This window comes from Neolamprologus brichardi, chromosome 7, assembly GCF_056152115.1.
Source record: "Neolamprologus brichardi isolate AB-2024 chromosome 7, ASM5615211v1, whole genome shotgun sequence".
NCBI classification, from domain to species: domain Eukaryota; kingdom Metazoa; phylum Chordata; class Actinopteri; order Cichliformes; family Cichlidae; genus Neolamprologus; species Neolamprologus brichardi.
Window position 1 is genome coordinate 40,168,227 of NC_142110.1, and position 144,179 is coordinate 40,312,405.

At 38.6% G+C, this 144,179-nt stretch overlaps 4 protein-coding genes and 2 pseudogenes across 8 annotated transcripts; 2 read left to right on the plus strand and 4 right to left on the minus strand.

Annotated features, from left to right (window-relative positions):
- Positions 1-7,912: 7,912 nt before the first annotated feature.
- On the minus strand, positions 7,913-21,802 carry smad2 (SMAD family member 2). 4 transcript variants are annotated; one of them, XM_006795583.3, is made up of 11 exons: positions 21,697-21,802; positions 18,011-18,482; positions 13,330-13,419; positions 12,671-12,864; positions 12,245-12,379; positions 11,992-12,066; positions 11,751-11,804; positions 11,422-11,634; positions 10,838-10,975; positions 9,340-9,484; positions 7,913-8,084 (listed from the first exon to the last, which is right to left on the minus strand). In XM_006795583.3, exons 2-11 carry the CDS (start codon positions 18,265-18,267, stop codon positions 7,961-7,963), a joined length of 1,425 nt encoding a protein of 474 aa, XP_006795646.1. In that variant the 5' UTR covers positions 18,268-18,482; positions 21,697-21,802; the 3' UTR covers positions 7,913-7,960. The 4 variants fall into 4 exon arrangements, with proteins under 4 accessions (XP_006795646.1, XP_006795647.1, XP_006795645.1 ...); XM_006795584.3 differs by having other exon boundaries at positions 12,004-12,066; positions 21,655-21,802; XM_006795582.3 differs by having other exon boundaries at positions 21,655-21,802.
- Positions 21,803-23,184: 1,382 nt separating this feature from the next.
- On the plus strand, positions 23,185-24,528 carry LOC102778148 (N-acetyllactosaminide beta-1,3-N-acetylglucosaminyltransferase 2). Its single transcript, XM_006795581.2, has one exon. The coding sequence runs from the start codon at positions 23,185-23,187 to the stop codon at positions 24,526-24,528; it is 1,344 nt and encodes a 447-aa protein (XP_006795644.1).
- A 2,643-nt stretch (positions 24,529-27,171) lies between these two features.
- LOC148102153 (heat shock protein 30-like) lies at positions 27,172-27,899 on the plus strand (annotated as a pseudogene).
- Positions 27,900-29,221: 1,322 nt separating this feature from the next.
- LOC148102154 (heat shock protein 30-like) lies at positions 29,222-29,881 on the minus strand (annotated as a pseudogene).
- A 1,667-nt stretch (positions 29,882-31,548) lies between these two features.
- LOC148102155 (heat shock protein 30-like) lies at positions 31,549-32,323 on the minus strand. The gene has a single exon (XM_087844449.1). It carries the CDS (start codon positions 32,185-32,187, stop codon positions 31,549-31,551), a length of 639 nt encoding a protein of 212 aa, XP_087700575.1. The 5' UTR covers positions 32,188-32,323.
- A 21,236-nt stretch (positions 32,324-53,559) lies between these two features.
- unm_sa34860 (un-named sa34860) lies at positions 53,560-116,365 on the minus strand. Of its 2 annotated transcripts, none has more exons than XM_006795579.3 (19): positions 116,116-116,365; positions 111,220-111,284; positions 102,588-103,308; positions 86,888-87,043; positions 86,433-86,771; positions 77,976-78,100; positions 76,829-76,918; positions 76,581-76,650; positions 76,324-76,426; positions 72,673-72,740; positions 71,933-72,058; positions 71,130-71,315; positions 68,202-68,263; positions 65,021-65,088; positions 64,784-64,925; positions 63,399-63,548; positions 60,884-61,077; positions 59,750-59,914; positions 53,560-56,581 (listed from the first exon to the last, which is right to left on the minus strand). In XM_006795579.3, exons 1-19 carry the CDS (start codon positions 116,213-116,215, stop codon positions 56,575-56,577), a joined length of 2,937 nt encoding a protein of 978 aa, XP_006795642.1. In that variant the 5' UTR covers positions 116,216-116,365; the 3' UTR covers positions 53,560-56,574. The 2 variants fall into 2 exon arrangements, with proteins under 2 accessions (XP_006795642.1, XP_006795641.1); XM_006795578.3 differs by having other exon boundaries at positions 53,560-58,224.
- Between the last annotated feature and the right edge of the window lie 27,814 nt (positions 116,366-144,179).

Genomic DNA, 144,179 nt, shown 5'->3' on the forward strand with positions numbered 1-144,179 from the left:
GTGGGTGGACATAGAACTGGACTTTCATTTGGGAAATTAAGTTGTGCATTCCCCCACATTAAAAAGTTGTTCATATTCAGATGTAAGATCTGATATTTTTTTAGAACCATAAAGAAACAGGGAAAAAAAGTCGTGTCAGTCTCCCCTAAAAAACCTTGACCAAAGGAGGTCTACCGCCTGCCACGCTGCACTCATTTCTTCATGTGACCACACCATGCCCCATCCCCAAACTTGATGACTCCCTGACCTCCAGCATATCTTTGTCCCAGCGCTGCCACGACCCACTGAGTCAGTGGAAAACTCATTTAGGCCTAATTACATGGACTAGCCGTCTACACCCCCTTACTTTCTTTCCCCTCTTCGGTGAAAGAAAGTAAGAGAGGGGTAGATGGCTCTTTTCTTCTTTGCTCTCTCGCTGTCCTTTTCTCTTTGCTCTCTCGTTTCTTCTCTCATCGTGCTCCAGTTACCAGGTCAGAGTAGCCCTCCGCTACCAGCCAGCCAAAACACACACATGCATGGACACACACAGGCACACAGGATATCCAACACTCTAGTGTGGCCAAGAGGCCACAGGTAAGCAGGTACAAAGGCTTTTAGATGGTTCATTGTTATTTCCTTGGGGTCAGCCATAGGTTAGGGCCCAGTCTTAATTAGTTAACATAACTTATACATGATCAACCTTCTTCGGGTCCTATGGTGCCCAAATACACACAAAGTGCCTTTCTAAGATGTAAAGCCAAGAAGTAAGAAGGGTTCATCTACACATGTATCGACTGTTCCCAAGGAACCATCCAGTTAACCCTGTCCAGGAAAGACACACATCATTCATGTACACACACACACACACACACGGTTGGATCAAGCAGCACGTATAAGGTTTAGATTCAAGGGGTCAGGTAAGTGAAATGTAAGGAACCCATGAAAGGAATCTTACACTGGGACGTCAAATGGCACAAACACAACGTCAGAAACAAAAAGTCATATTAATGATAGATGTCAGTGTGGGGTCAGCACACAGGTTGTATGTCAGGACCTACGCTGCAACATCACCAGGTATTAAAAAAATACCTGACAAATACCTGACAAGGTATTCTTAAAAATCCTCCCGCCTGTGTCAGGTAGATTTTTTTTTTTTGCCTTAGATGCATAGACATAAACAAAGACAGAGACATGGACAGCAATAGATAAACAAATTACAAGTCAGCTATTTATAGCTGTGCTGAAATGTATGATGAGGAGTCAAGCTAATAAGTCCAGCTGAGAGAGACCCTTGTCGGTACGCATTACATAGATTAGCCATACTGTTAAGAGCAGCAGTCGTAAAACCAATGAAATGTCATAACTACACTCAAATAAACTACTTTTTAAAAACACTAAGGTATTGATAGAAAATTTCATGCTCACGTGAAATCCATAATACACTACACATACTAACAGCCTGGAGTAAGATCACAGTTGCAAAATACTATATTTGCTGCTGACTGTAATTTACCAAGCCGAATTACTCTCATAGTTACTGGGAAACATATTTTGCATTTGCAACCTCTGCATGAATAGCCAGCACATCCGATCAATATCTAGTCCATAAAGCAGACGCCACAGTCACAACAATTAACGTCCTTGCGTCTATTAACCAATCGGAAATATAAATTGAAATCTGTTCTGCCACCGCAACTGAAAAAAAACATGACTGCCACCATTAATAGTCTATATTACACTTCCAGAAAGTTTAGGCACACTCAGGATATGGTATTAATTTGTTTGGGAAATGCTTACTGCTCTGTACTGTAAGAGGACTCAGGGGACTGGATGAGATCCAAGGCCAAACCATAAGGAAGGAGGGTAAGCATCAACAACAACACCCTAATGATGCTCTGGTAATGGAGTGGGTCACTTAGAAAGACTACTCATTCAGGCAGGCAAAAAAGATGGTAATAGATGCACTGGCATAAATTTAACTGGGAAGAGCAAAATGCTAAGTATTTACACGAAACAGGTTAAAATGTGTTGCTAAAAATATTTTACTGCTTTTATTTTTTATTTTTATCACAACACCAAGTATCTAAAACCAACAACAACAGTACATACTATAAAACATATAAAAGATACTCCACTCTCTAGACTGTTTACTCCACCCAGCCTTTTAACTGCAAAGGTTTTAATGTGTTTTAATGTGTCTGGGATGTTTAACTGTAAAACCACCATATCACTAAGTAGACTATTTCACTTCAAGGGAGGGGGTTAAAAGACGGTTTCACTCACTGACAGTAAACAAATATAAATAATTCAGGGAGGGAGAGATTACCATTTTATTTATGTTACAGGTCAGTTACTGTTTCAGGGTTGTGATCCAGTGTCTGTATATATGCTTGTGAGTGTGCACATAAAGAAGAAAACATTTATTATCAAACTGGTTTGGTCAGTTTTTTAAAGAAATATACAAACTACTTAAATCTTCATTATAACGCTAAGTAACTGTCAGTGTCCTTGTAGACAGGTAGTGTACCTGTGTAATAATCGGGCTTTCCTTAAAACACATTTCCAAATTAACACGTGCACAGGTTAATAATACTGATGTGAACTGGGAGTAAAATAATGCAAATAAATAAATAAACACAAAAATCAAATTTAAATTTTAAAGCAGGTTTTGAGCTTCCTTATTGCGCCTCACACCCCCGGGGCGCTTCATTAGTTTGCTTCTACCTCCCCCTACCGACAATCATAAGACATCTAGCATCAGGACCAACCCACATTCCTACAACCTAGACTCCCAGGCTAGTGATTTGCTTACATTTGTAATAGTAATGCCATCCTTTTTAGTATTTGAACTAAACCACCAAAGCCCTTCAGTTTACATGCTATACACTATAAACACCACATAAGCCTTACTAAATACACTTTAGCGAGGCTTTAAAAGCAAACACAAGCTAAAAGACTTCTAACAGACAGTCTAAATAAAGCTAACTTCAATAGACGTCTGTGCATCAACTTACTGATTTAAACAATTTTACTATACTTATATCTCTCGAGAGTTATAGGATGGACATTAGCCAAAGACAGTACCTGGACCTCCGAAATGCAAATTCTTCAAGTGTTACTGTTTAATTGAATCCATCGAAGAACTCAGTGTTTAGCTAATGAGCTGGAAGAGCCCGTCCTTGTTGTAGCTGTGGTTGAGATGATACTTATTCCAGCTAAGTCTTGCAGCTAATCCATTTTAAAAGTGTCTTCACGGTGTTCTTGCTGGCCTAAGCTAATTAATCATAATTTGGTTGGTCTAATACACTAATATTTAACAGTTTCGCTTCTGTTTTTCTTCTTTATGGGGAGAGCAAATAAACATGTCTGATTATACAAAAAACAAAACAAAAACTAACACTTTTTAATGTGCACATAAAATGTGTGCAGCAACTCAGTGAAGTTCAAATTCAGCATCAGCGTGGGGGGGATGACTGATGTGACATTGGTGTTGGTCTGAGTATTTTAGAAACTGCTGCAATCTGCTGTCATTCTCCTGCACAACTATCTCTAGGCTTGGTCTGAAAAGAGAAAATATGCAGTGAGGGGGGCGAAAACACCTCGTTGATGACGGAGTTCAGAGCAGAGCGCTTCAAGTTGACAGAAGGGGAACAATGGCCCAAATAAACAGTCATTACAACTGAGGTATGCAGAATATCTCTAAATGCACAATATGTGTCTTAAAGCAGATTAGCTGCAATAGAGGAAGACTCACTAGGTACCACTCCTGTCAGCTAATAATAGAAAACTGAGGTTACACAAAGGCTCACCAAAACTGGTTAACAGAACACACAGAAAACCGTTGCCTTGATTTCTGCTGTGACAATCAGAGGGTAGGGTCAGAATTTGACATAAACCATATGAAAGCATGGATCATGTCTAGTTTCTATTAACTCTCCAGGCTGTTGGTTCTGATGGTGTAGTCATGTGGGGGATTTTTTCTTGACACACTTTGAGTATTGTTGCTGACCATGTCCAACCCTTTAAAACCACAGTGTGCCCATCTTCGGATGGCTCCTTTCAGCATAACGCACCATGTCACAAAGCGAAAATGGCCTCCACAATCACAAATTTCAATCCAGCAGACCACCTGAGATATGTGGTATGAGTTTGGGATGTGCAGTCGACAATTCTGCATCCAAGGACTGTTTCCTTGTTTTATCTATGCCAAGAAGAATTAAGGCAGCTCCGAAGGTAAAAGAACCAGCCTGGTACTACCAAAGGGTACCTAATAAAGTGTCTTGAGTTTATGCCGAGAGAGAAAACACCATAAAGGACAGTATTTTAAATTAAAGAAATTCAGGTAAACTGTCAGTTTTAACTGATGACTACACCAACATGAGCTTTATTCAGTTATGCAGAACGCTCAGCCTAACAAAGGCTAGAACTATTTGGAATGCAACACAAGACACTATTTTCAGTTGAATTAAAACAGCTTTATTAGTGTACACTGTAAGAAGTTGTATATGCAAGGTAGTTGGAAAGCCTATGAAGTGAAGTGTTTGAAAAGACAGAAATTCTAAGAGACTGTCTAAGTGAATATGCTCCATTGACAGCAAGCAAAAGGAACAGCATGTATGATAAAAACAAAAGTACAACTATATAACAACACATCACTAGTGACATGTAGAAACTTCACTGTCTCCAAAGAACCACCTTCTTGACGATTCACCTGAAAGAGGCTTATTTGAAGATACACAATTGTCATCACAATCAGGAAACAAAAAGAAATAATAATAATAACAATAATAATACAACACGTGATCCTTAAATAGGAATGCGGACCTTCAGAATGTGTTGAAGTAGCCTTCATGAAACCTTATTTGGTTTCATCTTCCCTCTGAGAGCTGGTAATTTGTAGGGCAGGCTAAAGTCTTAGGTGGCACTTAAAAACAAATAGAAGCGAAGGCTTTTGCTGGATCCCGGCAATACGCACAAAACAGTATGACTAGCCATCAGAAAAAAACGAAAAGAAAAGAAAAAAAACCTTATCAATGTTTCTGCATAGAACAAACGTGGGTTAGCAATAATACACCATGATATCGTCACTTTAACATTTGGAAAGTCTGGCTAGAACATCCAGTCAACATTTTCCCTAATAAATAAAAAAAGAAAATATAAGACAGGTTGACAGATAAATAACAAAAAGATAAACAACATTTACCACATTGAGCTGGTTTTAGTCTGGTTACAGATGAGCATTAGTTAGGTGAAGAAGTATAGGTCAACATTTGCCTGGGTCAAACCAGTATAAAGACAGGCAGGGCTCTAAAGTAAAGATAAAAATAAAGGCAATGAAGTACACTGCCTAATGAGAGACGTCATCCATCAACCGCTCTAAAACCCACCTACTGAATTTTGACATCTTTGAATATGCAATAATGTATCATGTACCAGGATTTCTGGACTTCATGTCTTGGCCCTCATTATGTGAGAAGCTAAACCTTCATTTTGGTGTCCTTACTTAAAAAATAAAATAATAGCAATAATAATATGTCACATCTGCATCACTGATCAAGTAGAAAATGGGAATGTGTTTACGTGCACACCAACAACAGCTCTTTTATTTAGAGAATGTAAAATGAGGATACTGGGAATGTGACAGCAAGAGCCACAACAATGAGGCAAGTGAGTCCCATTATTATATATTTACATGTCCCACTTTAAATCCCAAGTAAAGAATTTACTTACAGTACAGAGACTTCAACTTAGTATCCCGTGTGCAAGTAAACACACTCATTGTTAATTAATGTTCATGTGTTGAATTACGGAACTCAATCAGCTTTTGATGCAGTTTGTTCACTGCACACTGGAATCTCAACTCCACAAACACACCTTTCAGCAACAGAGCTATATTAATTAATACCATGTGCTGTATACTCCATTGCGAGGCGGTTGGATTATACATCAATATCCAAAAGGTCAGTTATTTAGTCATCGAAACACCTTCATTTTTCTAATAGCTGTGGTACGTAACCATAAAATGCTCATCTTTAATTGTGGAGCTCAAACAGACACTGGTGAATTTAAAGATTAAGCCGATCTTTGGTCAGACTGAGATGAAATACTGGTATCACTAAGATGACATCTGTAAGAGCCTAAATATGGTGAAAGTCTCCAAATTTCAGATGTTGAAGAAAGAAAGGTATCAATTAGGACAATGTCAGTCATTGAGCGCAATGATAACTAAATGTGCTTTAAGTGGTAAATTCAGTGATAATGGTATATCCTATGCTACACACACGCACACACACAAATAGTCATCAAGCTGTAATAATTTTCAAACTGAAGGTATGTTCTAAAAAAAATAAATTCTAATAAAAAGGAAGAAAGCTTTAAAGATTTTAAATATATTTATATGTAAAAAATACTCGGAAAATACAAAATGTAGCTAAAGGAAACAAGTAAAGAAAATAACTGTAGAGTAACTAGCTTGTGGAGTACTTAAAGCTTGAATACTTAAACGCTTTCAAACGCCAATGTCGGTACCAGCTGGCTTTCGGATAGGAAATTTTATTTATTTATTCATTTTTCAAATCAAATGAACACCAATTCATGCAATGTAAGGGCCCAAATCTTTACAGTAAATAGTCTAAATATTAATCTTCTTCTGTGATTATCTTGAATCGAGTGGGCTTTTCAACACTTCTATATTTTCGATTTAAAAGCATACCTTGCTATATTTTACATGAAAGGCAACCATTTTTAATTTAGGATAGTGCAAGTGCGGAATAGAGGATGCTTGTTAATTACAGTCCACTGTAGGACTTTACTTACTGATAAAATGTCAATAATGATACACTATTTCAGAGATTTATGCCTCTTCCACAAATGTGAAACATAGGGAATAGGTGTTTATCTTTTCCTCTTGTTAGACGTAAGCAATAGTGAAGCCTTGTGTTTAATCGTAAGCCTGTGCATCTCAAAGTCTATACAGAGCTCCTCTTCACAAACAAGCTGATGTAACTGTGGAATAAAATAAGGAGAATGTAAGAGAGGGTGCATGGGAGGAACTAATTTTGGCCAAGTGTGACATATTGTAGACACTTGCTTCAAGTAATCCTCAACTTTAATTCCAATCATCTACACTAGGTGGTTAATGATGACTACTACTATTTAATGGAAACTCCTCACCAACCAATTCACGCTTCGTATAAAGAGGAGACACTTTATCATTATGAAAACAAAGGAAAAGAAAAACGCATACGGTTTGTGTGCATGAGAAAATGCAAAGATGGGGTTCGTGAGTAATTAAACCCCTTTAAGAGCAGAAGACTTTGCATTCCAACATAGTGAGGTCAGTGATAACAACAGCACATGACTGACTGGGAGAAGAGAGGAGCATCCCAAATCAAATGGAAGTTTGGTCGCCAGAAAATGAAGATGTGAAGTTGGCTTTGGTCGATTGTGAGCCTGGAGTGGCAGTAGTACTGTTAGTCAGCGTCGTGTAAACAGAAATACTGACATGGGATCAAAGTTGTGCTGTGGTAAATAGGTAGTGAAGATGCGATCTGAACGAGTAGTTGGACAGACTGTCCAGCAAGTAGAAGGTCACATGCTCGATCCCCGAAGCAGCTGTTGTTGTGTCAGTGAGGAGGAAAATAAAGCTCTGTCCTGCTTTGGGTTTCCAGATCAGAGCACAAATGTAGGCTCGCCCAATAGGACATCACTCTCTTGTCATTTTGATATTGCAAGGTGATCTCACTTGATGAGAACTAGAATGTGTCAGTTGTTCCAACAGAGTCAGGGTCTATTGTGGCATCACTTAATAAACCACTATTGTCAATTAGTGATGTCAAGCTCTTGTCCTCAGGGTCCAATGTGTGTGTGGGGTTTTTTCTTCTTGTTTTTGTTTTGTTGTTTGTACATCACTTAAGACTGCATGGTGCACTGTTCAAACACTGAAATGTCTGACTTTGCATCTGCCAAAGCAGGACACTGTTTAGGACATACTAGAGCAGCGCACTGAGGGTGAACCCATTTGGGTCAACACCTTATCCAACCACTGGAGGGGGCCGTTGAGATGCAGTTCAATCCAACAAGGGGTGCTGGTGACTGTCTGACGCCTGCAAGGATAAAAATATAGCACATGGGTATGGGACAAAAGTAGCTAAAAGTAGCATTTCATGTGATTTGTTATTGATAATAAGCAGCATTTATAGATGGATTTCATATCAATATTCATTTTTTTATTTTTTAAAGCACAAAAAAGACAGTATGTTAAACATTATTATGAGATTTCTTACGTGTGATTAAAAATACTAAAATGTACATCTGAGTTTGCAGTTTGACCGAGACTGTTACATTGTGTGTTATTCTTGGCAGGATGCCTTTACTGCACTCAAAGTCTGTTTGGGACATGCCAACCAACTACTATTCTGTTTAAATAAAAAACTGTTTGGGGTGTAAAAAGCACCCGTTTTACCTTCCACTGAACACTGGGGAGCAGTAAGGCAAAAAGTCTGTCCTCATTCTTTGTTAATGATGTTCCATGCAACTAAAAACTTGTTATAGTTTGTGTGTGCACATAAAATGTTGACTTAAAATCTTGCACGAGCTGCTTCTCTACGACCTGCATGAAAGATATACTGCTGACACCGCAATAGAGAGTGAGAGTGTACCTATATTTGAATTTCAAGTCCTTCATCACTTTCTCAAGTTAGATTGCTGATTCACTATTTCTCCTTAAGACTAATTTACTTAGGTTCAGTCCATTAACTTGAAGGTATACAAGCTATGAGTCAGTGTTAAGGGAAACTACAGTCCTTTTCATGCACAAACAATCCAATAGCTTCAGAAAACTCCCCCTAGAACATCTTGAGAACTAATTTGATTTCAGAGAACTAATACAACTTCTATTGCTGACTATTCAACCATCACATCATGGCAAGCAAAATGTGCAGAGGTGAAGGGAGCCACAAGCTTTGTCACAACTATTTGTGACACTTATGTGGCCTCTACCCACAAGCTCATTTTTAGTGAATAAAGAACTTAGATGGACACTGATGTGTACAACAAAATTACACCAAAAGTTGTTTTTAAAAAGGGGAGGTAGGCTTAAGCCTTTCAGTTCATAGAACCAGAAAAATATTGTTAGCAATCAGAGTCATGCCAACATTTGCAACATTAACAGTTTACAGAGAAAAATTAATGAATTAAACAGCTCAGAAATTGCAAACACTATATTCCTGTGCAGTCCCCAGAGAGAGACAACACTACTGAGTTTTACTGAGCAACTCTCTGGTCTGATGGCGACCAGAAAGCTCTCCATTCATTATGGATGGCAGTGTAAGAGAACATGTGCTTCAGAGACAAATTCACCTGTACTCAGCTCCCCAGCCCTTGACAAAGCTCATTCTGATGGTGCACATCCTGGTTAGTTGGTATACAGCCTCAAACCCTTGATTTACTGACTGGGCCAGCAGTGCAGCAAACTCCTGGTTGTTAAAAATCTTCAGATTACAGCCTATCAAAACAGAAAAAAATACATTACATACAGAAAAAGGAAACAAAATGATGTGTGGGACTAATAATCCCCACCAGGAAAGATTTAATTTAGTTAATGCAAATACTCCGAGTACATTTAATTTTTCACATTTGTGCACATGTAACATTTTACAAAAATAAAGCCAAATTAAATAAATGTGCATTTCCAAAACCGGTAAGCTGAATATTATAATTAGCAAGATCACAGTTGTGATATATTTGTAGGTACCAAGCTGAACCATTGTGAGGAGTGGATGTGTTGCATGTTAGGAATTATTCTACACAAGCCTTACAAATCTGACCCCTGAATGTTCAAAAGATCTTTGTGGTGCATTTCAGTACCACTGTGTGCTTCAGTAATGATAGCGTTCACACTGCTCTTTTGGCCAGGGATGAAATGTTCAAAGTTACATGGGTACAGATGAGTCAGAGTGTGGGTGAGTGTCTGAAAAGACTGTCACACTGTATTCCCTTTCTTCAAGCTCAATTTCATCAATATCAGAGGGGGGGATCTACATATTAGAGCTATTTTCATTTAAAAAAACAAACAAAAAGCAGAGCCATCACGCACCATCATTTTCTAAATCTTTGTTTGGTGATACTTCCATTGGAAGAGGACCAACACTAAGGTTTTTTTTTTCCAAAAAGGGCACGAGCAGGTTGTATCCACCGAGAAGGCAGAGATCCTTCAATGTGTACAGCAAAACACTAGGAACTTTCTATCAGTCGGACACCAACAGACTAAATAAACCAATCTGGAAGGCCACCTCTGTGATACAAACTGGACACGTTAGAAGCCCTCTGAACCACTTACTGTACAGGCAGCAGCGCACTTTACTAAGAGTGATTCAGCTCCACACTGACTGACACAGGAAATTGTGGTTCATGCCATAACTGTGTTCAAATTAACACGTCTGCCTAGCAGAGAATCATCTCAACCCTGCAGTGTCACAGCACTTAACACTTACTGATTTACTTCACTGTACTGCACTTTCTGCTACTGAGAAACTTTAATAGCATCTGATATTTGCTATGCTGTTTCTACTACGCTAGGTAAGTCACTTTTTTATAAACTTAGATTTTTTTTACTGTATTGTATGCTACTACTTAATATTGTTAGCCAAACATTTACTTATTTAACATTTTTTAATACTCATTTTGATCCCAGATTAGTTTTTACCTTTCTGAGACATTTGCAAAATTCACATCTTTAGGATAAATGAAGTATATCTTCTATACTGTATCTTGTAAGCAAACCAGGCAGGACCTTTTTAAACTGTTGTATAAGAATCATTCAGCTTGATTTAAAAAATAAAATAAAACATGTACAAACCTGGTGGTATCTTGCAGACTGTGGCGGGGTGCCAGCCATATCGTTGATTGCAGTTAGGACTCTGGACAAAAATGGCACTGTCGCTGAGGCACTCGGCAAACACCTCCCCTCCAATATAATACAATCTCACGCCACGACCTGCAGAATGTATCACAGAAAAATTTATGTGAAGCTAAAAAAAAAAGACAGAAAAAGACAGAAAAAAAATCACAAAGGCTTACTCTGGAGCAAAGTTTGAACTTGAGTGAAATATCAGTGGACGTAGTGCTATGGAAAGTCCTAAATCAGTCACACCTATTCAGCAACATGTCTTTATCAGATAGATTTTTAAAAGCCATCACTGAAAGAACTGCTGTATTTCTCAAAAGAAACAAAAAGCTGTATTTCTCACAGCACCTTTACAATTGAAATCTCTGTAAAGACACATTTACAGCTCAAGGACGTCAGTGTAATGAATCTGAGATTCATAGTGCAGGTATTGTTAAAGTGCCGCAACACTGTAAAAATCCTTAAAAAGAGCCTTTCCCACGCATAGTAGCTGCTACACCATGTTATTTTTGAGTGTGTGGCAGTGTATGCCGTACCTATATGCCTCCTTGTCATTTCAACAGTAGCATTTCTGTTAACATTGCTGAGAAGCCCTAAACAGAAGCGTTCAGAGTTGGAAGGATCGGTGAAGCCATCAACGGTCAGGGATGGCTGTGAGGCATGGAACGTCTCTCCAACCCGCTGGTTTAGCTCGTAGTAAGCAATAGAGCACCAGAATGCTGGTTCGCTATAGGTGACTGGCTGAAGGTCTGAAAGAAATAAATCAAGGTGGTAATGTTTAAAGTTTTCATTGAATCATTTATTGATAATTTCCAAGGAAACTAAAGATAACCAATAAAGAAATAAACCAATAAATCGCTCTTACCCAGGCCGTGACTGACAGGAGACAGGGTGCTCGGTGACATTTCTGCTGGTGAGCCTGATGACAAAAACATACAACACATTACATCTTGTTGTACTCTGTTTTGCATTTTAAACACTGCCTGTGTAAAACACACTGCTGTAATGACGTGCATGTGTGAGGAAAAAAAAAATCCAGAAGTTTACATGCGAGTATAATCTTAAGGATATTATATGATATTAAGTGCTAAACTCAACTAATCTACCTGATTCCATACTTTGATTCATCTGCTGGTCGCTGGTTTCACCATCTTCACTCATATAGCCAGGTGGAGGAGTGTCTGTAAAAAAGGAACATTAAATAAGTTGTGTATTCTTAACAGCAACCATTGTTTAAAACCCAAACAAAGCCAAGAGGTTTTTATACTAAACCAAAGCTCAAGAGTTATCACAGAAAGATCAGTTGTTACTTTAAACAAATGAGTGAAACTACTGAAATATGAAGGAAAACATGCATACCTGGTATATAGTTATTAGGAGGATCTATGCCTGCAGGGAAGTTGGTGTTTTCAGGAATGGAGTTTGTAAAGTCGTCTAGAGGCGGAAGCTCTGTCAGAATCTCTGTGTGACGTGGGACCAACACCGGTGGCAGCACTGAAGAGAAAAGAAGTGTTATTGACAAGTACAGATGGAAATTGTTATACCAATTAATATGATATAATTATATGCATTTTCCACTAAATATAATCTTGTAAAAAGACGAATGAACACAAATATAAACACATTTAGACTGATTTTAACAGCACAAAATGGAAAGAGACTAGGAGATCTAAAACAATGATTTTGCTATGACTACCATGCTCATAGGGTTGTTCAAGGACATCTTGAACACCAGAACCAAAAGTACTTGAAGTAAGAGGACACACAATTCTCAAGGACCCTTACCAGGTGTCTCCACTCTCTGGTAATGGTAGGGATTGACACACACTTCATCCTTCTTAAGGTTAAATGCATACTGGCAGGTGTCAATGGCCCTAAGCTCATGGTGGCTGTGAAGGTCAGGCCATCTCCACAGGCGGCAGTAGATGACGTGTGGCAGACCCTTACGATGAGACACCTGAAGACGGCCATCCAGTGACCTAAGAGAATTGAGAAAGCGAGAGAAGATGAAAAGCAGCTCATAATGTGCCAAGATCTTCACAAGAAGCTCTCAGGAACTCTGAAAGGTGATTGTGTCATGTGGAGTTTCTGGTTTGAAAGTGCTTACTAATATATATATATTTCAAAAAGTCACTGGATATGTTGCATGGCTAAACCTTATTTTAAAAGCCTACCTGCTAGTTGATTATTTAAAAAGCTATAAAGAAAGTTTTTCAGTGGAAATGACCAGCTACATTATTTCCTTATTGTCTAAATAACCATAAATGCAAACTCGTAGCACAAGTTGTGATTACATCTGGTTTAAAAAACAAAAACAACAGAAATGACCCCACCTTAAAGAAACAATGGGCATTACTTTTTTCTGCACAACTTTTGCAATAATGAAGACATATGTAGTAAATCTGTTGGATCACTGTATTTTTCATGCATGTGAGTATATTCACCTGCTGTGGTCAGGATATCCGTACATGCCTGCTGAGTCCCACTGCTCTATCATGTGGCCTGAGCCTAGACCCCAAAGGTCTGAGCAATTGCTACAGACACAGAAACACACAGGCACGCACACCAAAGACATGCATACACATACACACGCACACAAGTGGAAAAAGAAAAAAAAATACAAAATGAAAGCAAACAGATGGTAAACATGAGGCGTTTCATTCCAAATTAGTACGATGAAATCACAAATATGTACAGTTGGTAACTCAATGGCATGAAGGAAGGAAAAAGCTCCACCTTCAGTTTCCCAGTAAGAGACCAACAAGATGACAGATGACTGCAAGACAAATCCAAATCAGACAATAGTGATGTGGTGCAATCAGGTGACACAGAATGGCTCCGTAAGATAATACAATTCCAGGCATGCATCCAATTGTCATTTACTTGACTTAGGAGGTTAATAAGCCGCTAAAATGCACAACTGCAAAGAACACACAAACAAATAAAAATAAAATAAAACCACACATTTGGGCATGTTTTTTTCAAAAACATATGAGAAGTGTGATGTGAAGAAATATATTAATCTAAACATGAATGATATGTGAATGAGGACATTAAAAGAAAAAAAAAAAATCACTAAACACTTCGTGTGTCAAGACATGAGAAAAGAAAAAAAAAAAAAAGATACAACACTAATGTGTATCTGCACATAAGGAGTTTGTGTGAGAGATCCTGTTGTCTGATTAGAGCAAAATGATTGTCATGCCTGTCTGTGCAAGGTTCTCTATCTCGAAGCTTATCACCCTACTTGCATAGTTTTACAACTACAAGGATCACAGATAGCACTTTGCCTTCTTCCTTTCTTACTTAAAAGGTCAAAAGTACAATGTCTCTTGAGTCCATCGTCAAAAAGCCCCCTGTCTGGGAACCCTTGATCTTCATCTATTCACCTATTGATCACTGGGGATAAATGACATAAAACTAGAACTGTATTTTAAAGGCGTCTTCTTGCAAGTTTAACCAAAGTATGCGCAAAACATTAGGATGTTGTCATTTAAAATTTCCATCACCACCAACTACTATCTCCAGAAATAGCAGAGCTGCTACAGTGTTTCCTACCTCCAGTCAGAAAGAAACCTACAAACACCTTGCAATACTCGAGATACCTTTTTCCACATCCTTCACTCCACCCACAAAAAGACCAAAAGGAAAAAAAAATATCTTAGGCTTTATCGTCACTTTCCTGAGCTTAAAGGAAATTAGAGGTGATGTGACATACTATGCAGCTAAAAGAATCCAAGCTGTGTAGTTACAACCCTTAAAACATACTGTCTAAACAAATGTCTTTCGGTAACTATCATAATTTTATCAGTTCTATATCAGAAACTACAATCTAACCTACATTCCTCAATGAGAAGAAAACAGCAGACATTTAGCATCATGCAAGTCTTGTCTTTTTCATTTACAGGACATGGATGACAACATATGATGAGCCATTCTCATCTGTGCTAAAATCTCTGACAACTTCCTCACAGTTAGACCACTTTCAGATGCACTGTTTAGAATACAGTACATAACCACATACAATACTGTGCAAAAATGTTGTGCTGGCCCTCATTTCTTTGCATCTTGCTTCTATGATGGCTTGGGCTGCATTTCAGCCCTAGGTGTTGGGGATCTTGTAAGAACTGCTTGTATCATGATTACAGAAAAGTATCATTAGATTTTGATCCACCACACAATACCATCTGGAAAGCATCTGATGAGCTGCAACTTTCAGTCTGGCAATGATCCCAAACATACTCGAATGGAAAACTGTCAGTTTCAGTCATTGATTGGTCTCCCCTGAGCCTGGACCTCAATATTATTGAAGTGGTAAGGGATCATGTAGACAGAGAACAAAACAAAAGACATCTGGCATCTAAAGAACTTTGAATGTCCTTCAAGAGAACAATTCCTGAAGACTACTTAAAGAAAGCTTGCCTAAGTTAGTTTAAGTCTACTACAATTGTACAAACCCTGTTTTTGCCTTTTATACTGTATTTACATGTTTGAATACATCACTGCACATATTTCTACATTTTCTTAGCAAAATATAAAGAAATGATGGATACCTTAAAACTTTTGCAAAGTACTGTATGTGTTACATTCCACTTTTTGCAAGGTAATGTTGGATAAATATGTTATATTCAACGACTAATTTGAGCTTTACATGCAATTCTAGTGATTTTCTGCTTTGAACTACAGTACCACTGTATGGGCGCTACAAACACTGAGCTCAGTTCTGTAACTTTAATAATAATATATATATATATAAGCTCATCCATTCAGAGTACATCTACACAAATGCATTAAAGACTGCAATGTAATTATGTCTGTCTGACCTCAGCCAGAAATCTGACCAGAGTGCACTGCTGAGAAACTATCTGCCCACCAAGGACATCATCTAATATTCCTTAATACAGAAGGTGAACCTGTCTGTGCTACAAGGCCAAAAAAAAGGAAAAAAGAAATACAGTGCAAACTCCATCACATTAGCTGCATTTACATTTCTGGTCACCTCACAAAGCCCTCAATTGTTTCACAAACTAAGTTACAAAAAAATGGAAGGAAAGCAGGAAAGCACCAGTCTGCCAAACCAGACACATGCTAGTTTCACCTCCATTATATTCTAGGTAAATCTGACCAGCATTCTCTGTGACTATATGGGTTTCTACCCCAATACTCCAGCTTCGTCCCACAGTCAAAAGGTGAGCTTGTTTTGTTAATTGGCCATGGATAAGAAGTAGATAAAGTGCTTTTAGTGTACAGAATAAGACACGTGCATGGATGTATGGTTAAATGTGGCCTGTAGTCTAAAGCACATATGTAGGACTAGAAAAATGTTATTGAAATGCCAATTGCTTTAAACACCTGATGTAAATTAGATCTGAATTTTCATTTCTTTTTTTTCTCCATATCTGTCAAAAACTACCAATAGAAAGCAGTGGGTTGAGTGATCAAGAATAGCACCCATCAATTCAGTGACAGGCCAGTCTGAGTGTGCTGATTTATGGTCAGCATAAGTACGTAGTGTGGTACTAAAATAATACCAAATTATAATTTGTAATTAATGTGAAGCTTAAGACAGAAAGGAGAGAAAGACTACATTGCATAAAACACTTGAGAAGGGAAGCTTCTAATAATCCGATCCTCAGTGAATTAATGAAAGGTGATCACGTGTACTTTGTTGGGTTTCCATGACTTTTTTGTCTCACCTCGTCTGGAGACTTCCAACACCTTCTCATGTGACAAACAGAAATATACTGAAGCTATATGTAAGAGAGGTAGCCAGTGACCATTTGAACAAGGTATTATGGCGAACAGTTTCAGAATGAAAAGAATAAATAGATGCATTTTCTTTTGTTTTTTCTTCACTTGTTTGCAAAAACTGCAATGTGTTAAGAGAATATGTAACAACTGTAACAAACGTATACATCCTGCACAACTCATTTTTTAATAGAATTTCATCAACTTTTGTAATCATATAATGTTCATCATATTTCAAACAGTTTGTTAACTGGTGCAGAATGCTTTACATACCAAAGGTATTCTTAAGTTTTTGGACATTGCTTCAACAGCTATTCACATTTGGTTGTCTCTTGCTTTATTGCTTGAGAGTTGTAATAACATAATTTCTACAAAACTTACTGGACTTAAAGTGCTTCATGAAGTGAAGTGGCCGATGCAGAGTGCTAATTAAAAAAAGCAGCTATTTAATTAGTAACTCCTGCTGTTATTTGAAAGTACTTAAAAGTATGCTACCAGTTAGACAACAACATTATGCTCCTACCTTTGAAGCCAGAGACATTTATTACTCAAATAACATTTAAATCTTTGATTTGAAAATAAACTTTATAGAATTAGGAGACGAGATGGTGCAAACTACTGGTGCAAGACACGAAACTATTTCAGAATAGATTTTAAAGATAAATTCTAGAACAGGCACGTTAATCTTTACACTGTTTTCGATCAAATTCATCCGAATGATCACTTATCGGCATAATGTTCTCAAAGGAAACACTGAAATCAGCTCAGGCAGTTCATATTCTTAAGGTGCAGAAGACCACAAGGCTGATGCAATCAAAGATTATCAGAGAAAAATCAATATAGAGCAAACTCTGCAGACGGTGTGAATGCACCCCCGAGTTCTGCATATAGGTTAGTGAGTTCTAATGAAAGCAAGCACAAGATGGTTTTGGTTGGCAATGCATGCAGGACATCTGTTTCCTCCAACCTGGTTTCACTTCTGCTGCCTTGCTAACCTATGGCACAAAGTATTGGGGAAGTGGACCCACTGTTGCATAACGGAGACTTCTTTCTGCAAATGTGTGGGTGCCTGTCACTCTTTTTCTTACTTTCATGTGTGTTGATATACCTCACTGCACTCACTAATTTGCGGTATTGTGGCACACCATTCCATGCTGCCAGCAGATTTGTTTTTGTGTGGAAGTGTGACAGTGCTGAAAGAAGCAACTGCATTGTTCATTGTTGTCTTCATTTTTAACCATTCAGTGGAAATGAAAAAATTGTAAGTTTACATGTGCTTCATATAAATGTATTAATGCACAAAGCTGTTGTGAATGAGCGTCTACAGTTCAGAGACAAAAAACATAGAAATACAGGATCTCTGGGTCCCCATCTTACCTGGGTATGGTGACACACTTTGTGTTGCTGTTCTGTGTACTGATCGCTTTCTCTAGCTCGTCCAATTGTCCCGTCTTCTTAAGCTTCTTTACCAAGCTTTTAACTGCTTTTTCACACCACTTCTCCTCCTGTCCACCTCCATTCTGCTCCCCAACCCCTCCGATTCCTCCTCCTGCTCCTCCGCTCCCCGCTGGAGTCTTCTTCCATCCCAAGAGCCGCTTCACAACAGGTGGGGTGAAGGGAAGGATGGAGGACATGGTAGCTTGTTGAATGTTCTGATGCCCCTCTTAATCTGTCTTGAGTTGGGAAAGAAGGGTTTGGGGGGAGTGATATAGTTGACTGGTCTGAACTCACTGTTAATATACCCAGCGTATGTATGTCTTTTACGAGTAATGTTTGATCAGAACTAAGGCATTGGTCTTCAGAAGTCAAACTAAATATAGGGATTGAAGGGGAATAAATCCAAAGAAACCTAGAAAACAGAGAAAACACACATTAACATTTGTGCACGAGTAAGACACCTAAGAAAATATTAAGTGAGATGAACAATTGAATGCATTTCTTTTAAACTTAAAGTTTTGTTTTTTTTTTTAAATCATTTGTATCACAGCTTTCCACTATCACCTCTCCCACTGCACACGAAGCACAAAAATTTGATGCATCCGTATTAACAACCATCTCTCACCTCTCATATATTGTTTTTTTTTTTTTTTTATTAAAGCCATTAACACCTAACTTTTGCAAACACTTTAAACAGAGACGTATTTTTAGGACTACAACACTCACAGGTCATCTCACTGGCTATTTAAAGATATATAGAAATGATGAACAGCATTTGTTGCCATGCTGCATTTGATTTGAAAATCTGGGTACTTACTGACATAGCCTAAAAAAAATAAATTTCACCAATACACTATTTACAGAAACATGTTTCAAGTACAGGCAACAGAGCAACACTTATTATACATATTTATCACAGTCCTATATTACAAAGCAGTATTTGGGGCTTAGTGGAGGAACTTTAGGTTCAACCCAAGTTTTGAAACCCACAGCCTACTTATTAACTTAATATAACTTTCACTTTTGTCATTTTCTGTCAACAACTAATTAGACATACACTGTGGTTACTAGCAGCTTTTAAGCAATTTTATATGTTGTTGTTTAACCTTTAAAAGAGTTATATAACACTAAAAGAACGCTAAGGCTCGTATAAAGCCTTGACCTTGTATAAAATTTGCAGTTCTACTTACCTGCCAGTTTAAGTTCTGTTTATATTTTTGATCGTTACTTGCTCTCACACAGTCTAAAACCACCAGGGTTGCATCCATCGTACCAAGCTAATGCTCATCCTGTGCTTCTATGACAGAGTTGTGGTGCTGAGAAGTCTACTAACTTACACATACAAAGCTTACTTGCTGGTTTTCTACTGGGCTTTAAATAGAGTTTTTATGTGCTGCTCCAGTCTTCCTAACCACACATTAATATACTTCTTATTTATATCATTTACATACAATGCTGCTTTGGTTGCAATAAATGTGCTACTTTTAGCTTGACATGTGTCTTTGACCACTTCATATTTTCTATTATTGTAGTTTTCTATTTTAAAGTAGAATAGGCCACCCCGCTACCAGTAAATGTATGCACGTTTGTGCCATATGTGGCCAACACCACTGTGTGAATGTGCTCATAGCTAGACTTGAAAAGCCTAGCTTGACTTATCGAGTTGATAGGAACCGTTGTGTGACCACTTAGCCCGACTGCCGATGTTAGAGTGAGTGAACAGCCCCCTTGCATTTCACTATTTACATCAAATATTTTGGTCTCTAATGTAGTTATTCAGCATCACATGCATATTGTTCACACAAATGCAGCTCTAGACAAATCAATACTAAACTTTTCAAGGATCCTAACCCATGTAAATCTGTTATTCCAAATGGTGGATGGTGCACTTGATCCTGTTCCCCAGTATATAGTCAGCTTTGGAAACAACTAAAGGGTATATAATTATGCTCAAGTATTGTTTTTACTTAACAGGGAAGAACACCCATCTTAGGTAGCAATCTATAGCATTTCTGTAACCAAAACCTGTTATTACCCTATCATAAGGAAACTGAGGACTGTTTAATCCTGGTCAGTAGCAGGTTCCTAGAGGGAATTTCAGATGAAACCTGCTGGCCCACCTACTCCTGATAAACTCTTAAGCTTCCAGGATGCTTTTCTTTAGACTTTCAATCTGATATTCCCCTTCACTACAACTGAGTGGAGCAATTCTAAACCTCAACCTCATCCTCAATTGGACTAGCAACTAAGCAGAAAACAGCTCATGAAATGTGGAACACACACTAAACACCAAGTTCAGGACACTGATGTGAGCTTTGACTCGGACGTGTAACCTCCTCCTGTATTAGACCTGTCTTTTTTATTGCAAAAAGCCATTTTCTAGCCTATTGACGGAAGCACACATGCTCAGACTGTGCAATTCAAACAGGACCTCCAGAGACAACTGTAATTAAATTACTAAAGGAAATTTGAAAATGCATCTTCTTTGCGGACTCAGTCTTGCCAAGACTATACTCCATTGCTTTTGGATTAGACAGCTGCACTACAGATCAATGGACTCAAATAAATCCAGACAGAACTACTGGTAGATGCAGATTTCTCAAGATAGCTGCCAGGTGGAAGGGATAAATATCCTTAGTGTGTTACTCTGAAAGTCCAAGCTCCTTCTAAGAATTATTTTCACTTAATGCTTAACCCTTGGACTCCAACAGTAAGAGCAGCTTCCAGAGAGAGACCTTTCCTTAAAATAATTAACTACAATCTTAATTCTGTGTTTGTTTGATACTGTCCAAACAGCAAAGCACGCCAAGCAATATTTCTAGCTGTAGTACGCAAAATAACAGCTACTGGATGAAAGCTTAATGGCTTTTTCAATACACGGATTGAGTTCAATGAAAAGCAATTATTTGGTCCACATGAATGATCACTTAAGCGTTGTGGTTAATATGCTGAAGAGAAGCAATGGTTTTTCGAAATAACAAAATCTCAGGGACAAGCCGCTGGCGAGTGTGAGAGCCTTCAAAGTGAACACAAAGTCTCAATGCAAGTTAAGGAGTCAGGAGAACAAAACGTGCCGATTAGGCCGTTTGTTATTTGCTCCTCATTCGTTGATTCGTGTCAACTCGAAATCCTGGCATCCTATCGGGATCTTACGAAGGGAATAAGCAACAATAATATGTCTGCAACGATCTGTTTGGGTTACTTCTTCTCCGAGATCGCCTGTATAACACACGCGATTCGAAGAATAAGCTAACGCTACTTAATGGCAAGGGGATGTAGACTTCAACGAGCCACAAAAGGCGAGTTGGTCTCATTGCTGGCTGTCATTTGCCCCCAGCCACATATTGGTGAAGATATTAGGGTTTCTTTTGTCTCGGAATGACTGATAGTTCCCCCTTATCCTCTTCACCTCGCCCCCCCTCTCGCTCAAAAAAAAAAAAAAAAAACAAAAAAAAAAAACAAGAGTGCGAAAAAATCTGCTAGCAACCTTGCTACTTTGTGTCACAGACAAACAGGTCTGTGGCATGTTTTGTCGCTTACAAATCAATTCTCTTTCATTGTTTTAAAAAAAAAAGCACGCTTACCCAGCACCGAGATAAAGTGAACCTTAACAGTCACTGGAGTACCTGTGGAAAAAGCCTGCTTGCTCATTTTGAATTCATCCGGAGATACTTTGAAATGTATTTTCCACCTCCTAGCCGCCGGGATGATGGCTCCTCATTCAAAGCTCAACCAAACATGTATTGCTTCACGCAAAACAAACGTAAGCAGACTACACAATGCCCCGCCCCCCAACTGGTTCTATTGGTCACATCCGGGGATTTAGCCCCAAAGCCCTCGACTGTTTAGCCCGTAACCTGTTGCCAGACGCGTGCTCTATTGGTCTGACGCAGTGTCCGTCACAGGGTGTTATGCATGGAGGTATGTCGGTGTTACCTTGATTGTCTTTATAAAATTGCATAATACACTTGTACACTAACTGTATCTCTGTATCTACACGCACACAAACATACTGACACACAGAATATATATATATATATATATATATATATATATATATATATATATATATATATATATATATATATATTCTGTGTGTCAGTCACATATATTTTGTGTACTTAAGTGAAACCTTAAACCACTAATCATTTATAATTTGCGGTTGGGTGGGTCCAGACAATCTGGCTACATCATGCAAATAGCCTCTACACCTGCAACGCATGTAAATAAAATTAATGTGTTGGCAGGAGACAGTACACCAAATCATGTGGATCCCTTTGTTCTTTTTTTCCCCTCGTTATGTTTAAGCGTCAAAGAGCCAAAGGAGCGCATGCTCGGTGCGCATAGGACTCACCTGGGACACGTTGCTCAGCTGCGGTTGAAAGTCCCCAACGCTGAAGGACCAAATGATGCACTACAATACAAACTGTGCTACACAGCTGCGGCTTAATAACCAGCTCATGACGAGGCCGGATGCTAAAACTAAAACAAGAAGTGGACACCACAGGTGACTGTGCCTTTTTTCCCACTCGCCATAACCAACGAAAGTTCCCTCACTTGTAAGTACTTCTGTGTTTCCTCTTTCGTCCATTGCCTAAACTTGTAAGAGTTTGACAGAGTTGTAGGAAACACATGTAGCAGTTCTAACAAGTGTATTTTGTAGACTAAAAGATGCAGGTAAGTTTAGTCTATTCATCCATCCTTGGAATTAGATAGATGTAGAATCAATAGGCCATTCTTTTCAAGTCAAATACAATATGGAAGCAGTAACTGATGAAAGAGGCAAATAATCCTTGTTGTTTCATATTACATTTTCCACATTGTTCCTACAGGGGCTGAGTACCTGTCGACAGGTAGGTATTAGATGATGTTGTGAATGTGTAGAGAAGAACAGATAATAAACCTCCCTGGACCATCACTAAGGAGACAAAAAACCTCCCTTGAGTTGATGGCAGTGTTTGCTATAAAACCTCTTATGAGACTCGTTCTGTTGCATAAATCTGTACAGTGAAGGCAGTGCCATTTTTCTTTCTCTGCTTTGCATTATTATCTTTAAAAGAACGCCTCATGTTTTTCTGTGTGCAGGTGTGTGTCTGATTTGTATACCACAGGCAATGGGAAAATGCTGCAAACGCAATGGGAGACTGCTGTGCTTGTGTCTGCTGCCTTGTATGATGACTGGCCATCTTTTAATTTATATTGGCATCTCCATATTCATCACCATCTCCTACGCTCCGCCAAAAATAACTCTCCACTATATTGCTCCAGGGATTTCTGCTAATTCTTCAACTATGGCCTCCCATCCACTCGGGCCTTTCTGGAACCTTCGTTTGGAGGACAGTGCTCTGTGGAACCAGCTTCAGCATGCTTGGGACCGTGAGCACAATCCACTACTGAGAGGAAACACAACTCACATACAGAGGAAGCCCAAAGCTAAGTTTTTATCAGAGATTAACAATGAATGTATTTCTGACAACACATCACATAAGTGTTCAGTCCCTCACATGCAAGATATAAACAGGCTGCCAGAACAGATTAGGGCATTTATCAGGTCAATGTACTACAGGGAGTACCCCCTTCTTATCAACCAACCTGGTATGTGTAGGAAAGACAACAGTAGCTTTGATCTGGACTCTCCCATGCTCCTCATGGCTATCAAATCTCAAGTGGGAAACTTTGAAAATAGGCAGGCAATCCGTGAAACATGGGGACGCAGTGGTCTGGTGGAAGGGGAATCAAATAAAAAAGGTGGATTGGTGCGCACAGTCTTTCTTCTCGGAAGGCAGGACTCAGGTACAGGTCCACACCCAGACCTAAAGAATCTCCTGGAGCTAGAGAACCTGAAGTATGGGGATATTCTACTGTGGGACTTCAGAGATACGTTTTATAATTTGACCCTAAAGGACTTGCTGTTCTGGCGATGGTTCGAGCAGTACTGTCCCACTGCCATCTTTGTTTTCAAAGGGGACGATGACGTCTTTGTCAGAACAAATGCCCTTCTGGATTATCTGCACAAGAACAAGGAGGAGCACAAACTACAGCTACTTTTAAAAAGGAAAACTGAGATGGATATGTTCATTGGGGACGTGATTACTAATGCAATGCCAAACCGTGAACCGTCAACAAAATACTACATACCAGAAAATTTCTACAAGGGAGTGTATCCACCCTATGCTGGGGGAGGAGGGGTGGTGTATTCTGGATCACTTGCACTACGTTTGAAAGAGGTGTCTGAGAGGGTCCACCTTTTCCCTATTGATGATGTGTATCTTGGAATGTGCCTGCACAGACTCGGGCTTTCTCCAACCCATCACCCGGGTTTTTTAACATTTGACCTCCCAGCAGGAGAAAGGGAAAATCCTTGTGCATACAGATCTGTTCTGCTTGTTCACAAACGGAGTCCCAAGGAGATGGTTACACTGTGGAAAAAGCTCCAGAACCTGCCTGGTCAATGCTAAGGCTCATTTGCCAACCAAATAGGACTCAGTGAGTACAGGATGACTGCTACAACCACACTCACTGGCTTCATCTTTATATCAATCAGGCATTGTCACGTTAAGAAAGGTCACATAATGGAGATTTCCTGTGTGGAGTTAAAAACTGAATAGGAGACCAATCTACCTCAAAGAGGGTTTGTTAATAAGGCATCACAGATTAAGGGCATACATTCTGGCCCCTTATTCACCATTTGTATGTATTTACTCTTCTTTAACTTAAAGGTTTATTTTGTTAACTATAGAAAATATTTTACCATTGTAAATGATTTAGATGTATTTATACAGTGGCTGGTGAACATAGTTTTTCCCCCCCCTTTCTTAAATTTCTTGGCACTATTTTCTTCCCTTTAAGTCAGCAGTTTCTCTTAAAATGTTCTGATGTTTAACTTTCACTTCAAAACTGCAACACAGCTTGATTAAATGTATAATTTTCATGTGATGCCTTCTGTACCTCAAAAAAAGCAATGCTTGACTTTGAAAGGTGTGTATCTACATGGTTGTAATCCTTAAAAAAAACTTTTTAAAAATGTTTTCTGCTGCCAGAAAAACAGTTTTTTTAGCGTCAATCTATGATGCTAACTTCTTCCAACTTCTTGTATTCAATCATAAAGCATAAAACAACAATGTCTTTCAAGTCATGAAAATCTGAAAATCACTGATAAAGTAAAATTATGCAGTTGTTATTCAAAACGCTATAAGTTGCCTTAAACATGGACAATGTTCACGGGTATATAGATGTTGTAACACTGGAGTTTGGTTGTGAATAAAAAAGATGAACTTCAGCATTTCTTGAAAGATAAAATACTCAGTAAGAGTTTAAGTGCATTAATAGACACATTACAAATCAGCAGCATGGCACAAACAGCAGAGATCACATTTAAGTAAATATTTCTGCACTTGCAGTCTGAAATGTTTATGGATAACTCTAGTGTTTGGCGCGCTCGTCTCTTCTTTCTTCTTGATTATATTAGTAGCCCATTCTTGTCTGGTCTCAGTTATTGATCTTAGTACTAATAGGCAGACAGTGGCTTCAGAGTAATGCATTTGGAGGAGTCCATCCAAAGAAAAGACAGGAAAGATTATGAAGATGATGAATACTAAGCACAACATATATATTTTTTAAAACATTGTATAAAAACAAACACCCTAATTGTGTTTATATGTGTATACATATACATTTATATTTGTTTATATGTATGCTTTTGTTGAGATGATACTCAGATTAGATCTGACAATATTATCTAATGATAGTTTAGACAGGCATCTAGTGTTGCAGTGATGCAAATGAAGGCAAGTTCCTGAAAACACAGGAGTGATGATTTAATGTCAGTAAGCCTGAGTAACAGCCCCACCCAGTGAAGATCTGTGGTAGCGACCAGAAGGTTCCTGCTGAATTCTGACCTCTTTTAGTTATAATATAAGAGGATAAAGAGAATGAAAGAAGGGATAAGTCAAGAGAATAGACACTTGAACATTGTTGCATCTCAACAATGCTGATAATTTATGATTCTGTGTGCTTTAGTATTTTTTATCTGATAATGAATAAATATCATAAAAGCTAAACTGTGTGTTTTAAGTCATTTCGTTAAAAAAAATGCCTTGCCTGAATGCGTAGAGGTGACATTCCAGTGAATACATATTCGTTAATATAATTCTGAAATGACAGATGTTTTTTTCCTTGTTTTTGTTTTTGTGTTCTTTGACCACAGTGGAGAATACTTCTATATTTATATATTAGTATTATTTTTAGTAGTAGTATTTTAAGTGGAAATTGATCGCGCATAGAAAAAAAAGGCACAGCGTTTCAGACAATACATTCTTGATTATTTGTGTGCATTGATCACAGTATATTTCAAGTAGTCCTGTAACCTTCTTTGTCAGGAAGAACGTCTGTACATGAAGAAAAGAAACCTCATCAGCTCAGTAAAATCAAAAACTGTGTGATTAATTCTTAGAAGGTCAATATCAAGGTTGCTTTTGAATTTGCAGATGTATGCTGGAGACGTTTATTAATGCAGCTTTCATGGAAAAACGTAGAATAAAAATATTTGTAAAACATAAATTTTGATGGAAGAGGAATAATAAACGCACTGTCTAGAATTTTTGGTACAGATTATTTTAAATAAACTTTAAATAAAGTCAAATTGGGGAAACACTACACCAAATAATTACCTGTATTACAAAATCCAAACAAGATATTCAAAAATAAGTATTTGATCCAACAGGAATAGTCAAGTGAAGTTTGTATTCCCGATGAACTGTCACCTGTGGTGATTTTTTGGGTATTGCAATTAAATGGAAATGCAAACCTATAATCTGAAGTCAAAGCTTATTACACATTTATATATTTTACATGTTTTTGTCACTGAGGCAGCCTATATGGACATTAGTAAATACATGCAGTAATCAAATAGTTTCACAGAAAAGAAGTCAGACATGATGGATGAGCAATTGACGAGTGATGTCATTAGTCCGGTCAAACAGCGCTACCCAGTGGAGATCTGTGGCAAAGACCAGAACATTCCTGAAGACTCTGGATGTCTTCCATTTAGTATATATAAACTGGGACAGTCTCACTGCTGCTGAGACAGAAAGCAAGACAAGCAACACCAAGAAGACAACAGACACCTGAACAGTGTTTCATCTCACAAGAAGAGGACTCAACACTAAACACACTGAAGATGCTGTGCTCTCATGGAGTCCAGTCTGCACTCACTCCATTCATGGACTTCTACTGGCCTGTACGCAGTCTGTGGCCAGAGATCAAGCCTCTGTTCTACCAGCAGGATCTCCTGCAGAGAAACCTACAGGAGCTGCACAGCAGTCTGGAGCTGATGGATAAACTTCAACACAGGATCCTGGAGGAGACAGATCCTTTCCAAAGCAGCATGGCTGTGCAGCCAGTTGCCGTCCAGCTGGGAAAAGAGGGAGACAAGTTTGCTCTGATGCTGGACACTCGAGGCTTTTCCCCAGAGGAGCTGTCTGTCAGGCAGGTGGGCAGGAAGCTGAGAGTCAGTGGCAAGACAGAGAAGAAGCAGGAGGACGGGAAAGGCTCGTACTCTTACAGACTGCAGGAGTTCAGACAGGAGTTTGATCTGCCTGAAGGACTGAACCCTCAAACCATCACCTGCCACCTGTCTCCAGATGGGAAGCTCCACATCCAGGCAGCCAAAGCTCCATGTGTTGAAGAGGCTGAGAGAGAGCTGACTACCAAGAGGAGCTCAGAGGACAAAGCACAGCAGAGTGTGTGTTCACAGGCAGAAGACAGCAGGACAGAGACACACAGCAGCACACAGGACAAACCTGAAAACATGGGCTGAGATTTAAAATGACGCCAATTTAAAATAGAAGTTTATTTTTAATGCAAATGATAATTTATGGTCCTATATGTTTTTTTTCTTTGTTTTTTGTTTGTTTTGTTTTTTTATGTAATGACGATTAAAAATGTTTAAAGCTGAACTATGTTTCCTGTGTGTTTTACTTAAGTCATATGTTTAAAAAAAGGCCTTGCCTGAATGGATAGAATGGACATTCCAGTGGACATATAATCGTTAGTATGATTCTGAAATGATGTTTTTTTCCACTGTTTTTCTTATTCATACATTAGTATTATTTAAATTTTACAGAAATCACCAAAAATGAAATTTGATTATGCAGAGAAAAAAGCACAAAGCTTTCATCAATGCCAGATGGATTATTTGCATTCAATTTTGATAGTATTTCATTTAACACTTTAAACTGTTCATCGTTTGTGTCATGAAGAGTATCGATGTTAAAGAAAAGAACCATCATCAGTTCAATAAAATCAGATACTGTGTGATTAGTTTACAGAAGGTCAAGCTTGCTTTTGAATTTACCAATACATGTTGAAGAAATTAATTACTGCACCATTCATTCAAAAGGGAACAATAAGAAAATACTAATAGAAATGATTTTGAGTTCAGGTCATTTGTCTTTAAAAACTTAAAACAGTAAACACTTTTGTGTAATCTCTTATTTGCCCTATGTATTTATTTTATCTCAAATTAGGGAAATACTACACATCTATTAATTACCTGCATTAGAAAATCTGAACAAAACATTAAAAAAAGACTTTAGTACATTGGGATTAATGAAGTGAAGTCTGAAATCCTGATAAAAAGATTCCCCAAATTGAGATATATGGGTATTGCAATAAAAAACAAATGCTAGCTTATAATCTGAAGTCAAAGTTAAAAAGTATATTTTACTTGTTTTATATGTACATTATGCAATTTTTACGTCTTTTTTAAAGTGATACAGCCTGTGCAGTGACCGTGCTAACGACTGCACCACCATCATGGTTACTTTGAAGTATCTTTCTTGATAATCGATGTTCCTCCCACAGTCCAAACATATGCTTGATTGTAAGTTGTATAATATGAACATGGATGGCATTCATTCTCTGTATGCTGGAGAACTAGACTGGATGGAATAGATTATATTATTTATCACTTTCTTTTTCTATCATTTATGTGCTGTATTTTTTAATGTATGAAATAGAAAAAAACCCACACAACATGATTCAGCGTTTGTGATGTTTATTTATCATCAGATATAAATCACAAATACACATATAAAAAGAAATTAATATTATTTAAAAAACATTTATTTTACATTGGTATCATTTCATATCTCAGTCCATGTTTTCAGGTTTGTCCTGTGTGCTGCTGTGTGTCTCTGTCCTGCTGTCTTCTGCCTGTGAACACACACTCTGCTGTGCTTTGTCCTCTGAGCTCCTCTTGGTAGTCAGCTCTCTCTCAGCCTCTTCAACACACGGAGCTTTGGCTGCCTGGATGTGGAGCTTCCCATCTGGAGACAGGTGGCAGGTGATGGTTTGAGGGTTCAGTCCTTCAGGCAGATCAAACTCCTGTCTGAACTCCTGCAGTCTGTAAGAGTACGAGCTTTTACCGTCCTCCTGCTTCTTCTCTGTCTTGCCACTGACTCTCAGCTTCCTGCCCACCTGCCTGACAGACAGCTCCTCTGGGGAAAACCTCGAGTGTCCAGCATCAGAGCAAACTTGTCTCCCTCTTTCTCCAGCTGGATGGCAACTGGCTGCACAGCCATGCTGCTTTGGAAAGGATCTGTCTCCTCCAGGATCCTGTGTTGAAGTTTATCCATCAGCTCCAGACTGCTGTGCAGCTCCTGTAGGTTTCTCTGCAGGAGATCCTGCTGGTAGAACAGAGGCTTGATCTCTGGCCACAGACTGCGTACAGGCCAGTAGAAGTCCATGAATGGACTGAGTGCAGACTGGACTCCATGAGAGCACAGCATCTTCAGTGGGTTTAGTGTCGAGTCCTCTTCTTGTGAGATGAAACACTGTTCAGGTGTCTGTTGTCTTCTTGGTGTTGCTCGTCTTGCTTTCTGTCTCAGCAGTGAGACTGTCCCAGTTTATATATACTAAATGGAAGACGTCCAGAGTCTTCAGGAATGTTCTGGTCTTTGCCACAGATCTCCACTGGGTGGAGCTGTTTCACAGGAACAGAACCTCATTTTTGCTGCTGAAAAATCTTAAATCCCCATCCATAACTTGAAATATGTACTATTTCCCCCCCGAAATTTTAATTTGCTTTGCCTGAGAAGAAAAACTATATCTACTAAACAAATATCTGATTCATGCTGATGAAAGACCAGCAGGAAATTGACCTCTTCTTCCTCAGCCCTCAACCTGCTCTCACCAAGACTGAAAAATACAAAAAATTAAATAACAAAACTCTGCATTACTTGAGAAGTATAATATAATACAATATTTACTGGAATATCCATTCTAACCATATATGCAGTGAATTTGTTTTTAACAAGACCATTGATTTAAATACGAATTTAAATGCAAACACTGGAGGTAAGCCTTAGATTTACACCATTTCCCCAGAAGGGGTCCAGAATCTTCAGGAATGTTCTGGTCTTTGCCACAGATCTCCACTGGGTGGAGCTGTTTCACAGAACCTCTGACGTCACTTGTGAACTGAATGCACTTCATGTCTGATGTGAAAAGCTATTTGTCTACAGATCAAAAAATGTTTGGGTTCATGCTGATATTTTTTAAACACTAGTTCAAATCAATTTTATAATCCAAAACATATTATTAAAATCAAATAACACAAACTCCAAATTCTAAGAATGTGTAGAGAAACAGGTGAACATGTTTCAACATATAGCCATTACCACATATATCCACTAGGATGGGTTGTTTCTCAAGAGTGCAGAGTTCACTTAATAATTCTTAATAAGAATATGTTTTTGCAAATGTGTTTTGCTAACTTCAAATAGCATGATGTTAGTAATTATCACATGTGCAGTATATAATTGTTGTTAAATTATATGGTGAAATAGTCTGGCTTGTAAAATATTTGCTCAATTTATCAATACTTGGTATATTCTTCCTGTTTGTTTGAAGGCTGTAACTTTCATTTGTTTAATAGATTACTGGAAATTGGAAAGTAACACACACACACACACAGAACTTGTGGAAACTAATTGCGCAGTATTTGATTTTTCTTACTTGTGAACTGAATGTTCTGTTGTTCACTTTGACATCGAGTGTTGTCACATTTTTGGAACAGACAATAAGATTGCATGATCTACTCTGAAACCACCTGGTCTATGAAGTGTTAACTCAGATAAATCCAGGAGCTCATTCATCAAACCCAGATGGTGTTGAATTAAACAACAGCTTTCAGTCTGAACTACCAAATTCAATTTGTCCTCATTTGTTTCTATTTTTATAAGCCATAAAGTTTAGAATTTTAGAGCTGGAGAACTTGGATGCATGGATCACAGGACCTCAATAAAACTCCTTCTATCCTCCTCTGTGCTTATCTTTCTTTCTTTGCTTTTAATGTACTTAGAAAGAAAGACACAGAAAACATAGGTAAGCTTTGATAACATTTATTTCTCAACACACGAAAAGTGAATGAATATCAATACAAAAACATTTATTTTACATTGGTATCATTTCATATCTCAGTCCATGTTTTCAGGTTTGTCCTGTGTGCTGCTGTGTGTCTCTGTCCTGCTGTCTTCTGCCTGTGAACACACACTCTGCTGTGCTTTGTCCTCTGAGCTCCTCTTGATAGTCAGCTCTCTCTCAGCCTCTTCAACACACGGAGCTTTGGCTGCCTGGATGTGGAGCTTCCCATCTGGAGACAGGTGGCAGGTGATGGTTTGAGGGTTCAGTCCTTCAGGCAGATCAAACTCCTGTCTGAACTCCTGCAGTCTGTAAGAGTACGAGCCTTTCCCGTCCTCCTGCTTCTTCTCTGTCTTGCCACTGACTCTCAGCTTCCTGCCCACCTGCCTGACAGACAGCTCCTCTGGGGAAAAGCCTCGAGTGTCCAGCATCAGAGCAAACTTGTCTCCCTCTTTCTCCAGCTGTATGGCAACTGGCTGCACAGCCATGCTGCTTTGGAAAGGATCTGTCTCCTCCAGGATCCTGTGTTGAAGTTCATCCATCAGCTCCAGACTGCTGCGCAGCTCCTGTAGGTTTCTCTGCAGGAGATCCTGCTGGTAGAACAGAGGCTTGATCTCTGGCCACAGACTGCGTACAGGCCAGTAGAAGTCCATGAATGGACTGAGTGCAGACTGGACTCCATGAGAGCACAGCATCTTCAGTGTGTTTAGTGTCGAGTCCTCTTCTTGTGAGATGAAACACTGTTCAGGTGTCTGTTGTCTTCTTGGTGTTGCTTGTCTTGCTTTCTGTCTCAGCAGTGAGACTGTCCCAGTTTATATATACTAACTGGAGGAGGTCCAGAGTCTTCAGGAATGTTCTGGTCTTTGCCACAGATCTCCACTGGGTGAAGCTGTTTCACAGGATTTATGACATCACACATAAATGCTACATATTTCAGATCTGACATCAAGTTTTTATTGTTTACTTTGACTAAGTAAATATTCATTTACATTATTAAAATTTTTGTTCAAATGTGATATTTAAAAAAACACAACCTCACCTCCAAAATTCCAGAACGTCTATATACTCTTTCATGGTAATTGCAGAACATAGTGCAGTTTGATGCATTTATCACATATAACCAATTTGTGGGGCTGTTTCTCAAGAATACTGACTTCAGTTAATGTTCAATGTAGGATCAGAACTGTACATCTTTAACATACTTTATTAAATTGCTACAGTTGGCTGTTGATAATTATCAGATTTAAAGTATTTATTTATTTATTTTTTGTCAGTCTCAGCTCAAATGATCTGACTTGTAAAATGACTGTGTGTATTAGGCAATACTTATTTTGTTCTTCATGCTTCTTTGAATTCTGTAGCACTGCATTTGTAAAATAGACCGCTGGACATTAAAAAGCACGGCTCACATAGACCTTGTGGAAACTAAATGCACAGTTTTTGCAATTTGACATGCAGAGCTGTCATTTGTTGGGAACCAACACAAAATTAAAACTACTCACATGGAGTTAAATATTAAGTGGGTTTTTTTTGGTCTGCACAATCAAATCCCATTTTTATTAATTTCTCCAGATTGACAGAAGCAATAAAATGATTAAATATGTCTGCTTTTTTCTTTATAGAAACAACAATAATGTTTCTACAAGAATATGAATGTAAAAGTAAAAGTAAAGAAAAAAATCAATTAAAATCATTTAATCTGTCCATTACTGTAAGACTGAATAAATATGTATATCTTTAAATCTGTCAGAGAAAAGTATGTTTATCTCGAAGACCAAATGAGCAATTAAATAATAATCATTTCTGAAATATCCCCTTAATTTAATTTAGCACCATGAGTAAATACTCAGAATGAATTTGTTCATTTCCATTAAATTGCTAAAGTGAAGTTGAGATTATATATCCATCACACAGCTTTTGTGTCTGCCGACAGCATACTCTAGCAAAAGAAGGACTTGTTTGCCTGAACAGGTTTACAGTCAGTCAAAGCACCAACACAGAGAAAGACAGAAGATCACTCAAGTACACAATCATACCTTTGTCAAATTTAGAATCGCCAGTAAAGTTAACTTGCATGTTGTTGTACTGCAGGAGGAAGCAGCTGAACAGATCCGACACAGATTCAGTGAGAAGATGCAAACTCCACACATAAAGTCCCGAACCAGCCAGCTGTAGATTCGCTGTTGCTGTGAGGCCACAGTGAAGAAACTGTGCTAACTACTGCACCATCATCATGAACACTTTGAAGTATCTTTCTTGGTAATCAGGCTTCCTCCCACAGTCCAAACATATGCTTCATTATAGATTGCATAATGTGAACATGAATGACATTCATTCTCTCAGCATTAACCCTGTGAAAGACTGGGAACTCTTCCAGGGTTTCACAGGACTTCTGACATCACTCATACGATTTCTTCATTACAAGTTTTTACCAGTGATTATAAGAGACTACAAGACTACCAAGCTTAGATTTGAGGGAAGCAATATTCACTTATGGTGCGAAAGTTAAACTCAATTTTAGTGGAAATCATTCAGCAGAAAAAAATACAGACCAGACTTTTTTTTTTTTTTTTTTTTAATCGACAACTTTTCACGAGTCTATAAAGAAAATATGAAACACCTCATCTTCTGTGTTGCTATGTTCTATATATAGGGCCTTTTTATTATTCTTCCAAAAGTAATTTGAGGTTTTATCCACTAGATGGCAGGATCTCCTTCCTCATACTAGCAAAACTTTTGAAATACCTCTGAAATATGTCTTCTATTATACCATATTTGGTAGTGACCCTATTAAATACTAAGCATAAATAAATAAATAAATAAATAAATAAATTTTCCTTGTTATTTTTCAAGTTTTTTGCAGACCTGCTTTGTGATTTCCTGCCTTTTAATTTGCATTTTCCTTTTGTTAAAATAATACTTTCCTACTAGTGGTTTTACAGTTTTATGATTAGTAATGAATAACACAACCATGTGATGTAATGATACACATATAATTGTAACATACTGACTCTAGACTACACAATCCAAGATGTACTCCATGTTTTTTCCAAAGGGTAATTAACATTAAAGCCCTCATCTGGATGTATACTTCTGCACATAGAAACAAATTAACAACTGTTTATGTGTCAAACTAAACAATCACACCAACTGAAATATGTAAAGATATATTTTTAATCAATTAATTATTTGCATGCCTGGTAATATGTTGCATTGATAATTTACAGCACTGAATGTTATTTTTGTCAGATTTTCTAATAGCAGTTTATACCTCTCATCTACCCTTACTTATTTTACCTTTCCTAAGAGTATAGAACAAAGACTAATATGATGATGATGCAGAGAAGTAGGGCAGAAACAGCATGGAGCCAGGTTTTAAACCCACAGTCTTTTCAACATCTACTGTGTCTCTCAAGAAAACAAGACGGATGATGAAACCTCGACTGGCAAATACAGCAGTTTGCTGCTCGGGGATATTGTGTCATGGTTGGTGTCAATATTTTTGACAGATAAAGAGAATATATGAGTATTTGGAGTGGGAAAGATACTTTTTCTTTTTCTTTTTTGTCAAGGATTCACCTTTGGATGAACTCTCAAAAGTGGAGGCAGGATAGAAGTGAGGAGGAGGTGGAGAAGAATGAAAAGTAACAAAAATAGAGGAAGGATGAGGAGGAGGAAGAGGAGGGGAAAGCAAGGCTCCGCTCCAAGTAAATCATCTGCATTGTTCTCCTAATGCTTCTTATACGCACCGACACCCACATATCCTGAAAGTGTCGGGACAGCGCCGCACACACAAAGAGAATCCCAGGCACAAATTCACACTTCCTTGTTACTGTCTTAGTTTGTCCCTCACGGAGATGGTTTTTAATGCACCATAATCCCCCTCGTTCCCTTGAACACATAAAAGACATATCCTTCTATCTGTGTAAGTGGCTCTGACGGCCACCAGCTCATCATAAACACACGTGCACACACAAGCGCACACGGCCGCCAGCTCATCAACATGCAGTTATTCCTTTGGCGCGGGATCGCAGGCTGTTAATTGGCTGCCAAGCAGAATGTGTGTGTTTCTGTGTGTGTATGTGTGTTTGTGTCTGTACTGCAGAGCTGGGGTTGCTTAGAAATTCCCGTCACGTCCGGGATCCTCGATTAAGACGTTGCTCCAGTTTCGAACAGACAGACATGTGGGGAGGAGGGGAAAGAGGTAGAGAGGGGGAGAGGATGCAGCAGGGGGGAGAAAGATGAGAGAACTCCAGAGGAGTGGGAAGAGAGAAAGAGAGGTGATGAGGCGGGACTCAGCAAAGAACAAAAAAAAAAAAAGAAAAAGGAAGGAGAAGTGAGAGTGAGAGAGAAGAAGTGAAATACTGCAGTGGTCCTGTGTGTGAGACCTAGAGCAGATAACATACACTCTACTGCCTGTCTTATCACTGTGATAGAGTTGCAAAGTAGAAGACAGTATTTTAGGTATGTGCTGTAGAGTTCCAGCAGTGGGAGTCCTGTTCATCTCCTGCAGATACATTGTTAGGTGACTGGCTCACATAGAAATGACAGTCTCCTGGATTAAACAGCAGAGCAACTGTGCTCAAAAAAGGGGGGAAAAATCTGGTTCCACGATGAAAAAGTGACACTTACAAGGACATAAGTCAAGCAAGACTGAAAGGGCTCATTTCAGTCAGAAAAAGTAATTCACTTAGTCTCTGTTAGCAGATGAAGTTGTGTTAAGTGCTCTTCACTGAGAGGAAGCTACAGATATCTGATAAAACATTTAGCAGTTTAAATTAGCTCGCTTTCAGAGTCCGGATCACTTCTGGGTGATGATGACTCTATTACAAAATTGAACTTAGTACGTTTTGCCTTACAGTTCTGTTTGAATGTCATTGTGGAGCGCAAAAACTCAAATGTTTGTTCAATAGCTGGTATCAAAGCTAAAGCTTTGACCATGCATAGAATATATATATACTCATGTACAGATATGTTTAGTGCTGGGCGATATGGAAAAAATATTTATCACGATATGAATTATTTTATATCACGATAACAATATATATCACGATATACCACATGACCTGTGGTCATCTGGAAAGTATGCAGTCTGTAAACAGCGAGCACAGAGGGTGCAGTCTTTGTAAATGGATGGTTACGCTTATGTCGAGTTGCGTATCTCTGCTCGTCCATAGGTCAGTTGTCAAGGCATAATGTACGACACTGCAAACATCCTTCTCTACTTTGGCCCGGCATGCATCATATAAGCGAGGCAACTCAACTTTACTGAAGTGCTTACGACCGGGCATAACGTACCTCGGATCAAGGACTTTGATGAGGTCACGAAAGCTGTCCTTCTCAACTACATAAACAGGAGCCATGCCTTTACAAATGTAACGCGAGATGGCTCCTGTGATTTGTTTATGGCGCTGGAACGTTTTCTCATACGGCGTGCCTTGTGCGAAAGACTGCTGTATCTTTAGCTGGCTATAGTTTTTCTTTTCCCAACTTGCTCCCGTCGTTCCACAACATGGTTTTTCGTGGACCTTCTGTAGGTGATAGAAGAGATTTGTTGTGTTGACATCGGGTGCAGGAATAGTTTTATAGCATAGCTTGCAAATGGGCGTCTTCTGCTCCGTGTTGGTGCCAAAACCCAAATCACAGATGTACCCCCTCTTATCGGTAAAAGTGCTTCTTCTTGGGCTGCCTGTGTAGCTGTCTCTGCCTGTTGCATGTCCGGGCATGACACTGCAACCTGTCGCAGGTCCATCGTTTTGAGTTACCGTAAAGCATGTCGCAAATCCAGGTGCACGTAAAGCAGCACTATGTCGCAAAACCACAAGACGGAGTTTGTTTGCGAAAAATATCATTTTTTTTATACTTTATTTTCTCTTGCATAAAGTTAAGAGTATGTATAGTGAGAAGACAACACTAATATATTTGCCACAGGCTATTTAATGATATATTTTATGTAATAATTTATAAAATTAGGTTAGAAACGATAGAAGACAAATGGCATGATAGACACATTTCTATCGTCCACACGATATATATCGTCATATCGCCCAGCACTAGATATTTTTATGAAGATTAGTACAACAGTGGTATCTTTATCATGATGTCAGGTCACAGTTCATCAGCTAAAGCAAAGCAACCAAAATATTGCTTTCAAAAAAAATGCTTGATTATTTCTGTGTTATGCAGTCAGGTTTCAGGTATACGTGTATCCTAACAGCTCCATTCTGCAGTCAAACTAACTAATGTCCATAACATAAATTGCCAGAATCCTTACGTTTTTCAGAAGAACCACGTGCTTCTGCATTGATGAACAGGTAGAAAAACAAAATCTGAAAGAAAATCTGGAATTCAGAGCGCACAGAAATAGTTTCAGAGCCAAGTGAGTGACAGAGAGAGAAGATTAGGTGAAAAGTGAAATAAGAAAAAAACAAATACACAAGAAGCCCAACATTACTAAGAGACATGCTCAGATGCAGAAAGAAGAGAAAGAACAGGCTGCCCATTATAGATTATAAATGGGCAGATAGATTAGAAACTTTTACGGCGCTCTAATAAATCCTTGAGAGACTATTGACTGAATCTATGTCACACATATGTACTGAGTCAGTCAGCACATACTGTAACAACACATACACAACACAAGATTTACTAGACATCCCCTGTTATGTAATCATGCCAAAGAGAGAGTGAGAGACAGAAAGAGGCACTAATCAGACATCACACACTTCTCACAGCTGTCTGTCAGACGCTGACAGGGGCCATGTTGCTCTTTCCAAGCTGTGACATCCAAATGGCTTGTTTTGTTTTTGCGTTGACATGTTGCCATTCTTTATTATTCATGCAGTCAGATGGTGGCAGTAGACCACAACGGCTCAGATGCTTTAAAACAGACAAAGCTTTATGTATGATGAGGCTGAGCTGATGAAAAGTACGTAAGATCAATTGCCCAAGTTTCCAGTTCCAAAAGGAAAGACAGTAACACTGACTCTTTTCAAATAAACCCAATGAAATCAGATTCTTCTTACTTAATTCATATTCAATTCTATTTTTTCCAACTAGCCTCGCTGATGACCTTTTTAAAGATTTCCCCCTAACCGAGAACAGGGGTTAAGGGCTGTTGTCCTTCTCTGCTGGTGACCTTGATCCTCTCATTTTTTTTTCTATTTGAAAAATAAAATTGACTGCTGCCCTCTCTCTGTGAGGGTGTGTGTATGTGAAGAACTGCAGCCCAAGTGATCTTAACATGCTACCGTGTTTGTTTGATGGAGGATAATTAAATAGGCAATAGAACCCAGCCTGCTCTCATCGCTATCGATTCATTTGCAGCACTCAGACACACAGAAACACACACACTCGGCCAATACCCCAAAGCCTCAGGTCTCTACAAGTAAATGTCTGATACTCCCGCATCAGCTATCAGCAGCCTTTCATGTTTCAACGGGCTTATTTAACCTAATCCATATTAGCCTTCATCCTCAGCCCTGTAGTGGGCCAAATCTATACATAACCCTTTAAGGAAAAAGGATTTGTCTGATGAACAAATGACCCTGCAAAAGAACCATGCTCAGTCCCAAGCATTCTCCATTCTTGAAATCCAGAAATTTAAAGCAAAACCAGACCCCAACGATGTGATTGACACAGAAGATGGGGAAGTTTTATTATTGATAAAATGCTCTCAAATTCCCATTCTCTCCCAGTCTGCTTGTGTGGCAGCAAACATTATCATTGTTAATCCCCAATAATAGAATAGCTGGGATACATTGCAAAGTGTCAATGAAAACAGAAGGCAGAATGTCTCAAAAGGTTGGGACATGCTCACCTTATTTTAGCAACAGAGTGTAAACCTCTGGGAACTGAGGAAACCAGTTGCTAATGTTGTTCTGTTCTTTTGGTGCCCCTTCCCAGCATTTATGAGACTTGATGCTGCCATTAAATTCAGATCAAGGTTTCATACAGAAAAAATTAATTTCCTTTTTTTCATTTCTCTCTGATGATAAAGTGCCTGTTGTGTTTGCCTTTTCAAAGTGCATCATTTAATTTAACACGAGTGTCAAAAACCACAACGTGGTTCTTTGCTCCACACAAGCCTTTGTTCTCTACATGTATGTGCCTTTGTTCTCCGTAATGTGTTTTGTTTGTCCGTATCTGTATGACAATGATTAGCGTTGATGGATGATAGTGACCTAATAATTGTGACAAGGACACAACATTGACATTGAAGCTGGGACAATGGTAGTGCAGCTGTGTGGCCACTGCATTATTCAGACAGGATGGCTAACGGAGAAAGAAGGGGAAGGGGAGAAAATGGGAAGTAGGAACAAGAGGAGACAGGAAGGAAGGATGAGAGGAGAAGGAGGGAATGGGAACAGGGCTAGGTGTGCAGCAATTTAGATATGAAAATAGACTGGTGGAAGGAAGGAGCATAGATACATATAGTTTGTGATAGGGCTAACAGATATTTAAGACCTCAACCAACAAAAAGAAAGGAGATGAAATTGTCTCTGAAGACTGTCTATAGTCAAACATCCATCCATTTTCTAACCCTTACCTAGGTCTTGGCCACATCAGACAGCAGTCTAAGCAGAGATGTCCAGTGTAATGTGTACAATTTTATTCAACATACATCCATTTTTTAACCGCTTAACCAAAGTCACAGAGGAGCAGGATCATTTCCCAGCCAATCACCAGTCCATTACTGGGCCAAGACTGAGAATCAGCCAACCATTCAATGTCACGGTCACAGAGGACAGTTTCCAAATGACGAGTGAGGCAACAATGCTAACCACTTCAACACCTATCTTAGATACTAGATACTGCTGCAAATATTCCACCAATGCTAAGGCCGACAATGAAACAAAATATAATAATGTTCATTGTGACCAAAACTTTATCAGTACACACAAGCCCCTCCCCCCAGCCCCACCTACACACACAAACTCATTCCTCACAACCCCTCACCCTCTCTCATAACAACTAAAACCACAGGGACACCTAGATAAAGCCCCTCTTACACAGTACTGATGGTATCACTGGTGTCTTTTAACAAGATATAAGACAAACAGGACCCAGAGGAATGGTTTATTGATCCTAACACAGTATCTGTTCACTCCATCTCCATCATAATTTAGAACAAATATAAAACATATCATCTGCTTCATCTCCATGTTGATCAAATTTGATTACCAGTTTAGTCTGTAACACATCAGGTTAGAAGGTGTTTGGTCACTGAGATCAAGGGGTTCAATATTGCAGTTCCTGTCTTTGGTCCTATCATGGTCTATTTTGGGTTTAGCTATATGTTAAATTTTTTGGTCTGTCTTGCCTTTGGTGTCAGTGAGCTGATAAAATATGCATGGTTTGGACTTTTCACCTTTCCGATTTTTATTCCTTGTATAAATCAAAGGAAAATGGAGCCTTTTATGGCTGGAGCTCATCCATGTTTGATGTGCAGCCAGGAGGGAGACCTAGATAATAGAAGCTATCAGAGACATACAGCGCTCTGCGTGTGTGCGTGCATGGGCGTGTGCGTGCATGGACGAGTGTCTTTCCTCTTTCGGATTCTCTTCCATTCTGAGGCATTAATGGACTCGAACGCATAGACTTCCAGATGTTCTGACATGGAGATTAATTGGTTTTCATACACATGCACAAACATGCACACAATATGTGTTTTTAATAACTGTATTTAAAATGTGACAGTAGTAACATTCAACAACGTGGCGTGGAATCTGCCACGGCGGCAAATGAGGTCAAGCAGTCAGGAAGTTGGGATTCTCGTATTTCAGTTCAAGCTGTTAAACCTCACAAAGACATTTGAATTGTGTGCCCAGAAAGCCCCCCCCCACCCCCATTAAAGCTTATAAATCATTCAGTCATTACTTATCTATTCATACAAATTCAGCCATTCAAAGTAATTCAAACAGTCATTGATTTTTCTGCCAGGGATACTACAAAATAAGAGGAAATTACCTTGAGCAAAGTGATCAAAGCAGCACAGCGATGAGCGATTCATCAGCAGCTGTGGATAATAACTAATCGTCTGCAGGGACTGATCTCATAGAAACTTCACTCTTATCTCTGCTTCTGCATTTTGTCATTGCTCTTGGCTAGCACTTGCTGTGTGAGAAAATCAATAGTCATTTTAGAAACATGACTTAATAATGACTTATTGCACACTGTAGTGAGCAGTAGTTGAATTAAGGTCAAAGACTGAACAAGCACTTCTTTTAGATTTATGCTCATATGTAACTTGTACTAGCCATTATTCTTGGAAACTGAAGAAAACCTTTGTTTCAAACATGCTCGCTGTTAACCTTTTCAAATTCTTTGGAAATTTGTTAAAAATATAATTAAAGAAGATAAAGTAACTGGCTACGTTTAAGCACCTGGAATGGCAAACTAGCTGAGACTGACTCCTGAATCCATGGTTGGAATGACTGGCTCTGTGTCAGTCAAGATGAGCACAATGCAATATACACTCACCAGCCACTTCAGAGAAAGTGCGCCTTGTTGATGACCGAGATCAGAGGAGAATGTCCAGAATACTTCTAAAGTAACTACAGCAGCAGTAACTCAAATAAACAGTTGTTAAAATCAAGAGCATCTCTGAATGGAAAACCCCAGGAGGTCCAAACAATTATTAGCAAGATGTACCTAATAAAGTGTACAGTGAGTGTAAACAGTAAGCATGTGGCAGTAAAAGTAAGGACAATCGTTTTTTTGTTTGTTTTCTTTGTAATCATTATTCGTATTGGATGAATTAACGTCAATGCCATCTTAAATTTTAAGATGAAATACAAACCTCTACCTAAGGTGGTTCAAGTGAAAGGCTTTGGATGGTTCAATTTATCTACTCATCCATTCTTCCATCCACTACAGTGTGCCACACTGCACTGCTGGTGTTATCTACATGTTTTTAAAGGAAAATTTAACGGCAATTGAAGTGAACGTACCCCACCCATCAGATTCACTGTATGAGCATTAAAGAGACAGGATTGGAAAGAGAGCAAATTCATTAGACATATATGATGCGTGGCGTGTAGAGCGTGCTAAATTAACAGCTGTTGCCAAACAGAGTGAGGGAAAAACTGTTCCAAACAGAAATGGGAGACACACACATGTGCACATACTTTTTATTGAAATACAATTTCCAGGTGATGCATTATAGTCATTAGTCTGTCTGTGCTGAGCATGGGGAATATTAAGACAGATGGGTTGTTTTTCACCCAAACTAAGGCATTCTCACACTCATTTACTCCAGTTTATACATATCCAAGAAAAATCACAAATTTCCATATCATGTACTATAAAGGGTTTTGGTGCAGTACAAGTTTGCTACTGTTGTTGTAGATTTTTCTTTTCTTCTTCTTTTTTTAATATATTGAATAAGAGTTCTGAATTGTGAAGTCTAACTGAGCTTACCAAAAACTTCTGGAAAAAAAAAATAGGGCACATTAGAGCAATCTGATTGTTTTTAATGACCAGATATCAACCTGGTCAATTAAAAAAAAGACTTTAATATACTTATTTAAAGTAAGAAACTGATACACAAATGTGCAGTTATTGCACTTTATTGTTAATCTCTATATACAAAAATCATGCATGCCCTGATTACAACAGCCTTACACTGTTTAGTGAAAAATTGTCATGATATTCCAATTAAACTGTTAAGCTAACTGTAGTCCCTAGATCAACTAATCAGGCAAGAGAAACTGACAAAATAATAACAGATCCATTCATCTCTTTAAGTTTTTTATTAAATCAGTGCTTGCAAAATTGTGATGGATGCAGTCATACAGATCAACTTAACTTAAATCTACTGTTATTACAGCAAAAAAGAAAGTGACTAAGGTCATTTACATGGAAAATGTATGGCAAGCAGACGCTGTGGAGGATAATTCCCTTCCAGCTCTCAGCGGGTAATGTCAAAATAATTATCAGACGAGACAGCTCAGTAGGCAGGCAGCACCTCTTCATTATAGAGTAAGGTTGAGGAGGCTAACAACCTCCAAATGTAGTAGTATACACTATACAAGGTCCAACATGTAACTTTCTAAATCTTTTTCATTTTTAATCCTCATTTTTAATATTTTTTTAAAAAATACACCTCTCTTATATGACCAACTCACCAAATAATGTCGACCAGAATGGGATGAGGGTGAGAAGAATTGTATACGGTCATGAACTTTAACATCTAACATAGGGATGGGTATCGAAAACCGGTTCTCAACAAGAACCGGTTCCCACTGTTTCAATTCCTTGGCATTGTTTGCCATTTTTGCAAACGATTCCCTCATCGATTCCAGTCGCCCCGAATGACGTCACCACGTTGCGGAGCGTCATTTACCTGGCAGGAAACACGGCGCCTAAGCGGCTCAAACGCTCAAAAGTTTGGTTATACTTTACGAGAACGGATGACAACCAGTGTTGGTCAAGTTACTTGAAAAAAGTAATCAGTAATTAATTACTGATTACTTCCCCAAAAAAGTAATCCCGTTACTTTACTGATTACTTATTTTCAAAAGTAATTAATTACTTAGTTACTTAGTTACTTTTTAAAAACATGATTTACAACCTGAATAGGTGATAAAGCGATAGATCTTTCAGCCCAATTCTACTTTTTCTACATAATCATCATACAAAATGTAATCAAATGGAAAAGTCTCTTTTTAAAACTTGTTTTGTTAGTTTTAATCTTTTAACTTTATGCATGAAGCAAAATTTTAATCATATGCACCATTATCTGACTGGAAGAAATTAGTTTAACATTTAAACCTATTTTCTGCACATTCCAGCACATAATAAATATATATATATATATATATATATAATTTTTTTTATTTTTTTTTATTTTTTTGTGTTTACACTCACTCTTTCAGATGCAAGTAAAACACAGCAGAAAATAAATAAAGTCAAAGACTAGCGGTCCTTTTGCTCTATTTTCACCTGTAAAGCAGGAGTAGAGTAGGCGGAGGTTTATCCTGGTGCAGGTGTGCTGCAGCGGTCAGTGGAAGGATACCGCAGTTTCTCTGTGAGTTTGTCATTACGTCGTAGCTACTCGGTGCTTGCTTGGAAGTTTAGGGGGTTTTTTTCGCTGTAAAAAGAAGTTTTCTTCCCACGCACAGCGGACACTAATGTTTTTGTCACTTTTTACGGAATCAAACTCAAAGTAAGGTCAGTACTTCCACGCTTTAAACGCTGCACGCTCATACTCTCTCCGCACTCGATATATGATCCATTGTTGATCTGCACACAGCTGTTGTCACGAACGTCACACTCGCTTACGTCACTGTCATGAGACATTCTCGCAAGAAAATCACGGTTTTAGTAACGCAGTAACGCAGCGTTCCTACGGGAAAGTAACGGTAATCTAATTACCGTTTTTGCAATAGTAATCCCTTACTTTACTCGTTACTTGAAAAAAGTAATCGGATTACAGTAACGCGTTACAAGTAACGCGTTACTGCCCATCTCTGATGACAACAGGGCAACTTGCAAAGTAGATATTTTATTTAAGGGAGGAAACACTACAAATATGCAAAAGCATTTGCTCACAAAACACGCGATGACCTTAAATGAATGTCGTGTTTTTAATTCCGCTCCGGACTCGTGAATCTCAACCCAGCAGCAGCGGTAACGTTTGCACGTCCTCTCCCGTTAATGCGGCAGGTAAATAATCAACTAACAGTGCATATTATGTTAGTGCGATCTGCCTTATTACAAAACCTGCCATTACTGTGCGCTGCATTTAGGTGACCATGATGAGACAGACAGACAGAGTCTGGCTCAGATGCTGGCAGTTCTCGCTGCAGTCTACCGTTAGCGTCTCCTTTCAGGCCAGGATAGACGAATGTCACCGAGCAGTGACTAAGTTTGTGGTAAAAGGCTTGCACCCATTTGCCACAGCAGATGCCCCGATTTTAGGTAAGTGAATGTGTTTAATTGTAGGCAGGGACATTACTGGATATTCTTGTTTTATTGCTACAGAAGAATATTTATTTTATTATTTTACATTTACAATTTTTTTCCTGGGGACCCTGTGACACCCCATTGAAAAGCCGTAGGCTGTGGATCTCTTAAGATCTCACTGTTGGGTTTGTAAGGCCATGTTACTCCTAAATTTCTATCTCGTTCAAAGAGAAGATATAAAACAAAGTTCTAAGCTATTTGACCTTAGTGTTCTCCTTTTTTAAAAAGAATCGATAAGAGAATCGATAAAGAATCGAATCGTTAAACAGAATCGAAAATGTTTTCGGAATCATGAAAATCTTATCAATACCCATCCCTAATCTAACATCCCAACTGAGGCCTGTAGAATCTGAGATGTAGCTCTTTGTTTTGTTTTTTTTAAGCATAAACACAATCTGTCTTTGGGGTGAACTTTCTGGGATGGCCACTTTCAGAAGATGGTCAACTGTCTTGAATGTTTTCAGCCTGTGAACAATTTTCTTACTGCAGAATTTTGGACTTCAAACTGTTTGAAAATGGCCTTAATACCACACTGCTCCAACAATTGCCTTTTTAAGGATCATTGCTGATGTCTAACCTCCTTTGCATTGGCTCCAGAACTGTCTTCTTTTATATATGCGCTCACATTTGCTGATGATCAGTTAATTATGTGCTATTTACGCTCTTAATACTTAAGCAATCAGTAAGGGTGTACTTAATTTTTCACACACGGCTTCTGCATTTTGGCTTAATATTTGCTAAATAAATAACACAGTCACAGTAAAATATTTCATGTTTTGTTAGTTTTCTAAAGCTGTATTTAACTAATTGTAAGACAAGTTAAGTACCAGTTTATTTGTATTGTACCTGTATGGTATACTGTGCTGAAATATAAAACCTTGCAATTTAAAGAGGGTATCATTTAAAAAAAAACAAAAAAAAAACATGCGCCTGGTTAATATCAATCAACTAGATAAGATACTTTAACAAAAAATACAGATAAGTCGATATTTTTTTTATTATACAGTATTTTGGTTAACGTATTGCAGTCAGTGTCATCCTTTCCCATAGAATTCATGTGCTTCTAAGAGACTTGTCAATAAACATTTTTTTAAAGATTCAGAAAGTGTGTGAGCAGTTAAATTGAGTTTGTTAGAGTGATGGACTTTATTAGACCTGGAAAATGGCTTCTGCCTTTGTTGTGGCTGCTGTGTATGCGTGGTATTGTAGTTGTTATTAATACATTACCTCCATGTGTCTTAGGTTAACAACACTTTCATATCGTGTCCTTTACTGACCTTGCACACACATGCATGGGTGAACATACACAAATTTGAGCACAGACAGTGCTCCAAAGGGAGCTCACGTTAGGGACATTTCTGCTCATATGATTGACTACTTTGAATAAGGGACCTTGGAAAAACATCTGGGTAAGTGACAAATATGCCCCCCTGGCTGCCTTTGTATGAAGGAGACACACACTGTGTGTGTGTGTGTGTGGATGCGTGATGGAGCAAGAGAGAAAGAGAGAGAGGGAGCGAGAAAGAGAGAGGTAGAGAGAAAGAGATCAGTGTGTGTGTGTGTGTGTGTGTGTGTGTGTGCTGCATTATCTCCAGTACTACACAAAGACTTGCCAGACGGCTACCACTGGCAAGGTTTTGTGTGTGCTTGTGTAGGTGTGTGTGTGTGTGCATGTAAAATGTGTGTCCTTGCCAGCCACTTGACATCACACAGCCCTCTCGTGGCAGGCTTCTCGGATCAGTAGCAGAATGGATAAGGCTATTTACCAGCATCTTATTTGGTCAGGGTCAGACCTCCAGTAACAGTTTAATAGGTGTTGAGGGTGGCTGCTACATGGAGGAGAGCAGCTTTATCTGTCCACATATATACAACACAGTGTGTGTTTTTATGTGCCTGGGAAGTGGTTTAAAAAAAGAAGTTTTAACCACCAAGAAATATATTATACATATCATTCATTTTTGCATTCAGCTGTATCTGTGCCCCCGTCAGTCTGCTGTGTAATTCCATTCAATTCCCTGAGATGCTTTCAATTGTAAGGTAAAGACCCCACAATAATAATGTTTACAAATACAGCACACAGATATTATTTGGGAATAAACATAACATGAGCATGTCAAAGTCTTTAACAAAGAAAAAACTTCAAGTAGTTAAGTTTCAGTTCTGAGGATTAGACCCTTTGGGGAAAAGGGTCTCCAAAGGGAACATCACCTTCGATGAAATATCCAACACAGAAACAGACACATTTAGACCCTCTTACAGACTAAATAGAAATATATGCATATACCCTCAGACATGCCTACATTGCTACATACTTAGACAGATACATTCACAGACACATGCAATCATGCCTACGCTGACAGCTAAGGTTCTGCTGAAGGTCATTCATAATGATTAAAGAGGCATCTCTGCAATGATTTTTAAATGACCCTTGGGACACTGTGACCATTGACACCTCTTCAAGAGAAAATTACTTTATCGTGCCCTGGGACACCTGAATTTAGACTGACACAGTGACAGTCTAACAGACATATAAGCATTTAAGAGCAGACTGGAGGAAAAAACGTAAAGCCAAATGAAAACACAGGGAGAGTCACACAGAGTCATGCACATAATGTCATGAATGATATGAAAATGTGTAGGGGTGTAGTGGTGGGTAAGCTTGAGCTGGTAAAAACACTGAGGGGGGACAGACGAACACAAGGGCAAGTATGTGAAGACATGCATTCATACAAAGACGTAAGAGACAGCCTGGACTAGCCCAAAGCCAGAAACCCATCCATCCAGTCCGAGAACAATCCCAGTCAGCACCAGTGGGAATATAGCCCCAGTTCAATCCCAGCACACACTCATACACTCACACACACCCTGCAGCTCTTTTCTTCAAGCCGCTGATACAGAGGTTTTGGTAATAGCCATGCTGATGGTGTGATGGCTAATTTCACCTTCATGCGTTTGGTGTGTATGTGTGCGTGTGATAATCACCTTGAGCCATGCAGGTAGTGGATTCCCCCAGAGATCAGCTCGGTTTGATTTGACATAACACACCTCACATGCACACACATACACAACACTTTAGTGCTGATATTAACATATAAACTAGCGTGGCTTTGTTAGAACTGAGAATCACCTTCACACGCCATTCAAGGTTATCACAAAAATTATTAATAGTGTGTAGGCGTATGAGGGATGTTTTACAATATCTGTTGTAGGGGATTAGGATATTGAGCTATTACCTGTCTTTAGGTTCTATCTTTAATTTCACAGTTTCTCCAAAAAAAGCTTGTGTTACCGAAGCATTGGCCTCAAGTGTTAATTAAATTAAATAACCATTGTGTCTACAGTAGACTTTTGAGGATAGAACATTCTCATGCAAACAGGTATGCTTACTGAATAATTTCACTATGTTAATTGCTGGCAAGGCTTTCACATCATTGTCTGCTTTGTGTGAGAGTAATCACACAATAAAATGAGTTGCTGACATCAGCAGCTAATTTCACTGCATCTAACAGACACATCATTACCAAGGCTTGCATCATCATGCTTTAAAAACATAATACATTTTACAGAACCTCACAGCTCATTATCACTATAACCTGGCAATGAACTGCATTTTGCTGGATTCTTTCCCCAGCCTACGATGCAGCATTGTCGATAGCTTAGTACAAAGACTGCAGGTGTGATTTTTTAGGATGCCTGTCTTTTCTTGGGCAGTGTTTGATTTTCTCCTTGGATCAGCAACTGTCTATGTATTCATTTATCCATCTGTTTCTACCCCCCACACTCCACTTAGACAAAGAGAAAAAAAATGGTAACTAGCTCCCTTGTTACCCTGTCAGTTGCTATCTTAACAAATAAAGCATGTCTAATTGCATTGCTGGGAAACATCTTGGAGTAATTACATGTCTGCTGAAAGTAGCCCATTACAATCAAACCAAAAGCGATGAAAACACAGACAAAAACCGAGTACATTGCAGTAAATGCAATTTGGTCAATTAAGTGGTCAATATCAACTATAATACAATTAGGAAACACACAGGGACATCCTTGTGATTTAATTAGTAAGAGAAACTTGTTTCATTTATTGCTGACTGTTTTTATATGCAGTTTGCCACTTTCCTTGAGGTAACCTCACAAACTGCATGGTAATATATTTACAGTCTCTGGGGTCTCACAGATGGGCTACAACATCAGAAGACCACACCAGGTGCCACTCCTGTTGGTTAAAAACAGAAAATTGAGATTAAAAGTCACTAAAACTGGACAATGGAGGATGAAAAACAATGTCTGGCTTTGTTGACTCTTGGTATCTGGTGTAGGGACTATTTTCTTGTCACACTTAGCACCAACTGAGCATTGTTCACGTGCCACAGCCTGCCTTATTATGGTTGCTCACCATACCAATCACCCTTTATCGTCACGCTGTACCCATCTTCTGATGGCTGCTTCCAGCAAGGTAACACGCCATATCACAATGCTATCAAACTCACAATCACATCAAACTGGCTTCTTGAACAAACAATCAGTTCCCTGAACTTAAGTGACCTCGACAGTCACCAGATGTCAGTCCAGTCAGTCATCTTTGGTATGTATTGAAATTCGAGATTCACATCAGGGACGGATGACAAATCTGCAGCAACCATGCAATGCTATTGTGTCAAAATGGAACAAAATCTCTGAGGAATATTTCCAGCACGCTGTTGAATCTATGCACAATGAATCAGGATGGTCATGAAGGCAACAGGAGGATACAGCATGGTGCTAGCAATTTAAATTTCATATTTTTGGAGGAGTTTTCTTTATGCTGTGTTTTCTGTTTCCTATTTTGTGGGATTTGTTAAGAAAGTGCAGAGAATTAACCATTTAAAGTAATGATGACATTTTGCAATAACCTATGAACTAAATACTCATTGAGACATTTCTGTATTTAATAGGGGAAATACTAAATTGTAATATCTTGACTTAGACAAATATCTGGTGAGATCAAAGGGTGGCACTTTTTGCTGTTTTGATGATTTGGGCTTCTTTTGTAGACATGTGACTACGGTATCTCACCGAGTCAACCATGACTTCCTCTGAATACCAAAAGCATTCAGGGTCAAATGTGAGTCTATATGTCCAAAAGCTAAAGCTTGGCCACAACTGTGTCATGCAACAGGATGACGTATAACTATGTCATGTATCAGGAACTATACAACAGAATAGCTGAAAGGAAAAAAAAAACAAACATATTGCAGTGGCGTAGTCAAAGTCCAGATCTCATGCTGTCTGACATGCTGTGTCAAAATTAGAGATGGCACGATATCACTTTTTTATGTGTAATACCGATACCGATATCAGAAATAAATAAATAAATATATATATAAACATAAATATATATATATATATATATATATATATATATATATATATATATATATATATATATATATCCAATATAGCGTATTTTATAATTGATAAAACATTTTTTTTAAATATCTTGCATTTTGTATAAGTTCATACTCAAGTTTAAAAAAACAAAATAAAACTAAAGCTATCTGTAAAAAATACACTGCACCCAAAATATTTTATAGTTCAGCAATACTGATCAATCTAATAAACTTAAACCTACACCATCCTCCCTATTCTGGTATTTTAAAGAGCACTTAGTGGAAATATTAAGCAACCTAACTAATAGGGTTGCCAACTCCCAGCAAAAAGAAAAAAATAGGGAACCACCCCCTGCCCTCCGCCTCACAATGCTTAATTGACGTAATTGACTTTAATTTAATGCACGTGTAAAGAGAAAAAAAAATGCACAGAAATCAATTATTTTTCTACAATAATTAAATAGATTCTATATCTTTCTTCATCAGAATTGCAGACTGCACAGATGGTATCTTCCCAAAGGAAAAAGTAGTATAGCTTACTATGTTATAAATTTGACTTAATAGTTCTGATATACAATAATGGACTTCTATACATTTTACATCAGATGAAAACTTTGGTTGTAAGATTCAGATAATTATTTATTAAAAGCTAGACATGACAATTAGAAAGAAAAGTATGTCTTTTTGCCACCCCCCCTCCCCCTTCCCTGTTAATGCCCTACCTGGCCCCCTGGCAAAATTTTGCTAGATCCGCCCCTGCACAGTTACCAGCCGTCAGCTACTTAGAAAAAGATCCTGGTGTAGAAAGTAATATTGAATAAATTCTAACAACAGCTTATCAAGCTTAAACGTGCTGCTGTTGTTTATCTGCTGGTTTCCTCTTTCTGGCGCAAAGTGAGCGATAAACAAACGAGAGAGACGGGAGTCGCGACAGAAAAGCCGATCAGCTGATCATTGATCAGTTTCATGATTGAAGTAGCAGCAGGAGAGGGAGAGAGAGAGAAGAAGCAGTCGCTCCATAAATCGGTTGTTAAGCTTAACGTGGGGATGCTTTACAAACATTCAGAGATGAACTTACACACTTGCTTTACTTCTCTCTGGGAAACCTTTCTCTGAGATGAAATGCCGGTTTGGTAGCGAGGCTCCAAATGCTCAACCAGACCGTGGACAGGTCTGGCACGCCACAGCCGCTTTATCACGTGACATACTGCTCCAACGGCTAAGGTTATGAGCTGAGTTACGCCATGTCGCAAGTTTTGTGCAGTGCTTTTGTGATATTTAATGTATCGGATTACATTTTTTATTTCTCTCTGATATCCGATCCAGTAATTTAGGTCAGTATCGAATCGGTCCATCTCTAGTCAAAATTGAAAAATATAAAACGAGATAATATGAAAGATTTATATTCTCACTGGACACCACCTTTTACTTTGCTAGCACCAGGTTATATCCATTATCGCCTTCATAACTGGCTTAATTCTTTGAGAGCTGAATAAATGAATATCTGTGAACCTCACACAATGATGTGACAGAAGTCATACAGAAAAGATTCAGGTTATTACTGCTGAAGGCGTTTCTACAAGTGTTTTGTACTTACTTTTGCACATCACTGTATATTAAATTTTGGCCTCATTGTTCACTAAAGTTATGCACAATCTAAAAACTCAGTTCCAAAATTCAAAAATTTTTCTTGGATGATATCGCTACAGTTACTTTCAGTCATTCTGAAGGTGTAACATAATATGATGGCACTGCTTTTTCCTGTGAGGTCACAAACAAATCACTGCAGTGCAGGAGGAAAGCATAAAATATAAAACAATTATTAATAATTATTGTAATGTGTAGTGCCTGTGTGTGGTCGACAGATAATGATTGTTACAACAAGAGTTGATTTTACTCATGTTTTATTGCAAAAATATAGATTTGATAACACACTACAAAAACATCAACACAAACATAATACATGACAGTCTCAAAAACAAACCAATAGCACATCAGTAGCTGAGTATTTTTACTGTGCTTTCAATAAATCACAATGAATTTGTTACTCAGTCGCTTAAAACTGTATGTGTGAACTGATAAAATAATTACATTTGAGCTGGGGACAATTGATTAATCACATACTTGTTTTGTATGTTAACACTTTGTGAAAGCTGCACATCATTTCTCAGATCAAATACGTGATAATCAAATAAATGTACCTATTTTCCACTTCCTGAGAAGTTAAAAACACAAATGCAAGTAGACAGTGCCGTTGGAAACAGTGTTTGTCCCACTGCAAATATGCATTTGAAGAATTGCTTTTTCTCAAAAATGTTACTCAACAGGCAAATGCTGTGGTCTCGAATTACAATTGTAATTTTATTGACCCACATTAGTCTTTAAGAGACATTTTTCCCCCGTCAGTGTGGTTTTCTATATGGCACAAAATACAAATCTATGCACCTCATCAGTTGTTGCTAAGATGAAGCCCACTAAAGAAGTGGAATAAGTTCAAGCTTATTCCAAACATCCTTCAAACCAAAAATAAGTTGTACAAAGTCTTTGACTTTATTTGCACAGTTGCTCCAAAGTATAAGAAATGCTGAAACAACTAATCAAAAATAGTAGTAATATTAATATTAATAGTAGTAATGGAAGAATGCTAGAACTGTGGGCCCTGATACAATTCAACTCACTTTCAAGGACTCCTAAACCTATTTTCAGTATGTTCACCTCTGACAACCCCCCCCCCCCCCCCCCCCCCCCCAAAACCTTAATCAGTTAGTGCAACCTTTTGTTGTTGTTACATTCCCATGCATTTGTGTATGCAAAAATTTAATTTGCAAATAATGTCAGGTCACATATTGCTTTTGGGTCTTTTATAGAATCCAGTAAAACTGGTATCTACTGGTTTATGCGGCGCTGTAATTTTGGAATAAACCCCCCCAAAACTCATGTATGAGTGCAACAACTTCTAATGGACATTTCTGCCTGGACCAGTGTGACTAACTTAGATTACCTCTTCTGAAACTCAAACAACAAAGATGTTACATAAGACCGGTTGTCTTGTGTAATTTGACGCAGCAATTTTGTCTCCTGCATAAACACTGCATGGCTGACGGAGTTTCAGCTGACAGTTACTGAAGAGTAAAACCACATAAATCTTTAGTATTTGCTGGTTTGTTGTGCTTTCTTTTTTTTTCTTGGCTAAATGTGAGCAAAAGATAAAGTCATGCTATTGGAAAAAGTGCTGAGAATAAAGTATTTGAATTGATGATTTGATATTTTGAGCAGAGCATATAATTAGCTTGACTGTATATTTACTATGGTTTGCAATGCCAAGAAATCAATACCTGTTCTCACACTTTTGGAATTAACAGTGTTGATGCTAAAAGGCTGTCAAGACTGGCTGAGGCCTTGACATCAAGGCTTAGTGCTCTGTTGACTTCTTGTTAAAAAGCCAATAATTCCCCTTTATTCTAAAAGTTGCCTGTCAAACCCTGTGTTTACATCATGAAAGTGTAATGTTGTGCCATACACTAGAAAATATGGTGCTCTACATCAATGATGCTCATATAACTTTGATTTGTATTACAAATATGATTAATTCTTGTGCTTAACTGTAAAAAAATTACGCCATGGGGCCCAATGGGAGTATGAAGGGAACACAGTAATTCTAATAATTAAATAGTAAATAATAAGGATACACTTGCTGACAGTAACATGTCAGTCACCTATTGATATTTTAGTCAAACAAAGGGCAACAGAATTCTCATAAAGTGCAAATTAAATTAGTTCCAACAAGCATATTATCTGACATTCTTCTTATTGCCTGTAGACGTTGTTGGCAAACATGTATAGAAAGTTGAACAGCTGGGGCATAGCATTTTGGCAGGGGAGTAAATAACGGTGCTCAAAAGATGAGAGGCACTTATAAGGGTGTCGTATTTACTAATTTTTCATGCCCCAAGCATAAATTTTAGTTTGAAAATTACAGTAAGCTGAAAGGGTGGTTGTAAAAAGCCAATAACATGACAACTAGGAAGGGTCAAAACACTGCGAAACCCAAACTAAAAGCAGTATTTGTGAGACTGAGGAAGCCTTATAACTCGCTGGGTCGTAAATAAAAACTGCCCAACACAACTGCTTTCGCTGTACAGTACATGCCTTATATTTTGCACCATGTTACTGATGCCTTCCCCTGCTGAATTAAATACCTGCACAGCCACAATAATCTACATAGGCATGGATGCAAGTTTTACTGCCAAATGTTGCTGTTAAATGCTTCTCATCACTAAATGCATACAGTTCCCCAATAATAAAAATGCAACATAGCAACATAGTTTATCAATGTACAAGCCAAGTATATAGACTAAAGAGGCTATGCAGATATTTATCTTGTACCAGACTTTCACTCTGTTAGAACACTATGACTTTCAGAAACACATAATAATATAGAATATTAACCTGTGACCATTCCCCACTTTACAATCTTTTATGAAAGCAGTCAAGAAGTTTGATCTTGACAGCAGGTGGAAAAGCTTAAATGCCATTACCTAAGAGGGTCCTTACCACCATTAAGGACTTATCCCTTTTACTCATCTTGAACTCTGTCGGGGGTCTGAGTGTTTCAAAGTGAAAGCATGTTCTTTGAAAAAGTGAAATGCCCCTTTAAAACCTTTACATTCTTCTTGTGTGCTTTTCTATACCTTTCATACAGTCAGGTGATAACACCTCTTGAAAAAAAACAAAAAAACCCCAAAAACTACTTCTACAATCTCATTGCATTTCCATCTGTATATCCCAACACTAGCAGTACACTAACTGATACAAATATAAGCATGTTATCTGCAGAGAGCACAGATATAATGTGAGAACGTAGCTTCTCTTTAGGTGAACAATGCAGTGAAAAAAGGTCAAGTTTTAGCAATAAAGCACTGAGTAGCAATCTACGTATAACATACCATACCAAAGAGAAGTAAAGCAAGGGCTTGATCATTGACATCATTGTATATGTTTATACCATACAATACACCAGAAATCCATCAGTCCCTGTTCATAATTCTCATCTACTTCTAGTGTCAACAAAGCTTTTCTTGCTGCTCTCATTTAGGGCCACTGAAAAATATTTCTAGGTCTTGCACCAAAAAAAATGTAAAATGAAACATAATCACCAACAACATAAGATAAATATTTGCTCTTTTGCATACCCTTCTGGGGACCCTTATCTGGGGACAGGTGTGCTGGTTGCCCCCACTTGATAGCGGCCCAGGTCTATGTAGCAGGAATGCCGATTCAGAATATCTGTCACTATTTACTAATGTGTTCTACTCTGAGATGACTGGTCAATATCCACTTGTCCACATGATAGCAGACAGAAGAACAATGCTCCCTGCTTTAAATATATAATACATTATATACATGAAAGACATGTAGGCAAAGCTGCTCAGTAGTCCAAGAGAGAGTATTATTATAAAACACAAACTGTCCACATAACTTTTGCTCTTTTTTCAAACAAGTAGAAATAAATAAACGATTATCAAGTAGATGAATATTGCCTCCTTATTTTCAGCAGTCCTGTTAGAGTGAGGTTTATTGTGGTGTTGCAAACATGCGTGTGAGAGATTCTCTGCGGCATGGTAAACTGAACAGATTGCTGATGGGTTTCTGCGGTACCTGAAGTTTGTTGGTTCTAAGTGAAGGCTTGATGAAGATCCGAGTGCACTCTTGACAGAAGGCTGCATTGAAATCCTTGTAGAAGTTCCCTTAAAATCTGAGGAAAATGTTCCATTAGAATACCAGTAAACAGTCTTGTTAGAATCTTTGTGATCCCTTCCATGAGAATCTGAATGGCAGTTCCATTATTACATGAACAAATGTTCCATCAGGATTGAATGAACCTTTGACGAGTGTCAGTTTGTTCCAGTTGTATTCTACTGGAACCACATTTAAACATGGAGTGAAGTTTTAATTTGAAAATGCGCGATTGATGAATGGATGTCAAATTAAAAATGTCCAGTTCCAGTGTGGATCCTACCTTAAGGTTATTTGAAATCTGGATGAAAGATTTACTCATGAATAAGCAAATGCTTCTTTTGAATCTCAGCAAAATCTTCTCCTAGACTTTGAAGTGAAGGTTTTTAAGCGATTTCAGTGTTCCATGTGCTGCTTGCCTGCAATCTGAGTGAATATTTCACTAAAATATGTGTGAATCTTTCAGCTAATAGAACAGTTTACAATTAAAATATGCATTGCTTTGTAGTAACTTCACTGTAAGTGAAAGGTCTTACACATAGAGCAAAGCCAGCTGAATAACATACAATCAGTGGCCTCATTCAGAAGCTGGTTTTAAGGACTAGAATGGTTTTATTGCCACATTGTAGCAGTGCTATACATTCACCCAGAAGAACAGCTGTAGAGAGTATATTTAAGTGTAAATCCTCATGTCTTTTGTTTGTTTTCACTTCTCTTTTTTAGGCTCTGTAAGAACCATTCTTAAGATCTAGCATTTTAAAACAGCAAAGGTCAAGTATCTATTCTTGTCTTTCATTGCTTTGGAAGATAATTAAGTAAATGACAGTGAATATGAATATGGATGATTAAAATAGATTTTAGCTTTAGTTTTGCACATGAAGATGTGGTAGAAATGGGTAAAAATCAAAACCACAAGCACATCAGCATGTCAAAGCAAATATTGACATTAATTTAAATAATGATAATGGTTCAATATATGGAAATGAATTCAGTGAAACCTGATGGAACGGTAATCTCGATGGAGAAAGTTGCCAAAGAATCAGCAAGTACTTTTTTTGTTCCACGGGGCTCAGCTCACCTGAGACAGGTTGAAAAAGTTCCCTTCGAGCCCAGTGTATAAACTCCAAAAACTACAGCCAAAAACTTTATGGTTGCTCTCAGAGTTAGATCTGCTGTCTGTGTTTTAGGAATCCAAAACAGTGCCAAGAGGATCCCCAGAGTCATATAATTGAATAATTAAAGTAAAATCATTACTTAAGTTCATATTTAGCTCACCATCATCATCCCTCCAAGTAGCACCACTCAGTCCAGTTCAGTTTGGTTTTAGTGCTGCAATATCCAATATTCCCAATGACACCAACGCAAACTCCACACACAGGAACCAACAAAATGTGGATCCTCCAGTTTAGATCGGTAGAACACTGGGTATCCTCGTCCACAGAAAGTGCTAAGCCACTCTAGGTCCAGTACATAGTAGGTCCATATATTGTATTTCTGTGTTTGTGTGCGAGTGTACGAGTGTGCATGTGTCTGTATGTTTGTATTTCACATCATATGTTTACAGTAGAGTTGGTGCTGTTCATATGGACCCTCATCTCCTGAATGCTAGTAATAATTTTTTTCTGGTGTCCAGCCAAGTTCACTCCTACTCTTCGCAAATCCCTGAAAAACAGCACACAGAAAACAGGGCACTATATTTAAGCATTCTGCTAACAAATAAGGCAATGCATGAGAAAGTTGTTAAAAATAAGCCTGCATTTTGGATTACTTACATAAATAAATTCATTTTTAATGAATGTGATAACCAGTCTTTTTTGTAAGTTAGAAATTATTGTGTGTTTGGGCTTTTGGATACACACTGACTAAAGAGATTTTGCTGTTAAACCAATTTCTCAATCGTCCTCGAGTTATAGATGACATTTTTACCAATCTTCTGTAGTTATATTATCTTTATATGAACGCTTAGTTCAATGAAGAGAAAAAAGCATTTTGAAGTATTTGCACAGACTTGCAATCTTGTAATGCAGTGCTTACCAAATTTATTAGACCCCCTGTAATAAAAATGAGAAAACACAAATATTTTAGAAATCTATCAAAAACATGTTTAAAAAAAGTTTTAGGCAAATAACAAACTGAACTCACATTTTTATAACCAAATTTGAACCGGCACACTTTTCTCTGAGAGATCAGAAAATAACCAAGCCTAAAATTCAAGTGCTGAAAATAAACTTTCCTGTTCAGGAATGCAAGTAAAGAACTGTAATTTGGCTTTACTATAATATGCTTTACACTAAATTTGAAAATGAATGGAAAACAACAATAATTATAGCTTAGCATTAAAAATATAATTTTGATTATAGAGCTTCTGCAGAAACATACATAAATGTGGGTAATTATGAATACCTTTCATTTAGGGCAGCACTGAAATAAAACTTACATTGGGTGATGGTCTAATAAATTTGTTAAGCACTGTAGATAACCTTCACACCACTTTGTGTGTTCATTAGAGTGTTCATTACATTAAATGGTCTAGGGAAAAACATCTGTGATACTGTTTAAACCTGGCATTAACATGGTCTTTCAATCCAGCTAAGGACATGAGTGAATAGACCCCAGTATACACTGACAATGCATTAAAATCAGATCGCTCAAACAATATGGGATTTGGACTGGGCTCAGTACTGGACCACAGTGTCTTCTGTGTACGCACAATCTGTAGGTAATTGTTTATGCACTACTGGCATAATACTCAAGTGTAAACAGACATATATCACCAAGATGTGTTTCAAGCATGTTTGGCATGTTTGACTGGGTTTTTCCTGAAACATGCCAATGAATAGACCTAATCTTGTTTTCTTCTTATAACTTATAACTATAGCAGAATAGGCACATGAAGTGCTTTGCTGCTTCTCACCAGTAAAGAAACAACTGGATACAAATGACAGATATATTAGATTCAATGACAACTGGTCACTGATGTAACTCAAAGATACATTCTAATCCTGTAGATGAACTGACATACTCTGAAGTGTCCACTTGTAAATACCCAGTGGACAGCGATAAAACCCATGTTAATGCCTTACAAATGATTTATATTAAAACCAGGGGGAATGAAACTACACCTTAAGGTAGACGTCCTAACACCTATGCATTTATATGTATGTGTGCATGTGCATAAGACTCTTACTCTGATGTCATCTGAGCCACTGTTTCCAGTGAAGAGTAACCTCCTTCCATAAACAGTTCAGTGTAACGTCCCATCTTGATGGAGTCAAGCCACTCTCCTACAGTCTGGCTTCGAGTGCTACAGTTCCCTTCTACGCTGGCATGCTCCACTAACAGGTTGGAAACTCTGGAACGTGGGAAAACAGGTAAAGAGAAAGCAAAATGTTTGAAGATGAGTCTTCATGAAGCTATTTATGCACCATTACACAACTGCAAATGTGGTCCACTCAAAAGTCTTTGTCATTTGGCTCACTCTTCATGCTTACAAATAAGGCTCTCTCTCTTATCTAACAGAAATATTTATGCCAACTAACAACATTCTCCACACTATAACTAGAAGAGGCGTGTGGTGTGAGAAAAGGACAAGCATAGCTTGAGTCATTTTAATCTTGACGCCCGTCATATGTCATTGTATGGCTGTTAGATAAGGTGTTGCTTTATTAAATGCGTTCCAGTGTGTGTTTGTGTGTGTGTACAAAAAGAAAGAGGAAAACAAAAGATCTACCATTATTTCATTATCTCCGCAAAGAAAATAACATAATGAAGTGTCTGCATAAATGTCTGCTTCAGAGCAATTATTGCCATTTCATACCATTATGTACTAATGCATTGCACATACATGGAGAGGAAATACTAACTGAATGTTCAAATGTAACGACAATCAAAGGACACCCCACTGACTACATTTCAGACTAATGCTTCATTCTAAGAAAATTAAGCCACTTCATTTCTCTGCTCTTTATTGCTAGTGTGCAGCAGCCAAAGACTACGTTTTAACTATGCTGCTACACAGGACTTCAGTAAGACTCTATTTACATTTTATCTTGAAAGATGAAGTCTATTAGCTTAGAGTGCTGAGCCTAATTTGCTTAAAAATGAATGTGTAAATGAATACACTTCATTTTTAAGAGCCAAGAAGCAGAAGCATCATCAATAAGTGTTTAGAAATGTTTAATAGAAAGCTAACATCATTTCTTAACAAAGACAATAACACCAGCCATTTAGATGATATCATCTGTATGTGTGTGTGCTTGTGGAATAAACTATAACTAATATATATTTTAAATGGTGTGCAAAGTACAGTGTTACATCCTACCTGTGTGAGGAGTTGACGAGCTTTTTTAACGAGCTGGGGTTCCGGATGAATTTGTCTAGCAGGCAAACAATCTCATCAAACTTGGGACGGTTGCTGCGTTCTCGCTGCCAGCAGTCCATCATAAGGTGGTACAGGGCCTCAGGACAGTCCATAGGACCTGGCAACCTATAGCTTTCCTCCACTGCTTTTATTACCTTCAGATAGAGAGATGAAAAAAGACAGGCAGGTTAGCTTTAAAAAAGCAAACAAACAAAAAACAAACCTGTGTATAATGTACAAACAGTTATACTGTAAGAGCAAAAGGTAAATTTCAATCATCTATGCCAGAAGGATAACTAAAGGTTGCTTTAACTTCGTGATTATTGTCTGATTGTAGAGTTTAGGAAGCAGTTTATTCCTCCCTCCCCTATCATCATCATCAGGGGAACAGATGTTGGGGTGACGGATGAATCCCTAGGACTACACATAAACAGCTAACTCGACTTGTACAGGAACACAGATATTGTCTTTAAGAAGGGTCCAGAGTTGCCTGTATCTTCTTAGGAGGCTTAGGTCCTGCAATGCCAAATGCCCATGCTGTCTATGTTTTGTCACTCTAAGGTGGGACGTTTGACTATATGGCAGTGTGTTGGGGCAGCAGGGTGAAAACAGCTGATGTCATGTGTCTGAAAGGAGGTTGCTAAAGAAACTCCTCAGCATTATGTACAATCCATCCCACTATACATTCCTCTCTGATTGCTCACCACAGCACACAGAGGAAAAGGCTCATTGTCCCAAGGTGCAGGACTGAGCACTACAGCAGATCCTTTCTACCTGTGGCTATTAGATTATCCAACTCCCATCTGTTCTGATAGTTCAAACACTGAAAAAAACCCAAAAGAGCAAAAAAAGCAACAAAGAACAACTACACATTAACAACATTAACACTCTATAATACTATAATTTTATACCTTCTCATCTGTTCTTTACAAGATGGAAGGATTAGTATTACTACCATAGTATCACTTGTAATTTATTCTCTGTTATCACTTACTGTGTTTGCTGATGGCATTAATATAATTAACACTGTGCCACTTTGTGCCCATGCGCACTCCTGTACTGCTGCTGAAACTTTTGTCCTTGTGTCTTTTTTTTAGTAACTGAGATTTAGTTTGCTGTTTTTATGCTCTCAGTTTCTGTTCTTATTGCACTGAGCATGTAAAAGGCACAAGGATTTCAAAACACCATAATCAGGTTTATTCAAAAGATTCTGGTATGCTGTCCCTGAGGAAATAAGACTCCAAAGCGACTATAAAATGAAAATCTATAACATGGATATATATTGAAGTATGCAGAGGGTACATCCTGTTTGGTGTATCCTGCAATATTTTTTTAAAGGCAGAACCATGACACACTTCAGCAAGGCAAGATTACTTTCAAATTGAGTTCTCCTGAGCAAGATCCTGAATTCTGATACTTGCTTGAGGGATGTGCTTGCTCTCTACCTGACCTTATACTCAAATATCCATGAAGTTAGCAACCCAACACCAATGCCCTGTGTGAATCCAGCAAAATAACACAACATTAACGCAACGTTGTTTATTTCACGTGCCTCATAACCCCGTTAATCATTTCTGCAAGTAACAGGATGCAGTACTGAATCACAGAAATGTTTTGGTGGGGGAAATTGAATTGGATGAATAATAAATAAACCTTAGCTCCCTCCGTTAGACCCTGCAGTGGAAAGCAGGCTGCAGTTTTCAGCCTAGTTCTGCCAGTGCAAGACACTACAGGGAATTGATTTGTTGAGTTTATGACAGCCTTTACTTGTGTCAAATTCACACAGAAGACAGATGTGATGGCACTCCAATACGCTTGCATGTATTAAAGCGCATGCATATGTACTCTTGCACTCAAGCATAAGAGAGAAGCACAGCAGCAAATCACTGCGTGCTGAGGGGGTAGAAAAACTGACTGGCAGGGAGGAAAGATCAGAGGAAGGGAATGAGAGACGAAGTGGGGGAAGAAAGAGAGGGCGGACAAGACGCAAAAAAGTGCATTTTGTAGAGACAAAAAAAGGGACAAGACAAAGAAGTGAGAAGGAAGAGGAGACAGTGGGCAACAGAAGGTGATAGCTGAGAGAAAGAGAGTGTGAGAGCCTGCACTTTCTTGTGCAGATCAGAGAAAATCCAGCATAACGCTTTCAATTTAACATCAAACGTCTTCTCCTCTCCTCTCCTTCTCATCCTCCTCTCCTCCCCCTCTCTAGATCCGAGACAGACAGCCTAACAACCAAAAGGAGGGTGGAGTCTGAAGTAGGAGTTGGAGAGGTCACTGGAGGGCTGTGCGTGCATATGTTGCCTGCGTGAGTGGGTGGGTGGGAAATTGATGCATGTGTGTGGTGATGAATCAAGTACTGCAAGCTCACGCATCACCATCTGATACGACTGCAGTTGTAAAATCCAGCAAATACTACATGCATTACTCACAAGATTAAAGAAAACTAACTTTTCCTTAAAATGTCTTAAAAACGTACGTCTTGATTGGACATCTCCCAGTAGGGCCTCTCTCCGTATGACATCACTTCCCACATGACAATCCCATAACTCCACACATCACTAGCCGAGGTGAACTTCCTGTATGCAATTGCTTCTGGAGCCGTCCAGCGAATGGGAATCTTTCCGCCCTGTAACAAAATACAGTGTTTACCAGATGATCCAAACACATTGAGGCATTTAAAGGAACCTCGGGCTTGGAAAATATAACCTCAAATTTTCGTGTGTTGTGCCGCTTTATTATGAAGAAATCTGATATGTTCACATAAATAAATAGACTCGAGCTACGCTTGTCCAGAGCTACAGCAGTAAATACAGCTGCCGTCATTCAACATTTTCATCTTTTGTATCATGAGGATGGAAACCAAGAACAGACCTTAATTGAGACACTTCTTCCGCATGTGGTCCAATCCAAATTTCCCCTAATGGATACCAATTTAGGAACACATTCATGATACCAAGTTTCACTTTCTTATACAAATTCCCTATCCTAACTGTCGGGGGCCCTGTGATTCCTCTATTTTTTACTCATCTTCATTATCATGCTTTCATTGCAAATATAAAAAAAAAAAGTTCACAGAAAGACTGCTGAGTTCCACAGGAAAGTGTGTTTTCAGCTGCTGAGTAGTGAAATTAGCTTGATGCAGTATTGATGAACACAGCAGCAGGATATCTCAAGCTCTGATTATTTGAAGGGTGTGAATTATGTTATTCTCACTGCTCTGTCAGGGAAGGAGACCCAGACAGTGATAGAGAGAGAGAGCAAGAAGAGATGTAGCCTGGCAGTGAGAGGTGAGTGACAGGATATTTGGCACTAAGGCAGCAAGACTCAGTGCTAATTGAGTGTTGCAGAGACTGAGCTGAGTACTAATTGGACCTCCTCCAGCAGGAAGCAGGCCATCTCTGGCTGACAGAACGCCACTCAGCCTGGGATATACAGCTCAATTTAAGGCCTGCTGCTGTTGTCTCTGTGTGTGTGTGTGTCAGTGTGTGTTAGTTAAAGTGTCTAGGTGTGTATTTAGTGGGAAGACTATTTTGTGTGTCAGTTTTTCATTTAATCCAAAGTTTGATAAGGCAGAGTCATGCTCTGACACAACCCATATTAAATGTAAATAACTTTAAAGACAACAGTGTGCTGCCCTCTTCCCTAACACCCACACTGAGGCAGTCAGGTGATTAATTTATTAGTTGATCAAAAGAAAGTTAAGTGAATGCTACTCGCTTGCATGCACCTTTTAAATATCTTTGCTCTGATATATATTACAGTCTTATATAATTTAAATTGAACAGACTTTGGGCAGTTAGCCTGACAAACAACTTTAAGATATGTAATTACCACTGGCTTCAGAAATTTGTGCAGCTTTACCCGTGTGGTATATGCAGCCTCCGGATCATCTTCCAGGACTCGGGATAGACCAAAATCAGACACTTTACACACAAGGTTACTGTTGACCAGGATGTTACGAGCCGCTAGATCACGGTGGACATAGCCCATGTCAGACAAGTATCTACATTTGTCAACACAAAGAGAAGAAGGGTTAAACACAAACACTGCACGTTAATGAGTTCGAAAACACAGTGTGTTTGTTGGTTTTCTTTATACCTCATGCCAGATGCAATCCCACGCAGCATACCAACCAGCTGGATTACAGTAAACTGGCCATCATTTTTCTATGTAGAAAGAAGGGACAAAGGTGGAAAGACATTCTTAATAATTTGCTTTGGTATCTTTATCTAAACAATTGAATATAGTGTAAATAAATCTAGTCTATAATGTATCATATACGATGTACCACATATAATGTATTAACAAAAAATAACATGAATAGAAATGAAGACATAAACAGATAAACCTTAAAAAAGGGGCCTATAGAGAGTTTATAGAGCTGGCCTTATAAAAGCTGCCAGACAGGACAGGATAGTGTAACTCTATATGTGTCTGTGAAGGTTCTCAGTCATCCAGGTCATCGTAGTCTAAGGAGCTTGGAAAGAAAAGCGCCTGGACTTCTTTAAGTTGCTTGAAGACGTTTCACCTCTCATCTGAGAAGCTTCTTCAGTTCCAGGGTCAAATGGTGGAGAGTCCCAGATTTAAACCCAGTGGGAGTGTCCCCCCAAGAGGGACAAGATAATATAAAGAAAGATGGGAAAAGGCTCCTTTTCAGCTTCTCCCCCTGGATTTTGCCGATGGCTGTTATGGTGCCACTGCAGCAAATGTTGGGATTACTTTTTCTGTTTTTCTCTAACAGCTACCAACCAACAGCACAGGTTGTGGATCGTGAAGCAGGAAGAAAGATTAAAAGCTGAAATATATTCTCCAGTATTGGTTTGGTTGTAGCCACATAACCACTGATCAATACAGATCTGATTACCATATTGTGTCAGCAAGGCAAGTCAGCTTATCTAACCCTAATGCTCTAGTTTTATGTGATAATTATAGAGAATATCCATAAGCACTTTACTCTGAAAATACACATAATTTACATTTATATTTCTAGTATTTAGCTCTGGAGCTGACCATTTTCCCTCTATAAGTGTCAGTGATGGTCATCCAATCAACTATGCACTTCAAGTCAGACCTCCTGCTCTATGAAATGACCTAAAGCATTAATATTTCCATGATTCCTGCCCAGGGTTCAGTGTCACCCTGCTGCCTTGAATCACATCATGTTTTATGAAATGACTGTCTCCTGTACAGACGCGTGTCTCCCCAAGTAATTCATCTTTCCCCTTCCTCCCTGCAATACCTGACTTAACCTTTCTGCTACTCTTCCAATCTGTATAGAAGAACGATGCTAAATCGGTTGTTCAAAATGTGAGAAAAATGAAGCACGCTTTTTGCCAAAGAAATAATTCAAGCAACAGCATTGGATGACAAGTTACCTTACCACTTAGTAATTAAGCTAATATTGAAAACTGCATACACAGTGATGGCTTTTTCCCTGGTATGGAAGACTCTTTCACTAGATTTCCTCTTAGCTTTTTCCCCTCTCATTGGTAGGCTCTCATTGTTAGTTTAAGCTTTTGCTCCTTCCAATCCAAATGTAAACTATCAACATTCCCCTCATCCACTCTTCACATTTTGACAGCAGACATGCAGCTCACAGTTTCAACAAATAGTTTTTTCTATCCACTCGCAGCAGAACATCCCACTTACATGTGAAATGAGATGTTAAGCCAAAGATGTGAGTTAGTAGCCTCACAGTACATTGTCCATAGCTGTGACAGCTAATCCAGGACCCAGTCCAGCCTCTGGTTTTCAAATAGCTGTGTCATTTATACTGGCCTCAGTACACCAGCCATCCATGTAATTACTTCTAAGGGTTTTCTGTGCTGCACCGTCTGCTAGTGGCCCATCTTCCCTGCTTCCCCTTTGCCATTCAGGTTTATTCCCCATGACACACAGGACAGTCATATCAGCAGTTTTCACTCACCACAGCTCTGTAACACACACTTATCTGTATTTTTGTCTCACAGCATCCCCCTTTTCCATGCAGCCAAAATGAGATCATTCCCTTCAGATGAGATTTCTGATTGTTCCTGTCTGCAATGCCTTTCAAGCAAGTAAACCAACACCTCAAACCAGAAGCATTTTACTCTCCCCTTTCCTCCGTTGTTGTTGTTGTTTTTTTGTTTTTTTTTTTGTTTTAAAAAAAACACTTTAACTATCTTCAGTGCTGAATACTGATTGAATCTTATGTATTTCATCTCTTCATTAGCAAGACTCTTGAAAAAATTTATAGTTTTTCTCATGCAGGAATTAGACTTGTCTGCTACCTGAGAGTTGTGCCACTGTAGGCAGTGAACAGACTGTTAAGTGGTCTGAAGAGGGAATATTTATTTCAGCCTGCCTCTTCATTAAATTCCACATTCTACTCGCGATGAAGGCAGTACTTTCATTTACGCAGGAAAGGCATTATTCCAACTCTGAAGGCTTAGTGACTTTATATATTCTGGTGAGGTGATCTGTGTCATAGTAAAGGTGAGAAAGCATTTCAATATTTAAATGTGCCTTAAATCTGCCCCATGCAGATGAACTCAGATTCTCTGATTATTCACTACTATTTTGTGTTTCTCATCATGTTATCTTCCTTCCTTGACCTTATCAATGCAGCTGGCCTCTTCAGTTGTCTAACCAGGGTCTCCTAACTGTCTTTTGTTCTGATTTTAAAACCAGAGCTGACCGTGCTTTTGAGGTTGTTGCACCCAAACTGTGAAACAGACTTCCTCAGTCAGTCAGGTCAGGCGACTCTTATTTGTTTAAAATGACTACTGATAACTAATGTGTATAGGTTAGTGTTCCTTTAATTTTAAACTTTTAATTTTTTGCCATAATGTGCGACTTTTTTGCATGTATGTTGAAACGAAATCCTGACCGTATGCCTGTGTCTGCATGTTTGAACATGTATACTTATCTTCAATTTGTGGCTTTTAATTGAACTGTGAAGCGCTTTTTAACTCTATGTTTTGAAAAGTGCTATACAAAATACATTATTATTAGAAATATTACTTCCATCGCCTGAACACATCTGTATCTGTTTTCTGCTTAAAAGCTGTTACTGCTTTAACTGCCATCTTTCTGTTATGAACCACTGTTGTCTCAATGTGTGCACCACTGTCTGTTTCCAGCATCCTTCAGTCCATTGAGATGTTACAGACAACACTAAAACTGAGATGATATAATTCTGCTTAAAAAAGATTTTTGGAGAATCAGAGTGGGTTTGTATTTTATCCAGGGTCCTTTTTTAAGTATTTCTTCTCTCAGACCCTTCTCCTGTATATTTTACCTTGAGAAAAGTGTCCAATGAGCCATTCTCCATGTATTCTGTGATGATCATCACCGGCTTGCCTGAGAAGAAGAAAAAACAAAATCACCAATAAAATACTTCACGTTAATAAGCAAATATTTTGAAATCATAGTTTTGCCATTAGCTGGAAGATTTTGTTTTTACCATTTATCTAGATAGCGACACAAAGTAAAATATCCTCTAATGATCCAATTCCAAAGTTTATATTATATACAAACAAAACAAAAAAAATAGAATAAGGACATATCATGTGTGCCATTTTTTGCTTGAAATATGACTTACTTCTCAGTTAAAATAATCAATTCTTTATCTGACATTGTGCATGCAATTTTTCCAAACATTAAACTGAGATGTAAACATTTGTACGCATGAGAACAACCCTTAACAGCAACTTATACGGTGACCCTGAGAAGCCAAACGGACTGCAGAAAACACCAGCAATAAGAAAAACACTGCAAAAGCACACAAAACACAACGGAAATAGAAGAAAACAGATTTCCAAAAGCACAAGGAAGTGTTTCTGGGGAGACAATAACCTGACGGACCAGGTGCGGGAACCAAAATATGCTAAGAATTGTGCTGGGAGACACTTAAAAGAAGTGGAGGATCTATCGGTTTTGTAAGGAAAGATGAGAAGTGTGTTAGCCTAACTATTAGCCTAAAAATCCATCATCAGTATTATATGAATCATGAGATTACACACTCTGTCTCCCCAGAAACACTTCCCTTGTGCTTTTGGAAATCTGTTTTCTCCCATTTCCATTTTCGTTTTTCCTTTTCTGTTTTTTTCCACCTATCTCCGTTGTGTTTTGTGTGCTTTTGCACCGTTTTTCTTATTGCTGGTGTTTTCTTAAGTTGCCGCCTGTTTGGCTTCTCAGGGCCACCATAAACTTAGCAGCTAGATCAACACTCAGTTATGCAAAAAAAAAAAAAAAAGAAGAAAGAAATATGTTAATCTTCATGAAGGTAAAACAGATTATAGGGTTGAAAATGAATTGTCAGCTTTCCAGTTGCTTTCAAAAGTTAATGTATTAGATACTGTTGAACTTGACAAGCAGACTGTGTAAGTCAGAAAAAAAGTTGAAAAGGAAAACCTGTTAAACTACAGGACTGATTAAGTACAGCATGCAAGTTTAAAATGACATAGCAAGGCTTAAGATTCCTATACAGTGGGGCAAAAAAGTATTTAGTCAGCCACCGATTGTGCAAGTTCCCCCACTTAAAATGATGACAGAGGTCAGTAATTTGCACCAGAGGTACACTTCAACTGTGAGAGACAGAATGTGAAAAAAAAATCCATGAATTCACATGGTAGGATTTGTAAAGAATTTATTCGTAAATCAGGGTGGAAAATAAGTATTTGGTCAATAACAAAAATACAACTCAATACTTTGTAACATAACCTTTGTTGGCAATAACAGAGGTCAAACGTTTACTATAGGTCTTTACCAGGTTTGCACACACAGTAGCTGGTATTTTGGCCCATTCCTCCATGCAGATCTTCTCAAGAGCAGTGATGTTTTGGGGCTGTCGCCGAGGAACACGGACTTTCAACTCCCGCCACAGATTTTCTATGGGGTTGAGGTCTGGAGACTGGCTAGGCCACTCCAGGACTTTCAAATGCTTCTTACGGAGCCACTCCTTTGTTGCCCGGGCGGTGTGTTTTGGATCATTGTCATGTTGGAAGACCCAGCCTCGTTTCATCTTCAAAGTTCTCACTGATGGAAGGAGGTTTTGGCTCAAAATCTCACGATACTTGGCCCCATTCATTCTGTCCTTAACACGGATCAGTCGTCCTGTCCCCTTGGCAGAAAAACAGCCCCATAGCATGATGTTTCCACCCCCATGCTTCACAGTAGGTATGGTGTTCTTGGGATGCAACTCAGTATTCTTCTTCCTCCAAACACGACGAGTTGAGTTTATACCAAAAAGTTCTACTTTGGTTTCATCTGACCACATGACATTCTCCCAATCCTCTGCTGTATCATCCATGTGCTCTCTGGCAAACTTCAGACGGGCCTGGACATGCACTGGCTTCAGCAGCGGAACACGTCTGGCACTGCGGGATTTGATTCCCTGCCGTTGTAGTGTGTTACTGATGGTGACCTTTGTTACTTTGGTCCCAGCTCTCTGCAGGTCATTCACCAGGTCCCCCCGTGTGGTTCTGGGATCTTTGCTCACCGTTCTCATGATCATTTTGACCCCACGGGATGAGATCTTGCGTGGAGCCCCAGATCGAGGGAGATTATCAGTGGTCTTGTATGTCTTCCATTTTCTGATGATTGCTCCCACAGTTGATTTTTTCACACCAAGCTGCTTGCCTATTGTAGATTCACTCTTCCCAGTCTGGTGCAGGTCTACAATTCTTTTCCTGGTGTCCTTCGAAAGCTCTTTGGTCTTGGCCATGGCGGAGTTTGGAGTCTGACTGGTTGAGGCTGTGGACAGGTGTCTTTTATACAGATGATGAGGTCAAACAGGTGCCATTCATACAGGTAACGAGTGGGGGACAGAAAAGCTTCTTACAGAAGACGTTACAGGTCTGTGAGAGCCAGGGATTTTCCTTGTTTGAGGTGACCAAATACTTATTTTCCACCCTGATTTACGAATAAATTCTTTACAAATCCTACCATGTGAATTCATGGATTTTTTTTTCACATTCTGTCTCTCACAGTTGAAGTGTACCTCTGGTGCAAATTACTGACCTCTGTCATCATTTTAAGTGGGGGAACTTGCACAATCGGTGGCTGACTAAATACTTTTTTGCCCCACTGTATATCTACACCAAACAACTGCTGTGAGTTTTACTTACGTTTTGACATCCAATATGTGCTAGATCTTACAGGATGCAGTTTCACACAAAACACAGCGTATTAAACATAAATAGGGATACACATGCTGATAACTCACTCTTAGTAACCACACCCTCCAGACGGATGATGTTTGGGTGGTTAAACTGGCCCATGATTGACGCCTCCCAAAGAAAGTCACGTCTTTGCTGCTCTGTGTAGCCTGCTTTCAAGGTCTTAATGGCAACCTGGATCTCTCGTTTCCCGGGCAGCCTCAGCGGTCCACTGCACACTTCACCAAATTCCCCTGAGGAAAAAAAAGGTAGACATTAAGAGTGGCATGAACATTTCAGTTGAACCTGACCTGTAAAAACTATTATGAAATGGCAAATCAACCTTGACTAGACAGATAGATTTTCTTTAAGTAAAGCTGAAATTTTGTGCCTGACCCACTGTGTTCGTACAGCTTATTACTTTAAGGGGCCAATCTTGAAATTGGCTAAAGCGCTTGAAGCTAATAAATGTGGTCAGTCAACATTTTTGTCAGTGGAAACATTATTTGTGTCTGTGCGCAATGTTGCTTTTAAGCACACTCTTGACTTATGCTTATGTAAGCTTATGCAATTATGAATGTGACAGGTTTATGAAGGTTGTAGAAAATATGATACACTGCAGTAGTGTTAATGAGAAAATGTTTCAATACTACAGAAGGCAGAATTAGGCTCGAGTCATTATGCTATTAGGCTATGTGTTTTAATAAGGCATTTTGTGACGTTAAGCTGTTTCAGGGCACCGATTAAACAGGTTTACCTTTGTGGTTCTGAATTAAAGATAATACAGACAGGCTTAAACTGATGCTCCAAATATTAAACAGTGGATCTCCAAGGTGTACACACACAGATGCAGACATTATTTTTTACCCACCAGCACCAATGATCCTTTCAATGGAGATGTATGAAACGTCAATCTCCTGGGCAAATTCATGCACTGCCTGGTTGGGATCTTCATAGGTGAGGGGATCGATATAAGTACGCACCCCTGGAAATTTTACTGCAGAAGCACACACAGAGCAACATTATTATTTGAGTACAATAGATTCATACGCCTAAAAAAAGATACATGTATTAATTAGTGCTATTAATTATTCCCAGAAGACAACCATCTTTTCATCCATCCTGCAAATTTGGCATGCAGATAATAAACACTAATTTTAAACATTTTATTTCACAGTCCAAATCAATATAACCGTATCCCACATGTATTGGGACATGGTATTATTTTCCTGACTACTCTGGCGTTGATATACCAATCACAGTTGGCTTTGATTCCATACCAACAGATAGATAGAGGGTGTCATGCCAAAAATGTGGACAAATATACTAAGCTGTCACAATCTATAAGTCATCATAGCTCTATGTGTTGTCTGCCAACTATGTGTTTGCTGGTAGCTATGAGCCCGGTTTGTGGCAGTGCCATTCAGTGAATAGCTACTCTAGCAAAACACTGTCAACTGTACTTATAGTACGCACATGCCAAATGAGATAGCATGACCAGACATGACCGCTGTGTGAACCCTGTACTGTACATGTACTGTAAACTTTGGATGAACTTAAGCCCACATACATAGACAGACACATACAGAACGAGTCTGGGCTTTAACCTACTGTGGCCATTGTGGAAGTGCATCTTTTCCTCTTCGGGATCTTGCTTTGCTTTGCTATAGCCACAGCGCCTAAGGAAGAAGTGATCCAAAAACATTAGTGCCAGTGTCATGTCAAAGCGCTGTTAAATACACACATGTAAAGTCAGCGACTAAGCATCGTTGTCAAATGATACTTGTCTCAATGACACATACACTGAGGGGGAATAACTACATCTGATGATATTTCTCAGAATGGGACTTTTATTTTGAAATAGCGCAAGTATTTTAACATTTATCACCGTCTCCAAGGTAGACTGAATGAATTCCGGCATTAATGCAGTTTGAGATGAAGGCAGTAAAAAAGAAATGATCCCTGTGGTTTCCTCTCAAAGTAATATCATTTGGCAACTATTTCCTAGTACAAACTAGTACAAAAAACACAGGAAAATATACTTTTTGAATAGTGATCTCACAAAATAGCCCAAGCAAAGAAAAGCAAACCCTGCCACCTCCCCCAAGAATCTAAGTGCAAAATAAGCTTTATATTTTCTCACTGAATCTGCTAACCCATCTTTTAAGGTGTTCAAAAATATTGCTGAAAAGAAAAGATGTCAGCAAAGGAATGCAGTTTCCACAAAATATCAATAACCAAGAAAGCCCTTCTCGACATATCAACTCTGACTTTTGCAACAGGAAAAAGAGATCTGTCACTTTTTAAGAAAGGCCAGACCGAAAACAGAACTTTTGAAGCTGCAAGGCTTATGTTTATGTCTATATCATATTCTTTTCCATTATGTCTGCGTAAGCCTGGTGGATAAAACTGACATTCATTTGTATGTTTGTGTGTTTGTGCTTAAAAAGCTTCTATAAGTCAGTATTTTTACAACTGGCATCAGAGATAATTACAGATAACCCAGATTAAACATGTGTAATGAATTTAAACTTGATCCTATATGCAAACACAAAAACACACCACGCAACAAATAAAATATCTGCAATGTAAATTTACTGATTTATTTTAGTCATTTGTCAAACAAGTATTTCTGATGGTAGAATTTTTCCTATCTTTTAGTTCTTGAAGACAGATGAAGACACGCACACACACACAGCGGGGCCATGTCCAAGTCTTTCCCATTGGACCTCTCTGTAGGGTAACCAGGCTTGGCTAGAGGGGTTTGTATGGGCAGCTGGAGAGGGTTGACTCTGTGTGTCTGTATTTGTGTGTGTGCGTGTTTTGTGTGTCTGCCTGGAGGGTGTTTAGTTTGCTGGATTTGTTGAGTCAAGGGGTTTGAGCATGCCCTCCAACTTCATGCATGTGTTTGCGTGTGCCTACATGTGTGTTAACCCATGCATACACCAGTGCGTATGTGCTAGGATCCACACATGTGTTCTGTGCACGCGTGTGTAGTCTGGAGAGTCATGTATGAGTGGGTGTGTGGGAGATGCATTGGTGGGAGGGGGTTGTGGTGCTTGTGCCCTAAATCCATCGTTGGAAAATTTGGCATTCTTCCATCTCTCCTCCCCCACACACAAAACCCCGGAATGATCCGCAATCCTCATCTCTGTTCGGCTAAACCAGAAATCAACTCTGTATCGTTCTGATTTGTTTCTGAATTCTTTCCAACATCATAATTTTATGTTCAACATTAAATACAGTTTTTTAAAATTGTGCATTTACCAAACCTAAACTGTTTAAATGATGACCTAATACTGAAGGAGAGAAGAACATTTCGTAAATGAAGCAACAATATGCATCTTGGAGAAAAACGAACATGTTATTTTCATTCTTAGAAAACCTCAAAATATAGTAGAGAAACTGAAATGTGAGCTTTGACTACCCTGAAGAAACAGAGGAATACAAGAGTTCTAATGATTTTTCACTCTGGCTTTGACTATTTTCTCTACTGTCTATTATCACTCCGTCTGCAGTTTTGTGTCTGCACGTGTGGAACATTCTTTCATAATTAAAACAAATTTCCTGACTTTACTGATAAAGTGAAGGTCATATGCACATGGGGGCATGCAAATGCGACAGACTTGTAGACTGAGAAATGGTAAATGCTTATGAGCAAGGTTGTGCTACCAGATGTGAGGAAAATCCAATTGACTGATATGAATCCACCCCGTAGTTATAACCTAAAAAGCAACCCTTAATCCTGACCTATCACAAAAGTCTTACTTCAAGCTATGTGTCTAATCCCATAATGCTGCTCAACCACAGAGAAATATCTGGGACAGAAACAAGATTTGAAATTTGTAATGTCTGTTACTCAGCATAAGGTCAGAAATGGATAAAGTGATGATGGACCATTATTAAACTAACATACAATATTGTACATAAAATAAACAGAGAAGAATATGCACTATTATCTGCTTTTTTTTTTCTTCTTTTTTTTTAAATAAGGAGAAAATAAGAAGAAAAATTGTCTTTGACCTCTTGGACCTCTTTTTTTTTCTTCCATTGAACACTTCAAATTCTTAAACTGCACTTTCATAGTCCAGTAACAACAAACTTAACCTCAGCATTAAACTTCTCCATCTAGGGGTTAGCGCAGTGGAACATCTGCCTACATTTGACCCAATCCCATAAGCTTCCTGTACCATTCCAACCCTTTGCATGTCCTTCTTCACTAGATCCATTAAATCTCTCTGTGGTCTTCCTTTTTCCCCTGCTTGGGAGCTCCATATTCAGCATCCTTTGCCTAATATCCACTATCCTTCCTCTGCACGTTCAGGCGATCTCAGCCTTGCTTCTCTAACTTTGTCTCCAAACTGCTCAATCTAAGCTGTCCCTTAAAATTAAAATGAAATAAAAGATCATACCTATGCTTCTTCATGAAAGAAGCAAAAATGTGAATGAAACATACAACCCAACTGGCATCTGGAAAAAATGTCCTAGAAAATGTCCAAGTCTCATCTTCTGAACCCAACTCAGGGCTCAAACGCATGAAAACATGCATAATGTACATAAACATACTTATTTATTCCTGATATCACAATTAATTACTGACACGTGACTTTCCCGTCTAATCAACAACAGCTGGTAATAAGTTAACACCATGCCAGAAAATTTTAGGCTCGAGTGTCAAAAATATCACACTTTCATGCTGATAAACAGTTTGATTGCCTTCTCACATTTTATTCAACAATGTTTGAGCCACTCCAAAAAAGTTTCACTAATGCCACTGACAGGAGCCAACACCGTCAAAAACAACAGCACTTGCCACCAGAAAAGTTCAGGATATCCTCAATAACTCAACACAATATCTCTGTCATCAGACAACAGCGAGCTTCGCTGACTCATCAACTGCTGTCGGACTCCTATCACTAAATTTTACAGCCACCTCAAGTCCAGAGCTGTTTGTCCTACAGTGACCACCGTGGTTAGGATTATGCAGGTAAATTGGGAAGATTAAGAAAACAGAACTCCGTTGACTGCACTCCTATGACATCTACTGGTTAGATTTTACAGACCGTAACTTTAATTCAATATTTCCAGTAACAGGAACATTATTAAAAGTAACACAGTAGCACTCTCATGCTAATATTTTGTATTTGTTTTTATTGCCATGTGCATGTGCGTGTATATTGGTGATATACACGCACATGCACATGGATATACTTTTATATCATATTTTGATTTTCTTTTGCAGGTATATAGGTTATGCCTTACCGCCCACTGAGCAGGAATCCAGCAACCACTGCCAGCAGGACCAGAGCCAGTGTGATGGCCACCGCTACTATCGAAGCTTGAGCACGCTCACTAGTAGCAGTTACTGCCAAAGAAAAGACATGGGATTACACACAGTACACAAAGACAAAACCACACCTGGCATCTGTTGTTGATACAGCCCCAGAACACAGGTGGGAGTTGTGTACAAGTTAAACTTCATTGTATTGTCATTCTCTCCTTCTCTTTGGTGTACTCACAGTAAGGGCTGGTCTGGAATTCAAAGCGCCGGCTAAATGCACCATAGCCTGCTGAGGTCCTGGCTCGTACCTGTAATGCATCATATCATTCATGCACCATACTTCACTTTAATTCATTTGGATTTGCTTGATCTTAGGCAATACTGACAAACTATTTTGTCATCGCTACATATTTAAATATTTTTTCCTTCCCTTTTGTCATCCCAGTTCCATTATCAGTCTCTTAATTTGTGAAACCCATTTCTGACCTGGAAGATGTAAGCTGAAGAGGGCTTCAGGCCTTCCACCACCATTTCAGTATCCTTGGATTTTATTATTGTGTAACTGGAGTCCTGTTCCTTTAGTTGAAGAAAGAGAATGTTAGCTTAATTTATTCATGTGTTCTACTAACATTTTTGTACTTTTGATTGTCAAAAATGTGTTGCCCCAATAATTGTATTGCCAAATTGTATGCATATAGCTTATTGCTGCTTTCTCTCCGCAGCTACCTGTGGTATATGCGAGCATGAGTGTGTCTAAATGCCTGTGTGTAGGGATCACTTTTCCAACTGTAACCACATCAGGTTTTAACTCAGCTAAATGCTGCCTCCATTAGCCAGATGCCATTAGCTCACCACTGACCACAAACCCTACCCTGCTCTCCAATGTACCTTTATTGTGACCTTAGAAAAGAAGACATCAGAGGATTACAGGCAGAAAAGAGGAAGGGCACAGGAACAATGATCTGCACAGAAGCATCAAATTGCTGTCCCTACTTAAGTCCAACTTAACAAAAAAGGGGGAAAAGGCTATTATGCTGTTACAAAGACTTTTGAAGTCAAAGTTTTCTCACTGGACCTGGCTTAAAACACAATTTCAGTAAGATACACACATCTGTAGCTGTAACAAATTAGATGTGCTATACAGGGCAAAGGGGAAGTGCTGCTAGAGGTTGTTCAAGCATGGTCAGTTTCTTAAATATATATATATATATATACTCTTATATATACTCTTAAAAAAGGCCAGATACAACCAGTGTCATTAGCTATGTACTTTGAAAATGACATTTGGCTCTGTATTTATCAACAGAAATGTTTATATGATGTGTGTGCGTCTGTGGACTAAAGTCAATATGATATTTATTGTACAACTAAAAACAAAAGCTTGAACAAGAAGAACCCTACAAATGAGTTTTCTGTTGTATAGTAAATTTAATTTCATAGTACATATTGTTCTAAACTGTATACATTAAAACACTAAACTGGCAAACCAGTGCTTTTAAAACTGAAACCTCTACTGTACGAGAGGTTCAGGGAGGTACTAGGAAAACACAACTGGCCCAAGGGCAGTAGACAAAGGTACACAGCTTTGTGAAAAGATTTTAAAATATATATATATAAATATTTTTTTTTTTACCTTTTCAAAATACTTGATCTCATACTCTAGGATGATGCCGTTGGGACGATCAGGCTCTGCCCAAGAAAGGGCAATGCTGCTCTTCCCTGTATGACCTTTCCTCACCACACTCACAGGGGACGGTGCTACAGAAACAAAGATTCAAAGAAAATAGTACGGTTTGAAGTATCAACATAAATAGCACAATCCAGCAGTTAAATATGATGCAACCCACTGCACTTCTCACTGCATTTCACATTATTAAAACTAAACAACACAGGCATAAAACTCTAATAAACAGTGGCACAAAGGCACGTGGCAAAGTGTGCCAATGTTGTAAAATCTGCTGGATCCCATCAGCATTCACAAGACATCATTCTTTTGAGGACACCTCATCCTTTGATGTTTACATGCACATAACTAATTGTCATGCATGCTGTGATTGCTGTAAATCATGAAAAATTTAACTGTAGATTAAAAAACCTAAAGAGGATTTTAAATATGGCGACAATAGGAAGAGGTTTTTCATGTAACAACTTATACAGTAACGGATATCTATCTTTGCTGTTCGGTGATTTCTTTCAAAGACATACTTTGCCATGTTTTTTCTTATGAGTTTCATGTTTGGAATTTAGGCTCCTCTCTGAGGTTGTTTGCTTTTGTCTGTCAAGCTCCAGCTCAAAAAATGTTATTTTTGGTTCCCAAGCAGCTCTGCCTCAGAAGCATGTTTGCAATTTGGCAACAAGGTGCACCTGTGTCTAATTAAACCATCCCTTTATGTCTTGCTGCTGAGCATGTGCTGCCAGAGAAGCATATGAATTCAACTGTTTAAGTCTTCACATTTACCAAATTTGGCACACATTAAAGGTTACGAAATACACTGTAACTCTTCTAGTGTAGCATCAACACAAACAACAAAATAACGACATAAATGTGTCACTTGTGGCACAATCCAAGATATTTGTGTATTTTGTTCTTTTCTTTGTATTTCTTTAAAGCTTACATTTGCATTCATGCCTTTTTTCTGTCATTTATCCTTTCAGTTTTGAAGTGAGCTTTGTTCTGCAAGTTTACATCAATCGTAAAGCCATCCTGTTGTAACCTGAACTATTGGTTCATCTCTCAGAGGGACAATTGGAGAGTCTCTGACACATAAAGAGCTTTTAACTAGGCAAAATGCTCCCTCAGGCAACATCCCTATAGCCTGTGTGTGTGTGAATGTTGATGCGCGTGGATGTGCGTGTGAATGTGTGGCTACTGCAAATGCTAAACACCGTTTAGGTTTCAATAGCCTCAGCAGAAGTCCACAGAGAATAAATCATCGCTACAAACACAGTAACTGTATCTTGAGTGGATGGTTGCAGAGAAGTGTTATCTGGAATATCTTAAAAGCCTGAAACCAGAGACCGAAACTCACACACATACACACACTCAATGCTTAAATGGTATAAAGCCTGGATTCAATGATGAAAGAGAGGGTTTATTTTCCCAGCAGCTTTATGGGTAACAATACACCAAAATCTAAGTTTACACCCTCCAAAAATGGATGCAGTTTTCCATTCTATATTTAATTGAAAGTTTTGAAAAGGATTTGTAAAGAGGGTACAGACTTTTACCAAAGCTTGTGATTTTTAGGGTTATATAAATCATTCTTAGATTTGAAGTAGGGATTTTGTCTCAAAATTGTCATCAAAAATGTTGTCAAACATTATTTTTCACAAAGAAACAATAAGGACAGTAATTATAGAGGTTAAGTTCCTTTAATGCCTTTAAAATCTTTATTTAGTCAAAAAAATACCTAAATCATAATCCATCCATCCTTCCATTTTCTTCCACTTATCTGTGGCAGGGTCGCGGTGGAAGCAGCCTCAGCAGAGAAGCCCAGACCTCCCTCTCTTTAGCCACCTCCTCCAGCTTGTCTGGGGGAACACCAAGACGTTCCCAGGCCAGCTGAGAGATATAATCTCTCAGCTGGCCTGGGTCTGCCCCGGGGCCTACTCCCAGCGGGACATGCCTGGAACACCATACCCACGAGGCATCTAGGAGACATCCTTGTCAGAAACCCGTTCCTCCCAATCACGCCACTCCAGGTCTCACTGTCATTGCCCACATGAGCTTTGAAGTCTCCCAATGAGGCGACAGAGTCCACAGGGGGTGTACCCTCAAGTACCCCACCGAGGGACTCCAAGAAGGCTGGGTACTCTGTATTGTCATTTGGCACGTAAGTGCCTCATCCGCGTGGTGAGCCTACAAGAGGGTGGACCCATGTCTCTTTTTTGGGTTGTGCCTCGCCGCGCCCCATGGACTAAGGCCCAGGCACCAGGCACCCTTAATGGACCTGGCTCCAGGGCTCCAGGGCAGGCCTCGGTAACCCTATCCCAGCCAGGGTGAACTGTTTCCTAGATCAATCATAGGGATTTTTGAATGACTCTTTTTCTGGTCCCTCACCCAGGACTAATTCCCCATGGGAGAGCCTACCAGGGGATGAAAGTCCCTTGTCAACATAGCTCCTGAGATCCCTGGGACACACAAATGCCTCCACCACGACAAGGTAGCAAACTCATAATTCTTAAAAAATTATTTTTCTGTCAATTTAGACTAACTAAAACTGTTGACTTTTTCTAGACTATAATCCAAACTATAGCCATTCCTATTTTAGTTAGTTGGAAATATGCGCAAGCTACTTTACACTCTTTCACTGAGCTGTTGCTTTACTTAATGCAAAGTCGGTTTACATTTGAAGCACACATAAAAACAGGAAATGTTGGTCAGCGGCAAACACAGCAATTAAACACTTTTTGGCTCACTTGGTTCTGTCTCTTCCCTTTCACCAAATACAGATATAGACAATATCTGTATATACCCAAAATAGCACTGAGCAGTCACACTCAAACAAGTGCTTTAAAACCCAGATTTTCAATCGAGACAGAAGGAGAGGTGATAGAAGAGAGAGACGGGGAGGAGGAGGGAATGCAAGAGGCAAAAAAAGTGAAAAATGAAAGACGAGGAGGAGACATGTTGAAAGAGTGTAGACGGGACCCAGCAACACTTTTATTTTAACAACGGGGTAAACAGTGTAATGACACTTCTAGCTTTAAACACTTCCACTGCGTGTTATAACTGCTAATGAGCACGTACAGTATGCCAATGAAAACGCAAATGAAGATGAACTCCTGGTGTTTATGCCTGGTGGCTGGTAATGCTCTATTTGCTATCCGTCTGATACTTTTTTTCTACAAAGAGTGAGTTTAGAAAAGGTAAAACCCATTCACTGGAGGAATACAGCTATCCAATGTAACAAATAAAAGCAACATTATCACAGTGCTAAACATAAATCTCCCAGACCACTATCTGTCTGCACATCACCAAAATCAATACCGGCTTTCAACGATCTCGTTTTTATCTTATAACTACCCTCTCGGAATGACTGATAGATAGATTGAGACAGAATGAATTGGAGATAGGGGACAGACATGTCTTCACTAAGGTTGCAAAGTACCAAAACTGCTATCATCTATTTTGCGAGGAACTTTAAAACTTTAATCTGCTTTTCTTTTGATGCAATACATTCAATTAGTGGCTTTGCACCAATCCAGCATCTTGCCACAATCCACTTCCCTACCAGCACATCAATATTGACAAAAAAATATAATAGCTGGAATATTTTAATTGTGGCTTGGAGATTTAATGCTGTGGCCATAAACCGCTCCAATTTGGTGTATTTACAGAATTTTGCATTGTGCCATTCCCATCTCTCTCCCTTTATTTTATAACATTTATTTACTGTTGCTGGATTAATTAGGATATAAATGTTTGTTTGTTTGTTTTTTAAATTAGAGGAAGTAAATGAAAATTAATGCACAAACAACTGAGCTATTGGCGCCTTTCTATATTTTGACAATACACACCACACTTATAAGATTCAGTTTCCTAAGTTATATGTTCGAAGGCTTTTTGTTCCTTTTAAACCACTAAATCATTGAGTTAACCTTGACGACCTTGGTGGATGTTAGCCAATTTGAATGGATTGTTAAAATAAACACACTCTACAACCCTACAAAGCTGTTATCTAAATTCATTTAGTACTTTTTGAGCTATCATGTATACAGACAGAAAGAATGCAATGCTACCAACAATATAACCTCTTTGCTAAGATACTGTTGGGATTGTTGGGTGAAGAAATACTATGTTATACCTGTCAAACAGTGTGATCTATGGCATTAATCATAGTTTCAACTAAAGAAATAGAAACAAATGATGTGCTTTTGCAACAAAGTGTTTGGAACAAAGTGATTAAAGATACAATTTAAAGTTGTCTGTTATGTGTAGAGAAAACGCACTGGCTCATACCTTGAGTTGGGTGCCTTTTTACAATTGAATGACTCATAGGTCAGTGTAAGTGGCTTACAAACAAAAACGATATTCATATTCATATTCATTCATTCATTCATAAGGACTGAATGGGAAGTCTGTCTCCCTGTTAGCAACATCTAAATAAATGAAAGGTGGTTCAAGACTTTTGCACAGTATTGCACACGCCACATCAAAGTAAAATAAATAGCTACAGTGGCAGGCAGCACATTTACCACACGCAAGCTAATGTATCATGGTACATTTGATTAATAGCCAATAGCAGAAAAAACGTATTTGGGAGCATTTACTGTGCAAGTGGCACTCAATGTGCCTACAGCAGGAAGAAGTAACCTGAAATAAGATATTTTAAAACAGACAGAGCTATCCTAATAAAACAAAGCTGTAAAACCTGTGCTTATTAAATAAAAAAAGAAGCTATTTAGATTTCAAAGCTTCCTTTTTGAGTGAGTAGAATGAGCAATATGGTAATTGTTTCCACTCAAACATTCATCAATGTCTGAGCAAATACAGAGCTTAAAATGTAACATGTGGGAAACAATCACTGGGTTGCAGGGAAACTTGTATGAGCATTTTGGTGGCTTACTTTTCTTTTCAAAATTAATTTCTACCTCATAAAGGCAGGTGCTAGCAAGCCACCTTATCAAAGTTATATACCAGTGTGTCAAGGAACATCAAAGCAGTGAAAAATATGTGGGCTTCCATGCTCCTACAGTGCTCTTTGTATTTTTGAATGTGTACAAGCAGTTAATGTCCAGACTCTCACTATATTCTCTTTACTTCCTTCCTCTGCTTATCTTTCCTGCTGTTACAGCTTCTTGCTGTAACCTTTTCTTTCCTTATCACAAGCATCCTATCATTTTCCCTCCACATTTTGCCCCCTCTACCCTGTTGTTCTGTCCTTCTCTGTCGTACATTTCTCCCGATTTTCACCTCTCCTGATCTCCTCTTCCCAACAACCAACACTTTATTATTCAGCAGGGTTTCGCAGGGACACTGTGAAATCACCTATTTCACGGATAACTTATCGTGTGTGACACTTTTCACACATCAAACAGCAGATCCTCTGACTCTATCTCTCTCCCTGCCTAAGCCTTAGCAGTAGTTTTGTCTCAGTACCTTGTTTTTACTGTCAGAAAGCAGAAGCACACTCTAGACCAGTCACATATGAGCACAACAAAAATGCAGGTGGTTAAACTGCTGTTTGAGGTTTTCACTTAGTAATTACATCTGTCACTAAAGAGCAGATGGATCAGAACATTTTAAATCACTCATTACAATTACTGCCTCAGGATTATTGTGAAAATGATTGTTCCAAATAATGTTAGTCACTTGATACACAGCCTTCCAGTAGTTGAAGTGCTCACTTTGTTGGTTTTATGAGTCGCATTACACAAACAGCGGTTGGTGCACACTGCTACAAAGAGCTAGGAGCTGTATTCAAAAAACATCCTCGGGCTAAAAGGATCTCTTATTCCTAGGGGTGGACTTACTTCTAACTTTAGTACTCTTAAGTTCATTTGTTCTGAAATGATTCACAAATAATTTGGGTTTTAAAAGCAGATGCAACATCTACAAGATGTTGGAAAGTTCAACAGCCAAAGCAGCTGCAGGCAACACTCACTGCTGTTATTATTTTACACAAGTACAATGACATAGCACAATTACACAAGTGGCTGTGTCATTATCATGACATTGAAAAATGTTGTAAATGAATCCAAAATGCAATATTTAAAGCACAGTTTCACAGTGTTTAGCACCATAAACTGTATTACATAAACAAAGCTGGCTTTCTAAGTGAATTCTTACCTAAAACTAAAATTCTTTCACTAACACTGACCTGTTACTTGCCAATCCAAAGACAAAAGTTCCCTCTTTATTTTTTTTATATTTTTGCTTCCAAGCAGAGTTCTTGCTTTCTTGTAATGTTTATTGTAGAGCAGTAGTTCTCTAGGCTTTCTGAAAGTCTTTGGACACTCATCAGAAATGGTCTTATTCTTAAGGATAGAAAACGGGGAAAAGGCTGTGGTATGCCAAATTACACTAGAATTGGACTGAAATGCAGTGGCAACAGGTCTGATTGTGTGAAATCTTTGGTTCACGTCTTTGTCTAAGATGTAAGGAGGTCAGGGGGGAAATATAAAAGTGAATGGGGTTGAATTTCAGCCAGGACATTAAAAAGAAAAACTGCCTTGCCTGCTTACATGCTTCAATAATTTTTACTCAATTTTTTTTCTTTTTTTTCCTAGAAAAATATTAAATGAAGATTGGGTTATAACCTTTGCACAGTTAATGGTATACGTGAGTCTTGGTGACATCTATAGCATTAGGGTCATCTCTCTTTACTAGCCTAATAGTTTCCTAATTTTTTTTATTTTTCCCAGCACCTTTAAATACTTATCAAATGGAAAACCCTACACATGCTGGAAAAGCACAAGTTCACGCTTGAGCCACCTTTCAGAATAGGATGTTGCTATGTTGGCTAATGAATCTAGCTAATAATTAGCTGAATAATAACACTGGAAAGAGGTGTTATATCTACTATTTTCTACTTTCTACTATTTTTTTTACACAGAGGAAGGCATTTAGAGTGCATTTCAGATGGCATGGCCAGGTTGTACATTCATGCTTGTTTATATTTGTACCAATTAGAACTGTTAACCACCAAGCTGCTCTCAGTATGCTCACATGATTCTGTTTTCAAGGTAATGTTAAAAAAAACACCCTCACTTACAGTAGCATGTACCAGATACAAGCCAAAGTACAGCAGACTTTATTGGTCTGTGACTCTGTCAGCCATGTGTAATCTAACGTAATCCCTAATCTCCACTTGGTCCAGTGACTGCCTAACTTTAATCCAGCTACAACTGAAATAAACTGAATTTGAGTTGTGTAGTCTGGTGTAATCCACTCAGTGTGCTGACAGCCACAGTGACAACACATTTACAGGACTGCCAGTAGTCTTGACTGTTAGACAGCCATCTGCCTCGCTCTTTTTCCTGTCCTCCTAAACACAAACTGTACCTTCCTGATTACTTGTACAGCTCCTCCCATTGATACTACTAATAATAACTGCTATTCTTTGGCTGCCAGTGAACCATCTGTTGAAATAAATGGAACAAACACATGCTTTCAACATAGCTTTTTTCCCCCCTCTTGCCTTTTCTCCTGACAGAAGCCTTGGGGAAGAGAGTAGTAATTTTGTATTTTTCTCATTGCATTATGCTTTGCGCTACCCATTTCATTACAAGCAAATAAAACTAAAACTAACAAAAGCACATAACTCTTAACCCATAAAAAAATAGGTTCCCAGTGGAGTGTGAATCCTAATCTTCATTTAAACGGAAGCTAACAAAGCATCCAGTATTTACAGCTATGTGAAGTAGCCTGACTCTTTCATTATCCAATATGTGTTTGGCCACTTTAGTGGTTTTCATTTGGTGCTTAAGCTCACTTCATGGTTACAAAGATCTGCTAAGCTGCTCTGGCATCACATATAATGCATACTCCCAAAAATGATGAATGCTGAACATCACACCAGCCTAGGTTTTGTTTTTTTGTTCACACTTGAGCAAGCATAGCCCTCACCAACCTAAAATTCAAATGTAAACTTGTATGGCATCAGCATGATCCATCACTGTTGATAGACATGCAGAATAACACCTGCTGCCACACACGACAGCCCATACACATAACAGAGCTTTCATTATGCCACAGATTCCTGTGAATCTCATTGATGCGCCTAATTGAGGGGACCAAGCTGCTTTTTCGATGACATAGCTGGATGCAAAAACAAAAAAAGGCTGTCCACTGTGTCATGTTCTCTCCTTCGCTGCAGGGATAATGCATAAGTGAAAATTAATACAGCAACAGATTTGTTGGACAAATACTGTGATAATTTGATCGTCTGGCGTCTTTGTTATCAAACCCAGATTGTCATGCGATGAATCTGGCATGCCAGTTGGTCTGTGGCATTTTAAATAAGCGTGGAGAAGAAGCAGTTATGACAAAACATTTGACTTTTGCTGGAGAATTCAGGATAAGTTCAAATGGAGGGGTGGACAGCTATGGTGAATGTGATGATGAGTCAAATCTGGCGGAACATACCTGCCTGATTGGTTGTCACATTAAGTGACACATACTGCTTTGCATGGCCTTTGGCTAGGTCTGACACTCCGTTGACGGCTTCCAATAAGAAGCTGTAGTTGGTGTGTGACTGCAGGTCAGCCACCATCACTGAGGTGTTCGACAGGCCAGTGCGGCGTGGCAGAAAACGTACATTGGGACCGCACTCTTCCAGGCCCCTTCCATCTGGCAGGACCTGTCTACAGATGACGTTATAGCGCACATCCTTCCTGCCGCCTGTATCCATAGGAATGGACCACTCCAAGAAGACGCTGGTCTCGTTGACATTAGAAATAGCATTACGAGGAGCAGATGGAGGGCCTGAGGGAGATGAAAAGGGCTTTGAAGAAGATACAGCTAGAAATACAAAGAAGCATTTGGATAAACAAAAGCCTTGAAAGTGAGCATGAGCAAATATAAAGGGGTTATATCCTCACGTGTGCACGCCATATTAGAAGGGTCAGAGTCTAGCTTAAAGTATCCGTCTTCACAGCTGCAAGCAGTGGCTCCCATCTGTCTGGCCACACTGTGAGGTGGACATTTACTACAGGCCAAAGACTCCAGCAGCGAGCGGTAAAACCCCACTTTGCAGACTGATAGACAGGGAGGAGAGAGGATGTTTGGGGGTGGATAGGGAGATGATAAAAGTGGACATATAAATAGAAAGGAGAAAAGGGGTCACAGAGAGAGGTACAAATACAAAAAAAAGTGGGGGAGAAAAAGACATGGTTATTTCTTTTGAAAAAAAGGAGGTCAGCATCACACTGGTAGGAAATTTTCCCTGGGTGGTTGCGGTTGTTTTGAGGTTCCTCGTCAGAGATATACAGCAGTTTCATAGTTGAAATTAAAAGAAGCATTTGGCACGCTTATATTGTTTCTTTTGAAGTCTGATTTCTTCTTATATCCCTCTGGGGCTTATTTCTTTTAGTCAACCTGTATAACCTTGCTTTTCATGTTTCACTGTTTAATCAAAAAGTTTTCCTCATTGAAGGATTTCCCTTCTTGTATTATCTTCAGTTCAATGATTTATAACCAGCACCTGATTAAGTTTGGACTTGCATCTGCTTCCCAATATCGGTGCCATATGTGCAGCATTTACAAACAAATACGACAAGAACAAAAACAGGCAAAATTTATTTTCCTCCCACACAAACACACACACAGACAGATCTCAGGCTGATCTAAGTGGGGCAGGTAGACGGGATGCTGATGCACTGTGAATGATAAATGGCACTCATACATCAACAATCTCACAAATCAGCTTAACGATTTGGCTGTTGTCATCCAGATAATTTCTGATAAGTGGAGTTCTATAAGTTATTGCAAAGTCAGTGGCATATTTCAATATCACTAAGCAGGACAAGGGGGAGATTTGAGGAAAAAAAGACTCTGCTTGTCCTCTAAATTTAGGAGCTGGTGTTTCCCCAGTTATTGTGACGCCCACTCAGATCGCAGCAATGATTAAGAACTACATAATTAAACCTCAGGTAGGAGGACAGGAGGACAAAAACTAGGAAACGGAAACAATACGTGATGGTTAAAAATAGAGATAAGGTGAGAAAAGGAAATGATAGGAGGAGAAAAGCCAAGCTTACAAGGATGAGACAAGGAGAGAGAAAAGAAGAAAGGACGAGACAAAGGAAGACTGGTGGGATGGTTTGTGTGTATGTCTGTGTGTGTGTGTTTCAGTCGTTAGGCAGCAGTGGCTCTGATTCACCTTGACGGAACCTTGGTCTGTTGTCATGGAACATTAGGCCTGAAAAATTCTCCCTCTGCCCTGGATCACTCTAAGTCTCACCTTTGCTTCTCGCACACACACACACACACACACACACACACACACACACACACACAGAAACAGGCCTTTTATAAAATCTGTTTGGCATTTCGAATGCCTCACATACTGTAATTATAAGTTGGGGCTCAAGATAATGTTTTTGACACATTTATGAAGCTGGTGAAGCTTCAGGACAGGATTACATCTGGTGACATTCTCTATGCTTAACTGCCTTTGTATGGCTTGTTTCATTCAGGTGTTTAAGAAAGTTGTTCCACGAGATACATTTTTGTGTATTTTTGTTTCATGGTTACTCCCTTACTTAATGTGCTTTGTTAGGGCAATGATGTACTACCCTCAACATGGGTGTGCGAGCCAGGGCAGTAGGACACACCTAATCTTTTTGTGAGCCTGTTACCACACACACACTTACACACTTGTGGTTGCATATAGATTTATTGCCATTGTCTGGTCTCTAGCTCTCCTTGGCTTCATCCTCCAAACCCCCATGGTCAAATCAATAAAAATGGGATGGCAGCTCATTTCACATACATAGACAAGCATATTTGTGCCCAAACAGTGAAGTAGAGTGTTGGAGAGTAGAGTCAAAGCAGAAAATAAATAAATTTAAAAAAAAAGAAAAACTTCTTTAATAATTTCTGGGTATAATGCCAAGATGATGGATTATCTTTATTTATTTTTCATCTCTTTTTGATTTGGTAAGCTCTCATCATCAGGCGTGCGTGTCTGTAACTTTGTGTGCGTGTATGTGGCGCTCCCCAAAGATCACCTGTCAGTCAAACAGTATGGTGTGGGCACAGTGTGGTACTATGATGGCTCCCTACTTGGATTTCCTGTTCAACTCGTTTTGACATTCTGAATGTTTTTTTTTTCTTTCTTCTTAATTTGTCTGTTGGCCACCGTTGTGGCCAGCTGTCACTCAAGAGAATACACACATATATGATCTCTAATTGTTCTTGGGAAATAGTTAAACCACTTTACCATAATGCAAATCAAATAAATCATTGTTACTTTGACATTTACTGCTTATGCAAAATAAATCTATTTGTTAGCTGAAAAATCGATGTATTTTTTCTATTCCACGTTTGATAGACTGATAGACTTTTGCTCCCAGTGTGGCGTCAAAGACGAGATGATGCGCACTGATTAAATTAAATTAATGTATGGAAATGTCTTTCCCCTGGAAGTTGTAAATGATTATGAAAATGATATAAACATTTGCAATTAAAATGTGCAAACTGGCATGAAAAAAAATCCATTGCATGCCAGTTTAATAAAAGTCAATTCTAGTTGACTAATCACTACTTGTTAAGGTATTTATTATCATTAATTCTACTTCATTTCCATTTTCATTTAGGATAAATAGATTACCCATGCTCTACATGCAAATGAACATAGAACATGCAGAGAAATTAAGTCTATAGATGTGTTTTTTGAATTGTATGAGTACAGCTGACAACATATATCATGACTACATATCAATATCACTCTCTTCACTTAATTATGTGTTAAAGGATTTGAATGCAAAGGTTTGTGGAGGTCAGAGAAGCAAACTGGAGGTTGGAAATAGGATTAAGTGATTAAAAAGCCACAGAGAGTAAATTTAAGAACACAGTCTAGAATCTGAGACCAAGAAACAGCTGAGGGGCAGCCTTAAGATCCAAAGTACAACTGTCTAGATAGGACTGCATAACATGCAAGTGGTCTACATTAACTTTACATGGCAGCTTGATTACTAAAGGTTTATTAAAAATAAGTGCTATTTTTAAGTGATTTTTTTTCACTTCATTTATTTTACATTGCATTTACTGTCTGTTTTTGACCAACTCACCTTTCATATTTCCACAACAATAGCGAGGGAAATGCAGGCAGCTGGATTCGGATGAGGTGCTTTAATTCTTTAACCATCTTAAATGCGCAAATAACCGAAAACACATATGTATACACACTAACAGACACACTTCCTGCAGTAGGATTAGTTATGGTCATGCCTGGCTGACTGAAATGGCTCATTCCTCATTGTGAATGCAACCTGAATAGACGGCGTTGGTGGTATTAATGTACGTGTGTACGAGTATGTGTGTTGCCCTTGGGCAAGCTGTCTTTCTGATGCCACGCAGCTCTTAATGCACAGCACAAAGGGTAATAGGTAATTAATATGCAATACACACTAATGTGCATTTGTGTGTGTTTGACTGTAAGGTTAATACGTAATTAATATGCATCATACACTGGCATCCCAGGCAATTAAGGATCCAGCGGTGTCCGTTGATGCTTCTTAACGAACGTCCTCTTTAATTGGAAACATTTCACTGTAAACATGTTGATTTATATGACTGGCTGTCATTTGGTGGGATTAGAGCGAGTAAGCGATTAAGGCAGAGAGAAGGAGACATGAGATAAGGACTAAAATGAAAGAGAATTTAAAGTTAAGGACCACATACTGTGTCTGAACACTGGATTTAAATTCATTTATATGGGCTTAGAAAACTGTATGGATGCAAATATATATAAAAAAGATCGATATTGTATAATTACATAGTATGTTAATGGATTATTACTGATCATACCAATGCATCAGATTGCTAGAGAACACTGCATATCGGACTACACAATAAATTGTATATGTAGCTGTCCAGTTGTTTTTACTACAGTTATGTTGCACCACTGAACCACCAAACAGCCATAAAAAGATGAAATGAGGATGGAAACACAAATGGCTCACACCATTCTGTGACAACCACTTATGTTTCCATCTTTCCCGTCACTCTTCCAACAGTACACACAGTCAGCAGGACTGACCAAAAAGTAAACTTTGACTGAAGAAATCCAAATACTCACAAGGCTGAATTTCAATGCACTGCCTATATTGTTAGCAGATACTATTGTGAACTAATAAACCAGCTGAGGAAACACAGTAAATATCCTGTTCCTGTGTTTGTCCCACAGCAAACTACTGGCCTAACAATCATAAACACGTGTTTCAGGGTGTGCATGCATGAGATGTTTCATACCTTTATTATTTTTGTATTACTGTGTTTGTGTGCCTCTGCATGTGTGCATGCGCCAATGCATGCTCATATTTGTGCATGTTTCTATGTGAACACAAACAAAGAAGGATGATAATACCATAATAATACACAATCGAGTGAATGGGGTTTTCCTTTCTGTTGGTTGACAGAAGAGGCCATTGTTCGCAACTCATTTATTCTCATAATCAGACCACGAGCAGAAACCCAAAGGTCAAGCATCCAGGTCACAATAGCTTTCGAACAAAACCCAATGTATTGGCTCAGTAAGTGTCTAGAGAAAAAGAGTAAATATAAGAAATGTGTGATAAATCATAATATGCTGACTGGATGTCTTGGGAAAACAATTTAACTAGCCATAAAACATACTATAGTGCCCTTTCAGCATTTAGCTGACATTAATTTACTTCCAAATATTAGACTCCATCAACGGACCAACAACCATGAAGAAAAATTGCACAGATCCACAAACTAGGCGTACAAAGGTCGGGATCTCAGTTGTTCAACCATGCTCTTGCAAAAAGGTGATAGGACAGCGATATGTGACGTGTATAAAATTAGGTTGTGAATTGCTTATTAATTCACAAATTTTGCATGTATGGTATAATCCACCTGTTTTTAATCAGATAGAAGGTACCAGAAATCAAGTAACAGGGCTCGCAAAATCGCTAGCCCGACGTCCCGGGGCTAGCGATTTTTCCAGTCGGGCTGCCAAAATCTATCTCTGCCCTGCCCGTCGGGCTATCATAGGAAGGAAAAATGTATGTCAATGCTTTTGCATTCTTTCGGAAATGTAGCTGGGTAATTATGTCATTGGCATCGGTGAGCCACTGTCAGTATGTGACATATTAAAATCGCGTTTGAATTTGCGCTTGTTTTTTGCTTTCACTTTGCAATCGCTGAACTGTGTATAGAGAGCGACAGCACTGATTGGTGAGTGACGATAATTTGCGCACCAATTCCTCTGACATCGTCTTATCAATCGTTAGCTTACTATGCAAACATGACAAGTGAAATCTCCCGCAGCTTAAACATGTGAGAGGTTGATCGCGCAGAGAATCGCTGAGCGTTATGTGAGTGCGTGTGTAAAAGCAGCAGGATATATATTTTAGTTCTGCTGAGCCAAATAAGGTCAGGGTGAAGAAGGGACAGCCAAAGAAAAGCTTACCACAAAATGGAAAAGTTATGACAAATCAGACTATAAGGCAAAAAGAAAGTGCAGCTTTATGGTTTCATGGACAAAAGAATTTCTGTGGCTGCAATATGATGAGCTAAATAACCAGGGCTGCACATAAGTGGTCCGCAGGTGCGCATTCGCTGTCAAAATACAAAACGCGCACAAGATAAGAAGTTGCAACGCGTGTTTGCATACATAAGATTTTCTGGAGGAGGACAGACATTTGTTTAGAACTCTTAAAGATGTTGAAGAAGCAAACTCCTTTAAACAATTACTTTGGTGTTCCTCCACCTCCAAAGAAATGTCAGAAGGAGTCCGAACCACAAAAGAAGCGCGTATTCTCGGAAAAGTGGTTGCAGGAGGTGAGCTGGCTTCAAACAAATGATGAACGCACAGAGATGTGGTGCGGAATGTGCCGTGAAAATCCCACTCTAGCGGACAAAAACAGCCTTTTATATGGACGCAAACGCGCGCTGCAACTTCTTATCTGGTGCGCGTCTTTCATTTTGACAGCGAATGCGCACATGCGGACCACTTATGTGCACCCGTGTAAATAACATAATGTTCTGCCGGGTGTGTTGTTGGTTTTCCCTCGACTGAGTCGACAAGCGCCTTTGTTACTGGGACCAGTCATTTTAAGAAAGGCCCCCATTAGAACCCATGAGAAATGCAAGAAATGCATTATTGCTCAGTCTGCAATATCTTTCCCAGAACAAACACCAATTGCAAATAACATACTAAAAATAAACCTGAAAAATCTGCTTAGAACAGCGTACTATGTTGCAAAGAGTGAACTACCACTGGCACAATTTAGCAGTCTTTGCAAACTTCAAAAACCCGTGACTTCAGTGGAAATTTCAAATTCAGGATCTGACACAGACTGATTCATGTTCTACAGTTCTTACAAGTTCATAGAAATTTCTGTTTAATTAGAACCAAGTATTTGAGTTGATGATTGTAATTTTTATACCATGTTGTAATTTGTGTTTCAACAATTTTTTGATTAACATCAATCAAAAAAATTGTTCTCTTTTTTATTTGGGCTACTTAAATTTATTTTGGGCTACCAAAGACTGAAGAGTCCCTGCCCGAAGGGCTACCAGGGATTTTGAAATTTTGCGAGCCCTGAGTAATATATATATATATATATATATATATATATACACACACACTCACACACATATATATTAGCTTCAACGTTTTTAAAGCCATCTGACTCAACACAAAAAAATAGCATGCCTGCATTACATCATTGCTGTAGAGCTATGATGGTTTTATAAAACGTTGGAAACTCATCACCTCTCTTAAATGCATTATGGGTAATATAGTGCCAAAATGATCAGTACTAAGCTACCACTGGCTCGGACTCTGGAGATGGCCAGGCTTTCATGGAAAGAACCTCGCTCTGCTGAATGAAGCATTTTATGAATATTTCAGCAACTGCAGGAATGCAGGAATGCGTGCGTGTGTTTCTGCGTGTCTGTGTGGGTGCATGAGCGTTTGCTCTTCCATCTTTGTGAGGACAAATGGCTGGCGCATTTTCTTCAAAGGGATTTTCTTTTAGGGGTATTGTCTGAGTGAGGATGATGCATTTGTCTGTTAGTGTAACAAATGGGATTATGCAACTTGCTATGCTGGTTACGGCTCGGGTCAGAGGTATGGTAATGACAATGAGTCAATTAAGGTCTTCACAAGTATAGATAAAACCATGTGGGTGTGTATGCATGTTAACAGGGGCAAGGGTAAAAGAGAGGAAGCTCTTCTGGGAAAGTCAGTTTACCCAACAAGCACTCAGGAAGCACTTTAGTTGTCATGACAGCATCACCACGTGGAGATGATGGGGGGAAGGGGGTGGGGAGAAAGCTGAAGAGAGAGCATGATGCAGGAGGAAAGAGTTCAATGAAAGAAGCCATTAGCAGATTCCAGTTGAGCAGGATCTAAAAGGAATAATGGTGTCTCTTTCCTTGATGAATCTAGTCAATTCATAGTTTAGGAGATGATGGTTTCCTGCCACTTGATATTTGCACTCTTTATCTTTGACTGTGATGAGGGATGGCAGAACATTTCTGTATGGGAATCTGAATACTCTAAACTCATATGACATGAATTAAAAAGTTAGATAGATACAGGCTGGAAAGTATCTTACTTGAACTACTGGATGTTTTGGGTCCAGTGAATTCTGATCTAATTATCAAAAATGGACAACAGAAGTTTAGAAAAATGTTGTCTGTCATCACAATCTGGTGTAAACAACATGACAGCACCTAAGTAAGGCCAATCCTACCATCAATGTATAAAGGGTTCTAGCTGGTGGCGGTGGCTGGTGTAATGATGTGCAGGAAATTTCCTGGTTAAACTTTGGGCCTGTTAGTACCAACTGAGTACAGCCTAAACGAGTATCGTTGCTGACCACGTCCATCTGGTTATTACCAGTGTACTCATCTTCTGATGGCTGTTTCCAGAAGAATAACGTGCCATGTCACAAACCTCAAATAATCTCAAACTGTCTTGAACTTGAAAATGAGTTCACTATAGTGAAATGACCTCCACGGTCAACAGATCTTAATTAAGGATATGGCAGTGATTCATATAATTGATGTGCACCAATAAATATGTGTCAGCTGCGTGATGCTATCATGCCAATATAGACCAAAATCTCTGAAGGATATTTCAAGCATTTGGTTGAATTTCTGTTATGAAGAATTAAGGTAGTTTTGATGCAATAGCGGGACCAACTTAGTACAAGCAATGTGTTGCTAGTAGCATTTCCTCTTCTCCTGTAGTTTTTTTTTTCTTATAATCTTACCATTAAGAAAAAAGAAAGTACTACTTGAAATGGCATGGGAGATGAAAGAAAATGTTCTCCTCTCCTTTTAGGATGTAGGTCTATGTGGTATGCATTATATAGTGGAAAAAAATGTAATGTACTGAACAATTTTGAAAATACACAGGAAAAAATAAAACACCCAGAGTATTCATGTCAGACTCCGATCCTTATCGGCACATGATGGTAATTCTACTAAAATGACAGATGCTGCCATGATCATGTGTGTATCTCTGTGTTATGCAAGAGACTGTAATACCCTTGTCACCACAGCATCAACCACAAGCCTCACACTGTAAGTGTGAGCTGCTTGTTCACTATCCCCATAAATCCCTAGAGGGAGAAGGCAGAAAGCTTCTTCACATTACTACGCCAGTGAGACTGTTTTTGATGGCAGCATCACGACTGTGGCCAGATCAAGTTTGACATATGCTGCAGTGACGTCTGACAGGCAGGCAAACACAGAGGAACATCAGGGGAGCCATGGCACTGAAACAAAGTATCGTCAAGGGAAATCCAACTCTACCCCTGACACTTAGACAACTATCTCCAAACAAAATATTAAAAAATGTTGAGATGTATCCCAAAGATGTAATATCCTTCCAGTCACAAGCAGGTTTTTTTCTTTATTACAAGTAATTCTGTTAATTAAGGATACTAGTAGTCACACTTGTTTTAATTTGTATCCCGTATCTGCTGTTTTTCTCCTCATCCCCTCCCCCGACATCCCTTTCTCTCTCCCCCAACATTGCTGCCCGTATTGTACCTCTAAGTCTTTCTTCTTTTGTCATGTGAAATCAGTGTAGCCCAAATCCAAACATCACAAAGGCTCAATCCTGCTTCAGTCCACCTTTTTCCCTCTCATTCTGAATCCAAAGCATTTAGCTCTTTTTTTTTCAACATCCAACATCCTGGTCATCCTGAATTCCCTTTTCTCCACATTAAATCTAGCCCTTATTCTATTACTGCACACTTCTTTCAATATTTATTGCATCATTCCACTTCATCATTTTACTCTCACATATACCATTATTCCATTATTTACTTTCAATGCAGCCCACATTCCAGTCACTCTCTAATCAATTCAGCTGTAGATTAATTTCTTCCTATATGAATTTCACTCCAAAAACAATTTATTCAAATATATTTCAGCCCCTTTCAACATCTCTCTTCAACAATTCAATCATGATTGTGTTTTCAAGTATGTGTCCACTAGGGGTGCAACGATACACAAAATTCACAGTTCGGTTCGGTTTGATACTTTGGTGTCACGGTTCGATATTTTTTCGATACAAAAAAAATGTCCATGCCTTTTTAATTTGTCATTTATTAAAATTATAAATATATATTTTAACTCAGAAGTACAGTTTTTGAATTTAATGTTGCTGAAACAACAAAGTAATAAAAAAAATCTATCTGATCTCTTTGGAAAAGAGAGTTTATTACAGAGAAATGGCTCTTTCCAAAATAAAAGCTATACTATACGCTTCTTCTGGGCTATATTCTCAGCAGCATATTAAACATATCAGGTCCCCATAAGGACAATCATGTGCTAACGGCTGTCTAAATGACTCGGGTAAAGTTTGTAGCATGCGTGCTTGTTGTTTTTGTCTGCTTCCACTTGTCTTTGCACGAGGATGATGTCGGCGTAAATGTGCAGTCATATTCGTTGTGTTCCCACTAGTGCTGTCAGCGTTAATCTTGTTGAAATGACGTTAACGTTACAACACGGCAAATCTCCGTGTGCGTGGGGCTGGACGGCCAACACGTTAACGAGCTAACTGCGCTAATGCACTAGTTCCCACCCATGTAATTGAGCATTGCTGGCACATCCGACATACTGTTTTACTTTAGTCCATGACACGCTTACCTTCAGGGTCATACGTCACATGAAAACCAAAATAGTTCCAAACGCCAGATCTGAATGAGGGTGGGGGAGGTTCAGTTTGCCATGTTGCAAGGAGAGCTTAACTTCTGTCTCGCTAGCATGCCCTGCGCTCAGTGAATCTGCGTTCGACTACTCCGCCTAGGCTGCACTGTCGAGCGCAGATCCACTGAGCGCTCAACACAGACAGCACCATCAGAAGGAAAGTTGATAAAATAAATTAAAAATTTTGTATTGTTCGATACATATGCGTACCGAACCGAAAGCACTGTATTGAACGGTTCAATATCGATACGAGTATTGTTGCACCCCTAGTGTCCACCATATTGGTCACTGGACTTTTGATCATCTTATATAAGACTGACAGATCAATAAGTTATGCTAACATATCTACATATTTAGGTTGAGTGTGCCTTTAAAGGCCGTCCAATTAGTCTCTGCAGGCCTTTGCTCTGATAGTGGTTTTGCGTGGAGGCTTCTCAAACTGTTCTGATGATGTCAAACTTTCTTGGGACTTGTTCTGAAAAATAAATTTAGTTTCCATTGCCATTTCAATATGGTAATGCAGCAAGACTGCCTGAAACAAGGCCATTAATGCACCAATTTAAACATTTGTTTATGTAACGTTTTCAATGTTAAACATTGTTAATGCACATCAAAAATATTTCCCTACATTGTATATTCCAATAGCCAAGATCTGAAATAGCTGAAATGTGAGAATTTAATGCCTCCTCTTTTTTGTATGGTTACTCTCATATAAAATAGTATCTTTTGTAAACAAGACCGCAGACTCTAAGGTTGTGTAACTTTTTTGTAATTTTTGTTTTCTGACATTTTGTAGACTAAATAATTTAAATATAAATTGGGTTTATTCTTAACCCATCTGAGGGCTGAGTTGATGTAAAAAAGGAAAATGTTCATTTTATTAACCCGATTTGTGTGACATGTCCTGACAAAGCTAATATATTTGCCTTTCTATTTAGCTCTTATTTAGTTAACCCTTAATTCAAGCATTCTTCCAGTGTTTCTTTCTATTCTCTCTAGTATTCAATCAAACAGGCCTCATTTCAAAGACTAAGTCAGTCTACACCCTCTTCCTTCTTTTCTCTCTCTTCATCCATCTGCCATTTCTATCCACAGTTATCCATTCTCTATCCCCATCACCCCTGGAACAACACTCATCCATCTCTTTGTCTCCATGCCCTCACACCCTGTGGTGAGAAATCTCCAATTTATCTTGTGTCCCCTTGTTTTGCCTTCACTTCTCCCTGTACTCTTCTCATCACTCTGTCTATCCATCAAACCATCTACCCATGGATGTACTGCCCTCCTCCCTTCAGTCCTATTAGGCTTACAAAGCTGCAGGATAGCAGCAAAAAGGCTGAATGTACATTCATATATATTATGATATACCATATGTATGAGTATCTGACAAAATTTGTTCTTTTACAAGGCATTTATTTATAGAGTGTATACATATATATATGTATTTATATGTATTTTTTTCATTTTTTTGTGCAGAAGCAAAACAAAAAAACTGGATTTTATGATGCATGATGATGCATAATTTAATGCTATTAAGTATACTGTCAAACGTGCCACAAAGTTGGACTGTAGCAGAATGGAACAATAAATAAACTGCAACAAATCCAGCAGTGCTTGGCCACACAGTTGCTGCTCCACAGGGATGATGCACCATTTTCATAAATCCCTAAGAGCTCAGATTGTCCTTTACATGCTATGATTGTTTGGTGACTGAGCTAGTTCCACAAATACAGATGAACTTTTGAGAGAAAAGTATATGTGTGGGTGCTGTGTGCATGTATCTCCCAGACGTAGAGTAAAGACAGTTGTGTGATGTGTTGATAGTGAAAGACGCAGATCTTTTAAACTGAGGAAAAAAGTGAGGGAAGAGTCAAAGACAGCTGCAAGAGCAGGAGAGTGCAAATGCACTGGATAGCAGAAACTGAAAAAGAAAAAGAAAAAAGTAGGATGGAGAAACAATGAATGATAGGCAGTCAAAGAAGAAAAAAGAAGCAGACATATGAAGGGGGTAAGAAATGCAAGAGCAAAATGACTGGGTAATGGACAAACCAAGGTACAGAGAAAGACACACACCAAAGGAGAGAAAAAAATGGACGTGTGAATGAGATAAAGCAAGAGAGGCGAGAAAGATAAAGACAAAAAGGAGGATGAAGAGCAGTCCATAATGAGTTTTGTCCTACATTCACAAAGGCAACATTAAATCATGCTCTACTAAGCAGCACACACACTGCCAATACAGCCAGGGTTTACACATTTTCTCACTCACTGTAGTGTCCTCTGACCTTCAACCCATTGATTCACTGTCTACACATAAAATGTAGTTTTTACCAATGAGGCATCTCTCTTTAAAAAGTGCTATTTGTTTTTAATAGCACATATCCACTGAAAGAGCATACAATTAAAATTAAGGTTCTAAAAATCCAGCTCAACAGATCTGTAGGACAACCATTTCTTAACAGGAGCTAGAAACTACTCCTGTGCTGTCCATAAAAAGACACCAAATATGACTTCTAGCAGTATGGAGTCCAGGAATTCTTTCAGTGTCTGAAAAACAGAAATCAACACTTCGCACTCCAATGTGACTGACTGAAATACACATGAAAAAGTGTTTACTAAGGCAGAGAACACATATGGTTACAAACCTGCTACTGAGGAAACCCTGCCATGTTTCTCTCTGTAGACATTTTCAAAGAGTGTCACTCTAACAGTTTCATCTGTATACAAAACTGTAAAGACGAAAAACATCCCCCTGTAGCCTAATTAATAGTGAGGAATCTTTTCTACTCACTTCACTTCAGCTTGCTGTAAATATGGACTACAATTTATGAAAAAAAAGAGATAAATTATATTACTGCGAGCTCCCGAGATTTGTTTTTATTCCAGAAGGTTTAACTAATGGCAAAAATTTGCATATCACACAACTTCATCTTCCAAGAATTCAGAACACTCCTTGAAGCTTGGAAATACTGCATGAAAACCAGGTAAACCCTGTAACTTTGTTCTGGCACAAGAAGGCAGAAAGAAAGAACCCGTGGAGGCAGTTAGCTGCAAGACAAGGCAGGGTCAGGTTTTATTACAGTGACATCAAAATAACACCTCACAACCCTTTACAAAAGCGCACAAAGGGAGTGCCGCTTTTTGACTTTTCTCTTTATAGCTCAGTCTACACCACAGGAGTACAGTCTTAATCTTTTGTGCTGTCCAGGCAAGCTTCATGCATTTGCAAATCCCTTTGCAGTTATATGCTTGCCAAGCCATTTTGGGTGGAAACCTTTTGGAATTCACAGATTTCTTTTTTTTTTTTTTTTGTATTTTAATACTCTGTAATGATGTCACTGTCCTGTTACTTTAAAAAAGTCGTCAACAAAGTTTTCCTTTGTTTTGTATTTTGTTTTACTTCCAGAATGATGAATTTGAATATGCATAGCATGTAGAGAAAGTGCACAAGGCTACAGAAGTTTGGGAGCTTCCCCCCAGCATAAGGTGCAGCAAAGTACTTTGATGACAAACCCTTTGTAGCCAGGCCTCGTACCAGAGACCTCACAAGACAAAAAAAGTACAAGCTCATGTTTGGTGAGGGCCCGTTTAGCCCAAAGCTTATAATGTTTCTTTCTTAGTGTAGCATGTTAGCATGCTAATATTTGTGCATAGAGTCTATGCCATAGACGGTACTAAGGAATCAAGACTACACCACTCAGCAGATCCTGGGTCAAGTCTTCACATCATTATTTAACAATCCATCAAGTTTTTAGAACCAACTTGAATGCCAACAGCAGCATTGTTAGCATGCAAAAACACAGCTGCAGTCTGTTTAATAAACTATAAGCGTTAGCGTGACCAACAACTAAAACAGAAGTAAATGTGCAAGTAGGTGTTAAAAAATTTAAGTCCTTGAGTCAAGCATCAAAACATGTAAAATATGTTAACGAGGGACAAGAAGTCACAAAAAGTCTGCGTCATTTTTCAGCAAAACTGCTGTACTTACAGTGTACAGTAATTTTCAATATTCTCCAGGCTTCAGCTGACACAAGTGGTCAAATCAAAAGTTATCAAATGGCAGAAGTCTGTAAAGCATAATTAGCTGTGTATAATTAGGTGGCAAGCTAATGAGTGGTAATCACAGTACTGTAGAGCCATTCTTTTATCTTTTGCATGTGCATTCCAGTCAGTATTCATGCAGTAGTGCACAGCAGTATAGCTTCAAAGATGATCCTTTTATTTTAATAATACTGAGACAGTAATTGGTTCTTAATATTCATGATCACAAAAATGCTGTTCTGGAACTCTTTTTTTTTTTGCCTTCTCAGCCTGTAACCGTAACAGTAGTCTGGCTACAGTCTGTGGGAGAATGACTTCAGGCAGGCCAGTGGCCTACTGACAGCTATTTCCTAATGAACTCCCCAAAGATATTTCATATCTGACAAAGTGATGCTACTGTAGAGCTACTGGAGAGATGGTTCACTTTTTTACCATTTGATTATTGAGAACTAATCAAAGCTTAGTTCTCTTTTGGTTCTGAAACAAAAAAAAACCCTACTATTAGACCTCTTTCACATATTGTCATCTGCCAATCACCCTCCTTTAACATTCAACCCAGTTTCCACATGCACATATCTAAATCAGAAACTTCCACATTAGTAGCTCACAAACAAATCATGTATTTAATCACTAGAGACTGGTACTTACTCGGGAGAAGACTGTGTGAAAATAAAAAGCACAAAGAGTGACCAAATCACACATTTCACTTTACTGTATCACATAGTGTTGTGCCATTGTAACGACTGTTCTCTGAAATTTCTTCTTAAAGTCCACCATGCCGTTCAGAGCTACTCTCAGTTGCATAAGTGGAGTTTAACGTGCAAATAATTGACTAATTTAAAGGCAGCGTAGGGGAAGACTGAAGAGGTTGAAAGGAGAGAAAAATACAAAGATCCTAGGTGCCCATGGAAATAGCAGTTAAGGTCAGTGGTGGGAATGTTTGGGCACGAGCTGGAGCAGAACAGTATGAGAGCAGCAAAGTGCTGCAGGCCACAGGGGAATACCCTCCACTAAGCTAGAAAGAAACACTCACAGACTCACGCAGCAACAGCGTAAGAAGCACTCTTACTAAAAGAATAAACAGATCCATGCACACACTCAAGCACACTATACTAAAAATAAACATGTGCATGGATATGAAAATACACACAGGATGAAGACAGCAACCAAAACAAACAAACATGTATGTGCACCCACAGCCCTAAAAAGGTAACAAAATAATGTGACGACTAGACAGATTAAAAAACTGGATCTTTAACTTCAATCGATCATCTTAAAAGCTGCTGACTTGTTCAAAATGATCTTATTAGCTCAATTTCACAACAAACTTTACCCTCTCACCTTGACAAGATCCGTTGATTTCCTCAAATCCCGGCTGGCAAACACACTTCCCAATGGGCACCAGCCACTCTCCCTCTGTGCTGCAATGCATCCTGGGAGGCTCGTATAAAGGCAGGGAGTTATTGACACAGCGGCCCACTACCTCTACCAGCTGTGAGGCTTCTGAGCCTGGGATTGTGTCAGGGAACTCAGCCAAGCTCTTCACCAAGAATGGGCAGCGTTTGTAGAAAACCCTCACTGAGACTAAAGCAATGCAGGCCCCTAAATCCTGAAATGCCAAGTAGAAGCCTTTCCGGGTCAGAGGACCTAAATCACGGACTTCAGTGTTAAGCTTCATCACACGATCCCCAAGGTCCAGCTCAGTGAAGCTCTCATCAGCTGCTATGGTATCAATTTTGATGTACCTGCTCTCCTTCATTGCCCTGTCTTCCTCTTCTGTCATCCCGGTACCATCTCTCATCTCTCCTTCCTCCATCTCTTCTTCGTCCCCATCGGTTTCATAGTAATACATATTAAAAGTCTCCTTGCAGGTCCCAACACCCCCTGGCAGGCTGTTGCAGTCTCTCAGGGTGAACTTGAGCTCAATAAATACCCGCTGGGCACCCTCAGTCAGGATCCAGTTGGTGTGCAGCCAGTTGTTCTGGTTTTGCTCCATCACACGGCATACTTGGTAGGTGTGTATGGGAGCATAGTTCTCGTCTACTTCCCCAATCTCCTCCCACTGAAAAAGAAAAAAAAAAAAATTAGTGGAAAGACCTTGTTCCTTTCAAATGATTAAATGCTTAATATTCCCCCATGCACATCCTGCATTAAAAACATCACTAAAGTCAATTTTACAACGTGCTTAAAGTACAGAAAAATGTTTTGATGAAATGGCTTTAAATTTGTTATATACAAGAATATTTAGTAGCTAATGCATCAATGTGTGAATATTACTTTACTATGGTCACTGATTGAACCTCCAAAGAGTCACAACATCAATTTAATAGGTGTGGGGATAATCGTATTTTAAAACTCAAATTTATATCGGTAGTTTTTAGCATTCTGATTTTTTAAATTAATCCATTAACAGTTACCAACAGTCAGCCCAACTACAGAGTTTAGTCTTAAACTTAAAATTAATATTAATATTAATAATGTACCATCCTATTCAAAAAATGTAAGAGTGTCACACACAGTACAATATTACCAAAATGTATAAAGTATAAAATACTTTTTTTTTCAAAACCATAAGTCATCCTTTGTAACACACTTACAGTATTACATCATAAGATTTTCAGTCTACTAGGACAAACTTGTCTAATTAAGCATGCTTATAATTCTACATATAACAAAGAAGTAAACAGTAAATTCTAGTATGTTGTCTGTATTGTTTAAAAATGTGAAATTATACTCATACAGAGAATCTGACACCGTGGTAATGCTTTAAGAATGAGCAACAGCAATGCTTTTCTGAAAGGATTAACGCTGGTGTGGAAATTTTAACGGTGTGTTTGTGTGTGTGTGTGTGCATGCATGTTAGTGTGTGTGTGTCAAGGTATAGATAGCAAAATAATCCGCATCACTTCCACCTCATTTCCTCCTACTGCAATAGAGAGAAAGGAATGAGATCGTGTTAAAGGGTACATGTGCATTTACCATGAATGAGGGGTGGCGCTCTTGTCAGCAAAAAAAAAAGAGGATTTAACCTGCACCTGTGTGTTCATCTGTAGCACCATATCTCTAAAGGAGAATGTGTGTGTCTGTGTGAATCCATTTCTGCATGTGCATATATGCAAATTACCTTGTCAGCATTCAAGTGTGTGTGAGCATATGCATCCATGCATGTGTGCGTGTGTCAGACAGCAGCATTAATTCCCTCTGCAAGTCTCGTGGGAGATGCCTATTATCTGCATCACTAGCCCTCTCTCATGACTAATATAGGCGCTTCATCATGTCACTGTAATATGGCCAGAGGGACCAGACTATGATCTGGTGTTATGGCTTAATAGCCCATATTAATCAATCCTTGCTGATCCATTGTATACAACCCTCTGTCTTTATCTTTTCGCTCTCTTCTCCCTGCCTTGTTCTCCAGCTGCCTTTTTTTTTTTTTTTTACACTTTCCCTGATTAAGTGTGTCTCTTTTGTTTTGTCTCTTTTGTTTTCTGATTGTAATTATTCAGTTTCAGAATCATTGGCTAATGGATGCAGACATTTAAGTATTTATAGATATTGTGTGCACATGCAGTGTGTTAATAGTCTTGCACCTTTATCTTTGTAACAAGCAATTTCACTTTTAGGCTTCCTGAAATTGTTGGAAAGCGAATCATCTTATGCGATTTATTAAAACGCTGTTTGAGGATTTAAACTTTGATCCTGAGTTAGGCTTAGACCTAGGTTTTGATTGGTGGTTTTAGTGTATTATGCTAATTAGGGTCTTCACATATATGGAGTGCAAACTATTCAAAGATATCTGTTTTTAATTGTGTGCCAGTCCCCATCTCCACCAGACCTCAGCCCAGTCAGTCCCAGTACAGACATTAAGCCTCTTACTTGTTAGATCGCACAGATCCACAAGCCTGCTCTGAGATTTACACAGCTTAACACATACACACACACAGAGCCACACAGCGTCATTATTGGTATCCCAGCGGGGAGTTGAACAGACGACCTCCTCTCACTCTGCCTTGAACAAATTGGTTCGGCATGTGTGCTTGGAAGTGGTGTTGCCATTGTTGCAATTGGAAGTCCTCCCACTTTGTAGCTCAACTGTATTTATAGAGTTTAATTACTAATGTAAATAGGATATGATACTTGAGCTAACACTTTAAAGTGAATAATCAAACAATTATTTAGCATAACCCATTTACAAGCAAACAGCCACTAAAATGAGTAACAAATGTTACCAAGGTTCATGCTTTGGCTTTCCAGAAAATGCCGCTGATGTAGAAACAGACTGCTCTAAGACTTTTTAGTTGCACCTACTGGAGAAACACACTTTGATCTGTGCACAGAACAGCACAGCAGTAAGGTTGCAGTTGCAGAACCACATTCGTAATGTGAGTCACTGTAGAAATAGTCAGTCTAAAAGTTAATCACACAATAAACTCACCTAATGCTAGATCTATTTCAACTTTACTTTTTCCTTCCCAATCACTCCAGAAATAACCTCTCAATTCAGTGCATAAAGCTAACTTTGTGTGCAGACTGCCTCTTCATGATGTGAAAGGGGAATGATTTTCTATTCCCACCTAACTAGTGGATTTACCAGGTAATGTTTTTCAGAAGACTTAGACAATATCCTAGTACCTCAGAAACAACTGTGACCAATTACATCAATCAGGACAACGTATGTTACATTGGTTTTCAATCTATTTTCACAAAGCTTTGAGTAAAGCTAACAACAATATATTTTGTCAAGCAGCAGGGTTTTGAGTAGCACATATATGTCATTACTTTGTCACACTGAAGCACAACTATCTGCATGACTTGGAATTTTTTTTGCCAATTTGGAAAAGCTGCTATTCCTGTAGGAGTGCAAATGGTCCCAACACTCAGTCTAAAGAGATTAAGATCTCTTTCATTTGTGTGTCATTTCATCTCCACTTTGCTCCAAACTAAAAAAACAACTCCCCTATAGGAATCCTTCTAGCTCCTCATTAGTGTGTGTGTTTAGTTTTGGATTTTTTTGCACTATTATATGTGTATTTCTGTGTGTCACATCTAGTCTGAAGACCCCCTGTGGTTGTGCTGAGTGCCTTTCCGGCTGTAAGTCTACAACGCTGTAACCAGCTTATTATTATCACCCATTACTGCTGACCATCATGACACTGTAATAGAACTGGCCCTTTTGTTTCTTAACACTACCAGTGCCACTACTCCCACCCCGACCCCCCCCCCCCCACACACACACACACACACACACACACACCACCTCTTTCCATCTATAGTCTCCTTTCTCATTCGCCTGATTTATTTTTTTTCACCCACGTCGATCATCGTTTTCCTTTTGTGTCCTTTATTCTTACTTTAATTATACAATCTTAAAGTCTAACAAAGTGAATGCAGGTTGTCTTCTTCCTCCTTTTTCCACATCACCTTTTCCACTTGTAGCCTCTGACTTCTCATCTTCCAATATTTCCCTGATTTCAGCTAGCCTCTCTAATTTTTTCAAACTACTTTGTCTTTCTTGCAACACTGCAACACTTATTTGGCTTCCCCATTCACTTCAACTTGTCCGCTTTCTTTTCTTTCTAACTCACCTTGTCTTCCTTTCATCTTTCTACTGTAACTGGAAAGAAAATCAGCTAAATAGTATATAATCTGCTGCACAAAAAAAGCCTGCTGTAAGCTGTCATTGGGATATCATTTAGCATCTGTGCTCAGCCACAGTTCTTGAAGTCTGTTCGGTACTTTTGGCGTTAGCCTGTCTTTATCTTTGGTCAATTGAGCACAGTGAATCAGTGGATACAGCTGATGAAAAAGAGCTCTCTAACTGGCTGTTCAGCCAAGGGAATCAGTGATTACATCAATTTAGTCTGGTTTTGCTTTTTTTAAATTTCACCTCATAAATGAAACTGTATGGTAGAGTTGAATGACTCACTGATTACCTAATCAGTGAGCAGTTAAACGTAAAAGATTAATTGTACAGCGTGTTGTTAGAAACTGAAAAGTTCTGAATCATGAACTTCAGAGTTCAGAGTGCTGAAGCTGTTTATAATTTCATAAGACTGCAAAACACATAAACAAATGAAGTATTTTATCACTATAACAAGCCAATTATAAAAGGTATCAGTAATTTTGGGTGTAATAAATATACTTAAATAGCAGTTAATTATGTCGAGAATACCACAAATATCTTGGCCAGTTTCTCTAATTATTATCTGCCAAAGTTACAGTCCTATTCAAAAGTCTGAAACCACCCCTCCTGCCTTTATATTTTGCTTCCAAAGAGTCTGAGGTTCTTGTAATTTTTTTAAAGTGGTCTTGAGCAATTGTTCTCCAGGCTTTCTGAAAGTTTTTCTTTGGAAAATGGATACCTTTTCACACATTTTCAGTCCAGTTCTTGTATTTGACCGCTGTCAGAGATTTTTTTTTGTTGTTGTTTTTTTTTTTAGCCACTTAAATCTTACCTATGAGTCATTCAGGCAAAAAAGGTCCCTATCTGGAGGAATAGACCAGTGTTTTGTCCACACATAACAGATAATTTAGCAAAGAATTAACTTTAAATTCTACCTTTAGGCACTTTCCTACAAGCACCCTGTTGCAAAAACACACAATTTCTAATTTATTTAGTTAAAGCTATGAAAAATGTCAACAATAACACAGTCTGATAGGCATAAATAGTAACAGTAAAACAAGAACTAGAGGAAACAACAGCAGATGAACAGTATTTGAAAGTCCTTAAGAAATATGGAACAAGGCCCTTCCAGGGGTGGCTGTAGAGAAGCCACTCTTAAGGAAGGGAAATGGAGAAAAGGTTGAAGAATGCTAAATTACAAAGGAACTGGGCTGAATTCAGTAGAAACAGGTCTAATGGAGTGATGAATCCAAATTTTAAATGTTTAATTCAAATCACTGTCAAAAGGTAAGAACGAGGTCAGAAGAGAGGTACAACAGTGAGTGTCTAACATGGTGGAAGCTCTGTTATAGTTTGAGGCTGCATTTCTGCCAGCGGTGTTGGGGATCTTGTCAAAATTGTGTGTAATTATAAACAAAGAAATATCAATAGTATCTGGAAAGCATGAGAGGACTTTTAAAATGTTCTTCAAGAACCCAGAAGAACTATTCTTGCAGACTACTTAAAGAAATTACAAGGGAACTTGCCTGAGGCTGTATTGAAGAATAAAGGTGGTCATACTAAATATTGACTTTCCAGCTCATTAGAATTATACAAACTCTGCTTTTGCATTATATATAATGCAAGTATGTTTGCACATTTCAATAAAACCCTGCACACACTCCCCATTTTCCTAGCAAAACATAAAGAATTGGTGGCCCAAGATATTTGAACAGCACTGTACATGGTGGTCTTTTTTTATGTAGAGCACATAACTAGAATTTATTATATGACCCTAAACATCTAAACATAATTAATTAAACATAAAAGTCATATCCAAACTATCAGTAAATGCTCCTCCACTGGCAATAGGGAGATATACAGTTGATATCAACATTGAAAAAAAGTTCAAATGTTGATGAATCAAAACTCCTCCATGTTTAGCCTCAAGTACGACAGCATTTCTTGCTCAGTCTTTTCATGCGCAAACAATTGTCAGTCTCTGGTGCTGAAAAATGAAACCACGTACTGCAGTTTCTTCACTGGCCAGATGAGGCTTTGCCTCAAGTCAATCTTAATAGAACTTAGGGTAAAATAAGCTGAAAAAAGTAGCATGTTTACAGCCCATTTTAAAAAGCTGTTTTGGTCTTTCTCCCATTCACATGAACACACAACACCACAACAAGTTCAATAATTGCCTTATCATCCGCCCTATGATTACATCCCAATGAAAATAAAGCTACTATATTTTACCTTTTAGATTTCCAATTGCTGTTGTCCTTATTTCAGGAACTTTCTCCTCTATCAAAAATAGTTTAAAATGAAAGCATTCTGTTCTCGAGATCAAAGAAATACTGGTTTCTCATGCTTCTCATGCATATCTTCATCTGGAAAAATCCCATTTTATCATTCTATATATCCAGTTCTCCCTACTTCTCTTTCCACATTGCCAGAATAAAGATCCAAGTCTCAATAAACAAAAATAACTCTGGGTACCAGCCAGCGAGGCCTGGTGATTTTTTTCCACTCAGACTTCCAAATTAGAAACAGCAACTTCCAGAGGTCTTTTTAAACTTCGGTTTATGTTGAGCTTGTGTATAGAGAAAAGATGTGGATAAAGAAGCGAAGAAACAACAACTCTAAACAACAAAGTTCAAGGAACTCATCGTAAACACAAACCAGCTTTTAGAAACAGGATTTTATAACACAGTATTCATGATTTTCCACTCCAAGTATCCAATTTCAAGCTACCATGTAAATCACTAGAGTGTTTCACTCTCCTACTTCAAGACATTTATCTGTTACAGTAATTATGCTGTGTTTAGTGTTACTGCATTCTCTGAAATCTGTCCAAGTTTTTCAAGGTCATCCATCACATTTTAAGACACATTTAAAGCTCTTATTTTAATCCCTTTTGTTTAAATTCAAGTTTAAAAAACTGTCAAATCTTTATTTAAAAAAAAACAAAGCCAAAGAAAGCAAAGAGAAGAGAGTAAGAGTCAAAGGCAAGTAGAGGACATGAATAAGAAGAAATTGGAGATGAGGACTCTTGCACATGTTCAGGGACATGGAAGAATGGAAGTAAAGGCAATGATGGGGATGAAGGGAAGAGGAGAAAACCAGGAATAAAACAAGCCATCTGGAACATGAGACTTAAAAAATAATTAAATAAATAACTTTCGTGCCTTTTCAAGTTCTTATTTAGCCAAAATTTGAAGTGTGAAAGTGTGTGCTTGTGTGAAAAAATGTCCAAGACTGCAAATAGTGTGCTGTTGTACCAACAATGAACACGTTATAATGGCCAACTGGGAAATAAAGACATGTTTGGTGTGTCTTTGTTAGACAACCCCCCAAAACGAGTTGTCTTAAAAAGCAGCTGAATATAAACATAACAACTAATTAAGACATTGTTAAGGGATCCTTGGATTGTCTAATGAAGTCCTTTATTTCCTCTCTCCATCTCCCCTAAATGTAGTTATTTATGCAGCTGTACTGTTAAAAACTCGCACGCCATAATGAAATCTTCATTAATATGATTGCACATACGGCTGCTTTTGTCAGCACTATCTTTCCCATCTACATACCGCCACAGAGTGGGCTGTGATTTGAATACTCAAAGCTAAGAAAATGCTATGGTCAGCAGTATTGGTACGGTGTGTATAGCTGCATCTTTTCAGGGAAGATTTGCCACTAGACGGGAGATTTTTAATGTGGATCAAATCGATGCACAAAACATTTCTGTTTAGATAAGCCACGGCACTGTAAACCCCCAGATGTTCCACACTTCCATTTTTCACGGAAGTATGGCAAACTCAGTGGTAGCTTAATGTCTGATGTTCTAAGGTAGTATTGAAAATCGAAAAGACATTAATCATTTTTAAAGCACCATTTTTCCTCATTAAAATACACTATATAATACCATGAAATAACAATTTAGTAAGTCTAGTAAGTCATTCTCTAATTAGCCTTCACCTTGGGAATACTTGGAAATGGAAATTCAATTCCTGGCTTGAGAATAAAATATTCCATGGTGACTTTCGATATATTATTCATGAATTCAATTTACCCTGATAATGAACTGAAAGTTCTTGGAAATAAAATGATCTTTCACCTTGATAAAACAAAAGAATAACTTACAGTATGCTTCAGTGTAAATTATAATTATAAGTGTCTTTTGATTTACACACAAATGAGTTTACTTTCCTAATGGGTAAGAAAACAAAAGATCACTAATCATGAATCAAAAACATCATAATTGCTAACAACTTACTGCAGCATCTGTAAAAATGGAGATTTGGTATTTGTCTAATCTCACCCACACTTTTACAAATCAACACCTTTTCAATACATATTAGAAAGAGGTATACTCACCCCATTCTTAGGGTAGGCCACCCATCCCAGGTCTCCCATCACAGAGCGGGAATCCAGCAAGTTTACTGTTGAAGGTTGAGAATACAAAGAATTGTTAGTAAAGATGAGCAACAAGCTGATTCATTAGAAATGTAAAAGGAAGAAGAAATGTAAATGTAAATGTAAATCCTCACTTTTTTTACCCCTCCCTTATTATACCAAGTCACCAAGATAAAACGATTTACACATATTCAGCTAATGAAGACCAGGGCTTGCTGCATCACAAAGCCTGATTGGTGAATAGACTCAAATGGATGTGCTAAGAACTGATGACACATTAGTCACAAAGAAATGCTTAAGAAAATAGAAGCCAGACATTATACTTATTACAGATTCATTCATCAGAGCAAATATTTGCCCAAGTCAAAGGATTTCTATCCACATTCATTTGTCAAAAATAATTCCACATGTAAAATTTATTGAATTAGAATGTGTGCGTGAATGAGAATGTGGGATCATGCTAACCAAAAACTCCCACACAACTTTGTAAGCACAATTCAGTGTCTGCAACACAACTCAAACTCAAACTAATCCATTAAAAAAGAGAAAACCTCCCTGCTCAGCTTCCTGGCTGAAAGCTGTCAAGTGCAATTACTTGATCACTTCAAATCCTTAAAGTGTGTTTCCATCAACTCTTGTGCAAGACTGGTAACAGCGTGATCTCGCAAGTTGCGTGTGTGCCTTCGCATGCTTCTTCTGCATCAAATGCACAACAGGTCTTGACAAAAGAGCCTCTCGTGAAGGCAATTGTCATCTCAGTTTTTTGACATATTTGGAGGCACTAAACAATATTCTCTTTAGTGGCTTGTTAGTTTTATCTCAACAAAAGCACATGTCAACATCTGGAAAATATTAGATGTTTACTGAACCTAAGCTCTCATTATAAACATACTGGATGTGGCTGAGATAGGCAGATGTTAACACCCAGGTGCAGAATCTGACTAAATCATTGTGGCCACATGACTGGGTGAGAACAAAGCAGGTTAACACATAGTATATTAATGACGTGACACAGTTTACAACACCATATGCTGTCATAAACTGAGCTCATATTCTGTTAAAGCGGAGTTCAGTTTTCTTTATCTCCTCTACGATAACATTTGGCTTGTTCTTTGTTTGATACAATGTGTACTCAAACAATAAAAGAAAAGTCCAACCAAGTGACCCATAGACAAGCTTTTATACTTGAAGCAGATTAAGAGATAGACATTAGAAAATATTGCTAACTGAAGCAAACATTATCTGTATCTACCTACAACAGCAGACAAAGGGGATACTTCTCCTTGCCGCGTCTCTCTACCTGTTTTTATGACTAAATAGTTCATGTCTAAATTGAAGCCTTTATTCTATTTTGGTTAAGCTCTGTCACATGTTTAACTTCATAAGAAATGTTTTTGCATCTATGTTGTAAACATGAAATCTGATGATAAGCAACAAAAAATAGGACTGGATATGACACAGAAGTGAAAAACAGAAATTGCATTTGAGTCCAGCAGGGGACTGGTGGACACACTATGCATTAGGAGACATTTTTCTTTAACCCATCACAGCTTAGCCAGGTTGGTAAAAACAAATCTTTAAGACTTAACCTCCTAAAAAACTTGGATAAGGTAAAACTTCTGCTGTTCTTTAAAGCCACCTAAACAGGTTTTTACATGTAACATTTACACAAACCAACCATTAATGTATGTAAAAGAAAAATCAGCCAACTATCCAAAAACACAATTTCAGAAACATTGGTGACTTCCTGACCAGCTGTTGAGTGTAACATTTACAGTTACATGTGTTGTCATAAAACAACCAAACTACACACGAACCCTGCCCTAATGTAAACAAAATGATAGGCATCCATAAATAATCTGCATCACAAGGTGTACTGGTGTATGCAGCGTTGCTCAATATCTCAGACACAGACGTTCTGCAACCCTGAGCACCACACAAACACACAGACGCAGACACACCTCCTGTCTTACTGTCTTCACTGTTCTACAGAGAATAATAAAAGATGTCCTTAGGAGGCGATTAGACAACTAATTAGGCCATAAAGAAGAGATAAGTGATACTGAACTAGATCATAAGGGATATGTTACCTCTTTCCCTCTCTTGTTCTCTCTAAGGATTAAACCACCTAACAAGTTAGAGCTCGGCTATGACAATGATCTATAGCACTTATTATTAAAAGTCATCTCAGCTAAATGAATGTAGTGATTTAAAGTCTTGAGTGACATTACTTCAAGGATACATATTTTAAATCCTTTGAAGGATGTGTGGATTTTTAACACTGGAAATACTGATAAAATTCTCCTCGAGTTACGTGTTGTTGCTGTTAGACAAAGGACATTTATTTTCAGTTACACTGAAACTATGCAGTTTTACTCCTTGACCTAAGTTATTTTTAACGGTCTCGTGTGTAAACATATGTTACCTGTTACTTTTACCTGCACATATGAAATGTGCAATTTTAATTAATGCAATCCCCTCATATTTTTTTCTTTTTTTCCTGTGTGTACCTTGTGATGTTTGATTTTGACAATTTACGTGTTAGCTCAGAGTTCTCTGGGATTAATGGTCTGTTTTCCCCTCCCACACAGAGAGAGGCAGACAAATATTCTTTCTTTCAAGCCATTTGGTGTAATTACTCCAGATTCACCATTTCCATTTGATCAATGCCACAGCCAAGAAAAAGTAAAGTGAAAGCTTTTAAAATCCGTTTAGGCTCCCAAAACCCCATATCTTCCTCGTGTCACACATCATGATTAATCAAACACAGCAATAATGTAACAGATGTGAGGCTCTGGGATGTACTCTGAATTTCATTAGTTTAGAAAAAATGAGCTGATTAGTTTCAAGAGACAGAATTTTCAACATGGTAATGTGTGCACAACTTCCTTTTTATTTATTTTAATTTTTGAACAATTGCATCCTGATTTAGTAAGTCAGTCATTTAAATGTACTTAGTGAGACTGGCGAATAAGTGAAAACAAAACATTTACATGAGGTTAGTAGCATGCTGTCAGATAAGAACTTCCTCTTTTTCAAAACAAAACCTGAGATGGGCAAGTGGCCAAAATACCCAAATATTTTTCAAATTTGTCTACACAAGCAAAAAATAAATGCCTTAATTGTATTTATTTTTTCTAATTACAATTAATTAGTCAAATGAGAGAATAGGTTAGTTTAATTATGGGCTTCACTCACCTCTCCAATTATGCATGCAGTGCTATGGTGATTATCCTTTGCAATGCAAATATCTGTCAAATGAATCTAACGCTGGTTTTAAATGGTTAACCTCAGGTAAATGGTTGTTGACTGGCTGGGTGTTGAACAACTTTATTTCTGGTGTTTGGTTAAGTAAAAGTTTAATATCTTTTCTCTGCAAATTAGAATGAGATGAACAGGTTTTAACTTGATAGTTGAAGACAACAAAGAAAACAAATGTCTGCGTATATGCCAGATGTGAAAGATCAAATGCTGGCATGTTTTTTTATTTCCTCTTCACTCACTTCATTGACTGCATCCTGAAGCTTGGCTTTAAAAAAGGCTTTGGCTTAAAAAAGGGGGGTATTCAAGTATTTTGACAGCAGGTTTTGATACTAACGACGAATAAATGTACTAGGTGTATTTTAACCACATACATATTTTCATTATTTAATGGAACAGTGTAGTGGTGCACCTTATCACATTAAGGATATATTCATAAAAAAAGAAAGAAAGAAAAGAAAGATACAATCTAAACAATCTTTGTGAACTTTTCATGTGCTGGCCAATGACGCCCTGCTAAACCCTCCAGGACCCCTGAGTGTCCTGTCGCCAAATATTGAGAACTTTGGTGAATATAAACTTTTACCAAATAAATCTGCCATGTGGAGAATATGCTGCTTGATGAATGTTCTCTCTTTCCCGGATAATGCTGTCTAATAGCTCCAAACAATGGTATTCATCTGGAGCTATTAAAATGCTGCTCATGCAGACAATGGCGTGGGAACAGTATTTGGCAGACTATTTTACACTTCTTACTCAGTTTTTTTTGCCTTTATTGTCAAATATTTATCCTTATTTTGTGCCACTTTACAGTTGCCCACTTTTCACATTTAGTAGGACAGTGTAGGTGTACATTTGTTCAGATGATAAGAATATTGCAGGTATTTTGCAATATACTGTGGAACTGAGGAAATTTATGAGCGGTCACAGATTAATCTGACATGATAAGTGCTGATAGAACCAAACATGAACAAACCTATAAAGGAACAAGGCAAGCCCAAACTAAATGAGTTTTCAGGGAAATTAAGTTATTGTCACACCTAAACGTCAGCATTTTAATAAGTGGGAAGCCAAGCGGTCAATTTAATTTTAGAGTCGTTTTACAGTAACTACCGAGAGAGAAAATAAATAAATACAAAAATAAAAATGTGAATTTGCATTCTTCGTCCAGTCTATGGTGAGCACCTTACACGCTAAAGACAAAAATGCTAAAGAGTGATACGGAGATTTTTGCAGCGCACTGTGCGTCTGTTGGCGCTGCCATGTCCTCAGAGGAATGGTTATCAGAAAGAGACATGTTCTGTCCAAAGGTCTTTTTTATTCGACCCTTTACAGTTTGGGAACACAGAGTCATTGCACACACGGGGCACACAGCTGTCATAAAGATAATCTGTTTGTATTAATATTATATACGACCTCTTTCTGCCGTCAAACGGCTCCAGAAACGAATAGACCAGCCAAGGAGTCTGAGCCCGATGGTCTGGGCACCAGCTGTGGTACGAGCAGACCTTTAACCGATTTTCGGCGCCCGTTAAAGCCTAACCGCGCGCCAAACAGCGCTGTCAGTAACCCTAAATCCTTCCTGTTTTAGTTTACCTTCGTTTGCGGGAATGCACCACGCTCCAAGCAATGCCAGGCTCCAAACCCATGTCCATGTCACCAACCGAATGCCACAACTCCACCAACGAGATTGCATTGCGCATCCAAAAAAAACCCAAAACCAGCAACAAGATTTTTTTCTTAAACAACAGCAGTTTCGGTCAGAACAGAAGGGGAAAGCGTAGTGAAACCATCTGTCGCGTTATGCGTCCGCTCAGAAAGATGGGGATCATGTTATGCGGCGGCAAGAAGGAGGCAATGAGGAGCCGAGTGCGCTCTGGTTTTGGGAAGGCGGGCAGCGCGTCGGGAGGCGGAGTGAAGCTCAGTCTCTCCAATCACAGACCCTCCACAGGTGAACCCCACTGCCGCTGAACTCATTTCTCCAATAATCGATTACCCCTCACTCATTACCTCTGTTGACCGTAAAAGCATTACTTACCGTTCGTATTAAGTTGCCCTCTCCCGCTTTGCGTTTTTGCACGATTGAGACTTGCTACAAAAGTGGATTTGTAAAGAACAGAGCGCAGGTACTTTGAGGTGTTTTTTAAAAAGAAAAAAAAAACATATCCCCGTTGTTTCAGTCCAGCTGCATTGCTTTAAGTTATGTGGGTTATCAGTGCTTGTATTCAGTTTTTGACAACATGTTTTATAACGCAACAACTGCCATTTTAACTACTGAGAGAATGTTTAAAGACGCATTATGTGACTGCTGCTGCAGCAGTGTTTGCTTTATAATTTTTCAGTAGTTCCTGGTGTATCACGTCAGGGAACAACAGACCGTAAAAGCAAAAGTAATCCTTATTTAGTAGGATAATTTACTGGTAATACAGTTATTGTAGTAGTATTAACATCTTCTGTACAGTAGTAGTGAACAGGATGTGGATTTTCAATAAATATTGCCTCTGGGCAGCATTTCCAGCCCCTGTGTCTCATATAATCACTTTAGTTTGTGGACTTTATAGATCATTTTCAGGCTACAGACAGCTGACAATGACTGTCTGTCTCGCTCTGTGGTAGCCCTGTGTTAGACCAGTGACTGCTTCTAGTCCTGTGATAGCTGGGATAGCATCCCCCACACTCGTTGACTCTGGATTGGATCGGCGGAAGAAAATATTTTTAACACTTTATATGTTTTTCATGCTTGGCATGCAACACAGTTCTTGACAAAGAGCTATACATCTATGTTGTATCCATCAATGTTGAGGGTTCTTTAACTGATGGTTTCTCACCCCTGTCTTCTTCTTGTTTCTTCTGTGTTCTGCAACGCTTTTAGCAGTAAAAAAAATAATTAATTATTTTTTTAAAAAAGAAGAAAGAAACTACTTTGTAACCCTGATTTTTAATAGAAATATACAACTTAGTTTTACATAAACCTAAAGTATGAGTCTACAGGTATACTAATTGTGTAATCACTGATTATCCCATCTAGATGAAGACTTCTTTCTTAAGAGGTTTAATTCAAGGCTTTCAGTTTATCTTTTATCTTATCTTTTGATGTCAATTCAGTGTACTAAGACAAACTGGAACAGTCTCCAAATACTTTTTTCGTTCTTCATAATATTTTTATTGAGTTTATTTGCTCCAACTAAAAACACACAAACAAAAAAAGTGCACCATCAGCCATCTCGGTACAATAGTCTTGCTTTCCAGTTAAATGTGCTTTGGTGTATTTGAGTTTTAGTTTCTTATAATCTGTGTTGTAAGATTATAATTCCTCAAACTGCCTAAAATCAGTTCATAATTTTTGAATGTGAGACTTTAAGAAGTTGTATGTTGATTCTGTAATGTGAGCTTTCCTTTCCTTTGTGACCATCTTCTACATTTTCTCTGTTACCTTTATCCATTTAGACCAATTAATGCAGTATCTCTTTGTATATTTTTATCTCTGTTACTTATTTGTGTTTTCTGTGTGTGTTTTTCTTTTCACTTTTTCTTCCTCTCTCATTCTCTGTGGTGAAATTACATTCTTTAATCACTAAGCAATTCGTGGTGTTATTCACATGTGTTACCCTGCTGACACCTCCTACATTCCTTGTGTATGCACACAGATCTACGCATGCATACATAACACATGGATAGACACAGGTATTGATTTCTCTCTCACCCCAACTTGGAAACACATCAAGATACTCAGTGACCTCGCTGATAGGCGCACAGGGCCCCACGTTTTGTTTTTGCTACAGAAACTGAACAACCTCGGATTTTAAATATTGCGTCCTTTTAAATATGTGAAAAAATTGTTTGCCAAGCACAAATGCAACTGTAGGTGTAATTCCAAGGTGGTAGTGTATTGTAGACGTGTAGGGGTCTGATCAGCAGTGACAGCGGGTGTGGAGGTGGTTCTGGGATGCCAGAAACTGTTGTTGTCTCCTAGAGGTGTCGGTTTAATTCTATAAAAGGTCTGCGGAGGAAAGTGTAAGAAAAATTCACCCCGCAAGGAGCCTTACCATCAGATGAATCTTCTCATTTTTGTTGGTTGAGAATGCATTTTTGTTGTTCTACGCCTGTTTGGTAAATGGGTGGAAAGAGTGAGGTTTCACTTTTAGATATTTTTAGGTCAGCAATAATGGAGTTATATAAAAGCAAGGATGGACAGGTGGAATTCCCTAAAATAGAGGATGCAGGAAGTGGTAGGCATTCTCCAGATGTATCAGTTTAGAGGATACAACAGCTGCACTCAGACTAAGATCCTCAAACAGGATTAGATTAGCCATGAAAATAATAATAACAATAATAATAATAATAAATAATTTGTATATATATTTTTTCTTTTGGGGGGATGTAGCATTCATTCCAACATTTATGTTTTGTGGGTCTCTACTAGCTCTGTCCTTTTAGTTGCTAAATACACCACTAAGTTCACCATCCATTTGTTGACTCTGCGTGTCTTCCATTTCATGCCAGGCAGGCAGTGTACAGTTCATCAGAGCTGTTTTGCAGCCTGTGACAGGCTGGGCTCTGCATGGCAGAGTAATAACTCTCTATGTGACTCTGAGTATCTGTGCTTTTCCTATTAGCAAATGTATATATACCCAGTTAAAGATATAGAAAAAGACAAAACTGCTTCACAACAAATTGCAGATATTGTCCTTTTGATGTCTTGTGAAGGTTTCTTTAATAACAGTATGGGCAATAAGTTTAAATTACACATATTAGTAAATACACATGCTAGAATAAATAAATAAATAAATAGGCATGCCATTCATCTGAAAACCACAACCATTTCCCATTTTATTCATTGGTGGCAGAATGTCTTTTTTATCACTACATGGTAGAGCACCATGAAGCATTTTCCAAAACCAGTGGTTTGGTGCAATCAGATGTGATGGTACCTTGGGGGCTGAATAGTCAGCTGTGATTTTGTGTCTGCTCACTCATGACAGTAGGGGAGGGAAAGGGAAAGGAAGGTCAGAGAGGGTCAGCGCAACACACACCCACACACACACACACACACACACTGTAAATACTGTAGAGGTTTGCCTGTCTCCTCCGCTCTCTCTCTGTCTCTCTCTCTCACACACACACACGCACACACACATTTGTTGCAGTGAGCGTCTTGTTGGCACAGTACACATTAAACACCTTTGTTGCAAGTCTAGGGAGTCGAGACTGGCCTGGCCTTCCAGCTGAGCAGATCTCACTTTTCAACTAAATAGCTGACTCTAGCATGTCTTCTTTTTTGTACATATTTACTGCTGGACCATTTGAAATAATATTTTCTAGTATTTACAGTAATCCGGTTGGAAAGAATCTAAGCTTTTCAACCTTTTAAGCTGTCCGTATGTAACCAAATGCCTTTTACCCATATGAACATGCAGTCATATAATTGCAGTGATTTCTTTTATTCTCGCCATATTACTAATATGAAGGACATATAATGTTGATGTGTTTTTCCCAGGGTGTAACCATAAAAAAATAAGTTTATAGCTAAATGCATGCACGTTATATACAAACACGACATTACTGTGTATTTTAACCCCAACACAAAGATTCATGCACACACATACAGTATTATCACCCAGTTCCCCAAATAATCAGCTTTTGGACTTGACCAGCTGGCCCCTTGTTGAAGGGAACTCTGGGATTTTCCAGAATACCATGACATTAAATAGTGAAACACTACAACACATTTGCCTTTAAAGGGATATTTCTACTTTATTACATTATTCCCTCTAGAATATTCCCACCATGATGTGTAGAAACTGTAAGAGAATAGAAATGTTTCTGTTTAGGGCTCAAGAAGAGAATGATGAACATTTTTACTTTTCACAACAGCATGAGTATTTCTAGTTACTATCATGAATTTTGGCTGCCTTTTTTGGCAAAGTTCCAGGGGCCTTCTGTTGTGCATGCTGGCACACTCGAGCACCTACCATGAAAAAGAGGCACCATCATGTTAACAGCTAAACTTTGTCTTTCCCAACTGCAGAAGGGTATACTGCTAAGCAAGCTGAAAATAGACAGGTTTTCTTTGCATTAGCTGCCTCAACAAAGTAGTAAGTAAGTAAATTAGATCCCAAATTTATAGTTACAATGGTGAATCTGCAATTTATTTGTTAACCAAGGTATTTTTTTTATCTTATTGTCCTCTGCGCAATATGGACTGATCAACTTCTGAGGATTTGGTCACAGGGCTGGAAAAAAATACAGTGTTGTAAATTTGGAAGCTGGTTTTCTGTTGCTTCTGAGAAGTGGTTAGCAATGTTTTATAGCAAGAATGTCCTGGGTTTGAGTCCAGCTTGGGCTGTTCTGTGTTGAGTTTGATGTTTTCTCTGTGTCTGCTCAGGTTCAGTCTGAAAACTCTGGCCTCCTCTCATAGTCCAAAAACATACACGTTAGTTTAACCGGTAATTCTAAATTGGCCATATGTGTGAATGCAAGTGTGAATGGTTGTTTGTGTCTCTGTGTTAGCCCTGCAATAGCCTGGTGACTTGCCCACAATCTGAAGTTGGATCAGTTTTTAAGAAAATGGCTAGATTTACTTCTACAACTTACAATAAATACATTAAATACATTAAAATATGTATCGGTTTTCTAATGTGGAACATCAGCACAGTGCAGACCAATCAGAAATATTTATTCTGTTTATCTACTGAATGCATGTTAATTCCCCTGTCAAACACACATTTTGCACTGCTGTAATTGTATTACTTCCATTTACGGCATCACAAATGTACAACTCAACAGGCTTGCAAATATAATTTTCTAAAGTTGTCCCGTTTTACTCTTGAATTAATTTTAAAACTGAAAATAACCTCCACCTGAACAGGTGAGGTACAACATACATTACTGCTGGAGTATGGCTTTAGTCTCACCATAGCTCCCTAACCCATTAATCTTTTTTCATATTACACCCCCAGGTCTGCTACAGGTTCCATAGAGGAAGAGACCTGTCTTAACTGATGCACTGGTAGCTCCAACGGGTTGCTCAGGTTGACTGTTCGTTCAGGAGAGGACAAACAATCTGGGAGATAGTGTCAACATCATTAGTTGTTTGACTCTCACGGTGAAACTCCTTGCTGTCAGGTAAGAAAAAGAAGCTGACAACATCATCATGACTCTGGAGAAAGAGCGGGCAGGTCTGACAGATGTTTCCTTATGGCACCGTGCTGTCTAAAAGACACAGTTAAGTATCCAACTGTCAAGCGACCTTCAAGCACCACAAATGGACTCCAGTGTAGGGAGGAATAAGGAATAACAGAGCTTCTTCTTTCTGCTGTTTTGATGCAAATAAAACAACCTACATTGCCTTTCATAGTTTACTAACTACTTGAGTAGTTATCTGCCCTCAAACAAAGTTATACATTTCAAATTCTCTGGCCTCTCTTTGACCCCGAAACATGGAGCTCTTGTTTGGGCTTATAAAGAAGGAAAGCGCACAAAAAATGTACACACACACACTCACACTGACATGCACATACGCACACATACACAACCCCCTGGGCATCGTTAAGCCCTGCTTAGCAGCTCAGTGAGGCTGGCAGGCAGGGCTGCTGATATTCTCCCTCTATTTTGGCTGCTCCCCTCTGCATGCTGCTCCAAATCCTACTGCTCTCTTTTCACACTTTTTATCTCCTAACTCAGGACCTACAGAATATATACTTTATATTAAAAAGTGTATGTAGAGGCTGAGGAAGAACTTATTCCTAGTGAAGACTGAAGAGAAAAAAGGGCTCAAGGATTTACTATAAGATGAGCTGTTGCATAAACACTAAATAAAGACAGTACTTTGATTTATGGTCTTGGTATTGGTGTAAGTCTTACAATGCAGTAAGACTGAAAGTGAAACAAAAAAAAGAAAGCAACAACACTGTATGTTGAAAAAATATAACCTATGTAAGACTTGATTTCACAGCAATCATTATATATGTGTATGTTATTTATCTTGTGTTTACAGGTGAAGCTTGATGAAGCAAATGATCACAGGATGGAGGGGAGCAAAACTTTGAAGTTCAGAGAGATTTTCCAAAGTCTGAAATACTCTGGAAACACCCTTATTGCCGAAAAAGCACAGGAGACAGAAGGAGGTGGGAGCTACGACTTTGTCCTCCAAACTACCAGGGCTAATGCACAAGAAGAAATTAGCAACCAGCCACACTTTGAGAAATACTTTCACAGCATTCTCTCTGGTGAGGTTTTTATTATTGTTCTTACTTTTATTGAGCTAATCTGAAGGCCACATAAAGTTTTGAGGTCTGCACTGACTTTGCAGGCACACAGTGAGCCTCAGCATCCACTGACCCCGCTCTGTGATGGCCTACCACTTGGTGGCTGAGTAGATGTCATACCCAATCGCTTCCAGAGTAGATGCAAAGCAAGAGTGGTCAGGCCGTAGTGCGGGTGAGTCCTTCTGGCTGCATACAGGGAACGAATGCTGGGAGAAGTGGCCAGATGCATAATGTGGTATGAATATAAAACATGTGCATTATGTAATACATACAAGTTATTGTGTACCACGTTCTATAAAGCAGTCAGAAGCTTTTTGTTGTTTGTTTGTTTCTTCATTTGAATTTTACCCTTAAATTTTGGGAGGCTTCAGTTCACCTCAACTTCATGCAGTCTAAGTCACAGGACACAGTGTCTTTGGTCTGATTATACAAAAATCAGCTTAGAGGATACATGAGGGTGCTTCAGAATTCAGATTATTTTAAAAATCAGAGCTACCATTTTGAAGTTACATAACACAACTCCCACTCCCTCACCCCTCAGTATTTTGGTATATTTTTACTATGGATTTTCTCCATTTCCCAGAGGCACACCCAGCTCCCCTATCCTCTTTTATCTGTTTCATCCTTTTTGTCTTTTCCAGTCTACCCCCTCTTTCCTTCTCTTTTCAGTCAGTCTTACCCCACATCAGTCCATGCACTTTTCTGTCACTTTGCTTTCCTCTCCCACAGCTTTTTCTCCTATACATCCTATGTTATACTCTTACTCTCTTTCTCTTTACTTTGTTCTGGTGGTAAACTTTCACACTTGTTTTTCCTTTCTACACTTCATTGTCATATCACCACACTTCAAACGTGGTCCTCCAAAGATTCTATTACAAAAATAACCATAAGCAATGTCTCAAAACCTCTGTGTTTCTGTAATCAGTTAAGAGTTTAGAATTATGAAAGCAAGACCAAAGATATAGAAATTCAATTACTTCTGAAAGAAACGGGAAATGTAAAAAGTAAATGACTTCTAAATCGCACCCCATTGTTTGAGCTTTGCATAGACATGTAGCCTTCAGAAGTATAGATAATGTAGGCTCACGCACACGCGCACACACACACACACACACACACACACACACACACACACACACACACACACAGAATCCAGGGTAATCCAATCAATTGTAAGTCCAGCTCAGTGGCGTTAACAAAAGGCTGCCGTCTCTCTTTCATTTCATGTCCATCTCTTATCTCTGTTCCTTTTGCACATTTCCACCAAAATACAATGTACACAATTTATCAGCTGCTACCTGAGGGTCAGATTTTCTGATATAGAAACACACAGAAAATCTTGCCCGCTAACAGAGTCATGTGCGATCATATATTTGTACATTATATCAGTGACAAAACGTGTGTTCATGACTGAATGCTGCTGTTTAAACAATATGAAGTCAGAGGTGCTAGCATTACAGTACCTATAGGACAAGTTCTTTCTTTCTTTCTTTCTTTTAATTTGCTGTTAGCTTTTAGGCATGTAGAAGTATCCAGTCATGTGTGAGAGGGAATAAGCTGCATTCAGGCAAACATTAATGTAATGCACTGGTGTGAATGCAACCTTTAAATCACAGGCAGGAAGCAGTGCACGGAACAGGAAGTGCTGCCCCGGATATCAGTTATCCATTATCCAGACATCCACTGTTTTCATCAGAAGCCCCAAAGCTTTAACTGTTATGCCCACAGGCTGCGTTTTCAGACAATTGCCACTGGGTTCCCATACTGCAGTATTAATAACATTGATCCATCTATGGAACAACAATAGGACAACAAAAATGTGTTCAGCAAACCTCTTATACATACGTATATTACGTATGTTCCCATATCCCATCATGGGTGTGTTTTATGTTTATATTGTACAAACTTAAAAATAACCAATGCCAGTTTTAAAAACGTGAGTAGATTAAAGATTAATTGTGAATGAAGTTCTGAAAATGATTCAGTTGAATTTTATTTCATTTATACAGCACCAAATCATAACAACAGTCACCTCAAGGTGCTTTATGTTGTAAGGTAGACCCTACAATAATACATAACACTAAAAAAAACTAAAAAAAAATGATGCTGCTTCTTTTCTTTTGCCATGCCAGACAGATGCTGTGTGTGGAAGTGATAGGGAACAGAAAGAAACAAATCACTCTCAAATGAGCTTCAAAAGGGTAAACGAGATAACAGAGAGTCACCTCTTGAAATTGCATCACAGCGTTACACTGGAATAGGGGTGGAAATTGTGTCGACCCTAATTTTATGTTTCCATTATTGCTTATTGGGGGTGTAGCCCATGAATACCTTTGACCACAGAAGAATCAATTGACCTGGGAAAGAATGCTGACTGTTCTCTTCCCAACAACAGCAGAAACCAGATGTCAGCAGGTGTTAGTGGGGTTATGTCCAATATGGAAGGGGATTATGGCAACACCATCAATACAGCACGTGCCATGGTCCTGGTTTCCTGACTTGTTTTTCAATTACTAATTATTAATTTGAACACATTGACACAGACCTTAAATAAGAGCACAGTTAAATGGAACTGCAGAGATTGCTATTAGCATTTTCATTAATGAATAATATCTGCATTAATAGCAGATTCATTCCAACCCTCTAACCAGAAGTTAATATTCTAACAATTGGTAATGGGAAACATTTATGGCTTTGCTCCAGCTAGTGTCAGTGTCATATGTGGGATTGGATCACAAAGGTTCACTAGAATATTCACATTTGTACTGCTTCCGTTCTACTACCACCAACTAAGACAGAAACAAGTATCAACCCCTTGGTTACACATGTACACGTAATGTTAAATCTGAATGTTTCAGGAATGAGCCCCTATAGAGCAGAAATAAACTTGCCGGCATGCGTAGATGCATATAAATGGGGTAATATGAAAGACGTTCCCTGGAGAATTACCATATATTACTCCTGCTTTCCTGTTACATAAAAAAAATAAAATAAATCTTATACATGTAGACTTAAATATCTATATTTGATATATATGGTCTAGACTCTTGAAAATGGCTGTTGAATTAAAATGTCTTTAATATAACCTAAACAGCTGGTAAGATTTATGTAAAAAAAAAAACATAAAAAAAGCACAAAACAATAAAAAGAAAAGAAAAAACTGAACCAACCAAACAGAAAAAAAATACTGATTACCAATAAACTTCAAAAGCCTGTTTAATGCCTATATCCCCCCCCCCCCCTTTTTTTTTCAAAGTGAGGCATATGAGCATTAAATACACTACACAAAATATACTTTTTTTTACCAGCAGAAATGGGGTTAGAGCCAGAGCTCTTCAGTGACTGTAGTGTCTTGCAGTTAATAATAACACTGTATTTTGCATTTGTACTTATATGAATAAAATGCTTTTACAACAAATCTTTCTGAGAAGAAGTAACCCATGAAATTTTCTTAAAAATACAAATTTGACAAGGTATGTGGTTGTGCTATTCAGACCAGAGACTCCCCCCTAGTGCAACTGACTACAATTTGTCACACTTTGGGATTTTACTATGATCTTATATCCAGGGTGTCCCTCATTTTCACAAGGGACCAATATTTTTCTATACCTTGCAGAAATGATTCTTTGTGCGTCTATGCAGTATAAAATGCTAGTAATTAAGGGCACTATAGCCAGGTCAGGGGCAATCTTTCTCAGCAGAATCACTTCCTACCTTGCTATTAAAAAAGAAAAAGAAAAGAACAAAAAAAAAATCTTTTGTCTTACAGTTTTGCATATTTTAGCCAACCTTGCATTGCTAGAAATAAGAAAGGAGAATGGCTGTATTTTATTCCAGTTGACTGCACGTTATTTCATAAAATGATGTTAAAATATCTGTTCTTTAAAAAAGGAAAATAAAATATAGACAGATGGGTTCAGTGTATCACCAGATAACTTCTTTGAGAAGCATGATTAAAGCATTTACTCTTCATATCTGTGGATAAAGCAGAGGTACAATGTCACTTTAAAGGAGGACATATATACTCCGCTGGTGTTGCTCTCTGATGCCTGCATACACAGATGGTTTTGTGAATATGCTGCCTGCCAGGAAAGAGCTGGCACAGCTGGTAGACACTGCAGAGGTTCTCTAAATAACATCTTGTAGATGGGCTCACTTGATCTTCATAGTGTAACGATGCAAAAATAAATCAGTTTTGGTTAATAGCTCGTTTATTACCCTCAAATTTACATCCTTTGGCAAGGACTGGCTTTATAATTAATCCAGTAGTTGAACAAACTGTTAGGGATCAAAAAAAGTTATTTCAGAAGCCAAAATCTGGCAGCATTTTTCATATTAAACTTAATACGTATTACATATAAAGTGAGAGTTATTACAGTATCCTCTAAGGTGAAAACACTAAATGTCTATTGTGTTGAATGTCTGGTTTATTGACCATGCCAAGGATTCCTGAAGGTCAACACCATAAGAAATCTCATGGCTGATGTTGTCTGTGCCATGGTCATAACACATTATAGTACTCATATTTTATGTGAAAAGCAAGAATTTGGGAGGCAAAACAAATTTTTTATTTAAAAAGCTGACATTACATTGCTAGCTTGTTTCATCAGGCCTCATGATTTACCTGTCAGGGGAACAATTGCACAGCTGGCAACACTACAGTGGAGCTGGGAGAGCAGCTTGCAGCCAGACATATAGGATAGCAATAAAAAGAGACGTAAAAAAAGACCCGATGGCTTTATGTGTCTTTCATGTACTGCAGGCACTGTGGCCAAAAAATGCTGAAGCGACAGATTTCTGGTTGTACACTGATAAAACCTTACAAATGTCAATGGTTTTTGAAACAGACAATTGCAAATTTATAAGACTTATAATATGGTAATTTTCTTGTGAAATATATAAAATTTGAAAATAATTAAAATATATTAAAAATAACATCATATAAAAAAAATTGAAGAACGGAAACAAAAATTAAAGTTGTCTCCTCCTTCCACAAAGTGATGGAGTACTTGTTCTAAAAAAAAACTGTATAATGCACAATAGAATCAAGTTTTAACACGGTTTTTGCAAATCTTTAGGGACCTGTGCCTGATATTCAGCTAATACTTACATAAAAGAAGTGGCTTATAAGCTTGTTTTTCCAATCCTTTCCCCCAGAATAAATCATAAAAACATCACAATCCACAATACTTAAAACTATTTACACTGCAGTTATTTCTTATTCCCTAATTCTAGGGTATCGCCTGGTAAGTTTTTGAAGGTAAATATAATTACATTATAATTTGAGCAAAAATACACAAATTCCAAAGTGCTAGCTTTTTAATTTGAAGTCCTCTTATTGCATAAAAGAATCTCATAAAGATCAGTATTCAAATTTTCATAAGACATCATAAAGGCAGCATCTTTGCTTTACATCCATTTTGTGCAAATGTGTTTAAAAAAGTCTACTTTTTGTAGTCCAATGCCTGTTTACAAAGTATATATGCATTTTATTGGCTGGGAAAGTACTGCATTAGATGAGTTGAGACTTTAACTGTAACATAATGAATATCACATCATTTACTGCTTGAATTTCTTGTGTTTTCCTCTCTCACATACAGCACACACAACTAGTAAACATGAGGAGAGGGAAATTGGAACTTCAAAGAAGTATAGGCTGGTAGAGACTGTTCCTGTCGGTGGCGCTGTCACTTGGTGTTCGCTCGCTCTGTGGTATAGTATCACTTCCTGTTCCTGCTCAAACACAGTGGTGTTTCTGAGTAGCTTATTTGCTTAGCAGTTTAATTAACAACTTCTAAATACATTCTTTTTTTCACAGTATAATCTTCACGTGCTTCATCCGAAGCACACTTTCTGTGTACTCACTACCTAATTTATAGCCAAAGTATTCACTCACTGTCACTCACTGTCTCTGTACTGTTTCGCTAGCTTAGCTCGTAGCCGACCCGTTAGCACCATGGCTACTTCACCTGTCCCTTCTGCACTTTCTTGCTCATTGTGTCAGATGTTTAGTTACTCCTCGGCCTCCTTTAGCGGTAATGATATCTGTAACAAATGTAGCATATTTGCAGCTCTGGAGGCCAGGATTACTGATCTGGAGACTCGGCTTCGCACCTTGCACTCACCCTTAGCTAGCCAGGCCCCTGTAGCTGGTGCAGCCGAAGATAGCGTAGGCCCCGCTAGCTGTTCCCCGGCAGACCCCAAGCAGCTGGGGAAAGGCTGGGTAACGGTGAGGAGGAAGCGTAGTCCTAAACAGAAGCCCCAGGTACACCACCAACCCGTTCATGTGTCTAACCGTTTTTCCCCACTCGGTGACACACCCGCTGGGGGTCAAACTCTGGTAATTGGTGATTCTGTTCTCAGACATGTGAAGCTAGAGACACCGGCAACCATAGTCAATTGTCTTCCAGGGGCCAGAGCAGGCGACATTGAAGGAAATTTAAAACTGCTGGCTAAGGGTAAACGTAAATTCAATAAAATCATAATTCACGTCGGCAGTAATGACACCCGGTTACGCCAATCGGAGGTCACTAAAATCAATATTGAATCGGTGTGCAACTTTGCCAAAACAATGTCGGACTCTGTAGTTTTCTCTGGTCCCCTCCCCAATCAGACCAGGAGTGACATGTTTAGCCGCATGTTCTCCTTAAATTGCTGGCTGTCTGAGTGGTGTCCCAGAAACGATGTGGGCTTCATAGATAATTGGCAAACCTTCTGGAGGAAACCTGGTCTTGTTAGGAGAGATGGCATCCATCCCACTTTGGATGGAGCAGCTCTCATTTCTAGAAATATGGACAAATTTATTAAACCCCTCAAAACATGACTATCCAGAGTTGGGACCAGGAAGCAGAGTTGCAGTCTTACACGCCTCTCTGCAGCTTCTCTCCTCCTGCTACCCCCCCAAAAACCCATCTCCATAGAGACTGTGTCTGCTTCCAAAAAGACAAAAAACAAACTAAAAACCAGCAACAAACAACTTAAACATTTACAAAGAAAGAACAATACAGTATCCACATCTGAACCAAAGAGTAAAACAGTGAAATGTGGATTATTAAATATTAGGTCTCTCTCTTCCAAGTCTCTGTTAGTACATGACTTAATAAATGATCAACAAATTGATTTACTCTGCCTTACAGAAACCTGGTTGCAGCAGGATGATTATGTTAGCTTAAATGAATCAACACCCCCGAGTCATTCTAACTACCAGAAATCTCGAAGCACAGGTCGAGGGGGCGGTGTGGCAGCAATTTTTCACACCAGTCTATTAATTAATGAAAGACCAAGACAGACTTTTAATTCATTTGAAAGCCTGATGCTTAACATTATCCACCCCAGCTGTGAAACTCAGAAACCAGTCTTACTTGTTATCATCTATCGTCCACCTGGGCCTTACACAGAGTTTCTGTCTGATTTCTCAGACTTTATATCTGATTTAGTTCTGAGCTCAGATAAAATAATTATTGTGGGTGATTTTAACATCCATGTAGATGCTAAAAATGACAGCCTCAACATGGCATTTAATCTGTTGTTAGACTCAATTGGTTTCTCTCAAAATGTAAAAGAACCCACCCACCACTTTAATCACACTCTAGATCTGGTTTTAACATATGGCATAGAAACTGAACATTTAACAGTGTTTCCTGAAAACCCTCTCCTGTCTGATCATTTCTTGATAAAATTTACATTTACAATAATTGATTACGCAGCAGTGGAGAGTGGACTTTATCAAAGTAGATGTCTTTCTGAAAGCGCTGTAACTAAGTTTAAGAATATAATCCAGCCACTGTTATCATCGTCAATGCCCTGTACCAACACAGAGCAGAGCAGCTATCTGAACGCTACCCCAACAGAGGTCGATTATCTTGTTAATAATTTCACCTCCTCACTACGTACGACTCTGGATACTGTAGCTCCAGTGAAAACTAAGGTCTCTAATCAGAAGTACATGACCCCGTGGTATAATTCTCAAACACGTACCCTCAAGCAGACGACTCGTAATCTGGAGAGGAAATGGCGTGTCACAAATTTAGAGGATCATCATTTAGCCTGGAGAAATAGTTTGTTGCTTTATAAGAAAGCCCTCCGCAAAGCCAGAACAGCTTACTATTCGTCACTGATTGAAGAAAATAAGAACAACCCCAGGTTTCTCTTCAGCACTGTAGCCAGGCTGACAAAAAGCCAGAGCTCTTTTGAGCCAACCATCCCTTTAACGTTAACTAGTGATGACTTCATGAACTTCTTCACAAATAAAATTTTTATCATTAGAGAAAAAATTACCAATAATCATCCCACAGATGTAATATTATCTACAGCTACTTGTAGTTCCATTGATGTTAAGTTAGACTCTTTTTTTCCAATCGATCTTTCTGAGTTAACGTCAATAATTACTTCCTCCAAACCATCAACGTGTCTTTTAGACCCCATTCCTACAAAACTGCTCAAAGAAGTTCTGCCATTGATTAATTCTTCGATCTTATATATGATCAACCTATCTCTAATAATCGGCTATGTACCACAGGCCTTCAAGGTGGCTGCAGTTAAACCTTTACTCAAAAAGCCATCTCTAGACCCAGCAGTCTTAGCTAATTATAGGCCAATCTCCAACCTTCCTTTCATATCAAAAATCCTTGAAAGAGTAGTTGTCAAACAGCTAACAGATCATCTGCAGAGGAATGGTTTATTTGAAGAGTTTCAGTCAGGTTTCAGAGCTCATCACAGCACAGAAACAGCTTTAGTGAAGGTTACAAATGATCTTCTTATGGCCTCTGACAGTGGACTCATCTCTGTGCTTGTCCTTCTTGACCTTAGTGCAGCATTCGATACTGTTGACCATAATATTCTATTAGAGCGATTAGAACATGCTGTAGGTATTACAGGTATTGCACTGCAGTGGTTTGTATCATATCTATCTAATAGACTCCAATTTGTGCATGTAAATGGAGAGTCCTCTTCACACACTGAGGTTAATTATGGAGTTCCACAGGGTTCAGTGCTAGGACCAATTCTGTTTACATTATACATGCTTCCCCTAGGCAGCATCATTAGAAGACATAGCATACATTTTCACTGCTATGCAGATGACACCCAGCTCTATCTGTCCATGAAGCCAGATAACACACACCAATTAGTTAAACTGCAGGAATGTCTTAAAGACATAAAGACTTGGATGGCCACTAACTTTCTGCTTCTCAACTCAGATAAAACTGAGGTCATTGTACTCGGCGCTGAAAAGCTTAGAAATTTGGTATCTAACCAGATTCTTACTCTGGATGGCATTACCTTGGCCTCCAGTAACACTGTGAGGAACCTTGGAGTCATTTTTGACCAGGATATGTCCTTCAACGCACATATTAAACAAATATGTAAGACTGCGTTCTTCCATTTGCGCAACATCTCTAAAATTAGAAATATCCTGTCTCAGAGTGACGCTGAAAAACTAGTTCATGCATTTATTACTTCCAGGCTGGACTACTGCAATTCATTATTATCAGGATGTCCAAAAAACTCACTGAAAAGCCTTCAGTTAATCCAAAATGCTGCAGCAAGAGTACTGACAGGGACTAGAAAGAGAGAGCATATTTCTCCTGTTTTGGCTTCCCTTCATTGGCTTCCTGTTAAATCCAGAATTGAATTCAAAATCCTGCTCCTCACATACAAGGTCTTAAATAATCAGGCCCCATCTTATCTTAATGACCTTGTAGTACCATATCACCCTATTAGAGCACTTCGCTCTCGCTCTGCAGGCCTACTTGTTGTTCCTAGAGTATTTAAAAGTAGAATGGGAGGGAGAGCCTTCAGTTTTCAGGCCCCTCTTCTGTGGAACCAGCTTCCAGTTTGGATTCGGGAGACAGACACTATCTCTACTTTTAAGATTAGGCTTAAAACTTTCCTTTTTGCTAAAGCATATAGTTAGGGCTGGACCAGGTGACCCTGAATCCTCCCTTAGTTATGCTGCAATAGATGTAGGCTGCCGGGGGATTCCCATGATGCATTGAGTTTTTCCTTTCCAGTCACCTTTCTCACTCACTATGTATTAACAGACCTCTCTGTATTGAATCGTATCTGTTATTAATCTCTGTCTCTCTTCCACAGCATGTCTTTATCCTGTCTTCCTTCTCTCACCCCAACCGGTCGCAGCAGATGGCCGCCCCTCCCTGAGCCTGGTTCTGCCGGAGGTTTCTTCCTGTTAAAAGGGAGTTTTTCCTTCCCACTGTCGCCAAAGTGCTTGCTCATAGGGGGTCATATGATTGTTGGGCTTTTCTCTGTATCTATGAAGCGCCTTGAGGCGACATTTGTTGTGATTTGGCGCTATATAAATAAAATTGAATTGAATTGAATTGAATAGAGATGGAAAGAAAGAGAGCAGAACCTCCTTCTGTGGCACAAAGCACCCCTGGTAGTTGCCTCATCTACTTAGTTCCAGCACTATGACAGCTCTGTTAGATATTTCTGTGTGGGAAGGTGTTTATGTATATTTGGGTTTATTTCAGTGAATAGTTATGGGCAGTTATGGGAATCGAGGACTGACTCTTCTAGAGAATCAGTTCCCAGTAGTCAAATTCTGAGGCATCGATCTGCCTGAGTATCAATACCGCTTGTGGATTCTACTTGCACTTCAGCTACAATCAGCTGATTTCAGTTAGTGTGTCAGAGTAGGGCAACAGCAGAGCAGTCTACAGCGTGGATATGGACATATTTTTATTCCACAAAAGGACGGTGCAGCATTATTCTGCTAACACAGCTTAGGCTCTTTGCAAGCATGTGTGCAGATGGCATGCTAATGCTAAGCTAGCCAAGAATCCATACTAATATCAAAGCTGAGGGAATGCTAATCCCAGCACGGCAGCCAGATCCTGAATTTCAACAGGTAACACAAACCTAATGTAAAGAGTAGTATAATTAATTACTTTTTCCTGAGAGTAATTAAATAACATAATTGAACTCATAAGAAATTGAATTGATAAGTGATATCGATAATGGAACTGGAATCACTAAATTCTTACTAATTCCCAACCCTATGTACATGTATATACAGCAGGTTCCCTTAAATGCCATTTACAGTCTGGTAGCTAAATGCTGTTTATCCTGGTGAGGCAGCTCTCGCTCACCATTTGGGGGGAAGAGGCTTTTAACCTGTGGTACACAGACAGGTCCTGTTCCTAACAACACACATTTTAAGCTCTGTAAACCCTCCATTCCTAAAAAGAGGTGAAGAAAAGAAAAAAGGAGGAGGGGAGGAAATCACTAGGAAAATTCAACAATGGAGAAAGAGAGATGTAACAACTTAAAAAACAAAGACAAAAATAAATAAACATATAAGAAGACAAAAAGGGGTGGGGGAAGTGCAAGAGAACACAAGTTCGGTTTTGTGATTCATATCAAGAGAAAGAAGACATAAAAGAATCATACAGCAAAGTAGTGCAAAGTAGCAAGGAGGGGGGAAGTCACTGGGTTGGTGACAGCTTTATTAAGGGTTTTGTGACTCTGCCAGTGGTAATATCCACACAAACTCACACAAAAGCACAGACTGCCAGACAGGGAATACTAGTGCAGAGGAAGTGTGATGTCAGTTGACCCCAATACAAACAAAGACCCACCAGTGTCAAATACATTCACGCGCACACACTCACACACTCACACTCACACACTCTCACACACACACACCCTTGGGGCACTTGGCAGAGCCTGAGCTTCAAACTGCAAACAGCCTGATACAGGAAACGACTAATTACAATTAGCACGCTTAGACACACAGATACATTTACATGCACTCATTGACATATGCATAATATCCATGCAGCTTTCAAAGACACATACAGAGACAGACAGGTATTTCTAATAACTAAGCAATCATTTGAAATGCTACATGGCATTTTCTTACAGGGGCTGTCAACCTACCGCCTCACAGTGTTAAAAAAAAAGAAGAGACCGAGACACTAAAGACGGAGAAAACAAGCAGACAATGCCACAAGTTAAACTTAAACCTGTCAAATAAATGAGTTCTAAATCATTACTGTGTGTGCATTGCTGTAGACATAAAGTGAGAACAATGTGAGAATCTTTTCTAGTCTTATGAGGAAGACATAAGAGTATATGATTATTTCTACATCTTTTTGTGGGGTTTTTTTTTTTCAGTTAGCTGAAGCAGTAGCTGCTTGCTACCGATTGGACAAATCACACCCCAGCAACACCAAAATGTGTTTTTGCTATTTATTTATAGCTGCAGAATAAGATTCTGTGGTAAAAACAAGCAAATAAACTCTTCTGGAGCTTTAAATATTATATTGTGTCTTGCCATATTCTCTTTTTTGCTTTCTGCAGGAAATCAATACCAGTGTGTTGTTTCTCTGAGGTATGGATAAAAGGGGAGTTCAGACTGGGATTTTGTATTTTTCTAGAATTGTAATTTACAACATTCATGAATCCTTTAAGTCTCGAACAGCCTAATCATGCACTGTATTTACTACCAGCTTGTAAATGTATTTGCAAATTAGTTTACACAAAAGTGATCAAGGTTCTGTAAATACCTTCTGTTGACATGGGATGTGGCATTAAAAGTGTTTCCTCAAGTTGAAAACATGACCTGGTTTTGGAAGTCAGCCAACATCATCTAACACATCATTAAATTAATCTAAGTGAACTTTGGTATTATTAGATGTTGGCCACTAGGGCTGGGCCATATCATACCGTTCACGGTAATACCGGTATAATGTTGGGCAACGATAAAAAATGAAATATCGTGATAGAACATGGGTAAAACGCGCATGCGCAGTGCCTTTGTTTACATACGCACATGGCGGCGACGGAGAATGAGAAGAGCGAAAGCAGAACATTGAATGAAACAGATGAAGCTGGACTGGTTTGTAAAAATGCTGCAACTTCAGTGGTGTGGAACTGGTTTAGCTTTCGTCCGTCAGACACACAACAAAGCACTATTTTTGGTAGAGCATGCTAGCGGGCCGTCGTTATTACCCTGTTTTTTGGAAAATACGGCACACTTAAAATCAATCTTTTGATTTTTCTGAAAGTCGACAGAGCCCCTTATAATCCCGTGTGCCTTATGTATGAATTCTAGTTGTGTTTACTGACCTCGAAACAATTTTATGTACACGGCGCTCGAAAATCTGTCAAATGTTTTAGTACGACTTTGCTAAGCTACGAAGCCGCACCGCTTGATGGATTGTCGGAGCGTAGGCAGGAGCCTCGTGATACGTACTGTGCTTCAACATAATATTACCGTATTGTGTGTGTATAACCTCTTTTTAAGTTTTGTGGATATTATACATGGTTATGCTGAGGATATGTCGTCCAGTTTCCACTGGAAATGCCTTTTGGTTAAACTGTCAGCAAGGAATTTACACTGTTACATTTTTATATAACTTTAATGCACATAAAAAACAGCTGCTTGTTTAAGTGAAAATACATTGATGTTTTGTTTTTTTTGGGGGGGGGGGGGGGGGGTTGCATTAATAAAGTTGTGGAGTTGTAAAGTATTTTGTCTAGTGTCAATTATATTGTCAGTTATATCGTTATCGCAAATTTTCAAATGTATATCGTGATAAATATTTTTGGTCATATCGCCCTGCTCTATTGGCCACAGAAAGTGTAATGGACAATGCAATTTTTAAATCCAGGTGAGCTCACTACTTGTCTATCTGTCTTTTTTCTTAACACCTTAAAGACTGAAGTATAAAATAACTGTCAGAAACATATATGTATATATATTTTAAATATATATTTTAAATATATATATTAACCATCTGACAAATTTGTTTAAAAAAATCCATATATGACTTTTAATTTGCACCATATTAGCTACATCTGGCTTTGCCTAAAAGTTAGATGTAGCAATATTTAGCCTAAATTGCCTAAAAATGTTTTGTGACATTTAATTAGGATTTTTGGGGAAAACAATCCCACTAATGATGTAGAAGTCTCAAAAACTGTATATATCAAATATATCAGACAGACAAACAGACAGCAATTAATTGTTCCACCTAAAAGAAATAAGTCACTAATAGTTTTGCATCATTTTGACCTACTAAAATTTTAGGGGTATATTCTTTTTTCTTTGCATATAATGAGAAATTACAAAATACAATGACAAAACCCAACACTTCCATTAAGTGATACTATTGATCTTTAAAGGTGGCACTGTCTCGCACTATTGATTTCAAATGGGTGTGTTCCTATCCAAGGCCTTCTAAAGTTTCTGCTGAGTGCTTATCCAGGGGTTTTAGGTGAAGTGAAAAAGAAATATTACTTCTTAAATAACATACTTAAGAAATCAAGTTGGAGTAGATTTTGCTTCTGACCTTGGGTGACCCCGCTTTCCAATGATCTGCGACACAAGATGACCCTTTCTACCTCTCTTATAGATGAATTGTGAATTAGAGTAAATTACTTTTTTATAAAAGTAAGTATACATCTCCAAGTAAATGACACACCAACGGGCATTACATCACTCCTGCCAGACCTTTTTTTGACTTTCAATAAAATCGCTACTTTTTACTTCAGATTGGAGCGTATCAAAATATATAACTGCTTTCAGTACTCTACATGCTTAAAGATTACTTAACTGCCTTTAAGGATATTGATTGTAATTTTTCTTTTTTTGCAGTGTGTTAATGGCCTTACAGATTTACTTTGCGTGTAACGTACACTGTAATATGAGAGACAAAGTACATCACTGCATTAGAGAGAAACAACAGTGATCAAATATATGAATGAGTATCTGTTTATTCTCACATAGACATACTAGGTTAGGATTGGGGACAAAACATAACATTATTAACATACATTGACACAGGTAGACAACTGACATACAGTGCTGTGAAAATGTATTTTCCCTCTTCCCGATTTTTTTGTTATTTGTTGACAGACCTGTTGAATCAAGAAATCGCTTAAATAGAAACTTTCTGACAAAGTGAAGTAGGCTAGTAGGATATCGGAAAGAAACACATCATGCCACATGCTAAAGACACTCAATAACAGATGAAAAATAAAGCCATTGACATCTATTAGTCTACAAAGGGTTACAAACATATCTGTAAGGCTTTGGACCTGCAGTGAACCACAGTGAGAACCATTATCCACAAATGGAGGGGTCAGCCTATCAAAATTACTCCAAAATTGACTGATAAGTCATCCACGAGGTCACAAAAGAACCCAGAACAACATCTAAGTTAATATAAGATTTAACAATAAGAAGGATGTTTAGAAACTTATGTGTACTTATTTATTATTTTTTTATTGGCCACATGGAGGTAGCAATAAAAACAGTGCCTTTGTTTTGTAAACAAAGAAGGACTATCTAAATAACACTGGCGGAAGACTACAAATTAAAAAATTAATACATTAGACATCAAATAAAATAAAAAAAATTTTAATCTAATAAAAAGTGCCTGGAATGTTTTCCAAGATAGGTACCAAGTGGTAAAATTAGCATATAGAAGGACTTTAATCATAGATAACTCAGTTTACCAGTGTTTGAAAGATAATAAGGATTTGAAACACAGATTTTAGCTGGCTCAAAAACACGTCATAATGGTGTTTCCTATAGTTTTCTAAACTCATTTTTGAAAACAAATATTCTAGCATGTCTGTCTGTGTAAATTTCTAAAATAATTTTTTTTCCCAGTTGTCTATAAAGCAGAAGGTTGCACAGTGATTAGCTTTCCAAGTGTGTGTGTGTGTGTTTGGTGTATGCTACCAGGGTGGTATGTCATTGCCACAATTTAGCATTCTGTTCCTTTTTCCTCAGCTCCTCTAGGAATTCTCAAGTGACACATGACCTAGCCTCTAGTATAGTAAAAATGCTCTGCAATGCGTCCGTCAGTTTGCTTAGTTGTGCTGTGGTTCCCCCACCACCACCTCAGTGCATTCTTCTTGTAGGTTCTGAACAAGAATGCTATTCCTGGTGTGCTTCCACCCAACAAGCAAAGATGCACACACACAGTCACAGCTGCTCTGTCTCAGTCTAAAACGTCATTGGAATTCAGATCATGCATGTACTTTGGGGTCGTGACTTTCTGCTGTGTACATGGCTCAGAGCTATATAGCAGGGGAAAAAGTGCACACTCTCTGTGATCTCCCTCTCTCTCTGTTTTGGCCTGTCATCCGTCTCTTCCTCAAACACACATACACACACAGGGCTGTTTGAATTCTGATCTTTTTTTGCTCCTAATACCAGACCAAAGCGAAGTGGGCTAAACTTTCGTCTCGTTCTTCAACCAGATAATTACACCTGTCTCTTTCTTCATTTACGTCTCTCATCTTTCTCTTTCTTGGAGATTCAGACAGCACTGACCACAAGAGGAAGATTGAACTGTTTTACGTCAGATGTGTTAGAGAAGCTTTGCTAGCAAAGCTTTCTAAAGACGAAAATTAAATGCAACTGCATTAAGGAGAATTTTTCCTGAGCAACCTATTGTCAAGTTAAGAATAATAATGGAGTTTTCATGACTATTAGATCACAAGATGGCTTCTCTTGGTATAGATTCTGTGGAGAAAAATCCACAGGAAATCCATTTGTCTCACCACCACAGCAGTTAAGCTCAAACAAATGTATTCCCCCTTTGCTTTGGTAAAACGAAGCACCAATGATAAACTTCTCTTTTTACTCTAGGCTCCACCCCCCCCCCCCCCCCCCCCCCGTTGCCTGATAAAGATGTCTGTCACATCAGCTAGACGCAACCTCCTCCCCTCTTTTAAGCTCTCTTCCTCCTTTTTCCCCCCTCATCCCTATCTCTCTGTTGCTCTTCTTCTCCTGTATTTCAATCTTCCAAATTCCATCTTTTTCTCTCTCTGTGGTGAACTGGAACAGGCTATGCGGCATGTTTCCCCACATTTCTGTAAACCCAGATCCTGTTGCCTCTCTTCTTCTCTCTCACCTCCTCATCCTGACACCCTCTGTCTTCATCCTTTTCGTCACCCTCTTTCTCACTCAGCCCTCTCATCCTCCCCCCCGCTCCTCTACCCATTTCCCCCCTCTTTGCCTGTATCTCACTCTGTCCTAGTTTCCACAGCCTGCGTTATGAATTATGTGCAACTAGCTTGCCTCATGAAAGAATCATCTTGGCCAATGAATAATAGATGTTGAGGAGAATAGAAGTGTAGGTTACAAACTGTGTTTACCCTCACTGCCTCATCTACTGCCTTATTAATTTCATCGTACTTAAACAACTGGATAACTGACTCCTTTTTTAGATGACTTGTTAATGCTAGTTAAGAACAGGAACCCACTATGCTCTCAAATCTGCTATAGATGGTAGGGCTAGTATACTGGGTCACTGCTTCACACATCTTTGATTTCATCATATAAAGGACTGACTGATTCAGTTGAGATTATATTCCATTTAATGCTGTGATTCCCAGTCTTCCGGGTACCAGCTGCAGAGTTAAGTATTATATCAGACAAACCTGTGTTTACTCATTTTCTCCTTCCCTAAAATATTGAATGTCTGAATGTCTCAGTGTATATCCGTATGAGGACTGGTGAGTGAGAAGTCTAAATTTCTTCATGCGCATTCATAGTAATGGGACAGAAATATTTGACAGTTTTGAAAAAGCATAATTATAAAATTATAACATTTATGACAGGGGAACTAAAATGTTCATTCAAGGTAAGGAAAAGATTTTGGTCATGGTAAAATGGCCTGTATTTGTATAGCGCTTTACTCAGTCCCTAAGGACCCCAAAGCGCTTTACACTACATTCAGTCATTCACACACTGGTGATGGCAAGCTACATTGTAGCCACAGCTGCCCTGGGGCGCACTGACAGAGGCGAGGCTGCCGGACACTGGCGCCACCGGGCCCTCTGACCACCACCAGTAGGCAAACATGGGGTTAGTATCTTGCCCAAGGATATTTGGCATGCAGCCAGGAGGCAGCCTGGGATCAAACCACCGACCTTCTGATTAGTGGCTGACCTGCTCTGCCACCTGAGCTAAAGCCACCCAGCCATGGTAGTTATCATGGCTGATAACTACCATTAAAATGGTTATGGTGCATGGCACGAAACCTGTACTGCATGGCATTCCCACTATTACTGCATATTTCAGTATTCACACTCAAAGAAGGTACAAATACACACAAAAAAAAAAAGGTTTACACTCTAATTAATTTTTAAAAACAAAATATTAGTCCAATAAAACAAGACAAGACAGGATCTCTACATCCTCTAGCAGACCATTACATGGGGAAACCTTTTGAATACAAGCGTGCTGATTCACACAGGTGTGCACACGGGTGTTCACTGTTCATAGACATAAACTACACCTTTATTGGCTGCTATTTCCAAGCACATTGTGCGCTGTCGGTCCTGCTTGCTACACAACAACATTCAATATTTAGTATTTACTGCTGTTTACACTTAGCTAGATTAACGTGATGGTGTTGTGTTTAGTATGTTGCTCTGTTTTTTTTGCTTGTTTTTTCTTCTTTTTCTTTCAACAGGTGATCCAGAAGATTTTTTCTCTTCTTTCTCTTTTTAAGTGCCATTTCTCACTGTCCCTCTTCCCTTCTGTTTTTCTTTTCCTTCCTTTTTCTTTCTCCCTTTCCTATCCCTCAGTCATGTCTGTCCTGTCTGTAACAACTGAAAATAAAATAAATAAATAATAACAACAAAGGTTGATCAAATGGACCAATACGGCAAGGCTGTGATGATCCATTTGGCAAAGCAAATCCATTGGGTATCCTTGTTGGTCTTCAGACAACAATTCTGACGGCTAAAGAACGAAAAACAAAACAAAACAAAAAAAACGACCCCCCCCCCCCAAAAAAACAAACAAACAAACAAACAAAAAAACCCAAGACAGCTTAAAATTATGTAATTATGTTAGTGAAGTAAAAGTCAGAGAACCAGTAGGGTCAATAGGATTCTGACTTCAGGGATTTACACAGTTTCATCCGAAGCAACATTTCAGTCCACATAGTAATGGGTATAGAATGAATGAATGAATGAATGAATTGGCCAGCTAACACTGTGATCCCCACTGTTCATCACTATCATGGATGAAAAGGTGAACATTTACTGCAGACTTGTCAGAATGAAAGATATAGTCTTCTGTATGTGGACTTAGACTAGGCTGACACCATTACGTTCCATCTCACTAGGTATCAAAGGCACACAGAGACTCAATCTCAACGCATTCCCACGCCCTCCCCCAACCCGCTCCCTCTCCGTTTGCACACTTGTATGGAGAGTCTGCTACATTAAGTGCTATTCCAGACCAACTAGTGTTAAGTGTTGAGTGCATTATAAAGCCCTCCAACAGAGAGTCTGCAGGCCTAATGACCACAATTTTCAAAAGTGCAGTGGTTATATATGTCTAAAACAGAACAAAATGCTACACATAGTAACACTTCATAATAATGGCACATTGTTAGATCATTAAAGTTTATTTGCTAAATTTCTTTTAATATTGACAATAAGGACTCAGTTATGTTGAGTATCAGTAGTGTTTAGTAGATTTTTTATTGAGTTATCTCTCAGCATAATTTTGATTCTTTACAAAGTTGTAGCTGATATTCATAAGAATTATTTTAAATTGGCAATGTACAAATAGGCAAGTAAGCAGATCAACAGTAAGAACCTCTAGCCAGTGGTTTGTGTGCTGCTTCTATTTCTGTTTGGCTTCTTCACTTATAGCTTACTTTTGGTTTTGCAGATGTTTTTATGGCCTAGTCACACTAGAGAAAAAACAGGATGGCAACCTCCTTGTGACTGAGGAAAATCATTAGTTGAGCAGTGATTGAGTGAGTTTTCTTGGAAGTAGTTGTGGCATCTAACCTGCCAACAGTACTTTTCCAGATGTTGCTCACTCAATCTCTGAGTGACCACTTTTGACCACAAGGCGATTGCACAGGTGGCCTTCTATAAGGCAACTTTATAAGGATCATCATTCCAAGCAGATAGCGTGTATGTGCTAACTTGACTCTATTCAGTCATAAACTGATAAAAGACTGATGACACTTACTGTTGTTTAACCACCGGTGTGAAAACACCAACGCTGCTTTGAAGATATGAAATGACTGGCAATGAAAGGCAATGATTCTGCAAGTTTATTGCATGGTTGCAATAATTTTGGCAATATTATGGTCTCCAGGCCACTGCATTGCTGAATGTTTGAAGTTTGGCAATACAGCTGTGACAAAACTATATGACTGAAACACTAAAGTCCTCTCCCTTATAAAAAGAAAGTGAATTAGAGCTAGACTTCACATACACCACAAGACATTTTTGGCAAGCTAGCTTCTTGTTGTGGTAGCGCTCCCTGGTCTCTCTGGGCTGTGGGTGAATGGCTACATTTCTCTTAAAAATATTTTCTAGAACAAACACCAACATGGCAGGTAAGTGTGCATTCAAAATTTTACTCAATGATCTTCCCAATACTCAGAGCATGTTACACTCTAAAGAGTCCCACCATAAACACTACCAGGTATGAACCAAAATTACCTTTCATAAGGAGTTATAATAAATAACTTAAATGTCACACATAAATTTTAAAGTGCAGTAAATAATAATGAATTAAATATATAATGCAAAGTCACAAAATAATATTGTACAGCCTAATATGCAACATAAGTTCATTTCCAGTCTACATAAATTAAATGATACAAAATTGAAGGGCAGTAACTAAAGTTACACTAAGATAACAAGCTATCATTAGAAGTCGTTAGTTAAATAAGGAAAAGGCACAAAACGTTGCCATAGATATAAGACCTGCACAGTTGGATATGCAATTAGACAATTAGACTCCCACAGAACATTACCTTGTATTTATATGAGCTTTTATGAAAATTAAAAGATGTGATGGCAGACATCATGTATTCGTTCTTGTTTATTCAATATGTTGGTTATTCTATCACACACTTGTCATACATATGCTCAACAATGATGCATGTATCCTGTGTACAATCTGAGACTGTCTGGCAAGTAAGCAAGGAGAAAGGGAGCCAGGGGTAGAGAGAGTTGTGTGGTAATTATAGATCAAGAGGATGGTAATTCTACTGAGTCTCTATCCCTATAGATTGGGGGTGGGGGTGAAAAAGGAAAGACAGTAGAGAGGAGAAAGAGGGAGACTCAAGGGGAGTGAAAGAGCGGAGAGAGGAAGCACAGACTTTGGGAGAGAAGTGAAAGGGAGGAGAAACAGAAAAGTAGATCAGCGGGAAGAACAAAAGTGCAAAAAGGAAGGGCGAACAGGACTGGTAGGAAGTAGAAAGAGGGGAGGTGAGAACAATATTCATATAATCTTTTAAGGATATTTTCTTCTTTTTTTAACATTTGCACTTTTCTACCAGTCAGTTATTTGGCTTTTCATTCTGTGATGACACCATTTGATGTGACATAACTATAAATATCAATATATGAACTCATTATCCACCAGAG

Coding starts and splice junctions, on each gene's coding strand:
- smad2 (XM_006795583.3), bottom strand. CDS start 18,267: ATGTCCTCCATCCTTCCCTTCACCCCACCTGTTGTGAAGCGGCTCTTG. Junction 12,067..12,244: donor TCCTAATAACTATATACCAG/GTATGCATGTTT, acceptor CCTTTTTTACAG/ACACTCCTCCACCTGGCTAT. Junction 9,485..10,837: donor AGTCTGCAAGATACCACCAG/GTTTGTACATGT, acceptor CTGTTTTGATAG/GCTGTAATCTGAAGATTTTT.
- LOC102778148 (XM_006795581.2), top strand. CDS start 23,185: ATGGGAAAATGCTGCAAACGCAATGGGAGACTGCTGTGCTTGTGTCTG.
- LOC148102155 (XM_087844449.1), bottom strand. CDS start 32,187: ATGCTGTGCTCTCATGGAGTCCAGTCTGCACTCAGTCCATTCATGGAC.
- unm_sa34860 (XM_006795578.3), bottom strand. CDS start 116,215: ATGCAATCTCGTTGGTGGAGTTGTGGCATTCGGTTGGTGACATGGACA. Junction 103,309..111,219: donor TGGCCTACCCTAAGAATGGG/GTGAGTATACCT, acceptor TTTCTTTTTCAG/TGGGAGGAGATTGGGGAAGT. Junction 64,926..65,020: donor GGGATTGCATCTGGCATGAG/GTATAAAGAAAA, acceptor TGACAAATGTAG/ATACTTGTCTGACATGGGCT.